The 112464-nt window shown below is 35.9% G+C and overlaps 2 protein-coding genes across 4 annotated transcripts; one reads left to right on the top strand and one right to left on the bottom strand.

Moving 5' to 3' along the window:
- Positions 1-4541: 4541 nt before the first annotated feature.
- On the bottom strand, positions 4542-59098 carry LOC134537648 (rho GTPase-activating protein 44-like). 2 transcript variants are annotated; one of them, XM_063378317.1, is made up of 15 exons: positions 58411-59098; positions 54893-55049; positions 51372-51445; positions 49802-49990; positions 45719-45824; positions 45035-45185; positions 43769-43918; positions 40862-41039; positions 38953-39162; positions 38767-38846; positions 36012-36246; positions 32925-33717; positions 13605-13788; positions 12154-12300; positions 4542-11860 (listed from the first exon to the last, which is right to left on the bottom strand). In XM_063378317.1, the coding sequence occupies exons 1-15, from the start codon at positions 58461-58463 to the stop codon at positions 11715-11717; spliced, it is 2853 nt and encodes a 950-aa protein (XP_063234387.1). In that variant the 5' UTR covers positions 58464-59098; the 3' UTR covers positions 4542-11714. The 2 variants fall into 2 exon arrangements, with proteins under 2 accessions (XP_063234387.1, XP_063234388.1); XM_063378318.1 differs by having other exon boundaries at positions 13605-13719.
- Positions 59099-59368: 270 nt separating this feature from the next.
- On the top strand, positions 59369-111130 carry LOC134537647 (UNC93-like protein MFSD11). Of its 2 annotated transcripts, none has more exons than XM_063378315.1 (8): positions 59369-59611; positions 91810-91979; positions 95265-95441; positions 96913-97178; positions 100122-100247; positions 101178-101346; positions 102119-102254; positions 104338-111111. In XM_063378315.1, the coding sequence occupies exons 1-8, from the start codon at positions 59519-59521 to the stop codon at positions 104542-104544; spliced, it is 1344 nt and encodes a 447-aa protein (XP_063234385.1). In that variant the 5' UTR covers positions 59369-59518; the 3' UTR covers positions 104545-111111. The 2 variants fall into 2 exon arrangements, with proteins under 2 accessions (XP_063234385.1, XP_063234386.1); XM_063378316.1 differs by lacking the exon at positions 59369-59611 and adding an exon at positions 85172-85339 and having other exon boundaries at positions 104338-111130.
- Positions 111131-112464: the final 1334 nt, after the last annotated feature.

The raw sequence follows: 112464 nt of genomic DNA, 5'->3' as shown, positions 1-112464 counted from the left end.
AAACACTTGAAGGTTAAAACAAAACAATAATGTACACAACGGAAGCTCGTAATTGAAACCACCACACTGACAAGGAACTCGGACGACTGTATAGCGTGAAGGAATGAAAACGCATTGCTTCCTCTGCTGTCAGATGACTCTGAAATGTTTTCCAAGTCAAGAAATGTTAAAATAGAATCATACCTCTCGACCCATGTTTCGCACATTTTCTTAAGCGTATGTTTTCCCTTTTGCAGATTATGCAGCTTATCTTGCACTTCTGTTTCTAGTTTGTGTATTCATCCAGCTATCTTACTCCAATAGCATTTCTTATGCTAGCCACAGAACATGCTCTATTAATTGTTAAATAAAGTATATGATTTTCATAGTGGCTGTAAATGGAAAGTGGCTGTACTTTTGCAATAGGCGCCTTGACACCTCTGGATTTTCCACTCATGCTAGAGCCTTCATCATAAGCTTGACCATTGCAGAAAGAGATATCCAGGTTTGTTCTGTCCAACACCTGCAAAACTGTGTGAGCAGTGTTTTCCTCAGAGACATCTCAATGTCAATGAACTTGACTAATTTTTTCCTGGATCTTATTCAAAGTAGTGTTCAAATATCTTATGCAGATGGCCAGTTGCTCATTAATTAGAAGTGGCTCACTCATCTGCCATTATGGTGAAATATTTTGTTTTCTTGATCTTTGCAAACATTTATCATTAATGGCATCCCCACAACACTGGATTATGCCATATTGGGTGGTATTACTTATGTAGCTGGCATTTTTGTTGCAAAGACCAATATGTGAGGCTAGAATATCATCTTCAGCATCTATTTTGAACTTCAGCAAAGCTCTGAAATTTCCTTCTCCATAGTTTTTTTCTGGTTCTATTTGTAAGTTTTCTTCATATCTATGTCCTCTTAGTGGTTTGTTTTGGTTAATGGGATAATTTTTTTTCTGTTTTCTTTTATTAGTTTTTGTTTCTGCTGCTCACATACTACTTACTATATCATCATATTTTCCATCCATAATCAAAAAGTTATTGCTTGCAATCATATTTTATTTGTGATACTGGCATGGTGCTTCAGTGTTTCTACTGCTCTCTATAAGTATTCATAGGTGTAACCACTAATTTACCTAGCTTTACATTATTTATTCCTCCCTCACAACACCCAAAAAGTATGCACATTTCACACAATTCTCCACTCATCTTCTTGCTGTAGGCCAGCCATTCGTACATTTCTAACCAGTTCCTTTGAAAGGATTGATTTCTTTTTGCCTTCTGCATTCATTGGGAATTTAAAGTTTGAAGAGAGCACCCACAAGTTTTTAACTGGTATTTTTCCTCGTCAGTGATGCAACATTACTATAATCACTAATAAGATGTCCAAAGTCAAAGCAAGAATGTTGCACTTTTCAGTTATGGTACCACAGATTAAGTGGAGCTGGAAATATTATAACTGTTGGTGTGGTTTATTAACCAAAAATAAATAAAATATTTAATTTTAATGGAACAAAAAGTATCATAATATTGTTACGATTTACAGGGTTCGTAAAGGGATAGCCCAATTAAAGATTTTTATCACACACAGTTTTATTTATTGCCACTGTTTACATTACTAGCAAATAATCTAAAAATGCTAATTAATCAATTATACTTAAAAATGTTGATCCCCCAGTCACTCGTTTTTACACACCGCACACCTCGCTGGGCCGCACCTCTGGCGCAACTCTCGCCGCAGCACCCCTGTCCTCTGTCGCACTTCCCCTTCACCGAGATCCCACTCGATGCCTCGCTCCGCTGCGCCCGCGACACTATCGCCCGGAACTGAACTCTTCACTCTGGAACCTTCATCCAGGGACTTCTCCGCTCTATCGCCCGGAAACTCCGCCGCGGGAAAGCTCCCAACTTCACTCTGAACTCCCTGAGGCCGTCGTCCCCCGGCTTTTATTTCAGCCCACACACCTTCCAGAACTCCCGAGCGCGGCTGGGGCCAGTCACGTCATTCCGCGCCGACCCGACGGCAGAAATCTCTCGAAACACGTGTTGGCGGATCGCGTAACTACGCAGCTGTCAGGTTTCAGATGTCAAACTCACAGCGCCGCGCAGGGAGCTGAGGGCTGGAGGGAGGGGAAACGGCGACCCAGGTGCGCATGGCACATCTCATGTTACAGCAGCATGTGATATCAGCCCAGCTAGCTCTGCACCTGCACGTGACGCAACCTTGCTCACGTCCGTAACATTATGAAGATAGACAGTTTCTTATAAAATGTGATACGAACATGTTCTTATTTAATTTTCAGTTTCTTAAAGCAGATTCGATTTTGTTTAACTTATTTCCCGATTCATTGTAAAACTGTTAAATACGTTAATGGTCATGTTTGTTTGACTTCACGTCACACTGTGGTGTACAGCACAGAAAGGCTGCTGGTGACGGGACTTCCTGATTATGGTGGGCTCCGAGCCACTTGGGCACCGACTCGGTGCTCGATAATCTCGAGCCATGCCGTTGTGGGATCCAACTGACTTCCCTCGCCTTAATGACTATGTAATTTTTTTTAACTCACTTTTATTTTCTTTGAAAAAATGTATCCAAACCCTGTTTATTTATATTTATGGTAACAAATGTAACCAACTTGCACACACGTTCACTGTCCTGCCTGTTCACATGGACTACATCAGGGAGGAAAGCTGGAGACACTAAGTTATTGGGAAGTACTAACCGTAATGGGTGATAGGGTTGGAGAGTGAGCCGGCTACCTGCCTTCTAAACTTCTTTACAGCGTGTTAGCGTGTTTAGTGCCCTGCCCTGAAAGTGATATTGCACTAGATCAGCTTGCGCTGTGCCTAACTAACACAAACCGAAGGCCAGCCAGAAATAAACATTTTTGGTTGAAACTCTTTAGGAAGCAAATATTTGTATGTCCACGGTATGAAGTTGAGTACTGATAAATTGCAGGGTGTAAAGTGTGTCCATTTAAGGTAGCCACTATAATGGAGATTATGCTCTTTTGCAACATTTCCTCTCTGCTTACAGGTACAATGTTTTAAAATTGTGTTATTTTAGGCAGTTAGTGTATTTTATGGTCTTCTAGGAGGGGATGTGCCCTCTAAATCCACCACTGCTTGCATCACCCAAAATAATACATTGCATTCAATGATATTTTGCAGATTTTTTTCCTCACTTTGGAGGGAGGAGGGGGATACAATCATTCCCTACCACTAATCCAACTACATCTACCACTGTCACTTAAACCTTTTAATGTGAGGTAAGAAAAACATAGTTCTCCAGTTTGTAATAAAATTATTCTGATCACATTAAAACAGGGTTTAACTGTGCATTTTTGGGAACTACCTTGGTTCAAGCATCTGGGTGAAAGACTGTGTGAACCATGCACCTTGTTAGCAGAACTTCCTCACATGCTTATCTACCGTGGTCGCCAGCATGCAAAGGTGAGATCATATTTTTCAGTCATGAATATTATCAAATAAATTTGCACCTTGGTCTTGTGAACGTAAAAAGATTAGTTACAAGGGTAAAAAGATATATATACTTAAGTAAGTCAATTCATTTTACAGATTGCTTTCTTCTAATCCTCTTTTAGTGAAACAGTGGCCTAAGAACTGCTGCATAAACTCATAATCAAAAATGTTTGGGGTCACATTATATTCAGATGCGCATTACATTTGGGTAAACAGGGTAGTTTAAGAGACCCACCTAGTCGGGGTGTATTTGTGTTAGTGAGGCGGGATGATAAGTGCAATGCTCGCCGGTGTTTCTAGCACGGTATCGCCTCTGAACTGATGCGCAATCTTCTCGTCGTGCATAGGGTCACTATGAGATTTGAGTGGTAACCATAACATGTATGGTGAGGAAATGCAGATAAAGGTGTAATGCAGGTCCCTTGAGTGCTTTCAAAAAACTGTTTTATATCTAAAAAAATATTCTGAAAACATGCGTTTTTGGCCATTTTAACTTTACTAAAAAAAAAGTTTAAAAATGAAATACAGAAACAGAACTACTAATCCACTCTCAGAGTATAGGTATTTAAATGCTTTTCGTTAACAGACATCTTTTGGATACAAGGAGCAGTTTTTAAATTACGTATATAGTTTTTTCTGAAGCTCTGCACACACTATGTGTGCCCAGGTAGGCAGAGGCCTTACTGACATCAGCCATATTGAAATTAATTTTTTTTTAAGAATCATCTCAATGTTGATTGTTTTATGCAGAATTGGTAAACTCAACAAATTAACAGAGTTGTCTTTAGCTTCCTGCAGTAATCCATAAGCAGTAAGCTGGTCTGATATTATTACTGACATTGCCTAAAGTCAAAATAAACTCAAACTTGCAACAAACATAATTTTAATATTTAGTTGCCACTGTTTTTGTTTACATATTTACAAAGATCATTTTGAAAAAATTTGAGTACAAATGTAATAAAACTATTCCTTTTTATTAGTTTTTTCGGCCACTTAAACATAATATTTTCTAGCAAACATCTTAATTCTGATGTATGCACAACTTTGAAAATAAAATAATCTTATGCATGTAACTTTGTATGTCAAAAACTTTTAATGTTTTTAAAATACTACAGTCTAATATTTATAGTCATAGTGCAGACAAATTTAGCAATAATCTTTGTTAAACAAGAAGTCATCTTAGGATCAATAGACTTAAAATGGCTCTAATAATTAAACACCATACACATGTTTTACATTACTAAAAAAAAAGTATATGACAATTCAGATAACAATATTTACCAAAACATATTATTCTGAAACCACAACATCTACTAGTATTTAAAAAATAGATACTTAGCATTATTGTCTATACTCTTATTAATATACACCTAGTAGTTTACAAGTCACACTTATTTAATAAATAAATGCATCTATGTGAGAGCAAGAGTTTCCACAAATAAATTGACAGTCAACATAACCTAGGGTCCGTACCAAACATTCGGCTTTAATCACATGGTCCGTCGCCCATCCGTCTGTCAATCATGTGACCTCTAGGCAATCACAGGGCAGCTATTTTTTCTACCTGTCCATCTGTTGAGAAGCTTGTTATGCTCTAACTTTCCGCAGGTGGGCGAGCGCTCCCGATACGGCTGTACGAAAACACTGTCGGCTGATTTTCTTTCTCCTTTTCAAGGAAGGCTGTCTTATATCTTATATCTATATATTTATACAACAACAGGGGAGGGGGGGGGGGGGCAAGGGTATTTTGCCTCCCCTTTGAAACCTTGAAGTGGGGGCAAAGAGGGGCAAAGAAAGTGCTGTGTAATCAATTTTTAGATAATAAAACTGCTTTAATAGCACCATTTACCACCTTGAAATACAAATTTTCCTAGGGGTGATTGATGATTCTTTATAAAAAGGTATATTGCCCCCCCTTTTGAAATTTAGTTGTTGCACCCCTGCTTGTGGGTGTAAGATTTTCCAAAGAAATGTTAATATACATATTAAAGTAGAGAGCAGCAACATTTGTGTGGTTCAGTGGTAGCTCTGAAATTTTATAATACAGATAGATGGGCGAACTGTGGATGGTCTTGATCTCAATGAATTTCCATGCGAAAAGACTGATAGACATATGGGCGATGGGAGCGATTTGATGGACCAAAGTGATTCCAGCCTCAGAAATTGTTGAAAAACTTGTTTTGTTTTCTTTTGTTTGGAGGTTAAGTTTCTAGGTGAAATAATGAAAACTTAAAAAAAATTCTCAACATTAAAAACAAAAGCTTTGCCAAAATTCATTATTGTTATTATAAGTAACAAAAGAAAATAATAAAATTAGTTAGTTTGATTTTAAGGTCCAACCACTGGTGGAAACACAAGATGAAAACTCTTTGCCCTAAAACCTAAACACTTTACATAGCATTTGTTAAGTAAGTAATGATATTCCATTTGTTCAAACACTATTCTTTATAAAAGTAACCAAATGCATTTTACAAATTCAGTAAATTCCCAGTATTAATTACATTCCTCCCAATATAACCTATAAAATTATTTGGTTGTATGATTGTCATTAATGTTTGCATGGTTAAATCATTCAAACTCAACACGAAACACTCCCATGATGCTTATATTATTTGTATTCATCACAAAAAAAATATCCCTAGACTGTGTTTCTACAAAAATTTAATGCATAAGCATAACTGTAAAGCACAGTTATGCAGAACAAAACATGTGTTTCATGGCAGGTGTCAATAAAATTAATTGTAATGTTTGGTAAGTATTTTTGAAAGTAGGTTTCAGCACAGTAGAATGTTTATAAACCCTGATAATTAGTTTAATAATTTGTGCAACTTACCAGTTAACTCATCACAAAAGATGAACCACAATATTTAAACAATTTTATACAATTTTACTATTATTACGGCGCATTTAACAATTGTACAGATATTTAGTTCATTTCTGGAACTAAAGTTAATGAGAATTTGAAGAAAGTTAACATAAAACACAATAATATTTTGGAAATTAAATTCCATTTCCAAACAAAGTTACGTACAAAAATAAGAAATTATAATTTCACTAACTCAAAAAAAAAAAAAAAAAAAAAAAGGTTGAGTCAGTAGAATGCAAACAAGTACTGATCCAAAATTATGATATATTTTATTCTGCACATTCACCTTATTCATCTGAATATAGGCTGATTTTAAATGTAGCCTAACTCACTTTCATATTTATTAGTTTATCTCCTTTTTCTAAAACTAGGCTTTTCTTTTTGTAATCCCAGAGGCCCAGGATCAATTAATTGTTTCTAATACTTAAAAAAACACAGTATTTACTGAAATGATTAGAATTGTTTATTATAACTTACTAAAACAGTTTTCACTCTTGGTTTAGAAGAGAGAATTTGGGGGAAAAAAATAAAGAACCTTCAGAACTTACGAAGTGAACTCAACACCTCTTAAGTTGTCACATTGTTTTATTTGTGGTATTTGGCTTCATAATTTTTTTTTATAGGGAATAAGAACTTATTGCCTACGGATATATATATTTATTTATATGTATTATTTCTTTAAGGATTCAATTATTGTAAAACAATTAATTAATTTTTAAGTTTGCTAAACTGGAAAAAAAAAAAGCTCATATTTTGAGCAATATAATAAGTGTAGATGAAGAAATATACTCTTGGCACATAATACTTTTACACTGTTTCCTTGGTGTGAACCCCATGTTTATGAAAAATGACCAAAATATTACAATAATGAAAAAAATATATATATTAGATATGAAATCATTACATAAAATAACCACTGAAACTTTTTTTTTGCGGGTTTTCGGCAGTGACGAAGGCAAAAAGCCAGACGTAAGAATGGTTCTACTTACCACCCGGGTGCAGTGCCAGGCGAGTAGCAGCAGCTTACACAACACACATCGAGTAGGACAGTCCGTTTGCTTGAACAGCAGCATTTATTGTTGCCAGGCTATCAAATTACATTTGCAGACTGATAAACTGTGTAAGACTAAACCCTGTCATTTATTTACCTTCTGTATACAATCTGTATTTGTATTTTTTTTTTTTACTGCTTGGGCACAATAAGAACTGAACTCCAAGGCAAGCATAAAGGAGTTCTCAAGTTGAAATAATATCTAAATTATTGTTACAGTAAAATGTGTACGTATTTAAAACAACCAAGAGATTAATTTATGAAATTAATGAAATGCTGAAATTTACACCTGGAAGAGGAAATAGTCTGGCAAAGACATTAAGTCAAAAATACACAATTATATATCATAAATTTTTTCAGAAATGACTTACCAAGAACCGAAAACGTTTCTTAAATTAAATTTTGTCTGCTCTCACTTAAATGAAAATAAAAAAATAACAAAGTATTATATTGATCACAGTTTGCCCACAACAAATCCTTGCAAACCCGAAAGGTTTTCTTAAAACTTCCCTTCTTTCACACGCAATTCCTGGACTAGAAAAGATTACACCACATAAAAAAACCACAAAACAATAACGAAGTCGTATTCTGTTAGACAAAAGCTATCATTGTCATTATTCTAAATCTTAAAAATCTCCAATATTTTCTATATAGCTTTTCTACCTTTATGACTTACTAAAACACAACTAGTAACAAAGCATTATTTCCTACAAACCCCCTGCTCAATTACATCAAACTTTACATCACTATTTTAAAAACAAACCCAATTTGCTAACAAATCATTAGTCAATACAATAAAACTAAAGCAAATAACACAACATTTCAACAACCTTTTTTTTTTATACTAAGAACGAAGCAACATTCAACAGTAGGAAACATGTGATTGCACAATAAACCTTTTCTGCATAAACTAAATATTTACTATACTTCACAAAAAAATTGTTTAACCATAACAGTGAAAGAGATAGATTTGTGCTATCTAAATTACGATACATACTTACTCTCTTCTCAGTCGTGGTTATAACTACTAGTACCTCCCCAGTTAACGGTTTATGAAACGTGCCTACAGTTTTCACTTTACCTACAAAACAAAACTGAACAGTCTAAGGCTATGAATTTTAGCCAGTACACAGAACCACTATAGTGATTTTCTTGGTTGCTAAAGGCTGCAATTGGGATAAAACTTTTTTTTTTAAATATAAATTAATTTCTGTGCTTTCTACTACAGGTTACATTTAGGAAATAATTCAGAGTTTAGATTCATCAAAAATAAGTGGAAAGAGAAATAAAAAAAAAAAAAACTTTTATTCAAAGTGCAAATAATATGAAGAAAAAAAAATATACTAATCAATTTGTACAAACACAATCTCATCACAAATATACAAAAGTAAATTTTTTCCCTGATTTTATATCCATATGGGTGATTCCACTACAGCTGTTGACAAACATTCTTCAAACATCAGAACACTTAATGTTTCCAGAATGCAGGTATATCTATCTTATGTTTGAAACATAGCAGAAAGAATGTATTAAGCAATAAGAAACTTGTGTGTTTTCTTTCATACTGAAAGATGGGGATGGATGGTTTTTATTAGACACCAAATGCAAGTCTGAGGGGTACGAGAACAGCATGTATTTGACAAACTAACACTACATGTCCTAATCATTGCCTGAAAAAATTAATGTTACACAGCAAAACAGCAGTGTTTTAAATGAAAAAATTTGACCAAGATAATAATAAGAAATTTAACTTTAAAACATCTTAAATGTAATGTTTAATTTCTTTAAAAAAATTAAAAAAAATAATAAAAATAACTAACTCGTTTTGTTGGAAGGGAAAGTTTAAAAGTCATTGAAATAACTAAGTATGTAGAGCACACAAAATTTTCTTCTAATAATAAAAACTTTATAAAAATATATTCTTATCATTATAAATCACACTATTATACAGCATGCTAATGTGACTTAAAGGCCCAACTAACAAATGGAAAACAAATACAAAAATTTGTACGTTAAACCAGTCAATCTTGCACATTACTTAATGATACTAAGTCCTGACATATTTTCCTTTCATATATACACTAACAACCTTTACTAGTGATATGAAGTTATTACTTACTTCAAAAATCATCCACTAATTCTTAATATGTTAACAAACTTTTAAAAAAGTATTCTGCTATGAAAGTTCCTCAATATCTTCAACATAACATTTAGCTCATACCTGAAAGATTCAATACTTAATTTATATGGTATATTTTTTTATTTCATGCATCAAACAGAATAATATGGAAACAAGTAACTTTGGAAATTCTGCACGACCTGTATTAAGAGCTGAACTTAAAAGTCCCTGTAAATATCGATTGGCTGGCTTGTATATTATCAATATGGGCATTGTGCACATTTTACACAAATACTAAAAAAATCACTTTATTCATGTGAAATTCAAACAATGCTGTTTTTTTCCCAACTACTATGGCAAAACACACATTTATTTATAAAAATTTATTAATTAAAATTTTGTTTACATTTAAATTAATCTGCTGCCGGAGTCGAAGACTGGGTGTATCAGTATATATGTTCAACTTGAATAACAAACAAAAGTCTGCACAACAAATGTCTCCATTTTGCGTAACCCTGGTGGTTGCTTGTAGCGGAAATGTTTTGGAAAAATAGATTACATCACATAAAACTTGTGTTCCTGAATTTCAAGTTGTAAAAAGAATTCAAAAAAATAACAGTTTTTGAGCATCTTAACTTGTTACAGTACAATGGATAAAATATACCCATCTTGCATTTAGGTGTGTACTTTGTTTTAAACTCCTGTGGGGGGGGGGGGGGGGGGGGGAAATAATGGTCTCACTTAAAAGCAGACTTATTTAAGGTTTCTTTTTTTTTAGTACTGAAATTAAGCTTCAAGAGATTGATGTAATGTGTTAAGTAAGATCTCATAATGTATGCTAAGGAAAAAAATCTTTAAAGAAATTTATAAAGCCAGCTGTAAATTTTAGGGAAGAAGCTTAAAATCTGTCTAAAATACAGCCACAAATGAAATCATGAAAATCACCTTGTAGATACCAAAGAACAACGTATTCAGGCACTCACTACCGACGGTCACGTTCTCCACAAGTCTTTTCATCTGCAAGCTTTTGCCTAACTGGGTGATCCATTCTGTCAGCAAAGTTTACATTACATAGTACTCACAGTTGAGTGAGAAAACACGTTTTGTAAGAAGTATAAATCATATGTCACCAACTATTGATTACAATACATTATGCTGTAGTAATCTAAAGGGTTGCAAAATCCTGAAATACAAACAAAACTCTAAAGGCACTATGTTATTGAAAAAAATTGTATAAATTTATTTTTAGTAATTGCAAAGCCCATTCACTGATCTAAAAAAGTTATTAGTTTTGTTTTAAATCTACCATACAGTGCGTTATACTGTCATGACTAATAATTAATTCTTTATACAGTATTCCTATGCACTCTTCTTACAAATTATTGTAGTAATAGTCTGCAAGAGTTCTCACAACTGTCTAATTAATCTCTGTTTGATTTTTACTACTGGCATGCAATTTTAATGGTCAAGCAACTGTGATAGTACTCAGATAATTATAAGTGTAAATGGCATGGTGTAAACAGATAGCCACATAAGATAAATGGGGGAGGGGGAAAACCTACACTTTAAAATAAGATCATCACTTTATCAATAACGATTAGTTTTTAGGACAATCCTGCAGGGTAACTAGAAGTCCCACAAGTTGTGTCAACACAACTTAATCTTTGTTCTTTTTCTGAGATGCCTAGTCAACAACATTTTCTTTGGAAAAGTTTCAATAAAATTTTGTGCTGATTTAGCTACAATATATATATATATATATTAAATGTACACATGTTACACACTCTAACACACAGTTCAAAATAAAGAAAATATGCATAGCAGTTGTTATTGCTATCACATTAAAAAAATTTTCTCGTCATGGTTACATGCTGTGATATAAAAACTAAGATCCTATCGATTTCAGAACCGACTGATGCTGCCCAGCAGGTGCTGATATTACACGCGACTGTGTTTACACATCTTATGATTCTGGTGAAGGGTTAGATAATATTGACAACATTAACTCAACTAGCAGAGAACACAGCAATGCTTGGGGGGAAGGCGACAAGCAAACCAGTTCACCTCGGAAAATTGAAAAAAAGTAAAAAATAAAAAAAATAAACGGCAGTAAGCTTGCGGTGCTAGCCACGAAGACCCGGCGTCGCCTCAGCAGCTGCGAGGCAGACGGACGGCGAACGGCGAACGGACAGCGGTCTCGTGTCAGTGCCGTCAGAGGTCCGTGCTCTCCCAGACGGACTCGTGGTTGCGGCCTTTGCTGGGGGGAGGCGGCGGCGGGGGGTGGGGGCGCGGCGGCTTGTTGGTCGTCTTTGGTGAACTCGGGCTGTGGCTGCTCCCGGTGGCTGTCTTCATCACAGCTGCCGACAGCAATCGTGAAATATCATCAAATATGACCTATGTAAGTCGTTTGAGGGAAAAAAAAATTGATTCTTAATAATTTTTCAGGATCAGTCTTACACGCCTACGTTGATTTTATTTTCACATTCTCGCTAGTACTACCATTTGAGAGCCATTTCTGTAAATTCACGAGCCTCTACTGCTAAAACACACGGGGCTTAATATTTCATGTTGATGTTCACTGCTTCTCCCCCAGCTTTGACCTGATTAAGTGCAGCTTGCAAGTCACACAATCTAGCACGCCCAGACTCACCGGTGCTTTCTTTGGTGTCAATGTCACAGATGTTGCCTTCCGATCGCGTGCGCGAGTGACTAGGTAGCTGCTTTTTGTCTTTTTCTGCCGGAAAGACATTGTCCGGGCGAGGCGGCCTGTTAGGTTTCTCCACAGTGATGGCTTTATCTGCAACAAACTTCTTACGTAAGCTCAACAATCGGCATGTTCAAAAGAACTTACATTGACTGTAACAAAATTAACTAATGATAGAACAAAAATAGTGGTTTACTAACATATTGTTCCTGTTTCAAATGTAACCCGTAAAAAAATTTACAAGCATATAATCGTATCAAATATAAATTAATTTTAAAACAAATTGCTCACAAAAAAAAGCTAACATTTTTACAAATACAAAGCAAAATTCTTAAAAGCTCTAATACATATGAAATGAAATACATTATCCTAGAGTTTGACACAGAAAAAGCAAAAGAACACAAAGCATGACATAGAATTTTTGCATATATGCAACATGAAAGCTTGAATATGTTGTAATGTGTCCAAGCTATAATATTAACTATACTTTTATAATTTAAATACTAAATGCACAGCAGGCCATTTCATTATACCACATTAGTCATTTTAGATCACTAGCATGGTCTCTGCAAAAAAAATGCAGAAAATTATCACATTTTAATTGATTTTATTTTAAAATATTACAAATTACTACAGACAGAACAACAAAACCCTAGATAGAGCTTTGTTGAATGAAGATGTAAAACTCTAAAAACTTAACTGTGAAATACCAATTGAATGGGAGTCTCATCTTCATTTGGCTAGTAATGAATAATTTTAAAAAGAGTTATATTTAATTTTATTGATGAATTATTATAAATCACCATATTCCAATGAACAACATAGGTCATCTGTTTGCAAGGAAAGCACATGCTTATTATCGGTACAGGCTGTAGAAATTTCTATCACTGAAACTAAACACTAACAAATTATAATATGTTTATTGCTTATACAACACGAGTGAAATGTCCTATAAATATATTTTTAAATATTAAAATCCTTATTTTTCTAATAAATGAAATCTTGCAAAACAAATGCACGAGTAGGAACACAACATACCACATAACACCAGTACACATTTAGTTTTTCCACTGCTGAGTTGAGAACATAATCCGTTCTGAGTTTTATGCTCGCGAAGTTTCTGCGGGTCACTGTCCCGGACACAGTATCAGCAGACCTAAAAAAACAAGAGGCCTCGACCGAGATGTCCAGGAACACGTCTTGGATCATCACCCGGGCATTTGTAAAGCACTGGTATGTAAATTCATGTGAAAGTATTGGCTGTGGGTAACACCAAACAAAATCTCAACCCGAGCAAGTCTCCGCTGCGGTGCGGGATCCGCAAACACTTGCTTGGCACGCATGCACGCATGCATTAGAGCTCGGAGCGGAAGGCACACAGGGACGGAGCGACTCACCTGGCAGGGTCATGGAGAGGGGCCGAGCCCCCACAGAGGGGCTCCGGACCAACACAGGTTCGTCCCCGCCGACATCGTCGCTAACCAGCGGCATCTTCTCCCTCTCCCCGCCCACCTGAATAATGGACACCTGCTGTTTGTGTACGGAATACATGTGCGCACGTTCTAACATAGGGCGTTCCGACTGCAAACAAAACGGACCACAGGGCGACCCTTACACACACGCCCACACACAGAGAGCGAAGCAGTGCCCAAGAGCTTGCGCTTGTATTTCCGGTGTGTGCGTCCCGCTAGCAGGCGTGGCTGCTTCTTCGCTGACATTGCGGCCGAGCTGCGGTGCCATAAACGTTCAGAGAAAGCACCCCATGTGCATGTGCGAAAGCTACGAACAGCAATAAAAAACTAAAGACAAAACTAATGTGAAGCGGTGCCACCATAATCCAGAAACATACATGAACCAAGCTCTAAATTCATTCACAGAAGCTACATTTGCGAGCAACATTGCAAATTTGTTCTGTAGGTATAAGCACATTCACATTGATTTCCTTTTGAAGATGGGTTGGTAAATTTTATTTGTACTTTTTTTCAAGTATTATGGTAATATTTAAGTTCTTACTGCGAAGTTGATGAAATAAAAATAAAAAAGTTTGAATTTTAATATATTCAAACAAAATCATGTCTGGAAAGTCGAAATAAATAATTAGAAGCTTTGTATTGATGTACGAACCATATTTAATTTCACACATGGTGTTCGAAGCTTTACTGACAGTTATTTGTCGATACTACGTCTTTTTTTTGTATAATTATTACAACAATTGTAAAATTGATGTACATGTATAGTATATATTTATATATGATATTAATATGCATGAAAGCTTTAGAAGGCTTAAACCTTAAATTTTTTACTAATGAAGTAATGTCACTACACATACAGTACATTAACCATTTCTCACGAGATTGGAATCATCACTAAGCTCACAATGACAGCAAAGGAGCACTAAAAGCTGGCGCACAACCAAAATTACAAGTGCAGCAGATTAAAAGCATGTACAGTGACATATATTTACACAATAACTTTTACAATATAGCCCCACACATACTGTACATAAAAATGACAAGCAGATGTACACAAATGAAGGTGTCAAACTTTCAGCATTGACTTGGAATACACTTAGGAAAATTTCAAAACCAACTGCATGAAAGTTAAAGGTTTCGTTAAAGTAATTCTAAAATGTATTTGAGAATTTTTTTTTGTTAATTATGAGACTGACTTGTTGATTTAGTTTCTGTAAGTAGCTAAATACAGTACAACCTCAGTTTAACGAAACTCCTTATGACAACAATCACACCTAGTCAAGAAAGTTCTTGGTCTCATGGGCCATGAATATTATTTCATTTTTTCTTATTACTATTATTAAGAATTATTTGTGTAAATTAATTATGATAGCTCCCTTGAATATTATGTTTTGTTTAAAATTCTATCACCAGAAATTTACTTATAGTGGTAATAAATAATGCAAGAGTGTTATGTTACATTATCATTTAATTACTACATAATTATTTTTTGTTAATTGATTTTTGTATTGGTCTTTTTCTTAAATTTTTAGTTGGTAGAAACAAAGATTTTATCATCAGATATTAGATTGTCACCATGTCAATTAGGCTCAAAAATCTAACTTTATAAGTATAATAATGGAGGAAAATCTTATAAATATCTATCAAGCAAATAAAGTAATCATGATGCACTAATTACTAGTCATTTTTCTATAATTTCTAAGATAAAAAAAACTGTAAATAAAACATGCTCTTTAGATCCAAAGACAAAAAAAAAATTGGTTGAAAAATTAATAGGATTGATTTTTATCCTAAATAGAAGATAAGGCAAAAAAAAATATATCTAAACCTGATGATATACAATTCAAACATAACCTTCTACATAACAATGCCAGAATGCTGTCTTATAAAAGAACTAAGTAAGTAAAATCACTATGGAAAGTTATTTATTACCTCAGCTAATAACACTGAGAATATTAATGTTTGGAAACTAATCAGTATTGCTAATGTCGTCAACTGGTATTCCCCTGAGAACCAGAGATTTAAATTTTAGTTACTTGATGTTTAATAATATCCATGAATTTTTGACAGCTTTACACAAATTTTACAACCCCTAAAATCTGCCACCCTGAGCAGTTGCCTGGTTTACTCCCCCACCCCCAACCATCCCCGTAATTACAGCCCTGTATTTAAATGTATATTGTCAAATATTTAAAATACCATATTTTTCACGTACCATACAACTACCTATGGCATGGTGGTATATACCATTTAATTATGGTATAAATACAACTTGTACTGAATGTCACTCCCTTCCAGAACTACAAGCCACTAAAGTAAAATTACTCATGTGTGATTTACTGCTTTTCGACATGATACAACATTCCAACTAAAAATGTAAGCAGTCCGTTACAGAATCAGTGACACAACAGCAAGAGAGATAAGCACCAACTACAATTCACGTATTGTGTGTGTATTACGTTACACGAGTTAATGTTATGCATCATGCATGCAGTATGCAGTGAAATAAGCCATATATGTAAAATGCTTCAGGAGATGCAGAAACGAAGCAGCACAACTACATGCAACATACAGGACACACATTAAAACATTAAACACACTATTGGAAAAAATTAAATGGCATGACAAATTTTATAGTTAACTCGTGCAAAAAAGCTGGATTTATAAAAAATATCTTTTTTAATGCCAACATAAATTGCTTGAAATTAAATATACTAAAAAAATATTAATAAAGAAACTAAAAATAACAATTTGTGAGCACACAGAATTGAACCCTTGGGAATGGGAATGGACAAAATGTGTTTAAACATTTCTGGAATGGTTCTGCACTGAATGGGAACTGAAGCCACGCACTTGGTGGAAGTTAAAGAGAAGAAAGAAAAACAAAACAGTAGCAAAATTAGCTATTGAAAATTGCAAAAAGGACATATATATTTTTTGTTAAAAAAAAACCATGCTTTGAGTAAATCATAAAAATAACAGGTTTATGTATTTTACATGTGGATATTTGTACGTGGATTGAAAAACTAAGGCCCATTCTACAATGACACGGAAATGGAGACTGATCTCACGGAACAGAGTTTCTACAATAGCACACAGTGGGAGACGGACCCACATGGCTGTGGTGGTAGCCATGTTTGTTTAGGTTCTAAATACATTAAAAACATTTTCAAGTACAATAATTCCAGTGTTCTATTATTACTTTGTCATTTATTTTTATTATATATGTAAATTCTGCCCCTGCTATGATCTCGAAGTATAATATTTATTTTTAATTAATATAATATTTAGTAACCTTGAAATGCTATCTCATTGGTTAGCCATTTGTTACGTTTCCGTGCATTATGGAAGCAGCAGACGCGATAGTCTCTGTGTGCCGTTGTAGAATGGGCCTAAGGCACACAGTTCACACAACATACAGACATACAGTCATATAGACAAACCAGGGCCGGATGTGAAGTGTGGGGAGGAGAGAGGAGAGGGGAGGAAGCTGGGTCGTGTGGCTTTGGCATTAGAGTTCGGAGGGCACCAGATCTGGAGGGGCGTGCACACAAACTTTAAATAATTACGTGGGAGGGAAAATTTTTCAAATAGATCCAGGCTTAGGTAAAACCACATTCAATCTTCTCTTACTGTCTTATTTTAACTATGCCAAAATGATGGCTTTTACACCAACCAACATGCTGATGTGATGCCTGCAAACAATAAAAAGTAAAAAAAAACAAACAAACTCAGTTTTAACAAAATTGATACTTTTGCTCTTTAATTGCATGGTTATCCTTTGAACAGACTACTTGCATGCCAAAAAAATGTTCTGAAAGTTGTAGTTTATACTTTGAACATTTGACAACTTAACCTAATTATTTTGGCTTTTAATTTACACAAAAGTCTCATGATTGTACAGCATTAGAAAAAATAAAATATGTTCACTTTGAGCAATATCTTAAGGAAAAATAATTATAACTTGAAATACACAGATATGAGGACAGAAGAGCACGTCAATCTCCATCAACTGCTATGGGATTTACGTTTCCGCAGCGCACTTAAAAAATGGTACCTGCAAGATTTTCCTGAGAAAGAAAGTGATTTGTTACAACCTTGTGCCTTCGAAAGTTCTAACAAAAATCCAATAATGACTGGCTTTTAGAATGACAAGCAGCACAGCTGTTTTGACTTCTGAAGTGTGTCAACCAAGGGGAAAAGGATGCATATCATTAACGAGACCCACAGCAAAGCGGCACAGTGGTACACCGTTGAACTTAAATTCTGAAAGACTCCAGTTCAAACCCAGGTCCACGATTCTTGAATTGGGTATTCTACGGTTTTCCTGATGTCACAGATTTGTGGGATGGTGCTTTACCAAAGGCTGATCTTTTACTCAGCTCTGCCTAGTCGTGTTATGTGTGAGGTGATGTTTGAACGCCACCACATATGCTCCTCAATTGGTAGTAAACAACTCATCTCCAGAGTCACTAAGCTCTGTTGTTTGATTGTCCATAGAATAATGACACATGTAATTGAAAAGTACAGGAAAAAAAACTGAATACTGCACTTATCTAACACATTTTGCAACAAAAAAGTATTTCAACACACAATACTTACGCTATTCCCAGTCGCATTGTGAGGACTCCCGTGACATATTTACCATACACCAATCCTTCACTTAGCATGTCTTCAGATTGCGCAAATTCATTTAGCACAATGTTAATTTTACTGCAAGAGTCTTGAATAGCACGTCTGTAAATTTTAGCATGAAACTGCCATGGGCAAAATAAAAATTTGTGCATGACACCACGAAGTCTGCTTCAACTCGGTAAACCACAGCTGTGCCGTGACATACAGTTAGCTATATGAGGGGGGAAGAGATGCGCACGAAGGTCTGACTACGCCATCGGTTGTTATACAAACATCAGCTATGGCAAGTTCAGCTGTGGCTATTGAATGTAAAGGACCAAATGTTTTTACGTCCACGCAAATGCTACCGGGCCATATTGTTGTCATCCCACCACAGACCAGGCCGTGATGAACTTCAGTCTAGCCAGTGCCAGGGAACTAGCACAAATGTAAGCAACATCTGCCTATTCATCTGCCGGTAACTGTACGTTGGAATCATATTGGAATCATGGCTTTCAAGTGAAAACGTAATGCATCATGTTCAAGTATTTGACACAAAACTAGAAGTATTACGGCATGCAGAATGTCATGAAGGGCACACTTATGTTGGGTGCACTTTAGTTTAAGCAAGTCAACTGTGCGCACAATCGTACAAAATGACTCTTATCAAGCGTTTATATAAGCCTGATGTTGTTGGTTGTACTAGCGGGAATATATTTGACATTAGAACAGAAGTGAACAGATGATTCAAATGGAAAAAGTTGTTAAATGAATTATGCAATGAAAAATAAAAATCATGGGCCTAACAGGATTGGTGTGAACCAAGCAGTGATATGCGAATAAACACTTTAATTTTTGAAAAATTAAAATGTAAATATCCGAACAGTAATAAGGTTTCACTGCCAGTAAAGGATGGTGTGGATATATGCGACGTGAGTTGAAGGTCAATCCCGGGTGAGCAAGCCAACCAGCTGACTGACAATCTCCCGTTATGTGGTGTCATATGACATACAAAGTATTCAATGGTAGGCTAATAAAGATAAATGGTGACATATTTATCGTTGAGTGTTATTCTATGCATTTATATTACGTAAGGAATATTTCCCTACACATTTTGGAACACATTAAGTAAATAAGCCTTGCTATTTATGGAGACTAATGCTTCAGAATAAGCGATTTTGCATAACACAAACATTTTTAGGAATGCATTAGTCATGCTAAGTGAGGGATTGGTGTACTTACTAGCTACACTTAAATCAACTGTTCTGAGAACATGATATCTTGAAGTGCACAAAGTAGTACTGCTGCATGAAGTGACAGACCATCTAGCAACGACATATGATTCCCGTTAAACATTTTAACACAGATTTTGTGCCAGCTTCTGAGGTTAAGGAGTTAGCATACCTAATTTCAAACTCTGTGTTTGCGAGTTACAAGTCCCAGTTTAAGCATAGATTTTTTTAAGAAATGGTTTGGCTCCACTAATTCTTCTGGCACATCTTAAATAAAGTTTACGAGCCTTTGGTTAGCAAACCCGTGAAAGAAAACAGAACTACGAACAAAGAAGTTAACACTGTCATGCTGCAGGCTTGACACTATGGCATCTCCAGGATTTGAGTTGTCCACTATGGTTTTGTAGTCAGATCACTAGGAGCTGGAAAAATTAGCATCTTGCTATATATAGATGCTTTTCTCTTGCTAATTTACACTTTAGATGCTTTTTTTTTTTGCTAATTTCCAACAATTGCATTGTTAAGCTAAATGATTTAAAATGTCATTCACTTGTAAAAATATCCTTTATAAAACGTGAAATTACTATTACATATATTTTGAATGTTTTGAAACTAATTGTACAAAATGTATCTTCTTACAACCCTTCATGTAGACTTCATTTATCTGAATCAGCTTATATTAATACTTTGTATTGGAAATATGTGCATGTATAATTATTAATTAACTTAAAAATTTTAATTTATGTTTGCCACTTAAGACTTATCAGCACTTAATAATAAAAAATAAACTTGTGTCCACCATCTTTGCAGCAGATTTTCACATCTTGCAGACGGAAGGTGTATGCTAATAAGATGAAAACGAAACAGGCTGCACTTTCTTGCATTTTTCTTTAGTGGGAGTGTGAAGTAAACCATAATAGTATTACAGATACTTGGCATTCCCCCAAATGTTACACTTGACGATGTGAGTTCTGGTTATCCTTCACTACACTAGTTTTTGTGACCATACTAGGTAATATTGCCATGCCTCTGTGATGCAGCCAAGTTACATGCATTCTGAAATAACTTCAAAATACAACCCAACAAATTCTAGTTGAATTATGAATTGCTATGAATTAAGGTTTTCTAATATATTGCACTACAATAAGCATTTACATTTTTTTTTTTGCATTTTTAGTCTAGAAAAGCATATAAAAAATTTTTTTCTTCTTCTTTCTACAAAACTGAACTAGAGGGTAATTTGTAGGCACTTGTATATGTGAATATTTAGTTTTTAAGCATTTAGAATGTAAATTAGAAGTTTTAAATAAGTTGCATTTACAATGCTGATTTCAAAATAATAAGATACTAATTTATAAAATAGATGCTAGTTTTAGCAGCCCCTACATTTCACTTGCGATTCATGAATGATTCAAGGTTCGATTCACGGCAGGGTCTCTTCCAGAATTTTTGCAAGTGGGAAATGTGGCGGACGTTGCAGGGTGCCAGTGGGTTTTCCCAGGGTTATTCCATTCCCCATCCATTATTTACATCAATGCTCCATTCTTATTTCGTTACCCCTCATCATGTCCAATTATCTCAGCATGAATTTTCACCTATTCATTTATACATTTATTTACATAAAAATTATGGTGGACTCCAAACCACACGGCTGAAGAATCAGTGCTTATAAATTGAGCTGTGCTGAGGTTAGGACTGAAGAACCAACACAAAACACAACAGAATAATGCCTCGGCACTTGCTGCCTATGTCAAAACCTTTTACGAATTACAAAAACACCAAAACTTTTACCCACTGCTGTATTCCTTGTTTAGTATTTTGTATCCGTGAATGCTAAATTTTCTATACCATACTGTGATTACAATTGATGGAAAATTTCAAATATTTGTTGATTTTATTTTTTGTGCAATGCCCATTGTATTATATTTTATGAACGTTAAGTTTATAAAGGTAAGATTAAAAAAAACCTGTGAAAACAAAACATGCTTTTTAGTTCCAAAGAAAGAAATAATTTGGTTGAAAAATTAATAGGCATTGATTTTGATCCTAAATAGAAGATAAAGCAAAAATATATATTAACTGTACTGTTTAAGAATGGTCCTTAACTTTTCACTTAAAAAAAAAAAAAAAAAACTTTAAAAATGAAACAAAAAATTTATTATTATATAGGTACGTCAAATGGTTCTGAAATGCTATTAGTAATCAGAGACCTTTAATAAATCTACAGTGATTTGCAAATAGTGCATTAAAAATGTAAAAAAATTAATTTTTGATTAGTTTGCACGAGTCAAATTTTTGCCATAGCAATTACAATTGCTAACAGTAGTCGTAACTTCAAAAGTGTTTGTGGGGGGATGGGGTGTTTGGAATTGAAACACAAACTCTCTTGTCAAAAGAGCATGCCGGCTCAGCGATCACAGCCCCAGGAGTACCTCACATGTCTCATGGAACCGAGTAAAATTGTGTCATGTAATTTATCTTGAATTTAATGATTATAAAAAATTTTTTTTACAGAAGAACCCATTTGCATCTGGCTGGGCCGCCAAACAGCATACGAAGCTCCGGGTGTCAACACGCCATTTACAAACTGCTCAAGATTTATCAAAGGCATCTAGCTATAAACAGCAAGAGACAATTCACTTTCCTAAGGTAAGTTTCATTTCATAGTTTCAATTGTAACATGTATTTTTCGGATGGTTATTCTTCGGTATGGAACATTTTGTAAATAGCATTGTAAACAGGGTTATGTACGTGCAAATCTTTATCTTTAGTATTCCCATCATTAAATAATAGAGAGTCACTGCTTGAAGTCCCTTGGAGGCGTGTGATGCATAAACCAGCATCATCTTAATCATCCCCGTGCTTTCAGACCTTGTGAATCCAGTCGGGTGGCCCCCTCAAACACATTCCCTCTTGTGCGATGTCAAAAATCTCATGAAGAATGTGCCATAAACTTACACATCTAAGAAATGTATTATGTACTGCAATGCAAAATCAATTGCATATGGACACAGTCATTCAACATGACTCTCAATATTTACAAAATTGAAGAGTACAACAAAAAAAATTCTGACATCCATTTGCATGTTAATTGACTCAATACAAAATCAATGGAACTATAAACACTATTGCAAATAACTGGCTGTTTACACATAATTTATACAACCAACAATTTACTTTTTGGTTTGTTTTATTTTTATTCAATTAAATCATGTTATCTATAGATAACTGAAAAAATCAAACACTTAAAAATTGTCATAAAATTTTTATTTCAAATTTAATGTAACTTTAAATCCTGGCACAAATTTTATAACCTAAAGATGTGGATTTTTTTTTTAAATGACTCAAAAACAGCTCAGACAACCACAGAAGTTGAATTGGCAAAAATCACTGTTTATGAGAATAATGCAGAGAAGTAACAATAGTAGGAGATCTTTGTCTTGGGAAGAAATATTACAGTACCAAACCATTTCAAGTAAAAAGCTTCACCAAAGATAAAAATTACAAGCTAGAACGTTATCCTTAAAGAATTTTCTGGGAACACTAAAATCAGCAAAGAAAATAATATTTAATAATTGAGATAAGGGCATACAAAAAAATTACCACATAAATAAAATTATTTATGATTAAAACTTAAGAAAAATATGTTGATGGTAATAAAATATCTATGTACTTAAATATTAATACATAAATTAGATTTAAATCTCTGTTTTAGCAAGTCTAACCTAACTTACCTTTGATCAATACAGAGAAAAAGGACTTTGGCCAAAAAATATGTCCCTTAGCAAGAAATTGTCTACACAGCAACTTCATTCTTTACCTGCATAAGGCTTCATGTTTCTAGTCTCTTTTCAACATTGTTTAGTGTTATGCCAGTCAATACAAAATGTTGAGTGTTTCCAAGCTGGAAACACTCCATTTGGTAGTTTGGCAATTTAGTAACTGAAACTTTATCTTCAACACTCCACTTATGTTTTCCCCAACACTTAAATTTTGATAAAATTATAACTTAATATTGACATCATGCACAACTAGTCATAATGCAATACTATAGTAAATAATTTTTCTCCTCTTACTCTAGTTTGTATGTTGTTAATTGAGATTACTTCTTTGGACATAAAAATTCAAAATGTATGCTAGACTACTACTACTACTACACATGTCTAAGCATACTTTTAACGAGCTTGTCTTGTGGAAAAGAAAGGAGTGCGTGTTTTGTGAATCTTTCTGACATATAGTTAGTAAATTAACGTACGTGGTTTACGTTAACACGAGTCGAAAATGAACAATGGTGGTAGATGTACTTCAGAGAACCCATTTTTCTGGATATAGACATACATTGTCACAATTTCATGCTCACCTCCCGCAACACATCAAGCCCCTAAATGCATGTGCCACGCACCAGCATGCAACACTGAACACTTAATTACACTGAACATTCACAACACAAGAGTTTGGGCAAGGGAAAGAGTAGAAAACCGTCACAGAATGCTTCAAAAATTAAGCTTTATTGCCGATAACAGTGCACACAATTAGCATAAAGTACAGGATTATTAAAAGAGTTACCACAGTAAGCAGTTTAGCATATCACTGCAACTCGAAGCAAGAATGATTGTTATGTACAAAACATAGTTGCCTGAGAGATCAGAGATGCTGAAGCGCACAAAATGAATTAATAAATTTGGAATTGTGAAACAAATTTTTGGTTTGTGTGATTTGGGGGAAAAAAAAATCATACATGATCTAATTGTAAATTTTATTGAAGCCAATATCCACAAAAAAATTAATTTGTATGTAACAAACAGCCAACTGATAAAATTGTGTGTCATGTGACACATCTTAAATTGTTAATAAGGGGGGAAAGGCAACAAATAAAATCAGTGTCTTTGTTATATCCACTCAATAATGCCCTACTGTACATAATAATATGTAACTATGAGGAGCTTCTTCTGAAAAAATATTATTATTACTAATAAGCTTAAAAGTGACCACGTACCACGATTATTTTATATAATTTCTCTAACCTCTTAATAACTCAAAAGCTATATTTCTGATAATTTTGAATAACTGATGAAAAATAATCTGGTGTGAAAAGTAGTAAGATGGAAAAATTTATAAATCACACTGGAAATAAATTGTGCAATAAATATTGTACTGATATGGCCAGATTGAACAGTCACAGTCACATTTAAAAACCACATTTTCAAAGTGCAACCAAGCCTAAATCCAGTATTTCAGTGCACAAGACAAAATGGTACATACATTAACGTTTTGCTAAAGTTCTACATATATTAACAAGCTAAAAAGTGCCATTCATGCATCCAACATGCAATGTGCAGTTTCAAGTGCAATCACGCTAAATTGTTCCTAGCAAACACATACAGTCAAATTACTTGTGCATTTATTGTCACATCACCCACATGAAACATAGACAAACTTAAAAGTAGAGGTCTGCGAACATTCAAAAACTATTCGATTTTCGTAAATAATATGATATTCAATTTTAATTCTATTTGCATGAAAAAAAAACAGGATTCGCAGAAGCCTACTTAAAAGTGACCAAACTCTCTCTGTCATGACACGTTTTATGTCTTATTCTGGTTAAACTGTTTAATATTAGTAAATTACGTATAAATTTGCAACCACTTGGACCAGAGTGGATTACTCTGAAGTAGCAAAAAACAAAGCCTCAGTTTATCTTTTATTACCCACAACTCAGGACAGAAATGACAACAAAAAACATTTGCAACATCACCAAATTAACTAGTCAGTAGTATCTTATTGATAGAGTGGTTTATCAACACAATGAGTAAATTTGTATAAGAAAAAAATAATATAAGTATTAAACAGTCCTGCATTTATACTAATGGATCTAGAAAATTTAAAAGTATTATCTTGCAATACTTTGACACAAAGAATTTTAGTTATTTTAAGAGGATTTCGAAAGAGTATAAGCTTCAATAATAAGGTTTAAATGTGGTAAAAACAAAGTTTAAACTGGTGGTAAGAGAGTAATTAAACCTGCAACAATAAATATTTTAGTTTAATGAAAATTAGGACCAAAGTAGGAAGTAGTATTATTAACAAAATAAGAAAGAGAATGTTAATATAATGTCAAAGATGATTTACACGAGTACATCCAAAATGCAGTAATTAATAAATCTCTTTGAACTGCACACACTTGATGCAATAGTTAACCATTCTTTCACGACAAAAACACAAAGCATTAACACATGGTTCAATATGAGTTAATAAATATATATTTAAAAAAAAAAACACAGATCCCTCACTTAGCACATCTTCAAATTGTGCAAATTCATTTAGCGCAATGTTAATTTTACTGCCCCAGTCTTGAATAGCACATCTGTAAATTTCAGTTTGCATAAAATCACCACAGCCGAAAAAAAAAATTCTGGCATCAAACCACGAAGTCTGCTTAAACTCGGTAAACAACAGATGTGCCGTGGCATACAGTTAGCCATACGAGGGGGAACAGAGATGCCTGAGCAGGTGACTGCTATCGGCTGTTGTAAAAACATCAGCTAAGACAAGTTCAGTTATGGCTATGGAGTGTAGTAAAAGACACTGTCCACGCATATATTGCTGGGCTATACCGCGACGAAATTTAATCTAGCCAGTGGCAGGGAACTCATGAGTATAATGCATGGTGTTCAAGTATTTGAGACAAAACTAGTATAATGGTGTGCAGATGTCATGAAGGCCAAACTTATGGTGGTCACATTTTAGTTTAAAGCAAGTTAACTGTGCTCACAATTGTAAGTATCATAAATAAGAACTCTATTAAATGTTTGTATAAGGCTAATGCTGTTGGTTGTACTAGCGGGAATATATTTGAAATTAGATACTGGAACAGAAAATAATAGATGATTCACATGGAAAAGGTGCTGATATGCGAATAAAAACTTAAATTTTTAAACAATTAAAATGTAACTATCGTGAGTTGACGTGAGTTGAAGGCGGGCAAGCCAACCAGCCGACTGACGATAATAGTACATAACCATATATCTACCGTTACGATGTGTCGTATTGTCATACAAAGTATTCAATGGTAGATTAATAAAGATAAATGATGATATATTTATCGTTGAGTGTTATTCTATGAATTTATATTACGTAAAGAATATTTCCGAACACATTAAGTAAATTAGTCTTGCTATTTATGGAGACTAATGCTTCAGAATACGTGATTTCGAACACAAAAATATGTTTAGCAACACATTAGTTGTGCTAAGCAAGGCATTGGTGTACAGGTTTTACCTTTTGTTTAACCTGTAAAAATGTCATATTAAAATCAATGGAAATAAAATCTGGAATCCATAATAGAACCCAATAGTAAAAATTAAATAGAATCAATATTTCAAGTGCAAAAGCAGATACTTGGATTTAAAAAATTTAGCAAAAAAATTGAAGATTAAAAACAAATTAAAAAAATAAAACATGGCAGCACAAGACAACTAAGTGTGTTGTATGTAAGCGAGCAAAATCCAGAGGTTGTACTTAAATACATGCTGAAACGTAGTGTACATATGCAGTTCATGTAGAGGAGGCTTTTGTTTGTGGTTAGTCATTGACTGTATAAGGTGATACAATGGATTCTCGTTATGAGAAATACCTTAGCATCTAGATGCACAAAAACATCCACTCATATGATTTTTTGTGTACCGTGCACACATTAGCTGATATGGCATTCCACATAACACGGATCAACTGTATCTCATTGTACACGGTATAGGCTCTAAAAGATGAAATAGAATCATTTCTGGGTACACATTTTCAGACACATATGCCTTTTTTTTACATGTCCTGTTTATGTATCCACAGTTTTGACATCTATTCTAGAAACAACCTCTGTAAAAGCAAATGTTGACAAAATAGCGGATTCTTCAAAAATGCAAACTAACCTACAGCAACATTTTAATGAAATTTCACACCTGTCCTATTGTTTCTGTTTTTAAGTGTCGCATTGATAAAAACATGCTCAAAAGGTAATGTCAAACAATATGGCTAAGCCAAGTAAATTGGGAAAAAAAAGTAATATTAAGGTGCTATGAAGATGGAGTACTCAAGATACGTTTTGCTCAGAGAAAGGCAGCAGTAAAACGTGATTTGAAGAAATGTCTACTGATAAGGTGTCAAGAAATACCAAGTAAAGAAATGTTAGAACCTTTTAATATAATTTTCTAATTGCAAAGTTAAACATAATCAAAATTAGAGATCTACTATTCAGAGGAACAATTATACTCTACAAAGATAAAACCTTTTTCAGAGATATTTTTCACATTTTTTAAGAGGACAGTCTCCAACCATTTATATTTAATTTGAAACTAAAAACGGAATCGAGAATAAAAAACAAAATGTAAATTAACAAAATGCTACTGAAAATTGAACTTTCGTTACTTCTAGCACTGCCACTTTATGCACTTTTTATTTCGGGCCTTTTTTTTGTGACTTTCCGGACTGGTAGACACCCTGATTAAAACAGGACAACACTGTGTATAATATGGAATTAACAGCACACATAGATGACAATGCTAAGGGATGTGGAAATTTTTTTTAAACGTCCAACCACTCCCAAACAAGTCAGAATGCTTTTGCATGCAAAATACTTTATGATGCCTTTTTGTTTAAATGGATAACGATCAACTCCAAAACTGAGATGTGATGATAACAGCAAGCTGCAAATATGATCTTGTACACGATGCATTTAATTTGGACTGAAAAAAAATATGCCTAGCAAAAATTTAAAAGTAACAAAAAAAATTCTAACCGAAGCCGATAATCCTCGCATACAACAACTGAACCATGTGTCAAATACCAACTGTAGATTAAAGCTCTCATGCCATGTACCATGCTTTAATTAAAAGGAGGGTAGTTATGGAAAGAGAGTGAAAAATTATAATTTATAATGAAAGAAATGAACTGTGATGACACAGAACCAGGTTTTCAGACATTTAAATGGGAATAGAAGATGGCTATATGGGAACTTGTCAAACCCAGTAAAAACAGAAGAAACAAAATGCATGATTGAAGCTTGAAAAAATGCTACATGGATTACCTATCAGAAGCAAAGAAAAACAATACCAATTTTTAGAGTTGGGAAGAACTAATAATGTTCCATAAATTAAATATATATATATATAATAAAATAAATGTATGATTATTTTAACATAAAATTAAGGATAAATATCTATAAAGAGAATCAACTACTTGCAACTTCACAAGTAAGTACCTTTGATCTTTCAAGCATAAAAATTGTGCTGGTCAGAAAAACAATTATTAATGTAAAGCAATCTCTTTGATAGTGTGCAAAAATTACACCCAGTTGAGTTCCAATTGCAATCAATCTGTTGCTACTTACACAGGTTTTAACAGCAAATTCCCCCAAAAATCACATTTGAAAGTGTAAACACAAGCAAAGATCCACCTTTAGCTTCATTCACAACCAAACTGCATGCAGTACACAATTCAATCTGAGCAAGCTACATGTTAACCTGACGAAATATTCATGAAATAAATCCACAAATACACACACACACATTTAGGAACATTTACAGATGTATACATGTATAAATATAAGTGTACAAAAAAAATATGCACGCTGTTACAGAATTCTTGAAAAAAATTCTTCGATACAAAACCATTTGCAGTAAAGAAGTGTAAACCTTTATTTCACTTGAAAATAACAAGTAAATTGCATTGTTTGTAATGGATGGCCAATTTTGGCAGTATAGTACCTGTCATGCACACGTGCGTAGACATTCCCGACATGCAAAACAACAGGGCACATAAAATGAGGTAAGTTTTTCAGTAATAAAAATCTAAAAATTTTATTTCATCTTCACATGAGGAAAAGGTCCAGGTGCCCGAATCTTGTAATCATTCCATCAAACAAAATTTACCATAAAATTTTTTCTTAATGATTGATAGAGATCAGTAAAAGTACGGAGATAATGCGAGTACAGTTAAAACTATTTTATCTCTAATTTTATGAAAAAATGGAAGAAATAGCACAAAAATTGATTTAACATATTTTTACTAGATAACACTGATTAATTGTAGAGGTTGTATTGTAGCTACTGTAAATTTAAACATCCCGGTACATGGGGAAAAAAATTAATTGAAAAATTAATTAATTTAAAAACCACTTGGTGTATTAGAATGATTCTGTTAATGTAACTAATGAAGATGCCCACCTAGAAGGCAGGTTAATGAACAACATTGTGGCATAAATGCTTTTTACCTTCTACACTCTTCCCCGTTTCTTCCCCTGCAGTAGAGATTACCTGGCTGTCAGAGGTGTCTTATTGGCTTTTTCCCCTACATCCCCATTCCCACACTTAGGGCAACCCCAGCTGCAGATACCAGCACGAGGCACGCTTAAAATGCATTGCCACACACACACACACACGCACATATAATGGTTGGGCAAAGTTTGCTTTGCACTTATTTTCTCACACTAGAGGAAGTCTCTATTTGCTCTTTTCCGCACATGATTTTATTCTTAAGAAGACGTATCTATTGAAACAAATTTTTGTACTTCAATAAAATATTCCCCAACTTCATTGTAAAAGTCAAAAAAATTAACTTTGCCCACGCATTACTAAAATAATTTGGTGATTAAAATGAGACATTCAAGTGATAACAAGACAAAATATTCCAGTCTAGGTAAAATTTTGTTTGGAAGATAAGTCGTTAAGAGTATCTTACATTGCAAACGCATAATTTTACTAATATATTACCCTGCTTTTGAATTATGTAGCAAGAAATAAAGAGACCATAAAAAGTATAGCAAGTCAGATATAAGAACAACAGTGTGAGATGGGAAGTTTTAAGTGTAAATACAAGGATAAAAAACAGGTTCAAACTAATCAATTCATTAAAAAAAAATTATGAAAATACGTAACTCTTTCCAATACTACTTCATGCAACAGAAGTATAAGTGCCACCAGGTATGCAAACTGGCAACAGTAACATACAAAAATATTGTAATATAAGAAGTGGGTCTTTTTTAAATAATAAAAATTGCATAAAATTCATAATTTATATTTTGGTAATTTTGTTATGTCAAATTTTTTTATGCACGTTCAATCAGCGAATATATTGTATATAAGTTAAATTACATTGCATATAATATTTTTTTTTTTTTTACATTTTAAAAGAACAAGGTTTTGTCATTATCCTGGAAATAATTTTATCAAGACATAAAAGAAAAGAACTCTGTCATTTTGTTTCTCTTAAGAACTGTAGTAACTGCACAAACCTACAATATTTTCTGTTTTCTAAATAATTTAAAATCAGAGGTATGTCCTATACTGAGCATCAGCTTGGAAGAAACCACAATCAAATTTTAGAATTTTAACAGGCAGTCAGTTTAACTCACCTTGTCTGATACAGGCTTAAATGCCTGTCAATATTATCCTGGTGAGCCTAAACTAAAGAGAATTTTTTTTTTTTTTAATTTTGTTAGCACAAGTAAAAGATGATTATTCGTTGAAGAAATAACAGTTTGATACTCCGTGTTGAAGAGCTTTCATACCAAAAAAATGGAAAAAAAACTGACAATTATAATAATGATTACAATAATATATGCAATTGTTTTAATTTCATTTGTTGCATCTGAAACAATTATTTTAAAAAATTAAATAAAAATAATGTACAGGTAACAATATGCTCTAATTATAAACAAAGAAATTAAAACATAACTTCAATTCTTATAATAGAATTCAAGAATGTATTATAATTAAATATAAAAAACCTTCATACTATTTGTAAACTAGTACGTCTACATTTTGTTCAAAAGCAAAATTAGGTGACAGTAAGCCAATACTATTTCTTTGATTTACAAGGAAGAATTTTTTTTTAGAAATATATAAACCATTATCATCCTAAAGTGTATATAGGCAGCTCAATCTGGTAAAACACAGTATTGTAAACTTAATGTGTCTTACTATAATGGTGGTAGTATCATATACTAATTTTTGAAATGTAGGTTCAAAGTTGCTAAGGCATAATCATGTCCAAAAACTAATTTTTATACAGCTCTCACCCAAACTTCATGAAACATCAGCATAAAATGCTGATAATGGTGGTTGGAGCAAATTGTACTATAACCGTATAACGTCTGTGAAAGAGGTAGTCCTAGCCTAGCAGTGTAATGTACGATTATGTGATTATACTGTCCAAGAAAATGTTAACATCCTAAATGCAGCAACTTTCAATGGAAAATGTAAATTTAAAAAAAAAAAAAAAAATAGAAAAAAAATTATACCTATTGAAGAAAAACTAGATGACAATACATCTGTTAAGTTAAACATCTGAGCTGGTATTACTATATTGTCATTCAAACAATTTATTTTAAGAAGAGAAATAATTAATAAAAACTGTGAAAAAAATTTCTATACCGTGGTGCTCATAATTCAGCATTTAATTTTCAAGTATTGAGAAAGATGTAAAGTGTCAACTGTATAAATGTTAATTTTACAGGAAACTATATTTCATGCAAAAAAATAAAACAGTTCTAAGATTGAAACGTTCTGAAATAGAAACAGATGCATAATCGTAACACTGTGTCATACTATTTTGAATTAAGTAAAACTTCAACTAAAAGAAAGTGAGAACACTTCAAAACATATAATTTAAATTACGGTGGATGCCAGCAAACGGTAAAATTCCTTCATAACAGAGTGCATATTTTATAAACCAACATAATGAAGGAAAAATTTTCTACAACACACCAATTGAGTTTTTGCCACAATAACACAGACACACAGAGACAGACATTAACAGTTTAAAAATGATGAAATGAAATTATTTGCAAAATTTTTTCACATATAATAAAAATTATATAGATTTTAACAGTCTCTTTCTTTGTAAAGTATCACAAAACCAACAAATATTACACGTAAGATATAGTTTCCCCTGAAACATTTAGGGGAAAATAAATTGCAAGTGATGAATCATGTGGTTAAAAAGTACATAAATCACAATATTTTTGGCGATGGAAGCATTCATTAAAGTCCCTAAAATATTATTTACACATTTAATCAACTATATCATAATATCAACCGTAAAGCAAACTACATATAAAGAAAAAAAATATCGCAAATTGGTAGTTTGAAGACGAGAGTTAACAACTATCTAAAATCTTTTATTTTTTTAAACCTGGTAAAACATTAAGTTTTTATAATATTGAAATGAAGGAACAGTATAAAAAAAATATTAAATATCTTAGTCAATAGGCAATAGCTAAAAAACATATTGTACAAATTACATACTTACACGATCATAAAGAAAGGATAGTGCTAGAAGGAGAGCACTGGCTCAGAACAACATTAGCAGAGCAAACAAGCTGTTTGAGATAGCACTACCGTGTACTCACGTCGCCGGCAGCGGAGGAGTCTGGTTCGCCGGAGGTGCGCGGGCTCCGGAACGAGCTGTGGGGCCGCAGGAGGGTGGCGGGCCTCTCCGGCACGGCCGGCTTGTCGGCGTGCGACGGCCGCCTCAGGGTCACGCCCTCGTCCTCCGAGGACTGCTTCACGGGGTTGGACAGAGCGTCGCCGTGCAGGTACACCTCCTTGGCGCTGGGAACGGGGCCCACGTTGACCACCGACCGCGGGGCGGCCACGGGGACCGGCCGCTGGGCGCCGGGCTTCCTGTCCAGCGTGACGCTGGAGTAGTTCCCAGGCCTCGACACGCCGTGGTCGGTCTTGGCAGAGGTGATGTGCGGGGGCGGGGGGTGCTGGGCCTCGATGCTGACGCACGTCACTGCATCATCCGTCACCCTGACCACGGACCCTATGGACACCTTCTCCGGCAGCTTCTGGTGGGAGGAAGAGATCGTCACCAACTGCTGCTGCGGGGCGTCCGAGGAACTAGGGGCCTTGGCCTGGGAGGAGGTCGTCTCCATGGCAGGCTTCACCACGATGGTCTGGGACTGGGCGTCCGCCGGCCTTGCCTCGCCGTCCAGGAGCTTGCTCTTGCTGGGGCGGGGCAGGGTGGATACCGTGATGGGGCCCACCGCCGGCCGCGGGGGCTTATCCGGTTTCTCCACCGCGGCCTTCTCGGTAACGAACGGAACCGGAGGGTCTCTGGCAGACACGCTGTTGGATGGAGGCACGGGAGCTGGCTTGTTTTTCCGACGAGTTGCTGGCTTAGGACTTCCGTGAGGAGGACTGCAACGGTAATTTACAAGCCCCAAACATACAGCATGGTTCTGATCTCCAGGTAAGAATACAAAGTGGTAACTCCTCATACTGTAATTTATGGCTTGACTTTAAAATTCAGTTAGGCATATTTCAAAATAAAGAATTTAACTGGTTTACTAAAAAAAAATACAACAAAACCACTTGATGTAAAATATAAAATTTAAGAATTAATATTTTTTTATTTGTATACCTGCGATTGAGGGTACAACTATGATAATCAGAATATTATCATTAAGTGACCATTAATGCCACTTCCTGAGTTATCTTACCTAAAGCCAGGCCTGCGCGAATCCCCAATTTTTAGGTTCTGGTTTTGGTTCCTTTAAAATACCTGACAAAAACTGACTTTTAAAATCATTCGGTTCCGGGTATTGTGAGACACTTAAAATTGTTTTCATATAGTATAGTTTACCTGTCACAATAAATTTGGTGAGAGATGGTATTTGAAAGATGCCAATTTAGTTCCAACAATTTATAGGCCATAAAATTGTTTGGTTAATTATTGTCTTCGTTAAAGTAAAATATATTTAAATATAATTCCTTAAGTTTACAGTGACTGACTGCTACAAACCTTTTTTTGTATGATCTCTGCTTTAACTAAGACAAAATTTCAATTAATAACAATAAAAATTATGGCATAAACACTATTGAACCCAATATGGCAAATTTTAGTTCCTCTCATATATTAGTAGTACTTTTTTTGCCAGTGGGAATATTAGGATTTATGGCCATTTGTACATAAAGGCCAATTACAATATAAAAAAAGCATGCACGTGAAATATATTAAGTTATAAAAAAATAGGTTAGAAATATGGGCTATAAAAGACTAAATTACACATATTGTATGAAAAATATGTATGTACACCTGCCCCTACATTCATAAGCAGGTGCTAGTAACATTTCTGAGTTACAAAAAAAATATGTTATTAATATTGGTAATGTATTTCAGTTTTAATAAGATTTCAAAGAAGCATAAATTTTAACGTAATTCCAGACTCTGTTTTTCCTAAATGTATGTCCGCCATGATTTGCCACTAGCCCATCCTAGTAAGCTCAAGATAAACTAGCCCTGAACTATATTAAATGGGTCAATGTAAATACACAATAAAGGAAGCGATTAGCTATTAAGGAAAGAGCCAAATAATGTTTGTTGATTCTTCACGTTAATAATTCGTTACATTGTATTTTATGCTACACAAACACCGTTGCCATTTTTCATGCACCAAAATAAAAATTCACATAAATGAAAAAATGGGCTACATACTTCAAATATCGCCATAATATACTGGCACTATTACTGCAAAACAACGTAAATCCAACTGCGTTACTTCGAAGGGCAGGTGTAAATGAGTGCCAAAAATACTGAAAAGAAAACGAAAATGTATCGTCGCCATCAGGATTTTGACACCAGTTTTCATCGGGCCTGCATATTTCAAGGAATGAAGTTAACTTAAAAACACTTTTAACAAAATAAAGATTTTGTTTGGTGCAAAGAGTGTACTCCTCTTTTTTATGTTTTTGCTTTGAATTTTAATAGTCAAATTAAACCAGGAAAACTCATTTTTATATTAGTGAAGCATCCAGATTTTTCCCCCCCTTGCTTTGTTAAAACTGAAACTAAACCAATAACAAAGATTCTTGATGTAAAACTGAACACGAACTAAACCAATCAATAAAAACCATAACCACACAGCCCTACTTAAAACATTTTTTACAAATGCTGAGTTATACTGCACAAATAATGCCATTAACATTGTAAGCTGTCACCCAATTTTAAATCTCAAAAACTAAACAATCTGGTAGAACCTAATAAATTTGGCAAATGTACATCACTATCTGATATCAGGAAGTCACAAAGGCAATGCATATTATATACTGATGGCGTGATGGGCCAATTAAATACTCAAATACAATCAAATCCTTAGTGTACAAAGGATTAAATATTCTAGGAAAAATATTGGAAGGAAAATATTAAAGAAAACAATGTAAATTAAAATATTCAACACTACAAACCTCTGAAGTTTAATAGGTAAATTTTCTTCTTCATACCTATCCTGTTACCATTCCCCAGGATATTTTACCTTTAACCTGCAACTATATAAATAAAATGGCAATGTGTATTTATTCTGGAAACTTAATATTTCATTTATTGTACATTATTTAAAATTTTACCTCTTGACACCTCAATTTGGATTTGAAATAATTAGGATCTGACTCACCACTAATATTATAATCATGTGCATTCGATACACACTACACACCTGCTGTGATCAGAGAGACTGCTGTTGGACTGCGTCCTCTTCATGTCCACGCCCTCGTCAGCCGACCCCAGGAGCTGGCCCTCGCCGCTGCTGCTGCGGGCGTGCCTGGTGGTCTTCTCCGAGGGCGCGACCCCCGCAGTTTCCGCAGGCAGCTGCCCCGACAGTGACGTGTAGCTCGCGGTCATTCCGTTCACCAGCGCCGTCTCTCGGGAGAGCGTCTGGTAGAATTCTACCTCTAGAAACACGCAACAAAAAATATCCACAGGTTAAACAATAACCTAAATTTGCACTCAAGTTCATGAACTGCACTATATTTCTGTGTCCGATCTTGTCAAATATTGGGTGTTACATCTGAAAAATGCAATGACATTAAGTAAATACAAAAACAACATTCCTGTCTGCATAAACAATAGTTACGTAGCCGATCAACAGAGTAACATGCTCAAATTACTAATTATGTAAGTAGTGGGAGACTTAAAGAAAATGGGATGGGAATTATAAAAAAAACACAATTTTCCCCCAAAAAAAGTTTCTTCTTCCATTAAATTAAAAATAAAACTAAAATATTTTATTTTCCATATATTGCTTATCTAATCTTCAAATTAGAAATAACGAATATGTAAAAAAAAAAAAGGGGGGTTGTCTGTAAAGTCGATTTACGGAAGATAATTTTACGTGATAACATCATAAGAAAACATTGATGAAAAATTGCATACTTTTTAATTTTCAAATATTATTTACAGTTTTTGCAAATTTAATTTAAATAATTTGTTTAAATATAATCACGAACAATTAGTTAAAAAGCCCTCCTTAACCTGTTTGATATTATAGAAGATTTTCTCGCACGGTGGTTGGCCGGTTCTTGCATGCTCGGCTCAGGCGGAACATGACAATTTTTCGTGCGTGCAGCCGCCGTTTATCGATTTATAAGATGTTATCACGTCAAAAAAAAAACTCAACCAGACATTGAGTGCAAGTACAAAAACTTAGCACTAGAAAAAAAATTATAAATACACAAAACTTAAATTTAGACATGATATAAAAACTTAAATCACATTCTGCTGAGTTATTTGCATCATGTATTCACAATGACGACCTACAGATACGTATGTAGACTGTGAAACATGAGCTTTCAGTACCATACACTGCAGAGGATTAGAGAAACTGTAGAAATTGCAGCACCACTGCAACTGGTTCTACTTTAACCATTTTTAATTAATTTAAGTCATGAAAAACAATCCAAAAAATAGGAGACGATGCTACCACAAAACTTAATCTACAACGAGGTAGATAATGCGAATACAGACATTACATATTGCTTTCAAATTGCATGCAAATTTTTGATATCTTTATCAAGAAAAAAGCAAAGAAATATATATAGCGAAACCCCTTATTTACGTTACCGTTATTTACGTTTTCCCGTTATTTGCACTATATTCTTCAGGTCCCGTTTAGTTCCCATTTAATCCAATACAATACTTTCACGCGAATTACGTCTCAAAAATCGAATCCATCCCGCTATTTACGTCACGTAACAACCATAGTAGGCCTAAAAACATTGTGAAAAACGTAACTTTTATAGTCAGCAGTGAACATTTTAAATCGCAAAATATACATATTTTATAATATGAAAAGTTGCTTTTATTTCTAAACATATAATAATTTAAGCCTAGGCGTGTAAAAGTCTGAGTAATTGTAGCAGGAAACAATCTAAAATATACTAGGGAAAAACGTAAAGAAATACTGGTACGAGACATAAACTTCACAAGATAAAATGAGCGTAGTCTTGGTTTTTTTTTTTAATACATATTTTATAATTTCGGAAGTATTGTACAGTTGACGCAAATTTTTTAAACTAACCATTTATTTCTGGAGATCGTAAATAATTAATTATTGGTATCAAGACATCAAGATGAACGTAAACTTGAACATGTCACGGCAGCGAGAAAAATGGTGCGTATACCAATAAACTGGTTTATAACTGGACAAAACTGGTACACGGGAGGTGGAGGTTATATTTTTTTTCCGCTAAGCTCGCCATCTATTGGCTGGCTGCTGATGGAACGTCACGAGTCTGGGCGGAGCGTTGAGTGAGTTATACTGCGCATGCGCAGCTCAGAGAACAGAGAGCCAGCCGGCGGCTACGCCGCGCCGTAACAACAGCTGATTGAGTACAATGACCTTTCTCCGCGCACGACGCGCTATTGACGGTAAATTTCCAATTTGCGGCCCTTTTATTTAATTTTTTTACTGTGGTGCAATGCGTATGTGTAATGTAGCCCGTATTTGTTATGAACGCTGCAGGATGCGACTGTATTTTAATTAACTTTAATGTATTTCTTACTTTTCCCTTTATTTACACTTTCCTGTTTTTTACACTTTTTTACTTTGTCCCATTGAAAAGTGCAAATAAGAGGTTTTGCTGTAGTTAGATTGTAGAATATATTAGGCTCTAATCTAATATCCAAACATTCCATAAAACTTTAAAAAGTGTACAATTAAAAAACCATACACCTTAAAAACAACTTTACATTTTTTTTCCCACCAGAAATGTCAAAAAACATCATAGATGCGGGTGCCAGCATGGCTAAAAAAACTGGTCCAATAAAAAATTGCATACGGTATCTAAGCACCTACATTATATCTCTAAGCTGTTGATACACAATTTACTTATTCTAGGTACAATAAAAATCTTTCAACAAAAAAAAAAATGCAAACTAAATGATAGAATAAAAATGTTATTAGGGATTCTAACCTCCTGGGAAGAACCAGTCTGCGAAGCTGACCAGATTATCCAAAATAAAGCTATACATGTTGGCCGAATTCATGTTCATCCTGCAACAAAAATAATGAAAAGTATTAAAATAGCTACTGCGTATGAAATAAGTCACACCTAGCTTTACTCGGAGAGGTGGAGTGTGCAGAAACTGCCCGCACTCACCCGATGTTCTGCTCGTCCTCCTTGCTCCAGATGAGGTTGGGGGCTATGACGATGGCGATGTTCTGCGGAGACATCTTGTTGACCTCGTGGTTGCGGGCCAGCACGGCTAGGAACTTCACCAGGTAACTGAGGTTGTCGTAGTTTGCGCTGGGCAGCTTCTGCACCACTTGCCAGAATGCCTGCAGCCGGGCATCATTCGACCCCTGCACCCTAACAGGACACAAAAAAAAAAAAAAAAAAAAAAAAAATCACACAAAACTTGAGGAGGTGAGAAAGCCAATAACAAGAACACGAATTACACCAGTGGTTAGTGCTTAAATGGGTGACCGCTTAGGAACACCATGTACATTTGGAACTGCCATTAAAGAGGTACAGTTGTTGAGTTCAGAACACTCGCCTCCCACCATGGTGACCAGGGTTAGATTCCCGGTGAGGTCAAACCCACATTTATTGCAATTTGGAGAATGTGGAGGGGAGGTTGCGATGGCCTGTGGGTACTCCCGTTTCCCCCACCAATAAATTTTGACGTTCCTCCATACATCACTCATCTCACCTCAAGCATAATTCAGGCTGGCCGGAACGACAGTTTTGTCCCTCGGGTAGGGAAGCTGGCTCCTATGAGTGTCAGCCCCATTTCATCCATGTAGACCTTGCCTCAGGCGGTAAACTAAAGGTCGATTTTCATTTTCTAAGGAGTGAGATAAAAACCAATAGCCACTTCATAGTTTCATCAGTTTTTTTAACCATATAAGTTCTAACTGTCTGTGGGCATGTTACAAATGTAAATAAATAAATGAATAAATAAATAATTTAGTTTAATATTCAAAATTTTGCTCCACTCAAACATAGCATATAATTACATAAAATGCCTGAAGTTAATCTCTTGATGTGTAATCTCTGCCTTTGTGAAGGCAAATTTTTAAGATCAAATAAATAAAAATTAAGCCATAAAAATGTTTGTAACCAAAATGATGCCTTTCTGTTCTTATTTATTCCCTTAAGTCAGACAGAAGTACAGAAACTCTCGATTGTCTTCAGTAGAATTCTAAGAACACAAGTGAAGTCTTTGTGTACTGTATCTCAGCTTATTGGAACGTGCACAATACCGCTCTGCGTCGCCATTCCATTTGCTTTTTTGTCCTACTTTATTATATGGGAGGGATAGGGGCGGAAGTTACCCACTCCTATTCCCCACCCCCTTCCGCTTAAGCCCCCTTCTATGCCTGCAATACTACAGGATAAAGGTGATTTGGAGGGGAAATGGTGTTTGAGAATAAGCATTACAACAACATGCGTTTTACACCCTTTTTCTCCCAACATCTATTGCATTTAATTTTTCTACTCCTTCGAGGAATGTCACTCTCTCCTGTCGGTTCCTTGTCCTTTCATAGAACTACCACGCACATTACAGACATCAAGAAACTTGTGGCCGGCTGGAGGAATATGTCGCAATTCAATACAATACACCAAATGTTCGAGGCGTGCTTTTTACAGACCAAACAGGAAAGTTTCCATAAATCAAAGATGCAAGCTGCAATACGTGCGCACCTTGCAGAATAGTGGCTGCCGTGTTCGTCATGAAAAAGTCGCAGTTAAAAGTGTGGGAAACAAGTAGCACGTGAAAACCATATCATTGCTTGTTTGGGAACAGTTGCATCACGAAGATTAGGTTGATTAGGTTCGGTTAGCCACATAAAAAAAATACTTAAGATCATCATGAATTCCCAATTAAAAATATAACTAGGTAGATTAACCAAACCATCCTTCCACATTTTAAAAGCAAAATAAAGCTGCAGACCATAAAAAAAAAAGTGCCCGGCTAGCGCTAATTGAAACCAGGCGGCGCGCTATTGCTATCCGACCCCGAGACCTCAGATGCAACAGAGCGACCCCACTGCAGACAAGTTACCTGGCGGCAGCCATCCACTCGTCGTACAGGGCGTGGGTCATCAGCGGCTCCGGGAGCTCGCGCAGGTAGGATTTCAAAGCACCGGCTATGACATGCGGGTCCCTGTACTCCAGCGCCATGGGCAGGTTCAGGCAGCATGCATCAAAGCTCATTTTCATGCGTCGCAGTTTCGACGCTCCTGGAACACACCACCTGAGCTTTCAAACCCATCGTTCGTTCCACTTGTCGACAGAATTTTTTGAGTTGTTGGAAACAACAAATTTTTTTTTTCTTTTATAAAGGCCAATTTAATTTTTCAGACAGTCTCGCACGCCATGTTAAATGTTTTTTTTCTCCTTTTTTTATTTTTTCGTTCACACTTTTATACAAGGGCTATTTCTATAATTTTAATTCAATACCTCCTTGTATTTGTTGTTTTGCCATGAATAGGGCCTGGAAAATTTCGGTGTTTTCAGTATGCAAAAAGCGGTACTTTCAAATTAGAAAAGTGGTGGTTTAAAGTCTGTATTTTCGTTATGCAATAGAAATTTTAGCGGTATTTTAAATGTTGACTAAATTGTGTAGTTATTGAATATAATAGTTTACATATTTAATAAACAATCCATGTATACTAGGAATAGACTAATATTCATTATAACAGCCAATTAAATTCAAAACAGTAACACAAAACAGACACGTTGCTATAGATGTTTGCAACTACAAATTTTCTTTTTTTTTCGGCTGCCAATGTCACATGCTTAGCCGAATTTATGTGTTTGTCAATGGAATTTTTTGGGTTAGATTATACTTTAACCTTACGTGAGTATAAGTGATCTGCAAATACGTAGAATCCCGCTGATGCGACCCCTCATGGTTCCCGGAAAAACGGACTTATAAACGGAATGGTGGTCGCAATAGAGAATTCGGGCCAGCCCCCCCCCCCCCCCCCTCCCCCCAAATATATCCAAATACATAAAAAAATCGCCTTTGTTTGCATAGATTTCATATTCAAATAGTCTATGGAGTATAAAAGACAACTTTTTAGAATTAATATTACACCTCGGACTCGCATACCCTGAACAATGGGTTCCGATAAATACTCGCGCTAAGTGAATTCGCATCACGCGAGTTCGGCTATGCTAGCCGGCTGGTGGTTATTTTCATTCAAAACGTGGCGAAGGAACTTGTGTGGATCAGGTAGAAAACATTCGGCTATAAACGAAAGATATAAGGACAATACTATCCTGAAATGCTGTGACATATTTTTGGAGTAGATAATCACAGCGACAGACCGACAGGATGCGCGCGCCCGCCCTCACCGTCAGCGATGTTTATTTTGACAGCTCAAGCAATTATCTTGTCCACTTCCTTTCACAGCGTAAAAAAAAAGAAGATAAAACCACGTTGGAATGCAGATGGAAAAGTAACTATGCAGTAAAATAAATATATTTACGGCTCTGCTAAATTTTTCTATTAAATAAAATTCGAGGTATTAGTGATTTTTCAGCAGAAACTGCTGTGTGACTAATAAACATAATTTAAACTTATAAAGTATTTATTAACGGCGAAGGACAGTCGTATAAGCCCATAAAAGTATTTATTTTACCGAGAATGGACTATACAACCTGGCTTTGTCACACGCGGTGTGGGAGGGGAGGAGGATGCTGACAGTTTCTCACGCAGAAGGTTGGGAGGCGCCGAGCTCGGCTAGACACTGCCGCTTGGACAGTCTAGAGGGGTGGTATCTATTATTAGCTGTCTTTTGTATGCCTGCCTGCTTACAGTACAGCTCTCGCCAAGATAAACGTGAACACATAGCGCCCAACAAAGCGTAACAGACTTGTTTTTCAGCCGATTTTACTCAAATTTTCGACTTTCTCTGCTCAAATTTTTCACTGTTTCTCAAAAAAAGGTCGTATAAACGGAATGGACGCATCAGAGGGGGGTCGCATCAGCGGGATTCAACTGTAATAGTATTTTTCGGGGATATATTCGCAGTGTAATATAGAAATGTCGTGGTTTTCGCGAATGTACTTACTTTTCGTGTTTTCATGCGAAATTCGTGCGAATTTTCGCAAAATTCGCGATCGCGAAAAATTCCAGGCCCTAGCCATGAATATTTCCAACAGATCTTCATTAAGTGTAAAATTTTGTGTGTAAAAAGTTGCGGAAGTGATAATAATTGCGCGGACTTGCTCAAATTTTTAAACACATAATATTACACTAAGTGTCCGTTGCAAATATTTGTGGAAACAACCAATGCAAGGGAGGTATCGAGTTAAAATTTTGGAATTAACTCTTAAAAATAAAAGATATTACAAATAAATGAAAAAAAAAAATCAACATTGCATGTGAGAATGAGTTTTAAATAAAGAGTATTATTGGTTTTAAATAATGTAATTTTGACTGTAATAAATCATACATGTTTACAACAACATAATTTGTAGTAATAAGCTTCTCTAGGACAGAATTACCAAAAAAAGTGTGACAGCATTAAAGTGTTAAATTCATTATTTTTGTTGACTTTCAGGGTTATATGGTGTACAAACTAGCATCTGGTGCCACATGGTGTACTAACATGCTTTTCAATGTTATTTCGGTTTTATTGCATGTCACCATAAAATATTGTCCCTTGGAATTAGAATAGTATGTAAGAAATGAGAGGGTTAAGTAAAAACTGTAAGGTTTTAGGGAAGACTAAAAAATTCTAGTGTTATTTAAGACCAAAATGCAAAATAGATAATTAAATAAAGGAAGAGCCAGAAACATAATATTTTGCAAATCATCTTAAACTTTCTTTGGCCTCACCTACAAAAATTGACGTTTTTGACTTAACTCTCTTACGTAACACCACAGTAACACCCAGTGGTCGGTGTTCGTGCTAAACCTAGGGTCAGGGGTTCGGGTCCCACAGATACTGGTGCTGACCTCCGGCGACCCGAAACAAGCCCTCCTCGTCCATCCCCAGCTCCAGGAGTGCGCACACGCACAGCTCGATGGGGAACGCTATCTTCCGGCCGGTCACCTCCAGGTGACTCTCCAGAGGGTACCCGTACACTGGCTTCGAGCTGCTTTCATCTAGAGGAAAAGAAAACTCTCAAAATTGCACAGTGCTAGTCAAATAAAGAGAGAAGACCCGCCCCTCGAAGTAACAATGTTCGATTTGTGCGGTTTTGAAATAACAATGCAAATAAATTACGGTATGATTTGAAACAGTGCTGTCATACATTCGAAGTAGCGCTTTTTTTCTCTGACATTAATTTTTATTTTTGTGCACACACAATTGCAACAGCACTTGTATAGTATTAAATAAAATGCAATGAAATAATAATGTGATGAATCAACAAAAATATTTTTCTTTTCCCTTAACAGCTGTTCGCTTCCTTCATTGCGTATTTATCCCAAGACAATGGTCCGAGTGTTCAGCCAACATTTATCTTACGCCATTCCACATGTCAGCGGCATCTCTGGAGAGAAAAGCCAGAAACTTTCAGGACTAGTAGTTTACCTCCCGCCTACTAGAATGCATTAGTGACAAATTTATTAAACAACAGAGTTGAGAATTAGGTTAACAGGTTTAATACTCAGAAAACTTTTACTTTATGATTTTTTTTAAATTTTATTAGTATTGAAATATACTGTACATATTAAAAACATAATTATTTTGTAACTCAGAAATGTTAAGAGCTTTTAATGAATGTTATGCTCAAGCCCTATTATAAAACAATGAGATTCATAAATTTTTCAATTTAATTTTAGATTATTTAATCTCCAAATGTTACTTAAAATTTATTTAAATATATTTCAAATGTATTTAGAAATAAATTAATACTGTAAATTGTTTATAAAGGGCGTAGAGTCTTGATTAAAATGTTTATCAGCAAGCACACTTACCTGAATGGAAAACAAATTACGTAAATACCTTTTGTACCAGCCAGTTACTATCAACTACTCACGCACTCCATTATGCTTTAACAAAGCCAAATTTTGAAAATTAAATTATGTAAAATTGTTACGACCTAGAATCTGTTGAAATCAGTATGGCATCTTTGGTTACTTTATCTCCCCTTCTGCATTCAATTATAACCACTTACAAACAATGAACTACAGTTAAAGTACTAATTAAAACTAGTGAGGAGAAACTCTAAATTATAGAAGCAGACTAATGCAGGAGACTACCTCCTAGGCACTTACTAATGCTAGCCTCGAGCTGTGGTATGACAGTCTCGAGAACAGCCAGCGCACTCTCGTGGTACGCCTTTTGCAGCTTGACATGTTGCACGATGACCCTGGCGAAGTCGGCCTCCCGGGACAGCAGCTGGAACATCTCCGACGCCAGCTGATCCTGCCGGGTCGAAACAAGCATGGCGAGGGATGCTTTGAAACTTCAAAACATTATGTATGATAATAATAGCACAGACATTAAAAAAAAAAAAAATTAATAAGTGCACTCTAATAATCCATAACCATAAAAAAGTCAATATTAAAATTTTCACTTGAACAATAAAATTAAACAATACAGTACACAATAAGACAATAACACACTAAACACCACCATATCTACATGTGCAATAGGGAGACGACCTGAGTAAGTCTGCAGTAGTGTTTACCACCAGGGCTGTGTCCATGAGTAGCGGTGATCAGCAGGACAAGAATGAGCGGTGTGTCAGCGGCCTAAGGCTACATAATGTTTCACTTCAAAAAAACCTACGTAATTCACTTAAATTTATCACCACATGGTGGCTTTCATCAGCAGAGGAGATACCATGACACTACGTGGTTGAAAATATATGTGATTTTTGTGTTTTTGTCTTGTCTTAGTTCCTTCAGAAATGTTTTAAAAGAGAGTAATACTGTTTTCTGATCCAAACCACCCACCCGACACTGCTCGACTTTAAGCTCTGCATCTTCCAGTTCCTCCTTGATGGACTCCACCCGCGATGTTCCCGTGCTGGCGCCACTGTGCTTAACCGCAGTCTGGTGCCTATAAACAAGAAGAGCACACTCAGCGTGGCAGTCAAAGGCAGGGGCTAACATCTCACAGCTACGCACACGAACCTTTCTGGCGTGATATGACGTACCTATAATATTTAGGCAAGCCCCGAACAAAAGGCTTGAATTCCAGGAACCATACCAAAGTTGGGCATGAATCCTTTACTCTTCAAAGCTAACATACTACAAGTACTAAGCCTGCATAGGTCAATGAGGACCACATGTAGAATATGAGTGTGTGTTTGTGGGTGCATATATATGTGTACTGTGTGTGTACACATACACATTCTCGCCGAAGTACCTGGTATTGCCCAGGCTAAACACATTGTGAAGAGGCTTCTTTTAGACAAATAAAATCGAGATTTACAAATACAATAATGGAATAGCCATTGCCATGGAGACGAAGAAAGTATCAAGATTAAATGTTGTAGAACTTATCGTTGAAAAACGTGAAATTTTGAATTTTAATTCCCTGCAACCCTCCTTGGGAGCTGATTTTCGTAATATTCTTAGTGGATACCTGTGTAGCAAAAGAATACACGTGCCAAGTGAAGTTTGTAGGGCTAACAGCTCTGGAGAATTTGTGATGAGTGAGTCAGTGAGTGGTATTTCACTTATAAAACTTTACACATTGAATTTCTGTGAATATTTAATTTTCACTTAAAACAAGTTTTTTTTTCTTCAAACCATCTATTTTCAAAATAGTACAATATTTAAACACTTTTTTTTTCACAGGTAGGCACACTGCTCACGGTACTACTATATAATTAATTTGGGACTACTTAATCCTGCATATATGTTTAAAATTAAAAATATATATATATTCCAAGGCTGCCACCAACTACTCTTCAAAAAGATGTTTATAAGCAAGTGTGTATAATGTTTAATGTGAGCTTTAAGACTTCTATATTACACACATCCCCAAACATCCAGTACTTGCACCAAAAAAAAAATATAGCAGGTAGTAGATTAATTACCAAACAAACAATCTACAAATAAATATACATACCTAATAGTTTTTAATTTCACACCCAAACATATTTCTAATTATTTTTTGAAGGTCAAACAATTATTGAGATTCAAATGATAGTGCACATTAAATAGCAAATTTGGCTTAAGTCTGTGTAGTCTTAGTCATTGGATTTTATATCCTGCGCTCTCATTCCAGGTCATAATTTTATTTTTATGTTTAATATGGTTACACTTTTAGACCTTGTTAGTTGAAGAAATTCAACAAAAAAAAAAATGTAAAGCACACTTTTTGCATGATTAGATGGCAAAGTCTAATTTTTAACATTTTTGTGCAGTATAGATAAGGAGAACCAAATCTGGATTTAAAAGCAATGAATATTTCAAAATTCTTTCAAAAAAATTTATTTAATTTTTATTAACCTTTTAAAATCATAAAACTTAGAGGATTTTAAAAGGCTAGCTAAAAAATTTTCCCTCTACTACTAGCTAATTGAGCACGTGCAGTATTGAGTCATTTATGTTATGACTCACAATGAGTTAATGACCCATCTCCACTCTACAGTTTGTTAATACAGGTGGCAGGCATTACCTAACTATAAGAACGATTATGTATCTTATAGATGATAAAGAGATAAGGAAATGATAAGAGAGCAAAATACTTGCCTGGACTACGAATTAACAAATTAATTAAGGTTTAAGGTCCCGACAACACAGTCGCCATTATGTATAAACGGATGAGGGATGAAACGTTAAGCTAGAGCACTGAGGAAAACGTGAGTACCTCAAGAAAACCCACAGCCTTACAGTAACATCTATACAGTTTCCTACTCGTGATAAATATGGGTTTGACCGCAGATCACCTTGGTAAAATGCAAATACGCACTTGAATACTGTGGTCCCCAGCTTAGCTGGACTAGAGCAATATTTCGGGTTCCGAATGTAAAGCTATAGGAAATAATAAATAATATGTTAAATTCCTGGCCATTACTAAGATACACCACTTCACCAACACACCCACAGAAAACAGTGCAAAAAAATAAACAGTGCAGCGTGCTGTCAAAACATTACATCCCGGAAAACTGCGGAAATAGTTCCAAATTCACAAAGTGGTGCTGTCGTAGAGGAAGTGTCAAAAGCTTTGCATAAGCAAAATATACTAAAACGCATACAGTTGCTTACGCAACTCTGTGATAAATGGCAGCAGCATCTTTGTATCGACCAGAAATTGCTTTCTCTTCACGAATTTTAAGGCTGCAATCAAAACATCACAACAAAAGTGAAATCTCTAAATACACCAAAAGAAACATTTTCTTTACCAGTGAACAAAATATACAATCTATTTCTATCATCTACTTAATCAAAGCAAATCTCTGTACAATTGATAAATTATAGTCCCAAATAAAAAGCTTAAAAACTCATTTCTAAAATATAAGTAAAAGATATAAAGGAATGGAATTTAAATGTAAAAAAAGGCCACAATAATGCTTTTATATTATGACAGTCTCCTAAACAGCATGTTTTCTGAAATGTCAAGACATGAAGCAATGGCCAATAAAAATCTGCATCCAAAACTGCTGCATACATAATTCACTTTCTGTAAAGATATGTTAACAGGAATGAAAAATACTAGGCTGTGCAAATACTAGTTCTTTTATGCAAAGCAAATGTCAAATCCCATGTTTAAAATATTCGCAAAACTGAATTGAATTGCAAATATTGTTCTCGGCAAAGCTTTATTGCACTTGTTTAAAAAAAAAAATTGAAGTAAAAAAAATATCTTTTAATGTTTGAATGGATTAAGTCATTAGCTAACAAGAGCATATATATAACATCATTCAATAAAAATTATAAAATAACCATGCATAATATTAATTTTGAGTTCATAAAATATTTATATATATATATTTTTATTTTTCCATGAGCGAATTTTAGGCTTCAAATGTTTTAAAGTTTTGCAACAAATCAAAAGCTTTGCATTAAACTCAAAACTTTGCATTATAACAAAGCTTCAAATAAATTTAATAGCAAATTTCCTGGCGAAGTTAAATCTAATATTAAAAAGAACTTTGATAGATTCACTCAGTCAAAGCTTCACATAAGTTTAACAAATATACATATCGCAGAAATATAAATAGCTAGTTTTAACATACAAAGTGGTAGTAACTACATCATGCAAAACCAAGCAAGTCAGCTGTATTATTCGTTACATAAGTGCTGATACTCAAAGCCTACTTAAGTTACAGGCTTTGGCATGCTGTAAAGATAAAAAACACTTACTTTGATAATTCACATGAATGATAAAATAAAATATTTAATATTTCACTTGAACGATTAAGCTAAACAATTAAGTAAACAATGGAGGTTCATAACTGTAACAAACATGACGATGAAAAACCTGTAAAAAGTCTTACAGTTGTCAGACTCTCTACTTTATTCATTATCAGGAACATAACTAACTAGAATATTTTCCACCCGGAGCAAGAACTCATCTTGGCACCTCCTTTTTTTTTAAACCAACAGAACCAAAACCTTTCTCGACAACACCTCATATCGACACCACACATTAATTCCAATATTCCAAATATTTTCGATTCAACTTAGACGGCAACTAAATATATCTGCAGTCATTTCGTTATTAATACACCGAAAGTTGGATAGTACGCGAAAAATGCATTATTTAAATATTTGATGATATACATCACGTATGTATTCTTTCAATACAAAAAATAATTCAGTTCATCTGAACACAGACTTAATTTTTTTGTGCCTTGACACTACGATATTCAAGTAAACATCGATAGTAAGAATTAAAATGCCAGTTTAGCCTCCCTCCCTCTAGTTACATCCCCGTGCGTTGTAACCCCTCCCGTTTTCCGTGTTCAAGCACTCTACTGCCGAGCGTTGCAATTTTTAGTTACGTTCTGATGAGTGGTCGCCTCGACTTGACCAGCTGCAAGGAAGGAAACGACGAGCCATGCCAACCCTCCACAGACGAACCTGGTCCTGGCTGAGTCCATGTCCAGGATGAGCTTGGCGAGGTTGCGCTTGTGCTTGAGAATGTTGGCGACGTCGGGCTCCAGCATGGAGTGAAGCCGGTTCACCACCAGCTCCTCCACCTTCGCGTCGTGCGACAGCACCTCGTTGGCCAGTTCCGTCTCCACCTTGCCGCACTCCGCCAGGACGTTCCTGCCGGGCATTGCCACCGTGTTCTGCCCTCCGGTCAATGTACAACATTCCGGGACTTCCCTCCCTAGAGCACGTCTCGTCCTGAGTTTACAGCAGGCTTTCAAATGGGCACTCACTCTCTCTCTTTCCAAACGCGCAATTTCTGCCCGTTAGCGCTGTCCTTGTTTCGGTGCGCTCTGTCACCAGACGTATGTCACATAGGGCACAAATGTTTTAAACACAACTTCAAAATATATATCGGAAACATTCCATCTTATATAGGAATATTTGGAATGAGAATTTCTTGCTGTATTTCATTAAGAGACCAATCTGATTATTATAATTTTACTAATAAAGGAGATGCAGCCTGAAATACCTCATCTTGGTTTCAAATGTTGTCACAAAATGTTTTAATTCTTAAATATTAAAATTTTTGGCTCTGTTTGAGCTTTGTTATTAATTGTGACCAAATGCTTTAAATAGTTTTTTCCTGTGATAATTTTTGTTTAGCACTAAGTTATTTTTTTTTCTTTCAGAATGATTACAACTGTGTTAATACTTTGAAATAGTCACTAATTTAAGGTTTTAAAAAAAATCAATAAAAAAATTGTAAAATTAAAAAAGTATTATAATTAACAGTTATATACAAAATAAGATAATCACTCAATTTCACTGTGGACTGTTAATAAATTGATTTTACAGCAAATATTTTGAATTGAATATAAAATATAATTATTATTTTAATTTTAGTCTCTAATAAAAGAAACACTATTTGTACCACCCTAAATAAAGAAGAAAAAACTAACAAAAAAATTAATGCAAAACTTACTGCAATTATAATAATAATAATGGGAGTTAATGCTGACAAGTATTAATTACAGGTGATGTGTTTATTATGCTACTATTGATACTTCTGTAAATATTATGTAATTTGGGTAAATGTCAAATAATGAGCACATTTGTTTTTGATCATGTTTATTTTCTTTGTATAAGTGTTGTTAGGTGTCTCATGAGCACTTGTGATGGAAGCTACATTAATTCAGAGCATTTGGTATGTTTTACTACTCATTGTCATTGGTAGAGCCAAGATTGTATGATTTCATGTTTTAAATAATTTGATTGAAAAAATTCCAAAGTTCATTATCTTTGTTAGTAGGTTTATTTTACATTTAAAAAATAATTTTTATTAATAATAATTATAGTTAATCTTAAATGTTTTTTAAATGTAACATTACAGTAAAAAGTCACACCGAAAGCTTGTTTTAAGGGAATGGAACCCTACGGTGCATTAATACTGCATTTAAAGAACATTAGAAAAAAATTCTAGGCCCTTTACAAAAAACACTAATTATTTAGATTCTGTAGCAAGCTATAAAATATAACATATTTTTATTTAACTGACCTCAAAAGGCAATCCTCATCTGCGGAGCCACTTTCCTGCATCGCTACACCCAACATGTATTCGGGAATTTTTTTCTGGAAATAAAAAGGCACAGTGATTAAAAATACTAGTCACTCAAAGGTTTCATTCACGAAAGACACTGAGACATTCCTCACCTCTTTTTTTTTCTTCTGATAATTTAAATCTGTTGTTTCTCTAGCTTTGTGTCTAGTTAATGAAACAGTTTGTTAATAACTGTGTTTTTTAATGTTAAATTTGTTTAATATCATTTGAATTTCTCTAAGTCAAGTTTTAAAACTTTACTGTCCAAAATAAGTCAGTGTAAGAGAAAGGCTGTGTCTACGGGAAGCTACACTCTTTGTAGGGAGTCTGTTCCTGGTAACTGCACCAGGAACACCGGAGTGGGGAGCAGGCACAGTGCGGAAGGGGAGTGTGTCGGTGGCTAGCGGAATGTGCGGTCCTTATGTGCATGGTTGCAGCAGGCACACAAAGACAATGCAACATGACTCACGCCACACTTTGTGGAAAACTACGACATGAAACCAGCAAAACGCCTGCCAGAACTTTACCAAGTAAGTATGTTCCATGGCACTCTGCTCCTTTGATTAAATAATCCATCCTTCTACAACAAACTTTGTAAGTGAGGCCCGACATCCCGTTGGTGTCAAGGCTTTAACAACTAAGAAACTAGTGCAAATCACTTACATGAACTTAGTGTAGCTCTTGATAAGTTTTTGGCTCGGAACCTGCTTAGTTTACCAAGAAAGCCACATTTTTTAACTGTGGCGCAATCTCATACTCATGCATGGAACGAAGTTAGTTTTTGTGTTGCCTCACGAACTAGTAACAGACAGTTGCTGCATCGAATTGTACTGCAAAATGTCTGCGCATTTGTTTTGAAATCCTTGTGCGACCTATAAGTACTGTGCAAATTTTAACGAGTTACGTCTACTGTGGAAAAACTGTGTACACGAGTATTATGTGCAACAAAATTTAATATAGACTGGAACAAAGGTATTTCTTTATCCATTTTGAGAGGCTGTTAGACTGTGGTATATTACATTATCATGATAACTGTGGCAAGGTAAAACAATTACAAAGGTCTCCAGTAATAAAATTAACATTGATAAGATGCTTTGCAGATCGGCATAAAACTTCATGCTGGCAGTGTACGAAGTTAGCTGCATTGCCACTGAAGAGAGTTGTATTTTTTTTTTTTACATGACCGCCCCACGCAAGAGAGTTGTTTGACACAATGGGGCCTGTTGCCAGCAGCAATTTTTGTCTGTTGCAATTTGTTAATAAAATAGTTTAATTTGGTAATTTTTTAAGAAAACTTATTTTTACTGCACACATTAATTTCAGCCATTTCGTGAGTTTGCCGTGCCACTCCAGAGAGGGAGTAATTGCAACAGATCAACACTAAAAACAACATAAGCCTACCCTTAATTCCACTCAGTGTGTATAATTTCTCCTGTGTGTATTGAATTAATAACTAGTAAACACTAAACAGATTTAAATAAACCAATTACAATTTATAAACAACTTCCAAATAATTTGAACAACAAATTATCTTAAGTAAATTACAATAGCACAGAAATTATACAAGGAATTGAGTCCTCCGCACAAAATCAAGTGAAAAACCATCTCACAATCACAAACATGTGTTTAATATTCTGAAAATAATAAACCAAATGTTTTACAGGTGTACAATGTACAACATATTTTTTCCCCTCACATATGTAAAATTCCAGGCTGCAGAAAGTTATTACTGCAAGTACTAGAGGATATGAAATGAATGATTGCTGGTTGTTAGTGGAGCAGAGACTGAATTATCCCAGACCAAATTTCAATTTTCAGTGACTAATGTTTTAAACAGGTTTTTCTTTTCTTTTTTTTCTTCCACATTTTGAAAAATCAGGGAAGAGTCAAAGAAGTTGGAATTGGTCAGGGAAAGTCATGGAATTACTTTAAATCATGGAAATTCACAAGTGGCAGTAATTTGAGGGGGGGAGAGGAAATTCTTACTCCAGTTTGCCATTGCTTAGACTGTGAAATAATTACTTTTTCAAATGGTGTTAAAGTGCATAGTCATATGCACTATAAAATTTAGCAAGCAAGGTTTTATTGAATTTTATTTTTGTTATATAATTCTATGCCAGCTAAGATACAGGTGGAGGCTATATTTTGGTTATTTTTTTCCGGAAAAGTCACAAAATTGGTAAATTATTTTTAAAAAAATAGTCAAAGGAATTAGAAATTTTTGGTCACAGAAAGCCATGGAAATTTTATTGCAGATTTGTGTGGGCAACTAGTTTAAGTAATTAACCTATTTTACAATTTTCTGGAAATAAAATAGTAATAAAGGAAATTATCCTCCACCAACCCCACAGTTAGCCTACTTCTTTCTCCACTTTATTTCAAACAGAAGCTATAATACATCATTTCATAGTGAGTGTTAGGTGACTATGCACTAGACACCATCTGGGGGAAAAAAATGCTTTCATAGTTTGGTTGATAGCAGACTGGAGCATACATTTTCCCTTCAAATTACTATCACTCAGGAATTTAAATGACTTTTCCAGGATTTTTAACGTACGGTACCTTGAATACACACAAAACACCCACACACAACAGCGAAAAAATTAGTTTCATTATTTATATGTGCTTAGACCACATGATCATCCAAATAATAAGAATCTAGAAGTGAAATTTTTGAGAAAATTTAAGTCCTCTAGTCAGTTCGGCAGCGTCCAAGTAGAAAAATATTTATTCCGGGCATGCAGATCATTGTGACACACTTGGCTTGTTGACGGACAGCCGGATGGCTAACGGACGGATGACAGAAGGACATGATGGATCATTGAGAGTTCACCTTTAAGGCAAGAGGATCTCCAAAAGGGTATAGAGGGCTCCGAACAACTTGGCTGACTCGGTGCTCGTAATTTTCAGTTATGCTGGACTGTGGATCAAACCGGGGACGCACCACAACGCCGAACGTACAATAACGTTGAATGCCAAATTTACTACATTGCCGACAGCTAGAAAACTGCTGTGTACCACAACGCTGAATTACCACAACGCCGAAATACATTAACGCCGAAAAATGTAATTGCAGGACTGCCACAAAGGTTAGGTTAGGTAAGGTTAGCACACAAATTCATTCAGTTGTTTTTCATTTTGCTCCTGTGGCCCCCCTCCCCGCAGCAACATTTTTCCGCGTTACTGTATTTCGGCGTTGTGGTACACAGCAGTTTTCTAGCTGTCGGCATTGCGGTCAATTTGGTATTCAGCGTTATTGTACGTTCGGCGTTGTGGTATTTCGGTGTTGTGGTAACGACCCGATCAAACCCACATTTCCCAGGCGAGTACATCGCACCAGTGCTCCCGGCCACCGAGGACCCTACTTTCGACACTTAAAGGAACACCTGTGCGTGGAGAAAGTTGTTTTAGAGGCGTCACACATTCGCGTGACGAGGCGAAGCGAGGGGTTTACTGTGCGACCGACGAAGCGAGCGCACCAGCATCTTGTCCTTGGCGACGGCATCCTGCCCCAGGCCCTGCCCCACCAGGCAGCTCGCCAGCTTCTTGCTCGTGTTGAGGCACACCGCCCGGATGTACTCCACCTTCCGGTCCGCTTCCTGCAGGTCATCGGACAGCACCTCCGTCTTGCCCGCCCTGCGCAGCGACCATCGTGCATCAGGCAGGGGCGTTCGCGAGACGGGAGTAGCTTCATTGGCGTAGCTGTGTTCATAAAGTTGGGGGGGACGAATAATGATTTTGATGTCATGTAAACCCATTCCCCTCTTACTAAGCCGAGAGGGAGGGGGGGGGGGGTGTCTGGGGGTCCTCCACCGGAAAATTTTGATTTTAAAAGTGCAAAACAGCGCTTTTTAAGCAGTTTTTGTATCTAACCATTGGATACATTGATGTTTAAATTATTATTGTTTCCTTAAGAATAAAATTTGAGAGTGAAGAAATTACAAATAAAGTTGGGCAGAATAATATTATAAAATAAAAATATCACGGTCTAGAAAGTTGGGGGGGGGGGGGGGGGGGGGACAGTCCCTCCACCCAAAAATTTCAGGGGGACACGTCCCCCCTGTGCCCCCCGGTTCCTACGCCCCTGAGTAGCTTAACGCTTATATTTTGTTCGATCACAAGCCTCACAGCACGAATGTTGTGCAACTATGCAAATCAGACATCATTCCAGTTATATTTTGTAGATACTCAAAGAGACTCGAAAAGTAATATATAGGTACATAATTAATGAATAGTTTTTTTTATCTTGATCTTATTTAATTCTGTTATGCAAAGCCTAGTCCGCAATCAGCGCTTCATTAAATAGTACTTGAACCATCGCCAAAAAATAAAATCTAACGTGTAATTTTGTACTAGGATTTTAGTCAAAAAAAAACAAATTGAAGTGGAAAACAATTGAAAAGTTAGCATGTTTATTTATTCTTGAACTTAATTCCTTCTAGCGAATTCCATCTGTGATAACATTTTTCTTTTGACAATAGCTATTCTGGGCTTTTTCCTTTTTTTTTAGAAAAACATACATTTATATATTTTATATTTAAGTATTATTTTTTTTTTGCAACAGACAAATGCTTTGCAATGACAAAATTAATATTTATCTTTCTTTAACCACACAAGGGCAGTAACACTGTATATCAACATTTAACTAAAGATCACAACTAGGACTGGTTAATGTTTAAGACCTGGTCTCACAGGCCATAGGTATTTGTTAAGTTTATTTTCAGGACATTTAAGTGCTAATCTTGTAATCACAATAGTTATTGTGCATTTGTTGTTTGGTAGCAAATATTGTCACCAGATGTTTACTGAATATTATTTCTGGGTAACTTCCGAATCACATATCTAAGTTTATACCTTGATCCTGTGGTACCTACATGATGCTTGCTGTTTTAATGTAGTACGTCAAAAGATCCTGGCCAAACACAAACTCTAATATCACAACGCAAACAAATTATATCATATCACAGGTTTTTTGTTATGTCCAGGATCTTTCGAACCACTAAATTAAAACAGCAAGCATCATGTAACACAGGATCAATATATACAGGATCATACCACCAGGATCAAGGGATAGACTTGCCTAGCCTACATGATTTGGAACTTTTACCCTTATATCCATTACATGTAAATGTAAAAAAATGTTATAGACATATAAATATGTAATTACTATGCTCTTAATGTAATAGTGTAAACTATTTGTACGTAACAAACATCAGTAGGAACTAACATGGGTATGACAATTTTAATTAATTGATTAGAAATTTAATTATATATGTACTATTATTCTCAGCTACAAACTAAACTGTATGAAATTCCAGGCACTGCTGTGTATATGTTTATATATTCACTGAAATATAAAGGCCTTTTTCAAAACTGTTTGGATCAGGATAAGTACACCAAGTATATTATAATTATCATGGTTATGTTTGGCTTCGCATGTCATCAAAATTGACATCATTTGGGATTAAAACACACAAAAGCATAAATCTGGGAAAGTTGGGAAAGTCAGTGAATGGCCTACAGTCGGATACCACTCAAGGTTATCTCGAACGAGAATCCAGGCATTTCCAACTGCGACCTCTCTTGTTTGGTGAGGAATTTATTTTTATATACAAAAAAATCTTGCCATTAACAACTTTTATTTTTATTTTTGTCTTTCTGTACATACTTTTGTTTGAACACTAAGTATTGTAGGTTTCCGGTTATGTTTTCCACTCTTTTATAAGTTGGCATTACATGCAAGATTAACGATAACCGTGCTAATGCTATGCCCCACAAATATTGTCATGCTGCAAGCACCTTTTAGACGTCGCCTTTTGAAGTGAAGGTATTTACTTTCAACTGAAGTAAAAGCTTTTTTTTGACCAAACACGTTCATGTGGTTCTCCTGAGATAACTTAGGAATACAGTGTACTTGACTGTTTTCTATAAGACCAGGATGTTTAATTTCATTACACTCAGGGTCCAGACTGTTATCTACCATAATTTTTTTTCCAATTGAAGTGAATATTTTTTCAATATTGTTGAGTATTCACTTGAAATGGAAAACAGAATAGGGTGGAAGTCTAGCCCCCGGCCGTAATGTACTAACATTAAACTTTTTTTTTTTTAAACAGCTTAGGCTACACTATATTCCTCAGGATCTCTGGCGAACCACGGGATCAAATTGCAGTTAGTATCAAATAAACAGTAGGGTAGCGACAACAATCAGACCAATCTTTCATAAAAAGCAGCCTTGGCTACGCTGTTAAGGCACAATGGTGGCGGCTGAGTCACTTCACAGGCTACCTAATAATTTCTCAGAAACCAGTAGAAACTTTGAAATGCTGTTTTCAGGGTAAATCGTCTTAGTTTTCGACAACACTACATTTGGAATTTGATAATTTTTTCTTTGTGGAAAAGTTGAAACCCTTAAAATTTACAAAAAAAACTTAAATTTGTTGTTTTGATCTATACAATATCTATATAAGAATGAGTGTTAATTTTCTCTAAGAATGATTTGGGTTTGATTCCTGGCAGGGTCAAACCAAGATTTCTCGTTGTGGGAAACATGGTATATTTTACAGCGAACTCCATCAATGTTACATTCTCATATCTTGACCCGATGTTTATAATGGCCTTGATGTTAATGAGTTGTTAAGCCCTAATTTATTTAATCTAATATGTTTTTCAATTCATTTAGAACTCTACTTTATCTTGTCTTTACTAGTCTGCAGTTAGTTCTTAAAAAGATCCACAATCTCAATAATTTTTTTAATGCCTTTCAAATACAACTGCAATTACTACAACTTGCCCAACAATCAAACATATTTATGTAACAGGCTATTGATTGTTAAGAATTACTTATCCATACACAGACATGTTCAAGTTTCTGAACAATTTGTTAAAAAATACTAGGGCCTATGATATAAGCAGCTACATGTAGTTTTAGTAATATTCATATAGCTACATAAAAATTAATAAATACCCTTCCAACTAGAATTTTAATTAAATTTACCTTGAAAATGTTTGGTCAGCAAGCTGCTTCACACGAAAGAACTGTTTCTTCATAATGAAGCTCTGTGAACAACTCCAACATTCAAATTTCCTGAAAGGCACATATAACCAAAGTTCTTGATTTTATCTTGAACCTTACAGTCAAACACATGGTAGTGTCTCACTATTTACGAGCGCACTACCCATTCCTGAACGGCCAGTCCAAAAAAAATAAAAAATCGCAACCAAATATAAACAATAAAAATGTCACTTTAACCCCTAAAGATTACCAAGAACTCGTTCTATGCAGGCTGGATGACACTAGACAGACGAGAAGGCAGCTTTCAGCCGCCAGACGTTAGTTTAATACTACAAGGCCACATGCACCCCCTATCCATTCAATTAAGACCACTTTACAGGCGTCAGGGCTCCAAGTTAATCATACACCACCGAGTAGCCCAACCCATCACAGAAGTCATAATGTGGACCTATGGCTGATGACTTCACTCTATTAACAAGATAGTCGAACTTCCGCAGTCACTTTTTAACACTTACAAGAGTGAATTCTGCGTAATTATAACAAATATTTACACATGAAAATTAAACCACCTACATACGCATATGTACTAAATAAAATCTTTTTGTAATTGATGACTGCTCGGTTTCACTACATTCATCCATAATGCAAAAATAAGTTTTTGTCTGTCGCTGTCGGCATCCTCGATCGTCATCGATAGATTGATTATCGACAATTGTCATTTATCTCGATTGTTTTCAAAGAATGTACGTGAAAAAGTTAGTTATCTTTGAAAACATTTATTCTAATATTATATTGTATAATAAGAATGAATAAATATTATTATTTTTAACATTATGATGATTCAAAATTATTTTTTAACTTATATTTTCTATTAAGTTTAAATGCGACTCTAACTGAGGTGAAATCGCACTCAAAAGGTGAAATAAAGTTTAAGCTCTTTGCCTGTTGCATTCTCCCACCTGCTAGAAAATGTGTTGACTTGATCTTGAATGGTATTCTGATTTCAATTTACGCCTCAAAGACGTTCTGACGTAAAAGGGTTAGAGTTATATCATCGTCGCCGCTGAAGTGAGTCAAGAAATAGTGAACGATGATTTTCGACAAGAGATTTTTGAATGTTATTCTCCTAGGATTTGGCTTCATGTTCGTATTTACTGCATTCCAAACCATGGGCAATATTGAGGTAAGGAAAATATTAATTTTTTTTCTGTATTTATTCACATTTCTTGGCAGCCAATAAAATTAGTTTTGTGATTTTCTCAATTTCAACAATACTTTCCCGATTTAGTGTGTCAATCATTAATTTTGAACTGCTCAGCTGTTGTATTGATCATTTGTAATGCGCGCGTAATTCAAACGATCATTATTGACTGCAAAGAACGCATTTTTTTTTACTAAGTTATTAATTACGTCAAATAATCAACTGCCAGCCTAGCTTTTCTTCATCAGACTATGTCATTTTTTTTTTACAAATACCGAGTAGAAAAAAAATTTTTACTTAAGTTTTCGGGCCGTTCTCAGCTTTACAGTTTAATTACTATCTATTTTCATCCTGCGTTTATTTTATTTTTATTTATTTTTTGTTGCAAGATGAGTTGATCGAGTCATTGAACCCACTACTTTACAGTTAATCGACGTAGAGAGTAGCAAAGCTTATTTATCCTTTTTTTTTTTTTTCAAAATGTTCATTTCTTGCGATTTTTTTTTGTTTAGGTGAAATTGACATATTTTGCATCTTTATCGCATACGATTAATCTGGAAAAAAATATATTTGCAGTATTTTTTGTTCGTGGTCAAGCCTACTTGGCTGTTTTTTTAATCTATTACATATAATTCTAGTATCCCAAGAGTGTGGGAATGCTTGCCCGGGGGGGGGGGGGGGAGGGCGGATGACGACGCCTATATTTTTTTATATATTTTTTAAAATTTATTTGGAGACAATGGATCCGGCCTTTGATTTTTTTGATGTATATATGTATGTGTGTGTGTATATATATATATGTGTGTGTGTGTGTGCGTGTGTGTGTATTTATTTGTATGTATATATGTGTGTATATATATAGCTACCAGCTTTTCATAGGATAATTGGCATTTAACATCAACGTAAATGCGAAGTGAGGACTTTGACGAAATTTTATAACACGCAATTCCGTGTCGGAAATGAAAGCGACGGGGCAAGAAATTAAGATTGTGGAATGTAGACCCTTAATTAAGGCAGGTATTAATTTGCGAAGGTTTTATATAAGGTTTTAAAAGAGAACTATGTGTGTGTGTACGCGCATGTGTAGCCTATATATGTGTCTATACACACGGGCGTAGGAACCGGGGGGGACAGGGGGGACGTGTCCCCCTGAACTTTTTGGGTGGAGGGGACTGTTCCCCCCCCCCCCCAAGTTTCTATACCGTGATATTTTTATTTTATAATATTATTCTGCCCAACTTTATTTGTAATTTCTTCACTCATCAAATTTTATCATAAGAAACAATAATAATTTTAACATCGATATATCCAATGGTTAGATACAGAAACTGCTTAAAAATCGCAATTTTGCACTTTTAAAATCAAAATTTTCCGGTGGAGGACCCCCGGACCCCCGTCTTAGTAAGAGGGGAATGGGTTTACATGACATCAAAATCATTATTTGTCCCCCCCAACATTATGAACACAGCTACGCCAATGTCTATACACATCGACATCACATACAACCCACACATAAACCAACAATAAATGTAGCATCTAACGTTTTCTCTTGTTTCATTGTCGTAAAGATTTAAGAAAAAAAAACATTATTATAAAAAAGTTTGACGTTTTATTTATTTTTAGAAGAAATTCATCAAAGCTTTAATCTTCTTTGCTGAAACTCCATGTCTCCATCCTTTTTCGAAGCAAATACCAGTTGTTTCCTCAGCTAAAGATTTTTTTTTTTTTTTTCATTTTTTCCTTGCAAGATGTTAAAAGTATCTCATATCCATATTTGCAATTGTAAAAATGGTTTACATTAAAATACATTTGTGAAACTAACGTGTGGTTAAACTATACGTATTTAAACATAATAAAATAAAAGTATTGAACGTCAACTTTGGCATTAAAATCCATGCTTCGAGAGACAATCCAATTTTGCTAGTAAAAAAGTCTGTAAACTATTTTCTTCTTTTTAGAATTTTTTTTTTTCTCTTTTGAAACGAATTTAGGCGACATTTCTTCTTCATTTGAAGGGGGGAAAATGCATAAAATAAAAAAGTGGCAGTAAAAATGGTACATGATATGTTTCTTCATGGGCGTCGCAAGGATATATTTGGGGGGGGGGGGGGACTTCAATTGATTTAGTGTTGAGGAATATCCATCCCTTGGAAAAAAAAGCGGGGGGCCCGGGGGGTCCTCGAAAATTTGGGGTTTGAAGGTGCAAAAAGGTGGTTTTTAGGCATTTTTCTTTCCTAAATATTCTAATTATATTTGGTTGCAATATATAATTTATTTTTTATAAAAAAAATATTTTCAGAGAACAAATTTGTAAAAACACAGTTAACATATCTGTATTCGGTATAGGACCTGATTTTTATTTTATACAAAGATCGAATTAAAAAGTGCTCACATAACACGATTGGACTAAATGCACCATGCGCAACTTATGGGTTATATTACAGAAATCATATTTTTAATATAACTATGAAACTAAATATATTATTGGAGGGGACGAAATTGAAGACTTTTATTATTGGGGAGACGTGTCCCCACGTCCCCCCCGTCCCCCCCGGTTGCGACGCCCATAGTTTCTTAGACTTAGTCCTCGTCCTTGTGAAGGTTTTAAGCAAAAATAATGTTCGCTGAAACATTGTCCACGAGTTGAAAACCACTGATATAAGCATATAAGGTTGTAAATGTTGAGGTAAGGATTTTCAGCGTGAGTCATTTCACCGGGGAAGGAAGTTGGTATATTACTATAACAAGTCTTTTTTTTTTTTTTTTTTTTTTCGAATTGCTGATAAAAATCTTTACGCAGTGCTGAGTCCCAGATAAATTAAAATTTTTGCTATGTTACAGTACGTACCGAAAATATTGGTTAAATTTATAGAATAGTACTTTTTGGTGGACTAATGACACGAAACAAAATGCAAGAGAGGTATAGGAATAATTCACGAAAAGTCATGAAATATTAGTTGGGGACTAGTATTTGTTTCAAGTCTTTTTCGCTTTTATTGGAGCCGATTCATTGTATAGTTTAACCTTTCGCTCTGCAAATCGTGTGATTATAAAGTCGACGTAGCTGATCCGGCAGCGAATTCTAGCGGCGGGTGCAGAAATTACGTGTGATTCGCGTTCAAGAAATGTAATAGAAAACACTATTTTCGAGGTTAGATGTTTACATATCATTGACGAGTACTGAAAGACTTGCTCACAGTGGCGCACCCGGGGGGGGGGGGGGTTAGGGGTTTAAACCCCCTCCGAAAATGTGAAGAAAAAATCTATAATGGAAAAAGTAAAAACATTCCCAGTCCCAGGAAAATAGGTACGATGGTCTATGGGCAGCGCTCAGTCTACCAAACTTTGTGAGGTGTTTTCACGTCAGTGTACACATTATGGTGTTAGTATTACATTTGTAGGGACCGGAATAATTCGCGGGTTCAATGAACTGTAGGATGAACTCCATAGTTCTATGTACACGCGGACAAATACCACCCACTCATTGGCTGCTGTCTTGTGAGACGTTCCAGCGTAGCAGCCTGTGATTCGATAAAGCTTTGCTTGGGTGTTTCTCATTGGCCCAGAGTCACCCAGGTGAGTTGTGAGCCAATAGCAGAGGCAGCACTGAGGTATAACGATTTGTATTTTAGCCTATCGCGAAATGAATTCGCGAATTTTCCCGGTCTCTATACATTGGTAGTCTGCTTCCGTGAATTACTTTAATTTTTTTACAAATTAGTTTGTGTTATATAAAAACTAAGAATTGTTTGTCGCTATGTTTATCTCAATTTTTGCATAATTTTGGACTGTATTTCTGCAGTTTTAACTAGACATTATGTGTGTGAATTTTATACCATTTCTTTTTACTCGTAGAGTGAACTTAATTTGTGTGTGTGAATGCAGTAAAAAGCAAACCATCATTGTCAGTGATTTAAGTTGCACAGAATGTGGACTTTAATGCATGCTATGATTCTCATGATATTAAAATAATACTGATTTTGAGCGGACTAGACCCTGGTTTTGATAAAGGTATCTTTGATTCTTGTCCAAAACAAAATTTAGTACCGTACTAAAAATTATAATTTTTTCTACCAGCAGTATATTTAATAATTAGATACAAAAACTTCTTAAATAGCACCAATTTTCACCTAGAAATCCAAATTTTCCCGGGAGAGGACCCCCAACCCCCCTCTTTATTTTTGAAACCGGTGTTTCTTCATAAAAAAAACTTGACCCCCCCCCCCCCCAAAAAAAAATACCTGTGTGCGCCTCTGCTTGCTCACATATTTTTTTTATATATATTTTCAAACTATTTCACGTTTTTTCCTTCTTATCGTGCAGCTTTCTTCAGCTGAAGCGTTTAAATGCACTTGACACAAATACTATCATGCTTGTCAGAAGTAAGTAACTGCTTATCTTTGAAATTTGACCTACTTATGTTAAATCGGTTTCCTGCAACAAAATATAAAGATATTGCACAATTTGTTATAGAGGAAAAACAGCAATACGGTAGTGAAATGCAGGGTTGTCAGTCTTAACATTCTGTTCAGTTCTGAATCTTTGTAATTTCTTAGTACGGCGTACTGAGTTATCTTTGCGTCTGCTCGTGGCAAAACTGTAACTTATTATTATGAATATTGCAAACCTACTTGGATGACTTAGAATGAGAATTCGCTTACAATTGTCTCCATAGTTAAATAAATTACGGCAATAATGTGTAACTAAAAGTATGTCAAAGCATTTTGTGCACACACACACACACACACACACTAAGACGAATAACGTGTTATAATTTATATATATATATATATATATAATATTTGTGTGTGTTTTGCTGTTTGATTATTTTGGCTACTATAAACTGATATTCTGAACGGCCTTATATTTGCTTTAGCGTCTCATTCCAATGTACGCTTTCTGCCATAAGAGCTGCCTGTGTTTCAGTGTGTTCTGTTGCCAGATCTACACCATTGATCAAACAATTTTAAGACATAACATTTTTTAAAGTAATGAAACATTTTTTAAAATGCATGTGAAGCATTGTATTTTGTAAAGTAATGAAACATTTGTTTTGGAGTCACGTAGTTTGTCGCAGGTGTGTTGGTGCGCAAACCATCGCTTCTCGAGGCGATAAGGTTCGTTCTCGCACGCCAAATATGTTATTTACTAAATTATTTTTCTGTAAATTTATTCCGGTAGCTATATTGCATTTGTTGTTTCGTCTTCATATATTTACTGAACGTGTGAAATGTCACCCAAGTGATCCAAAATATGAACAATTGCATGACTTTTTTTTTACCGCTACAGTCTGTATAGAAAATATGAGACGAAACATAAAATGGAAAAAAGAGATATTGTAATAAATTTATAAGGAAAACCTTCAAAAAATATAATGGCAATAAGATTATAAAAACCAACGTTGCGCGAACCTTCGTAAAGAAGCCTTTTTCATGTACCTTACTGGCAGGAAGTTTTGAAATCTTTTAGGCAGATGGCTGCTCTTCGTCTTCCATCAGTGTGTATGTCTAGGGGTACGTACTTTTCGCGAAACAGTCTGAGCTCTCGTTAGACTGCAATAAAGTAAGCCCGAGCCAACAGTATCTTAGTTGTAATTGGCGGCCTTTAGCAAGTAAAGCCATTGCCAGCTTTAACCAGACCTATCAAGACGAGTTTGCTTCCGCACAAATGTTGCGATTCGTGCGCCGAGTATACATGTACCTAAAAAGAAATTCGACCAATCACGAAACACAGACGTTGCTACAGTGTTTTAACAGACATCTAGTATCGTAATATTTTCGTGGAAAATGCATGCCTCTGTGTATGGGTGTATGGAAGTGTGCTACTCGATGGTGTTACTACTTGCTAATTGCGCCCCTGAGTGAAGTTGTTGACAACTTCACACCTTGCTGGGTGATGACTAGGGCCATGCATTTCTCGCGAAAAGATTCCGAGACTAGCTGAAAGTTAAAACAATGTAGCATTGTCTGTGTTTCGTAATTGGGCTAGTTTCTTTCAGATACACGTCGGTTGTTACAACACCAATCACAGTAATCTAGTGCGGAAGCAAACGCGTCCTGAGTGGCTCGGTCAAACAAGGCAACGACTTCTCTCGCAGACGACCGCCAGTCACAAGGAAGAAACCGCAGGTGCGGGTGTACCTTGTTGCAGTCTAATAGGCGTTCAAATTTATTCACGAAAAATGCCTGCCCCTAGTGATGACTCATCGCTAGGAACACAGTTTGACTTCATTACTCCCTTTTCTGTGTTGAGTTTAGACGCAGGTAGCTGCATAGTCCTATTGGGACGTTGTCGCTCTCGTAATTTAGCGCTGCGCGGGTTTCAGCAAGTCGGCTCTAAAGTCTGTCCGCGAAACTTTCACTTCTTCGCCGGGGCGCGTTTCCAAGGCGTCGCCCCACCTACCTTTTCGGGCGCCGCGACCGGCTTAGCAGCCCCCCCCCCCCTTTTTTTTCTACCCACCCCCACCCACTCTGCCTCACGCGAGTGCAAGGCAGCTTTCTCTGCATCGGCAGCGTGCATCCCACTGACATGCACAGGAAAAAAAAAGTTTCTGTACTTTTACAAAATATTCCTTTGTAACCCAGTTGCCAAGAAATAGTTTGTAATACTACAAGAAAGATGTAACTTTTTACAACACAGGACTATGGTTACTTTTGCATATATGAAATACGTTTTCGAGATAAATACTGTGTATTTCTTACGAAAATTGGTGCATGATTTTATATTTTAATTGACGTTTCATTCAAGCATATTTTTTGAACCACAAAATAAGATACTCAAATATTCAATATTTGGACTTAATTTTGTTTTATTGTGTTTTATAACAGTGCGCAGTTAATATGGAACGGGAACGGTTTACAAATAAATTTAACTATTGGAAGTACTGGGACAACCCAGTATTACTGCGAACACTTTTTTTTGTAGTGATACAGCTGTTTTCGTGTAAATGTACAAATGTACAAACATCTGTAATTTTAGATGACTATTTCTGTTACATTTACAAAAAAATAATAATTTACAGTGCACCAGGCGACCTGGGTTCGTTTCCTGGTGGGGTCTACCTGGATTTTTCGCGTGTGAGAAACGTGGCGAACGTTGACGTGGAAATTGGGTTTCCTCAGGGTACTCCCGTTTCCCCTACCCATTTATTCCATAAACGCTCCGTTAGTGTCTGTAATTACCGCCGCGATGTTGACGTGATCCATTCTCTTTCATTCCCCTCCCCCCTTCACCAGACTGTGAATTCCGTCCCTGAGATGAGATTTGAGGGTGACCATAACATTATATGGTGGAGAATGAAGATAAATGTTTAATGCTAGTCCCTAGTGTGCCTTCGAGAATATGCATCGGGTCGTCCAGGCATAAATATTACTCTGAAAACATGCGTTTGAGCCATTTTCACTCCTCTAAAAATACACTTTAACATTTACCCCAGATGCCATTTTGTATGATCTTGACCCGTCCGCCATATTGGATTATAATCTCACATTCGCCATTTTGTTTTCTACAACTTTCCGCCATATTGGATACTACCATTTTAATTATGACATTACGTTCTTCATTTTGAAATTCTGTATAATTATTAAAAAAATAGAAATATTTAAAATTAAAAAATATATATTTAATAACAATTTTAATAAACTAATAAAAACGCACTTACGTCATGGACCTTAGAGTTCTTGGTTCCAATTCCAGCGAAGTCAATCTATTAAAAATGGCCACAGATTCTTCCTTATTAATCCTCAATCAGACTGACTCCCCACTACCAAAAAAAATATTATTTACACTTTACGACCTCATGGCATTTATCTTGTATGCGCCATTTTGTTTACATCTGCTAAAGTGTGCACCAGCCATATTAGTTTATTAATTTATTTCCTACTCGCCATCTTTTCGGCCATCTTGGCCACCATATTGAAAATATATAATCATCAACCAAAAATTTAAAAAAATAATAATTTGCCTATTAATAAACCGACTGATTCGAACGATTACTGTCATTTTAGTCGATGCAAAAAAAAAAGTAATATAGACTCAAAAATATTTATTCAGTGAAATATTACTTCAATTTAATATTTTACCTAAATAAATAACACATTTTAACAAACATTATTTATTGCATAAATTCTACTCTACTTCATGTACAAACAAAAAATATATCTCCATAATTGTCACCAGTTCCACATGATTGTGTAACAAGTCCTTTACACGTATTTTCAGATCATCTCTTCGCGAAAGTGGTTTACGACGTCTGTCACACTTATACTTCACTGGAGCTGGGTTGTTGCGGCAGTAGTATCCATGACACAGTTGCTGCAATGTATAAAAGTCTAATTGCAGTATAGGCAACAGTAGCCAGTTGGAGGTGATGATAGCACAACAGCATTGTTAGATATCAAATTAGTAGACTTGGTGGTTGTTACTGAAACTGCTGCTGACGAAACTGTATCAGTTGTTGGAGCTTCTTCCTCCGAGGTGTCTGCATTTTCAGTGTCGCTGCCACCAGGATCCATGTTGATGGTGGATGTGACATAACAGTTGTAGGTGGTAGGTCAGGCTGGGCCGACAAATCACATGGGACTCCAGGACTGTACGAATTGCTGTTTTGCAGGGAACCTTAAGGCGATTGTCACATGGATTTTCAAGAGTACAAGAAACTGCTAGAGCTTACTCATGCACGACACAGAAATTGGCATACCCGAATAAATACGAAGATCATAAAAAAGCTGACATTCTCGCTAATCTCTCCAGTGAACCAGCAGTACACGGTGAAGGTTTAAAAAAGTTAGAAAGTGGTCAGAACTTTGACTTTGGGGTTTGGAATGACCCAATTATAGACGTCAGTAATAGACGCATGAAAATCACATGAACCAATCGAATGCAGCTCGAAAAGAAGCTAAAGTGTGAAAGCAGCAAATGAATTTGAGTGTGTGCATTGTGGAATCTACCCTGATGCCAGAAAATGAATCATATTTTCCGCAGGTCTCTGCATATAATTCGTTCCATATTTCGGTGCAGGTTAGTTATCGGCTCGGGCCAAATCTGTTTCCGCAGAACTAGCGTAAACTTAACATGCGTTGAAAGTTAAAAATCAGCCTGGAAACTAACCCTCGAATTTATCGCTCTTTTTTTATTTACATGTAATTTTACTGTAGCTGTTATGGGAATGTAGAGCGGTTGTGTTTTCTTTTATTTTATTTGGTGTCGTGAGAGCGGCACAGAAATTTTTTTCAAGGATGATCTGAGATTTTATAAGGAATATGAGTTTTGTGAAGACGATATCGTGAATGCGTTATATGAGTATCGATAAAGAATAGTGACTCTGGTTATTGGCGTAAGGCTTATGACCATTATTTGAATTTTTTTAAAAAAAAGTGTTTTACTCTTCAGAGCAACCTCTAAATTCAGCACATACTGATATTGGCTGGAAAGCTTTTTAATGTTGGGGACAATTCGTTTCGGCCTTTGTCGTACCATTCTGTTAATCTGTAACGTAGTCGATTATCTTAAATCAAGGTGGTTTTTTTTATTTGATAGATAAGACAGTTTTATACGGTGATTTTATCGTGGCTAATCAGTCCCGTCAGTCATTTGGATGTTTTTATGTCAGCTAATTGAACCAAATAAACTGTTGTTATTTATTGTATAAGAACCCTTAGCCGCAACGCAGTTGTAAAAAAAGTAATCTAGTGTGATTGGCTAGCATTCGGATACTCTTTTTATCTCAGTGCGAGATTAAAGTAATTAATTATTTGTGAAATAGTGTTTCGGTGTTTCCTACGAGTTCGCCACCTATTAATTTCTGTACTCTTCATGCCCAGCTCTGTGTGAGTAGACAATAGATCCAAACAGGGAAAATGCACTACCCAAGAATATTCTTTATTTGATCGAAAAAAATCTATGTCTAAATAAAAAAATTAAAATTAAAAACAAAGTGAGCAATTTAATCAAAAATTCAGGGCTCATGAACACCTTTGACATGGCAGCCGACACACCGTAATTTTGCTTTGTAAATGGAACATAAATATTCATGTAAAATTACATTAATTTGTAAATTTGTACATTTACACGAAAACAACTACCTATATCACTACAAAATATAGTGTTCGCAGTAATACTGGGTTCCGATTCTTACCCAGGCATTTATGCTTTGTGTTGTCCCAGTACCTCCAATATTTAAAATTATTTGTAAACTGTTCCTTGAATAGCTTTCCAGTGCCTTTTAACTGCGCCTATAATAAGAATAATAAAATACATGACAATTATAAACCATGCCACTAAGTATACATAGATTAATATCATAAGTACACACTAATTCTAAATTCTTAATTTTCAGTCTTATTACCCCCACGTCAAATCAGAAACCTCCGTGCTTGACGCCTGCTCCCAGCGGAGGATTTGAACATCACGGCGCTGTGATCGCGCGTCCTCTCGGCCAGTGGAGTGGCGCCTAATGCGCGGGAAATTTAAATATGCGTGCTACTGTTCGCTCACGTAACTTTACAGAGTGGCGATTCCGGACATATGTTTCTTCACAATAATTGCTAGTTTTCATGTTCCCTACCACCCGTTACATTTATGGCCCGCAATTAGCGAACCTTTAGTATTGCTCAAAGTCTAATGCAGACTGAAAAAAAACTTTCACCTTGACATACTTTTAACTAAACAGTGTTCTGGAAATTATTTAAGAACTTTTAATTTATGAATAATATTCATCTAGCCTATAGTTTAGTAGAAGGTCGATTTACGTATAGTAAGTGAAATTGTCTCCCATACAAGTCTGTCTTAACGCGATTGCCAAAATTTGATTTTTTTGGGAAGTATTTATTTTTTGTAGTGGTGTGGAATAAGAAATTTTTTTGGGAGTATTTTCGCTATCCTTATATAGTACGAGCAAGAAGTTTTGCTAACTATTCGTGCCTGGGTGAAGAGCGTAAGGAGTATGCGAGCTATAGTGAAAGTAAGAGAAGTAAGGAAAGTAAGGAAAGTAGGGGAACAGGAATGCATACCATTATGGCAGGGCATGCGCGCGCACACACACACACACTCTCTCTCTCTCCCCCTCCCTCTCCCTCTCCCTCCCTCTCTCTCTCTCTCTCTCTCTCTCTCTCTCTCTCTCCCCGTGTACTATCTTCTTTTAAGTTATGTTCTCTGTTAGTGTGTAACAACGAAACATAGCGCAGCCGTAGGAAAAGGAACATACTTATTCACAGCAAAGAATGGAAAGTGATTAGCAATGACGTAAGAGAAATAATGAAAGGTAACACAACAGTAAGGTTAATACGAGTACATAATGGTTAAAGAAATGGCTTTCTTTGAGGGGGTCGGTATGACAACATTCGCGAACGCGACAGAATTCTCAAATAGAAGGTTAGCCTACTTCCATCTGGTCGCGGACGCAATGTTACCCAAATGAACGTCAAAATAATTTCCAATGATGTTTAAACTGGTAATTTTTAAGGTGCCAGAACATTATCTATGCTTATGTAGAAATCTGTAGCATTTGTCTGTACATTTGAGTAATTTGGCGTGAAATAGTCATTTTATGACTCACTGATTCCAATTCTGCAATTTTTAACATTTTTGGTCGTCTGTTTGTTTATATTTATGTCTAGTTTTATATAATATTATTTCCTGCGGCTGGGTCCTGGGTCCGCAGCCTGAGTTGATGTCCACCATCTTGTATTGTGACGTCATGGTGGCCATTTTGGTGTCAAATTTCTTCAAAACTACTTAAAATACTTGAAATTCTTATAAATTTCTCTATTTTGAAGGGAAAATTCCCGTTTTTAGGAAAATTTCCCATTTTATTCCTGAAATAATGTCTACGGCTTGCAAATTCCTAAAATCGGCTTAAAACTCCTAAAAGCAAGCCGCCCTAAGCCGCTGATATCAGGACCTTGACCTTTGACCTGGACCTTGACCCCGGCGGGTATTTTGGATCCGCCATTTTGGATCATCCATCTAAGTTATTACAATATTCCACCATTTAGAACTCAAGAACTTTCTGCCATAAAATGCCCCAATCTTTAATTATTAAGGGCAGGCATTTTTCGCGAATAAATCTGAAAGCCTATCAGACTGCAACAAGGTACACCCGCACCAGCGGTTTCTTCCTTGTGATTGGCGGCCGTCTGCGAGAGAAGTCGTTGCCTTGTTTGACCGAGCCACTCAGGACGCGTTTGCTTTCCCACTGAATTACTCTGATTGGTGTTGTAACACTGGACATATACCTGAACGAAATTCACCCAATCACGAAACAGAGTCGGCGTTACAGTGTTTTAACTTATAACTAGTCTCGGAATCTTTTCGCGAAATATGCATGGCCCTACTAATTTTACATTTTTTACGGCCACCATCTTGAAAATCTGTATTTATTATCCTATTATAATGGAATTCTTTTAAAAAATTTATAAAAAGTTATTTATATATATATAAATTTAATATAAAATCTTCATCATTATTTAAATCTTTAATTATTATGCTATTTTAATAGGGGAATATTTTTAATTTATAAAAAAAATATATTAAATGCGATTCTATTAATTTTACAGGTGACCTTTAACCTTGAACTTGATCTTTGATATTTACCTTTGACCTCAACATTTGACCATTGAACTTACTAAAAATTGACCATCAGCTAGATATTTGACCTTGACCATGACCTCGAACTCTGACCTCTGATGCCATCTTAAATTATACCATCTTTGAACAAAGCACAACAATCCCCGGATGTTGCAATTTTCGTAACGGCCACCATCTTGAAAATCCGTAATTATTAGATTGTAATAAAATAAATTAAATTAAATATAAAAAATTTAATTAAATTTTAATAAAAACATCATGAAGTCCTCGGTTCGAACCCGGCGAGGGCAATCGGTTAAACATTACGACAGATCCTTCCTCCACAGAAGCCACCGGCAGATTGACCTCACGCCACTAATGCCAAGGCAGATATATATCGGCCTTGGAAAATTAAAAAAAAAAAAAAGAAATACTGAACTTTAGTTCTTCCATACAACTTTAAATGGAAGTTAAGTTTAACATATGAGTTCAAGTATTTAAGTAAATATTAATTCACACTTCAAGATAAAATGATATAATAAACTTCGGGTACGGGGGCGGGTTCTGCTCCTACCGCCCTTCCTTTGGAGTTGCACTTGCTCTTCTTTTGATTATGAATTCAGATATGACCAGAGTGAGTATGGTCAGGCCCTTCTGTTGTAAAGGTTTGCTTTCTGGCTGACAGTCAAGGCAGCTGTGACAAAAAATTTTTTTAGGAAAAAACTATATATATATATATATATGTTTAAAGTTTGTTATATCTCTAAATGCACCTGCAAATTTTCATATACTCTGCTTAGTAAGCCTCTTACAATTTGTGTTGTGACATTTGTATAACTTTTTTTTTTTCGTCTTCTATAGTGTTTTGATTAAGAACCATCGTTGTTTTCATTTGAGCTTATCAGCGTTTCTTCAATTAACCCACATTCTCGCCGTAATTAGTTTGCAATAATGACTTTATCTGTTATTATTAAGTGCGTTTGTGTTTAACACTCTCTTGAAACTCTTATCTTGCATAAAATAATAACGCATGCAAACAACCTCAGACTTGTATAGCGAATTTATTAGGAGACACCGAGATAAGCATTCTAAGGGGGGAAAAAACTAGGAAATGACCCTTTTTCTGTGTAAAAAAAAAAAGACCGTGTTGATTAAAGTAAAATAATTTATTTCATATTGAAGTAGGTACAGAGATTGGGAATTTCACAAAACGACTAAAAGATTTTGACTCCGGCATCTAAGTAGGTTGGTACTCACAGTTTGCTCCCCTTACTACTGGATTTCAGCGATGGCCTTGTGATCGTTAAGATCCGCCTGAGAGGTGAGGTAAATGGGTTACGCAGACAAACAGAAACAGACAACTATAAATAAAATATTACTTGCCATTACATTTCCACTGTTCGTAGACAATTTTCAACAGTTTTTACGAGTTTTTTTAATGAATCTGTTTGAGAAAAAATGTGTTTAAAAAAAATATAATATTTATTTGTAAAAAAAATCACAAACATTTTACCTTAAACAAATAAATGAGAGGGTGTGTACATATATAGTACACACACACACACACACACCAATGCGCCAGTTTTTTAAGAATCATTGTAAAACAAAATTCTTAGGTACTCGGATTTTGTCGCGCTAACGTTACAGATGTGCCGAACAAGATTGCTTTCAAAACGTTTTTATTCGTATCGCGTCCGTCGCACCTTTGTGATTCCTGCATTAGCAATAGGTGGTTGCTCCTGGAAGGGAGGGGGGGGGTGAAAGGGGAAGGGATAAGGAAGCGGTTGTGAGTCGAGAAACTTCACTGGCACACGGCAACGTCCGCCACATTTACCATTTGCGGGAGAAAGAAAAAAATATGATTCGACACCACCGGGAGTTAAACCCGGATCGCCTCGGTGGGAGGCGAGTTATTACAGACAGTCTCGTCAGCGACGTTCACGGATATCGCCTGTCATTTGTTCTGTTTTTTTTTTTTTTTTTGTTTCATAGGAATGCGCGTCTGATAAGCCACAATGCTGATCTGCGCATCTGGTGCGCCAACAATGATAGCATCACTTAGTCGTTTCTGCACTAGTCGAAGTGTTTACGTCACTTGCTGCCACGAGTAGTTGCAGATTAAGTTAAAGCCTGACTACATTTTTATTATTTATTATATTAATGGCAGTACGCATTCGGACTGGAATATTTGACAACACAGCATTATCGACGTAGGAACTGCATCTAAATTCATGTAGGAAACTGTAAATATCAGCATAAACCTAAGATTCCAAGAAAAAAAATAATCATGCTAATATGAAGTCATTTTAAAACACAAGATTTAACTCTGTAGTAATCTAGTACGAAATGTTGAATTCCGTTATGCACGATTTAAACAATTTTTTTTTTCCTTCACAAGATCGCTTTCAAACAACTGCACTGTTCAATGCAAAATAATGCGCAACGCGATAGAAATAATAATAATAATAATAATAACAACTATTTGTCGCGCTGATGTAACCTAGAGAATTAGTTTATTCGCGTTGCATCCCGCCATGTCGCGTGGATCGCTCTGTTGCTATCCCGGCATTGCTAGCAATTGTAGGGAATCGGTTGCGATCCTGATTCCCTGTGCTTAATGCTCTGTCGCTCTGTAGAACTTCCGCTTCTACAGCACCTTGCAACGAAGTTGCTCAGATAATGTTGGAGGGTCGAGACGACACCGAATACGTCACTAGCGCGGCCATTTTTTTTTGACAACGTAGGAGGGCTTGAGTTTTCATTAAATATTTAGTATAGTCTATAGGTTATGAAGTATGTTGGATGTTTGACGGAATTAGTGATGATTGAAATGGCATGTGTTTCCGTCACAACGAATCTTCAAAATGACGAAAGATGCACGGGAGATTAAAGAGATTGAAAAGGTAAAGTATTTTATGTCGCATGTTAAAAAAATGTCTGGAAAATATGATGTTTGTAACTTTTTTTAAGAATGTCAAACATTAATTTTATAATGCAATATGTACCAATAACATTGAAAAAATTACAATTGTAATAAAAGTTTAAAAAATGCATACAAATCATAAAAATGTCTAATGTTTATAAGTTTGAGCTGGCTCAGTTCAACAATAAAAAGTTGAAAGGATCACAGGATTTAAAACGTGTTAGAGGTTATCTGTTCTACTTTATTTTACGGAGAAAATTAGAAGCCATGTATTGTCCAATATAAACTCTCGTGCTTTGTTGTCTAATATAGACGGAGATGAAACGGGTAAACATAACACCATATTATGGTGTTCAGAGTTTCAGAAGAAGTCACACGGTTGAAAAACGGCTCAAGATATCCGAGCGGTGTCTGTTCACGAAAAGCATTTCAGAATACTATGTGGACGTATGAGTAGTTACGTTTCCGTATCTAGCTTTCAAACTGTATTTATAGAAGGTTTAAAATGGCTGAAACGTGTGTATACAGAACTTTTTTATTTATTTATTTAGGCATGAAACACCCGGTACAGATTCTTGAAAGCACTCAGTGGACTTGCATTACACCTTTGTCTTCATTTCTCCGCCATATAACTGTGTGGTCACCGCTCAGATCTCACGGTTGTCCTGTGCACGACGAGAAAACTGCGCGCCTTGTCCAGAGGCGACACTGTCCTCGAAGCACCAGAGAGAGAGAGAGAGAGAGAGAGAGAGAGAGAGAGAGAGAGAGAGAGAGAGAGAGAGCGACGCTCTCTATCATCCCGCCTTGCCGACACAAATCGTTTTGTACGGAGACGCGCGTGCTTGCGAGCAAATAGGGAAACAGAAATGCATACCATCATGGCAGGGCACGTGCCTCTCTCTCTTTCTCTCTCTTTCTCTCTTTGTCTCTCTCCTTTTCTCTCTCTCTCTCTCTTCGTGTATTATCCTCTTTAAAAAAATATGTTCTCTGTTAGTGTGTAACAATGAAACATTGCGCAACCGTAGGAAATGGAACATACTTTTTCACAGCAAAGAGTGGAAAGTGATTAGCCATGACGTAAGAGAAATAATGGAAGGTTACACAGGGTTGTGACTTTGTGAGCAAGCACGCGCGAGTGATCCGAGCGCAGGTCGTGCCTTATCCGAGTCGTCCCAGTCGTCCGAGCTGGTCGCACTGTTCCGTCGATCCGGCGCGCCGATCCTCAGACCGCGTCGTCCCCAGCAAGACCGCGGTGTCACGCTGTGCTCCGATAAAAGATGGCGCTCGGCTCCTCTCGGCTCATCTCGGCTCCTCCTGTCGAACCCTGCTACCGGACATACATTTCTACACTACTGCTACAATCAGGGGCGCAACAACAGGGGGGGGGGGGGGGCAAGGGTATTTTGCCCCCCCCCCCTTCTGAAACTGAAGTGGGGGCAAACGGGGGCAAAGAAAGTGCTGTGTAATCAATTTTTAGATGATAAAACTGCTTAAATAGCACCATTTTCCACCTTGAAATACAAATTTTCCCGGGGGAGGACCCCCCACTTCAATAGGGGGATCGGTGATTCTTTATAAAAAGGTTATATTGCCCCCCCCCCCCCTTTGGAAATTTAGTTGTTGCGCCCCTGGCTACAATACTTCTTGCCTAAGGTTACTAAACTAAACCGGTAACGTCTTGAGTCGAATTCGCGCACTCTGTTTTGTGGTATACCTACATGCACAATGTCTGCGGAGGTCTTGCACGTAACGACGTATAATACCGCGAATTTCCGTTGCACGTTTGATTTAGGTCCAGAGTGTTGATGTGTGTATCACGTTTCTATGTTCCTATTTATGATGAGTCTGGTTTTGTAACGACAACTAATTGCAAATGTCTGAATCCTGTTTTATGCTTCGACAATGAGCAGCAATTTTCTTGTTTGCTGGGATTTATCTTTTCAGCCCTTTGTCTGATCACGATTTATATTAATAAAATACCAAGTGACCTAAATTTGTTTTTAACCTATAAAAGTCTGAAGAAAAATACGAGCCACCTTGAGCAACTGATAGTAGGCCATCTTTGGTGCCCGGGAATCAAAGTTTGCCCATTTGCTTGTTTCTTATAATTTGAATATCAACTCTGCTGTGCGGACTGATACTAGGCTGTAAATTTTTTTATCGGAAAGGAAAGGAAAATTAGTTAATCTAGCTAATTGTTATATATTTTATTAATTTTAAAATTACTTAATATAATATATTATTGAAACCTAAGTTATGGTCACGTTTGGTTCACATGACTTATTACATTACAAGACTACATAAAGTATTATTATTACTGTTATTTGTGGGTAAAACAGTTAAATGCTGTTTTACTTATTAATTAATATGTACACAGTTAATTAAAAAAATAGAAGTTTAATTGACTGTACACAAAGTAATCTTTAAATAAGTCCATCATTCACTCTCCCCACAGGAGAGAGGCTAGACTGTGGCTCTCTTTAGTTCGTCGGTCCCAGCACACTGCCTCGCACTAAACGTAAAACATAAATGGTGCATCATTTCTGATTACAAACCTTTTAAAAATAACAGGCAGTCCACAATATTTCACTGGTAGGAATCGGCAACGATAACAACAGGTTTCTTCTGGGAATTCACAGTTTTTCCTCATCTCCAATCTGAACATTGTTTTCTCATCTCTAATATTATAATAATATAATAATAATATTTTTTTTTCCTTCTGACAATTATTTCTGTAACAATTTGCACTGGATATTTTGAACCACTTCTTGACTAAAATAGATATATACCAAAAATTAAAAAAAAAAAAAAAGAAGTTAGTATTATCTGGAATGGTAGGCCGTGAACGAATTAGGTTTGATTTGATTATCACGATGCATATGCGACCCGGTTTATTTTATTTATGTATATTTACGGTTATCGGGATCACAACTGTCAAAATAAACGAACAGTTTAGAGAAGGCCGTTATCAGCAAGCAAAGTTAAAAGGTCACTGGCCGACAAGGCAGTCAGATAGTTGATAGCGCCTTGCTGGCTTGCCTCTTGCATTCTCCCGTTGTTGAAGTGCATTCACCCAGCCGGCTTGGATTTTAAAATATATTGTCGTAGCCTGCAATACAGACAGTTGCGGACCTAGCTATGAATTATGTAGGGGGGGGGGGGGTTAGCGACAATATTCCGGAGGGTTTTGCAGCATGGCATACCTCCCAGTTAAATGGGGAGTCCGAAATTTAAAATATTTATATTAGACCCTTAAATACTATTTTAACGTGTTAAAATAAGTTAAATCTACCATTTAGCTTCCGTATTACATTTTCTGGCATATGATCAGGGTCGTAGCCAGGGGGTGGGGATTTAGTGGTTCAACCCCCCCCCCCCCTTAGCACCAAATCTTTAATTAATTTCTTATTCGTCACTCAAACAAATTTCATATTAAAATTAATAAAAATTTTACCATTACAATATTCAAATTTAAGAACCGAAAACTGATAAAATAGCACTATTTTACACCTTAAAATCCAATTTTTCCCGGGGGAGGGCCCCCGGAACCCCCCCCCCCTTAATACGGGGGGGGCATGATTATTAACACCCCCCATACACAAATCCTGGCTACGCCACTGCATATGATGGGCACTTATGGAAATCAACATTCGTGAGAGTGAACTGGGGTAGTAATTATGGCAGCTGTAGTAGTCTGTAAAATAATCGGTTACAAATTCCACCCCTGTATCGAAACGAAACCCTTGCCACTTCTTGGTGCTCCATAGTATAGACTTTTTTTTTTAAGTTACTCTTCAGCTTCCGGTATCATAATGCTTTAAATATTAAACTGTTTTAGTTTCATTTTCAAGCGCGTCATGGAGAACGTAGTTCCAACAAATTGCATTTTAGGCGTTTTTGCAAACGAAGGGGGGGGGGGGGGGGCGAATGTTGCCAAGGGGGTCACTGCCCCGTCCCAGAGAATGGGAGTGGGAGCCTTTTTTTTTTTACAGAATTTAGGGAGTTGTGGTTTTGTTTGAAATTGTCAATTTACAATTTTGTCAATTAGGAATCTGTATGTTTCGATTAGTAGGTACCTATGCATTCTTATTTCAGTTGTTTCGAACCATGTAATAAATAATCAATTTGACTTTTTTAGTTTAATATTTTAAATAATATCTCTACTAATTTTAAAATGTGAGTGTTTGTATGTAAGAAATAAACTCGAAAATTATAGGACTTATTAAAAAAAAATCTCCTTTTTTATAAAGCTGCATTATTTCAGACGGACATAAACTATGTTTTCTTAAAAAGTATTTATATTTTTTTTCATTAGAGACACCAATATTTGTACTTTAAACCGGAAGGGGAAGAAAACAAATTGATTGCTTTCTTGTCAAACGCTGATAAAAACGTTAAAAAATTAAACATAACTACCATGTCCCCTCAGCACGTAATGTACACGTGTGTTCCAAATATACTATATTATAATTAATTATATCCTTTTGTAGTGTATGTATCCAGCTTTTCTGTAATCATCTTTGACATCATATCGAAACCATACTGGATAAATAAATTTGAGTGTGAAGACCAAATACGAAGGGGGGAAAAATGTTAATTTGACATTAATTTATAGGTATCAGTTTTTTATAATTATTCTTAAAAACTTTTATGTTAAAAATCTTTATCTGCCGTAGCAGTTTTATATAGTGATTAGGTAATTTACGTTCCTTGGCCCACTTAGATGTTAATCATTGGGCCTAGTTACATTTCCTCAACAGCACCAGGTCCTTTCCAAGGCAGTTAGCAGCTGCCGTATTTTCTTTACTGGGACAGCTGCTGAAGCTTATGAGACATTTCCGGAACTCCCTCATTTCCCCCTTCATCCATCCTTTCGCTTACAGCTCAGTCTCACACGCAGAATTGGTCCTTTCATTTTATTATAATTGCTATTAATTAAGGGATTTTTCCTGTAAATTTATTCCTATAGCTCTCATGGATTTGTTGTTAGGGCTACGAATTTCCTCACACTGTAATTTTTTTTTGTAAATGGAACATAAACATTCATGTAAAATTAATTACAGACATTTGAAATTTTTTTTTCATTTAGATGAAAACAACTATACCACTACAAAATAGTTTTCGCAGTAATACTGGGTTCGGATTCTTACCGGGGCACATATGCTTTGTGTTGTACCATTACCTTCAATAGTTAAAAGTTCCTTGTAAACCGTTCCCTGAATAGCTTTCCAATGTTAACATAATAACAAAATAAAGTCAAATTTTTGTAGATTCGATTATCTTTTCCATGTTTAAAAAAAAGTATGCTTGAATGAAACATCGGTTGAAATATAAAAATTTACTTCAATTTTTGTACGAAATACTCAGTATTATCTCGAAAAACGTTTTCATTAATGCAAAAATATCCATAGCCTTGTGTTATGCAAAGTTACAATATGTTTATTGTAGTGTTACTAACTACTTCTTGGCAACTGGGTTCCAAAGTACTCTTTTGTAAAAGTACAGAATTTGTTTTTCTGTGTGCTGGATATTTGCTAGACGGCATTTTCAAAATGTAAAAGGTAAGTAATCGTAATTACGAACACTCACGTGACTTTTTTTTATCGCTATTATTTGAAGTTTGTTAAGTATATGTTGAGACAATACTACAAGAAAACTACTGTAAATATTTATAAAACATTGCTGTGGTTATTTTTACGTGTATGAAATACGTTTTTGGAAACAATACTGAATAATAGTAGTCGCTCTCAGGAAATTTTTTTAAAATCTTGACTGATATTTAATACAATCGTAATTTTTTTTAAAACTTGGGAAAGATAATCAAATATTCAACTATTGGTCTTTTGTGCGCAGTTAATACCGGAAAGCTATTCAGGGAACTAATGAATGAACTGGAACAACACAAAGCATAAATGCCCGAGGGAAAAAAATCCGAACTCAGTAATAATGCGAACATTTTTCATTTGCGTTCCTTCAGTTGCGTACAGTTGCGTTCCTTAAATGTATAAATTTACATATATCTGTGCTTTTACGAGATAGTTTCTGTTCCATTTACAAAAAAAAAATGTCGATTTTAATGACAAAAATATTAAATACCCACCTCTAGTAGTACCTTTGAATATATATAGTGTATAGAAGTCGCCAGCCCAGGTTAAAATTTCTAATACGGTTTTGAGGTAGTTGCTTAATTCACCGCCGCAATCGCCACCATCTCTAGGGCATCGACTTGTGGTGGTCCCTAGCGGACAAGTGTCCAACTCTTCACACACCCCTTCCCCCTCCCGTTGAACTACCTTGAGCTGCAGTGAATGATGGGTGGGGGGTGCGGGGAATGACAGCGGGCGACAGCGCTGCGCTCTAACGTGTAAATAACAACTAAGACGATATAGGGCGTTACGGCAGCGCACTGCAGCGGTGAAGTTCCCAAGCTGCTTCTGAAAAACGTAGATTAAATCCTATCCACTCGCGACTTCTATACAGTATATATATTCAAAGGTAGTACATAAGCGATGGTTTTTTTTTTTTTTTTTTTTTTTCGTATGTTCCCTTTTCTTGGCTGAAGTGTCACCGAGGCGTGGAGATGCGTGCCTCGCTGAAGGGCAATGCAGCTCAGCTGACCTTCGCAGAGGTCAGGGGCCAGCGTATTTTCCACGGAGGTATAGGCTGACGCGAACGTTGAACTTTCAACACACGTACCGAGCGGCTCAGATCAGTTGCTATAGTGCGGACAGCACAAGTCAGCGACCAGTGCGTCGCGGAACTGACACTTGTCGCCAATTGCCTGTGTCGAGCCGCCCGGTCCGCATGCCTGTCTGTGCCTGTCTGTGGCATCGATCCAGGGGGCTCGCAAAGAGTCCCAGGCCGCGTGTTGCCGCCAATCACCTCTTGTCTTGTGTCTGTGTGTACGTTTTTTGACGTGACAACGTCTAATAAATCGATGAATTCCGGCTGCACGCACGAAAAAGTGTTCCGTTACGCTGTGTCCCGTTGCGCTGTCGGCGAGTGCAGTAATAATAGGTTATGTTACAATTGACTAAAAAATTATGGTGATTCATATAATTGATTATAGATATTTGATTACAGTTTATTTATATGAAAACTTGTTCATAATTATATTTAAACTTTATAGCTAAACGCCAGTTTTTTTTAAAATTAATTGCAAGTCATCTACACGTGAACGGTTTCGTCTACTGTTTATAAATTGAAGTGAAAAGTTAATGTGGTTTTCAGTGCTTATTACAACATCAATTTCGGCAATAAAGGTTAATTATTCTTGCATTTTAAAAATCTGATTACTAGTATAATTTCAAGTATTTATTCTTTTATTATTAAAATAAAAATGATTCGATTCTATTCATAAAGTATGCAATCATTTCATAAATGTTTTGTTATGACGTCACGTTAAACTATCGTCCGTAAACCGACTTTACAGACAACCAATTTTTTTTTGATGTGATTCTGGAGCCTGTGGTAGGGGGTGGCTGTGGTGGAATGCTGGTGTGTGGTTGCGTGGATGAACGTGGTGAAGTGGGGGGGTGATGCGCTCACGAGGTGCGCTAGCGCTCCCGAACGGAAAAGGGTGGGGGGGGGGGGGGGGGACATTTGATGTCCTGCCCGCTGGCCCCTGCGCTTAGCTCTGCCAGTCTGCTCCCCAGCTTTCACGACTATTTGTTGAAGGATATAAATATTATATTTTGTAATTCAGATGGAATCTGCATGGTTATGTAAGTGCAAGGTCATCAGTGGCCTTTTTTACACGCTTTATATTAGCTTCACCTGTATGTTTGTTTGTATGTATGTTTGTAACCGACTCCTGTGGGTGCGATTTTTGACCCACTTTAAACGGCCAGATTTCATTGAAACTTTGTAGATTTATCGAGGACCGATGACAATACACTAATTTGATAAGATTATTCCATTAATCAATTTGCAAAATAAGATTTCTGTCAATTTTATATAATTGGTAAAATGAAACAAAGACATATATGTACAGAAAACAATTTCGCTCATGTGCGAACTCTTTTCTTTCAGTTTGTATTTGGCGCGATATAAACAAAGCCTACTAAATATTGTGTGACATTTAATTAAATGAAAATGAGAGTGGGTTATGATTATTGTGAACAATATACTTTCTTGAAGAGAATATTATCTATATTTGTAAAAATATGAAGAAAAAAACTGAAATAAGGGCTTTAAATGTTGTTTCCTTTCGTTAAATTAGAGAAACACAATTGCGTCTTTGTTTTCATTTTTACCAATTAACCAAGAGTGAAACATTATTATAAAACAACATTTAATGCAAATATTTCACGAAACATGGAAAAATTTAGGTTTGATTTTGCTGTGAAACCAACAACAGCAGATGGGAAATCAAACACCATATGCATAACCTCAATAGCTACACCTGATGGGCAGATTTTTGAAATTCCACTCGAACGCCAACCTGCAAATCTACACCAAGCAGTTACAAATACTCCAAACTATGCCAAGGTCAGTAAATCATTAAATAAAAGACATCAAACACGGAAAATATGGAATAAGTTTGACAGATGATATATCATAAAAAACATATTTGGATAGAGAGCAAAACTTACCGGGAAGAAATTGAGGGAAAAAAAAAACACATTTATAAATAAACCAAATTAAAAAGTAGAAAATAAATAATAGTTTCAAAAACTAAAAACACGCTTTATATATAAAACCAAACTAAAAAATATAAAATAAATTTTAATAAATTTGAATTAAGAATAGTGTAATTTTTTTTTATAAATATAAATTAATAATAGTGTAAATAAGAAAATAATGTATTTTATTTTAAAAAAAAGCGTGGGGTGCTTTTTAAGATATTATCGAAATGATAAACCTTCTACTCATATCTGTCAATAAAATATTTATAACTATTGACACCATGCACCCCACATTTTTTAAAAAATAAAATACATTATTTTCTTATTTACACTTTTATTAATTTATATTTATAAAAAAAATACACTATTCTTAATTCAAATTTATTAAAATTTATTTTTTAGTTTGGTTTTCTACATAAAGCGTGTTTTTAGTTTTTGAAACTATTATTTATTTGGGTTTATATTCAATCATCTGTAATATTCGGGTAATTAATGGTGATATTTAATTATTTTATTGAGAAAAAACTGTTAGGTTTTTACCAGTTTTCCTTTTGCTGTCTAGATTATTATGTATGTGTGATTTTCGGCATTTTATTGCATTTAATGTTTTTTATGATGATTTTTTTTGTATATGATTCGTGGTGTGGTTGTGAAGTGTCTAGAACGACAGACAGTGATGTGGGTAAAAAGAAAGGAAGACGTACGGCGACACAGCGGCGATAAATGATAGCATCCTGTGTGAAAGAAAGACACGCGTGACAGAAAGAACTGGGGGGAAGGCCCGCGGGACGGGGAATCACTGAATAGTAGTTGTAAGAACAATGCGTGCAGCCAATAGGAAAAGTAGCACCTCGGGGAAGTCCCCAGCCAAGTGAATGTTTCTGTAATCTTTGTGGCTGTCGGTCGTGGGATAGTGATGGGCAGAACGGTTCTTTTGACCGAACCGGTACTTTCGGATCAGTTCCGTGAAAGATTCGTTCAGAACGATTCGTTCATCTCGGTCATTTCGTTCTTTTCTGTGAATAGGATCTGGCTCTTTTATCAGGTGTCGTAACTCGTTCATCCTTTAGAGTATTGGCTACGTGTTTGCTTCCAGCCTCCCCTCGTTATCGCGTGACCCGATAACGAGAGGAGGCTGGATCGCGTGGGTGGTTATCTTTATCTACTCTGCATGGGTAAATGAAATTTCAAACGTCTAGTTGTATACTGACTGTTATAAAATTATTGACTGTTGATCGCTGCAAATGCTTCATGCAGTGATTCTATATAATACGGGAGCATTAAATCTAAGAATGTTAGGTACGAAAGTGATCTTTCTTAACTTTAATTTGTAATCGCACTATTATAGCTAGTACTTGAACATTGCTTTTCGTAGCCAGTGAATCACAGTTGCGTATATGAAACAAGATTATTTATATTGTATTACTTTTTAAGTTACAAATATTAATATACAGGCTATTTACACTCTAGAGAGAGTAAAGTGTTTACATGTAGACCAACACATTTAGAGAAAAAAATACAAAAATTGAATACTACTACTGCGATTCAGTATGAAGAGAGAAAAATGAAGTAGGTACATTAATTAACACCTAAATGGTAAGTGTGAACATTTGTAGTTACTTTCCCTGTTATTTTTAATTCGTGTTTCCCCCCCCCCCCCCCCCAAATTTGTGTATGTGAATGTGAAAACGCAATTTTAAACCACTACTTAACAGTTGACATTTTCAGGTATAGATACTTTTCATGTTACCCTATTTTATTTGATCAGTTATCGTTTGCTCTTATGAACATGCTCACGCTGTGATTACTAATTCTTCAGACTCCTGACGTCATGAATCATTTCACGAACGAATCAGACCGGGCGCGTGGCCGGTTCTCTCATCTCGTTCTCTCGTTCTCTCCGCGTTTTCGTTCTTCCGAATCTTTCAAGGTACCGGCTCTCAAAGAGCCGGTTGGTTCTCTCGTTCTCTCCGCATTTTCGTTCTACCGAATCTTTCAAGGTACCGGCTCTCAAAGAGCCGGTTCTTTACATCGCGAACGAATCGCAAGATTTCGTTCTCTCAAAGATTCGTTCTTTTTGAACGAATCGTTAACGAACGACCCATCACTATCGTGGGAGGGCTGGGCCGATAGGTGACCGGTGTTATCCGTAGTGTAGGTGTGATAATGTAGGTGACATCGAGCCTGTGGTAAATACTTTGGTCTCACATAACGTGTCGATTTTTTTCTTTTTTAAGTTATACTTATAATGCGACTTCCAACAAGGTTGCGTTAAACGTTTAACGCTCATGGGGAAGGGGAATAGAACGAGAGAGAGAGAGAGAGAGAGAGCGAGAGTAAATGCTATTGTAAGGAACTAAGTAGAGAGTAAGAAAAAAAATAATGATCCTGACAGTTTGTAGTGTCGCCATATTTGTTTCAATTTTCAATACCCTTTTTGTATATTACAATTTAAATTGCAGAAAAAAATCTTGTTTCATAGACACATAAATAGTTAAATAAACAGCTTTTATCGTTGAATGATTTCATGATTTATTTCATGAAAATCTGCTCTCATAAAAAAGTTAGTTTTATAGACATTCAATAGGTCTCTCTCTCTCTCTCTCTCTCTCTCTCTCTCTCTCTCTCTCTCTCTCTCTCTCTCTCTCTCTGAAAATTAATCTATGAATCGTTACAAATTTATTTCCTTTATTTTTTAGTTTGATTTGATACAATATGATTTCACTAAATTTCAATTTCACTAAAATTCAATCAATTTCTACCCCTTCCTATTTTCAGTTCCACGTTACGAAGTTTCACTTCTTCCGCGCGGAGGGACTCCACGCACTTTTTTTTGCATGCAATGAAAAACTATTTTTTAATGATGCCAAAGAAGTATAACTTCTCACGCGCGTACCTAAGTACACGCACACATATTTTTTTGTATTTATCGTCATTACTTTTATTAAAAGGCTCTTTCTGAAATTTTAACACTATAAACTCCTTGAATTTGTTTTCATCACAAATATTTACAACAGGTATTCATTTAAGTGGGTGTAAAAAAGTTGCGTAGTGGTAATTATTACGAATACTTGCATGACCTTTTACACAAATTGCATTAAACTTAATGATTATTTGTTGAAAATATTTTTGACATAACAGCAAATATAATGGGTATTTGCAAAAAAAAAATTCTCAACAATAAAACGTTCTACGAGTAAAATTAATCAGATTTAGAAAGTAATATTACAGTTAGCTTACACGTCACATTATTAAAAAAAAATACAAGTGTATATCAGTTTTGAATGTGTCATTTTGATGTGGGTACACTCGGAATCTTTATTGCACAAAAAGCGCAGAATGTGCCTATCTAATGATATCGCCCAGGCTCCGCCGCTGATAAGGCGAGTAATATTTTTTTGGGGGGGGGGGGGGGGGGGGGGGCGATAATCCCCGGGGCAGCTGTTGAATTTCGAGATTATTTTTTTAATGCCTGAGCTTACCCTGATAGTGGGACGAAAATTACGAGGGGCGTATCAATAAGTAACGCACACGTCAATTTTTTTAAGTAGGAAAATAATTAGTAAAAGTGAAATCATTTACTATAAAAAAAAAAAAGGAACAAGAGAGCGCTACTGACTGGGCGCGAAGCAAGATCTCGTGATTCCACACGCCGATAGCGTACGTCAGTAGGCGGTAAGATGGTGTTAGTGATTACATCGTCGACTGAGAGCAGCAAAGAGCACCCTCCGATTTCCACCTGAAGAAGTTCTCCTCATGAAGTTCCCCTCATGAAGATCCTCGGCGGTGAGAAGTGCGACTCTGACGAACTCACACGGGCCGCTCGAATGTGTCTCTTCTCGCAGTCGACCGAGCGCTATGAGACCGGTATTTCCTAACTGACCCACCGTTGGAACAAATGCCTCAACATGCATGGAAGTTATGCGACGAAAAGTAATAAATGGGCAATACTTTCTTTCCTGTTTCATACTGTCAATAATTGCTTTCATTCTTCATTTTTATATTATGTGTGTACATTACAGTTGAGTCTCGATTAACCGTGGACCGCTGCAACCTCGAATAAGCAAACACTCTTATAACACGGATGGAATAAGAAAATAATCTTGGTTTTCAATTGGCCCAGTGGTGTCATTTGTTTTTTGGGGGGGGGGGGGGGGGTAAGATATATTTCCCAGATTTTCTTCAGTGTGGATTCTTTTACGTTATTCCGTGATTTGCCCAACCGGTAAACGACATATTTCAGGTTAATTTTCGTTAGGCTTTCAACAACAGTTGGTTCATTGTCTTATGTCCTCAAGCAAATTTTCCAACAGTCTTTGCTGGTAATGGCACTTAAGGTCGGCTGGGATAATAAGGAATCTCGGTTAATCGAGACTCTGCTGTGCATTTATTATTATTATGCTTAAAAGATCTGGACCCGTTTTTAAAATAAAAATTTCAATAAAAGACATTTGTAATTCGTAATTTTAGTGCAATTAAGTAACTCATATATATATATATATAAATGAATTTTAATATGATCATGCTAATATTTTTTTCTTTGTTTTGGGTATTTTTAGTGTCTTTGTCATGTTTGCGTACGCAAAGGGGGTGTTAAGGGGGGTATATCATCACCCCCCTTCCGAAATTCTAATATATTTATGGAAATTCCCACCAACGAAAGGAAATAATTCTAAATTAAACAGAGGATCAAAGTGGTTCTATCCCTCCCCTCCCCCCTCTCTTGTAGAAATGAAATTGTGTGTACGCTTCTGTCCATTACCCTTGATCAGTCACTGGTCCGAGCTAAACGTCTTGCCAACTAGCCTCCCAAATTTGCGGGCTCATATCTTAGCGGACAACGTGACGTTTCTGGCTGTAGGTATACACACTGTTACAAAATAAAGATTCCCTTCAGTGATACAAGCGCCCGCATTTTCACCCGCGGAGACATTTGGGTCGGGTAGTAGCTATCCTGTTACTTTTTTTTTGAATGGAAAAAGCCAAAGCGTGTCCACTTGGATGTGCTGTTTGAAGGTTAAACAACAAAGTTGGAAACAATCTTTGTCGCGTAATGTGTACGCTCAGTTTAAGAAAATTTGAAGCAATTGCTGTGATTACCTGTGAAGGACACTTTGAGAGTTGTATAGTATGACGCACATTGACGCAATGTATGTGGATACAACACGTAGAAAGCGCGTGTCTCATAATTATTTTTTGAAGATATTTGTATCCTTCACCACCTCGTGGTCTTACAGGAAAACGAACCAAAAAATTTAAAGTCCAGTTGTTGAAAACGTGAATTTTTGGAATCAGTTTTTTATAGTGATTTTTAAGAGTTTTAAGCCCTGCCATCTTGAATTTTTTTTTTCATGGTTTTTGCTATAACTCTAATTTTGAACTATTTGTCTCAATTTTTGGCATGGCAAGGCATACTCCCAGACCTTCTACACGTTGTTGCAACCACGTGTTTACTAACAGGCTCGTCTGTAAGCGCCGCGAGGAAATAACTTATTATTTCACGCGGGTGACTACAACTGTCACAACAATCACACCAGTTCGCAACAACTAGTGAAAGCTAAGTCACGCCAAAAAAAAATGTAGCGCGTAAGCTTTATTGAAAGAGGTATCAAAATATTTGAAATTGCAAATTTGCGAGGCCAAATTCCCCTTAAAATAAAACTTGTCCTACTATAAATCTTTATCTACTTTTTGCGAACCCGTGTACCACATCTATATCTACACAACACATATAAACAATCTATCTAAGTATCCTGTCCTTGAAGTGAAAACAAAATTAATATAAACAGTACACAAGTCACAAGTCTAGATCGTAGGCTTTCGTGCTACAGAGCAGGACCTTAGCCCGTCGTGAAAGGGGAGGGGGGGGGGGGGTCTGACCCTCCCTTCCAGGGTTAAAAACAAACAAGCTGAGACAGAATAAGAAACTTACAAAAAATTAGCTACTTATAGATTTTAAGTGGGCTACAATAATGTATTTCATTATAGCCCGACATGCCTGTACACAGAAGCAACGGCAATTACACAATTATTGTGTTTCCAATTAGTCTATGTTTTATGCCAGTTTGCACAAGTGTTACTGTAAGTACGTCTTTCATACATTGACATGTGTGTTTCATGTTTTAAAAACAGTAGGGCCTATATGTGTATTTATGACTTGTAAAGAAATCGTCAAATAATTAAATTGAGAACAAAGTATTAAAAACTATTGAAATAAAAACCAAAATATTTAATGTTCGGTCAAGAAAAATATTACTTAAATTTCTTCTTTTTAATGTTGGAGTTATAAAAGTTTGAAGTTCCCTGAGATTTTATTTGTGACAGTAATTTTTTTTTTTTAAATTCAGTTATGGAAATAAATTATATTAAAAAAAATAATATAATGGTTGTACTTCACGGAAACCTGGCTACGGCCTCGTTCAGAGTCATGGATACTTGTCAGGGGCGTAGGAACCGGGGGGGACAAGGGGAACGTGTCCCCCTGAACTTTTTGGGTGGAGGGGGCTGTCTCCCCCAACTTTCTAGACCGTGATATTTTTATTTTATAATATTATTCTGCCCAACTTTATTTGTAATTTCTTCACTCATCGAATTTTATCTCAAGGAAACAATAATAATTTTAACATCGATGTATCCAATGGTTAGATACAAAAACTGCTTAAAAAGTGCTATTTTGCACTTTTAAAATCAAAATTTTCCTGTGGAGGACCCCCGGACCCCGTCTTAGTAAGAGGGGAATGGGTTTACATGACATCAAAATCATTATTTGTCCCCCCCCAACTTTATGAACACAGCTACGCCAATGGTACTTGTCGTCTGGGTTGAAGCCACGTCTTTATAGTCGATGGTGTCCCGACGTTTTGGCGTGCCTTGTTTGCCAGCCATCTCCAGAGGCTGTTGACACCCCCAGCAGGAGGAGGAAGTAGTTTTCAATTCGCCCTCGACTATGCAGGCGTAGCCTCAAACCAGGAGCCAAAAAAAAGTAGGCTGCTCGTAATCTCGCGGGGAATTTGGGTTCTCAAGCGTTAAGTCAATTTCGCAGTCGCGTGGACTTAGGCCTGGTTCATAAACAAAAACTCAAATTAATTATTGTTCAACTTCCAACTTCCTGTCGTTTTGGCTTGAGTTTCCGGCGGCCATGGTTCAATATAAGTAAGTGTTCTGAAATATTTTAAAGACAATAACTTCATGTACATTGTCGTAGATCCGAGGGGATTCACCCCCTTTGGAATTAAGACCCTCACGGAAGAGGCCTGCCTGTACTTGCAACAGCATGATTGTGAAACGGGTCTGATGCCAAAACTATGTCTTAACTGAAAACTTTCTGTATATTTTTAAGTTTTTTTTTTGCATGCATGTATGCCAACATGTGGGCAGTACAAAACGTACAAGCACCGTATCCGGAGATGACTTGTGCAGTTTTTTTTAACCCCACGTACAAAAACTCTCGGCCCTCCCTCCCCTTGCGAATCCTACAGATTTGCGCCACTGGTTATGTCCGTAGAAGCCCACGATGTTCGTTTTATTATATACATCGTGTTTACACTTCTTAAACTTGCACGCAGTGGAAAAAAAAAGTAACACTTTTAAATCAAATTATTTACAAATTCTTTTGTTTTCGTGATGAATGTGAACCATCAAAAGAAGCCCAGGATAAAAAAAATTGTTTTCAACTGTTTAGCAATTCTAAGTAATGGGGTCATTTCAGGGGCGCAACAACAGGGGGGGGGGGGGCAAGGGTATTTTGCCCCCTCCCCCTTTCAGAAACTTTGAAGTGGGGGCAAACGGGGGCAAAGAAAGTGCTGTGTAATCAATTTTTAGATAGTAAAACTGATTAAATAGCACCATTTTCAACCTTGAAATACAAATTTTTCCGGGGGAGGACCCCCGCTTCAATAGGGGGATCGATGATTCTTTATAAAAAAAAAAAGGTATATTGCCACCCCCACCCCCTTCTTTTGGAAATGTAGTTGTTGCGCCCCTGGGTCATTATTTTGCGTGTTTTTTTCTTCTAAACGACAGTGTATTGTTGAGCGCCTGCACGCCCTCTGTCTCCCCCCTCGCAGAAGACGGTGCTGGACAGCATCAACCGCGACGACCCGTCCTTCACCGGGGACGGCTACACCAGCCTCGCCGTCATCTACGCCGTGTTCGCCGTGTGCAACTGGGTGGCGCCGTCCATCATCAGCGTGTCCGGCCCGCGCGTCGCCATGCTGATCGGCGCCGCCACCTACATGTGGGTAATAGCGCTTTCTCCGCCTTCCCTGCTCGCTTCAAGTCTTTGAATATATATACTGTATAGAAGTCGCGAGTGGATAGGGTCTACTCTACGTTATTTCAGGAGCGCATGATGAGCAGCTTGGGAACTTCACCGCTGCAGTGCGCTGCCGTAACGCCCTGTATCGTCTTAGGTTGTCATTTACACGTTAGAGCGCAGCACTGTCGCCCGCTGTCATTCCCCCGCACCCTTCCCCCCTCCATCAGTCATTCACTGCAGCTCAAGGTCTTTCTACAGGAGGGGGAAGGGTTGTTTGAAGAGTTCGACACTTGTCCGCTAGGGACCACCACAAGTCGATGCCCTAGAAATGGTGGCGATTGCGGCGGTGAATTAACCGACTACCTCAAACCGTATTAGAAATTTTAACCTGGGCTGGCGACTTCTATACAGTATATATATTCAAAGCTTCAAGTCTGTTGGTTGAGATTCGTTACGGGCCCTGGACCCAGGATCGGAGATCACGCCCCCCCCCCCCCCTCCCCCCCCCCCCCCAGATATTTTAGTCACGTTCTGCATTATAATTGCATGTTTATTTCTTGCCTACACTTCTTTTTAGAATGTTATTTAACCTGAAAATTCAGGGTAAAATTATGGTTACTATTTTTATAAGTTCAAACTAAGCTTTATTTATAAAATTATTTTACTTTAAAATAACCACAGTGAGTATGTATATTTATTTCACACACTGAGACAAAAATAAACGGGGCTGGGCCCGGACCCCTCCAGCAGTGGCGGATCTAGGATTTTGGTTTGGGAGGGGCTTGACCCAGCTGAGGCTAGGCTTTATCAAGGCAAATACTAAAACAATAGTGGACCCAGATGCTTTTGGAGGGGGCTTGAGCCCCTTAACCCCCCCCCCCCCTCTCTGGATCCGCTACTACCCTCCAGGCCAGGGGTCCATCCAGCCCCACCCTTGTGGGGGCCATGGGTGGGCATGAAAAAAAAAGAGACAAGAATTATTATAAAAAACACAAAGGTACGAACGCACTGCGTGTGACCAGGCACCGCGAGGAAGTCAGCACTACCAGATGTGGGCACCACCTACAAGAAGCAGTCAATTGCAGGCAGGCACCACCGGCAAGCAGTTACAAACCAACCATTCAGCACTTCACACTTGTAGGGACCGCATGATGGCACAAAACTGATGGTTATATATTTAAAAAAAAAAACATTGAAACAACAAATACAACTACAATCATAGGTACCTATTATGAAACCACACAATAACAAGAAAACATTAACGTAATTAGTTATGAAAACAAAAGATTATATAATATGATTAAGCATAGCTTTTTTAGTATACCAATGATAAATAAGGAGATTAAAGATTAAAAAAATAATAAAGTTAACATTATTGCAGGGCGGGTTATGAAAAAAATATATATATTAGAGTGAATTTTTTCAATGCAAAAAAATTTATACAGGAAGATGGTGGACCCACATGTATGAACATTAACCCATATATAGTCACTTTCGTAAAATTAAAGGGGACATACCAAATGTATTGTTTTGACAAATGAAACTTGGTGATAGTGAAACTAGGTACCCTGGAATATATTTGGTAAACTAAAATAGTCATAGTAAAAGGTAATTTCAAGTTTTAAAAAGCCCTAAGGATACTGGTATTACAACAATTATAATACACATTCTCCTTATATTCTTCTGTCAGGCTTCGTAGCACTGTGGTCATAGTGCATTGTTAGTCAGCTAAAGGAACGAGGCTCGAAACTCGGCAGTGGAAAATTACTTTTATTTTTTTTAATTACAGAATACTGGATAATAAAAATTGTGCTTTAAACAAATATATATGAATACATTTTATTTGTTTATCATATTGCTATAATATTATTAAATACATAGTTCAGTCCATTGGATTGGTTATTTCTTACTACCCATATGTATAGTTTATTCACGCTATATATTATAACATTATTATTTAATATATAAATAAAATTAATAAATTAGAATAAACATTCAGTATATTTATTGATTTTCATTATAAATTAAAATTTATTTCGATTATTTTATTAATTAAATAATTTAATAAATGTTATGTTAATATTAAATACTGAGTATTTATTTTATTAATTTTCATTACAATAAGTTTCAAAATAGTTCAGTGTCTTGAATCAAAAAGCAGTGTAACTTCTAACACACTTACATAAGTACACACACTTTTTTTTTTCATTTTATATTATTTCTCCAGCTAGTTTTCAATTTGTAATTCTCTATAAAGGCCTTTTAGACAAAGACACGGAAACATAAAAACAGAAATGGAAATGGATCCGACATGCATGGTGTTTGTGTTTAACTATCCGCAGGGCTGTCTGAGCAAATAATTTGGTTGAACCCCCCCCTGCTCTTTACTTCAAGTAAAATTTTTCAAATCACATAATTAAAGTACTCACCAGAGATGTGCAACATTTAACCTCGGTAACGAGCAAATTCATGTGTTTTCATGTTGGCAATACACTTATAATACGAAACTCAAACATTAAATTTAATGTAGAATTCTTTCAAATAATGCAGAGCATGTTAAATATATGAATATTGTGCTTTAAACTACATTTCTTGATGCAAATTACCAGTAGTTTTCGCACCTGCTGCTAGAATTCGCAGACCAAATCTAATATTATATTCCCTTACACCTGGAAGGAAAGTATACAACGCAAGGCAGTGAGATGGGTGATTAGTATGTGGAATAGGAGGAAGAAGAAAAGATGCATAGACCATCAGTGATGAAGGTGATAAAGGAGAAGTGGTGCTGAGAAAAGCTGAGAGAGCTTGAAGAGAGGGGGGTAGAGAGGGAGGAGGGATCATTAGTGGAAGATCCAGAGGGAGTGGAGATGAGCGGAAACGAAGTATTTCTGGTGAGGATAGGGCGGGAATGGAATGGACTTAACTTCAGGAATTGGTAGGTTATGGGAAGGGGGAGGGGGGGATCTCCTTGCCACCGGGCGGAAGTTTCAAGCATTCAAGATATCTATCTCTCTCATCCATCCAAAATTTTCTTTAAAATTTAATCAGTGAAGGGAAAAAACTATATAATTAGGCCTATATAATATACATATATAATGTGGGTATTAATTGACTCCAATGGCCTATTGAAACTTTTATTTGATTATATAACATGAAAAAATGTTGTTTAACGAATAAAAATCAGGACATAGTATAAAGTATAATGCTCCTAGGTACCACTTGAATATTTTCCCATCCAACACACGTTTTCTTTATGCATTTCAGGTTGTTCATAGCGTCATTCTTCATCCCAAAGACGTGGCTTCTGTATGTGGCATCGTGTGTAATTGGATTCGGAGCAGCTGTGATCTGGACCGGACAGGGAAACTACCTGACGCTCAACTCGGACTCGGAGACCATCTCCAGGAACTCTGGCATTTTCTGGGCCATGCTGCAGGCTAGGTAATTAAAGCACAAACTGCAGTTGTATTAGTACAGTAATTACACAAGTTTTTCTTTTTTTTTTTTTTGTAAATATTATATTGCATAGGTAGGGACCGGAAAAATTCGCGGGTTCAATGACCTACAGGATGAACATAGTTCTACGTACACTCGGTCAAATGTCACCCACTCATTGGCTGCGAAATGAATACGCGAATTTTTCCGGTCTCTACCCATAGGTGATTTGATACATATTACATATATATTTTTTTATGCTGAATCATTTTTAAGTTAGTAAATATCTCAGCATAAAATAATCTAGACAGAATCCAAAGATTCTAACTGGCTCAACGTTCAATGAAACTAAAATTATTTATTTATTTGTTGTGTGACTACCAACTGTTTGGAAAATTTTAGAGTAGGCACAATATATGTAAAGAAAAATGCACATACATAAAGATGACACATATACAAGTGTACAGTTAATGGGAGAATAACTATATGGTTAATAATGTGAACAACAAAACAGAAAGACAAACAAAAACATACACCACAAAAAAAAGTAATACAGTTTGAGAATACTAATTATAATTAATGAAACATAAAACCAACTCTATAATTATGAGGATAGTAAATTGTAAATATATTTGAAATGTGTTATTGGATAGAGCCTGAAAATACATTTATTTTTAAAAATTGGTACACAGCTTATTCAATTTATTAAGCTGGTTGCAGAATTGAAAAAATAACAGTAACATTAACAGTAAGTCATGTGCACAGGATTTGACCGCCATGTTTTCGAACCTACTGATTCACAATAGCGCATAGGACGGTCATGTTCATGGGAGAAAGGTTGCGTGCATAGGAGGGAAATTAAATTATATTTTATTTCTCTTATGGACGTATGGTGTAACAGCCAGTGAGAGTAGAGTAGGATGCAATTTTGGTGTGACTAGAGAAATGTTTATGATTATCAATAGTATTGTGGCAAGAAATTGTCAAGCTGCAATGCTCAGGTGAATGTAATTCCTGCCTTAAAAATTAGTTATTGCTATTACTTATAAAATAAACGTAAATAAAAAATATACATGTTTAATGGGTAGAATGATAATATAAACATTTTACATAACCCAAATTAATTTATATGTTCACAAACAACTGCTCAGATGTCGGATACAATTCAAAATTTCATTGGGTGAAATTAACAGCAAAATTTCAATTGTGAACTGATTTCGCACAGGTCGTGTGCACAGTTGTGCTCATGGTCTGCTATGCACTCGCTTTTGTTTAATTACGAACCCAGCTTTATGATGTAACAATGCAATAACCCAACATTCTTTGTGGAGCCCAACCCTAAAGTTTTTAATGGTATTTTCAGGCTTGAACTCTGGATATATTTATTTATGTATTTGAAGCGCTAGTGTTTGGTAATGCAAGCTGTTTGCGACGTGGAAACACCGTGCAACCCTTGTGATGTGGTCTCTGCTTGCAGCATGTTCTTTGGGAACCTGTTTGTGTTCTTCAAGTTCCAAGGCAAGACGCACATCGACCACGACACGCGGCTAGTGGTGTTCATTGTGCTGATAGCCCTGGCGGCGGTGGGGGTGGTGTTTCTGTTGGTGCTGCGACCGGCGCAGAACGCCGACGGGGAGCTGGCGGGAAGGGACGACCAGGGCCCGCTCCACGCCCTGCAGAGGGCGCTCTCCCTCTTCACCACCAAGCAGATGTCGCTGCTTGGCATCACCTTCCTCTACACGGGTAACCTGCACCGCGGCTGCTTCCGACGGGCATGTCGTTTTGCCTAAAGGCGTTTTGCTTAATTTTAGGCAAAATGCCGTTTAGGCAAAAACCCGTTAGGCAAAACGCTGTTAGGCAAATCGCCGTTAGGCAAATCGCCGCTGGCCAAATAGGAGTTAGGCAAAACGCCGTTAGGCAAATCGCTGCTAGGCAAAATGCCGTTAGGTTAGATTAGGTTAGTTTAGGTTAGGTTAGGAAAAATGCTGTTAGGCAAATTGCCATTAGCAAAATGCCATTAGGCAATTCGCCGTTAGGCAAAACAAGGTTTTGTCATCAGAGTAACATTTTAGGCAAAACGCCGTTAGGCAAAACGCATTTAGGCGAAATGACTTTAGGCAAATCACAGTAACAAATTCATCTTTAGGCAAACCGCCGTTAGGCATATCGCCTGTTACTCCTTCCGACCGCTAGCATCCATGTATCGGAAATACTGATAGTTTGCTATCGATACATTACCGCCGATATTATTTCAATACCAACATTTTGTTCAGATAGCATCGAATTTGAATGAAAATACTATTTTTCAAGTACCAAACAATTTTTATTAAAGTCATCTGTAAATAAATTTTTGCAGAAAAAAAAATAACGAAATGCTGGACCGAAGGCTTCAAGGACAGCAGATTATTATTTAAAAAGGAATGGGGAAAAAAAAGGTGAAATATTGGAGTTCACCCTAGGGAATTTCGTAGTTTGGTTAGTTGAATCGTTGCAACGCAGTGTCAGGTCGACTGTTGGGCAGGAGTGGTGGCCGGTGGCGTGAAAATAGACACGTGGACGTACGTCTTGTAACTTATTTTATATTCATATTCAGTCTTTTCAGAAAAAAAAAATTCATAGTAGCACAGGAATTGCACAATTAAATGCAGAAATACATTTTTTTTCTCCTTCAGAAATCAGACTGTATATAAGCTAACTCCATTGTGCAACTAATAAACAAAAGGAAATGATACTTGGCACAATATAATCAACTCACATAATTTTCTTATTTATTAAAATAAGTTCTCAATTGATGACGTAGTAGGACGTTCATAGCTTCTGATTACCCAAAAACATCATAGTTTTAGTAACAAAAGAGTATTAAACAAGAGTTAAACCTAAAGTTACTCTATTTAATAATAATAATAATAATAATAATACTGATATTGTGTAAAAGCATATCACTATGTACAATTTAAGCTAATCAGATTGAATTATGTAGAGTTCAACTGTTGTGTATAATATTGTGTGGCGTTTGTGAAAAGCTTATGTTAATTGTGGCAGGACTTTAAGTCCTGTTCTACAATGACATGTAAACATAAAAACAGAAACGGATCTGGACCAGTGAAGGTATTTACATATCACTATCCATTCATCATTTACACAATGCACAGAAATGTAACAAATGGCTACCAATGAGATTTAACTTCACGGTTACGAAAAATTAATTTAATTGAAAGAATTTTGAGATCCAAGAAAAACAAAATGATCAGGTTTTACATGTATAGTAAAAATTAACTACAAATTAATGATTCAGCATTAAATATAGGTACTAGTATTTTAAATAATTCTCAACGTTTTTAACACGTAAATAAGCATTACTACCATCATGGCCAAATACTGTACTTCTATTATTCACACAGAATAATGGTAATGGAAGATTTGGCATTACCAAGCCAATCGTATGTTCGCATGCATGCCATTGTAGATACTCTGTTCAGTGAGATCAATCTCCGTTTACATGATCCGTCTCCGTATGTGTGTCATTGTAGAATGAGCCTAAGTAGGCCTCAGGCTTGTTGATTACGAACACTCTCGAATGAATATTATAAAAATTCTTATTTTTCATTTTTGTAAGTGGACAGTAAAATATTTGTGAATAAAGCAGGAATTACAATAGCCAGTCACATCCATCCATCCATCACTCGTCCATCCGTCATCCATCGTCCGTCAGCTGCCGAGCTATTTACAACACTCCATTCGTCCATCTTAATATTTTGTCATATACACGCTGCCAACTGTGGAGAAAACTTTAATTTTGGATAACATTCATCCTGTATAATTAGTTTGACAGTAATGTAAGCTATGCACTTATAATTCAAAAAACTCAATTTTTTTCACTCTTGTATTTACGTCAATATTTTCAGTGTTACCATGCTTAATTATTTACACTTCTATAAATCGGAAATTTTTTGTTTCAAACACATTTAAAATGTGTTCAAAGATAATTTTAAAAATTACTTTGCAAGTATCTTAATAATTAAACATACTTCAAAAACTTCCAATATAATAAAATTTTACACGCAAAAATCTTAGAAAAATTTGGAAGATATAATCTTATTCATCCGTCCGTCAAAAGTATGAGGTCACCAAGCTTTTGATAGGTGGATGGATGGAATTTTTCGGGCCATATGATTGGCTGCAGGTCACGTGATTGAGTAACAAAGGAGACGGGACTGTTGCAATTGCAGTTTTAGATGTAAGAATTTCTGATTTCTGACAACTACAGTTCTGTAGATTTATACTTCCTTGTGCTGTGAATTCTGGGAGCAACATTCGCGTGTTGGGCAGCCTGCTCAGCATCGTGACTGCCAGCACTATACGGGCCATGAAAAGTGTAGTGATGGCATCCGGGAACTCATCAGGGGGCTCGTTTGCATGGCTATAACTGTGCTTATAAATTAAAATTGTAAGGCAAACCTAAAATCCCTTTGCCTGGTAGGTAAATGCAAGGGCTATTCCTTTGTTTTGACACCGAAGCTGTCCAGTTCACCTTAGCTGATTCGGACAAAATTTGAATATTTTCTTGTGCTTTTTTTTTTTGGAGGGAACATGTCGCTCGTATTGCCTGCCTGTACCCACCCGCGTCACTGGTTGTAGCGTAGCATCAGAGAGCCTGAGGAACGGGATCTGTTTCGTGTCTTCCAGGCATTGAGCTGTCCTTCTTCAGTGGCGTGTACAGCCCCAGCATTGGCTTCACCCTGCAGATGGGCGAGAATGTCAAACAACTTGTCGGCCTCTCCGGCATTTTCATTGGCATGGGGGAAGTGATTGGTAAGTCATAGAAATTTTGCTTTGGGTTGTCATTAAAAGATTTAGTTAAAAAATATAATTATGAAATTTCTGAAATGATTTTATTTTTCTATTATTATTATTGCTGACATTTTATACAGCCCTTCTGCTGGTCTGTATTACAACTCTCATTAGCATATTACCTATTTATGCATCTCTTCCTACTCCATACTCTACCATTTGGCACTTATTTTGTACCTATTTTTAAAGCCATGCTGTTACTCACCACTGGTTTTCTAAGCCGAACGTAGCTTCACCAGAGCGCAAGGGGCAAGATTATACTGTAAATTGCGATAAAACCTAAATAACACCGCAAGACATGCCAATACAACACAACACCAAATGTAAGTTACTACACCATTTAGCACCGAAACATAACTAAAACTTGAAATCAATCAGCAATTTGACAAAACTTAACTCAAACCACAAAAATATTAACCATTTATTTTGGTAAATTATTTGAATGTAATTATTTAGCATGAATTTTGTACTGAAAAGTATAAACTAAAAAGATTGTAAAAAATTTGCATTATGTTGTTTGATCTTGCATCTCTTATTACTTAGATTTTTTACATTAATCTCATTGACAAATTTTTTAAATACTAAAAAATTTGCCAAATTTTTTCTGAGTAGTACTTTTGCAGATACGCTTCTTACAAATTATTTTATTGTTTAAGTGCCTCATGTGTCAGTCAAAATGAGACATTTTGATGAAGTTAGTATTGAGAAAAATTTTAGTTTCAAATGTGTTAAATAATGCTCCATTTTTATGAATAAAAACAATGTATAAAAATAAAAACAATTACACAGAAATCTCCTGTTTTATAAATGAAACTGACCAAAAAAAAATAAAACCATAAAATAGTGTCCCTAACAATGGCACGTAACATTCCTTGCATTTTTCACGTGCAGGTGGAGCACTATTTGGAATCCTGGGGCAGAAGACCATTCGGTGGGGCAGAGACCCCATTGTGATGATCGGCTTCGTTGTGCACATAGTCAGCTTCTTTCTCATTTTCCTCAACTTGCCGAACACTGCGCCGTTCGGAGACACGAACATGCCAGCATACATTTCCAGCAGGTACGATTGCAGTGCACATGGTCCCACGGTACAGTGTGTGTTACGTGAATAGCTGCACTACAGTCCTATATTATTAGAATAGAATTATATTGAACAAAATTTTGGTTTCATTCCAATTCAGCAGTCAAATCCAGTTCATTGATGTCATTGGAACCAAAAATTTCAGGTTTTCCTTTTACTGTAGTGAAAATACTTACATTATTATTGTAATACTAGCAGTGTGCCCAATGGGTACGTATTTGATCCTCATTTTAGATTAATTTAAAAAAAATGCTGATACAACTGTCTTTTATTTACAAACAGAAGCCTAAAATCAATTTCCATGTGTCTAACTTCAAAAATGACAAATGTCCATACAAACTTTCATCCTCTTATTTCCCCTTAGGGGATGAATTTTCAAAAATCCCTTCCTAGTGCTCACATACATTATATAAGGAATTTGTATGCAAAATTTGCAGCTTCTATACCTACCAGTTTAAGCTGTGCCATAGTCTGTCTATCAGTCAAGTCAGCGTTAAAAGTTTTGTTAAGTAGATAGTTTCATTACTTAGACAAGTAATTTGTGGGAAGTTCCGCTATTTTTCTTATGAACTCACAGAATTAGGCAATAAATAAAATGATTAGTTATCTTGCAGCTTGATAAATTCTTTTTTGGGCTAAGTTCCGTAACTGGATAGTTCTGGAAAACAGAGCTTAGAAAAAAATCTGAATGTGCGTTGGGTCTAGTGGAAAGAATATTGAGAGGCGGGTTGGTGTTTGTCGATGATTCCAGCCAGTACCTGGCGATGCTGTGCAGCTTCATGCTGGGGTTCGGAGACAGCTGCTACAACACTCAGATATACTCCATTCTGGGCGGACTGTTCCCAGACGACAGCGCGCCCGCGTTCGCTCTCTTCAAGTTCACCCAGGTCAGCCGCTGCAGTCCCTACAGTTCGTGAAAAATCAAGAACAACCTTCCACTGCGTTTGGATTTGCGAATCTTTAACGAAATCAGTTTGGAGGAGCAAAGAGACGGCTAACATTTCAATGACGGTCAATTGAAAGCCCTTCTTTGACCTATCTTTCTAATTTTTGTTCTTATTTTCCTACGTACCGAAATTGACACTGGCATGGACTTTATAAGTTTGTAGTCACATGTTAGTCAGATAAAAAATGTGAAATTTTAACAAAAAAAAATACAATAGTATGACGGAAAAATACTTAAAGTCATATTGGGGGCCATATGCATGTATCGTACGTACTTTTGAAGGAATGCAATATCATAATTTTTTGTAGAAATTGTGACAAATAAAATATTAAAACTCAAAGCTCACCAATACAGTAGAACCTTGATTATCCATGACCCAATCAATGGGTCATTCAGTTAACTGGGTTCTCAATTAAAAATTAAACATAGTTTTTTTGGGGGGAAACCAAATCCGGTAAATGTAATTTATTAGGGAAGGGACAAGAAAGGAGTAAAATTAAAAACTACGTATTAAACGTAGAAACAAACAGTAAAAAAAAAAGGATTAGAATTTCCCGTGTATAAATTACTTACGAAATTTTGCTGTATTTTATAACCTAAATACATTTAAATTTGATAATCCATGATTTTCGCTTATCCGTCATCCTGGCCCCTTTCCCCCCCCCCTTCCCCCCCCCCCCCCAATTACCACGGTTAATGAAGGTTCTACTGTACATACAAAATCCTGTAATGGGTGCACAGCAATCACTTTTTAATGTGAGATTAAACATTTATTAACTACATTATAATGTGGTTACAGATGTAACAAATTAAATTTTACGAAATTCTATACTAAATGTTAAAAGAACAGAAAAAATATTATTTGTTACAATGGATGGTTAGGGGAAGGGAGAGAAATTTCTTAACAGTAAACTTCAGAGGGAAGTTATGAATTAATGTGTATAAATCCAAGTTGGAGCTAAATTATCTCCATTGATAGTGCCTGTCACCAGGGGCATACGCAAAATTTAATTTTGGAGATGGAGTTCTATAGAACCACATTGCCCTTATTTGCTTTCAAATTCTTTACTTTTGTTGGTAGGAATGATAGATTTTCATAGATTTTTTTATAGGATTTGGGGGGGGGGGGATGTATATCTCACCCATTTCTTGTGTACACCCTCGCTTGTAAAAAAAAAAAAACAATTTTTTATCAGTCATCTGGTAAGTCACGATACTCCAATCCAGTAAACCCAGATTTGAGTCCTGGCCCAGGCAGTCCTGATTATTTGTTTCCCCTGGTTCCCTGAGATCACTTCAGGCCGGGCGGGGATGTTCCCTTGCTGTGGCCGGGTCCCCCCAAGGTCCTTCTTGATCTGAGTGGTTCTGTGTTTCCGTATCTGATGACCTCACCATTGATGAGGCATCCAGCCAGACATAATGGAAGGGCTTTGTTCCAGCATACAGTGGTTTAGCACATTCTGCAATCAGGCATCAACCAAACCGCTCCTATTTCATTTTTTTCATGGGGGTGTTGGGGAGGGGGGGGGGGTCCCCCTGGCTGTTAACCTTGGCTGTCGGGTCACATTGGTGCAGTGCCTGCATTTTTAGTTGCTCAGAGTTTATCGTTACTGTTAGTTTGCATTACAGTGTTTTTTTTCTTCCAAGTTATGTTTCACATTTCACTGGAACATTTCCATAATGATATTTGAAGAAGAACCATTGCTCATCTGTATTTTTTTTTTTTTCATATAAACAGCTAATTACAGATTGTTTTAAAGCTGGTACAGCCTATACCATGGTTTGTCCTCCAATTTAAATTTTAATTGATAGTACACACATGCAGGAAGGTCCCATTGTATCACCTCTTATCTGTACCAGTTCGTTTTTTGGAGTTAGAAATGGGGAAGGCGCCAGTCAAATCCTTAAATACCATCAGATATTCAGTATTTTAAGTACCTTTAGGTGTAGAAATGTTTTCGAAAAACTCTACCCTGCATGAATGCGTGAATGTTTTTAACGTGGTGCTCGTGGGTTCGGGACAGTCGGTGGCGGCGGCCGCCAGCTTCTTCTACAGCAGCCACCTGGGGCTGCACGCCCAGCTCGGGATCCTGATAGCGCTCGCCACGCTCGGCACCGTCTCCTTCTGCTGGGTGGAGTGGGCGGCCCGGGCCAAGAGGCGGGCCAGCGGCCACACGGTCGGCGAGGAGCCGTCCTTCGTCGACAGCGCCTCCGTCACCAAGGAGAACTGAGCCTCCCTCGCCGTCGTCGCAGCCACTCCGTCTCGCTGCCAGGCATCGGAGCCATCCCCGCCGTCTGGAGGATTTTTTTTAATTTTTTTCGCTGTAATTTCAGTTTTCAGATAGTCATCATACCTTCCCCAACCTTTTATACCTTGTTTTGTTTGATATTATATTGTTTATTTAGGCTTTTATGTCGGACAAATCTTATTTTTGTGTTAATTTAATGGCAAATATTTATGTCAGTCCTAGCATGTTCTGAAAGCATTGTGTGTTACGCAGTTTTGGAATAACGGTTTTTTATGTGGCCTTCATCTTAAAACACTTAATTTTTTTAGTAGCTCATTCATAAATAAATAAAAAATAGTGTTTCCCCAAAATTCCGAAAAAACTAAGGTTTCGGTGGTTTTGGGTATACGTACCTCATTTTTATTGGTTTGCGAATTATGTACCAAAAATATAAAGATTTTGAAGACGAAGAAAAAAAAAATATTAGTAGTTAATCCGAAACGATTCCATGCTTTCAGTACATGCTAGGGGCTGACGTGAAAATGTGCCATTAAGATCCTACAAGAATTTAAAATGAGGACTTGTTTATTATAAAAAAAAGCTTTCGTAAACATTTGAATAAACATGGTTATATTATGAATTGATTTGAAATCATGTACAAAAACATGAACATTTCGCGATAGGCTAAAATACAAATAGTTATACCTCCGTGCTGCCTCTGCTATTGGCTCGCAACTCACCTAGATGACTCTGGGCCAATGAGAAACACGCAACCAAAGCTTTATCGAATCACAGACTGCTACGTTCGGACGTCTCACAACACAGCAGCTAATGAGTGGGTGGCATTTGACCGAGTGTACGTAGAACTATGGAGTTCATCCTGTAGGTCATTGAACCCGCGAATTTTTCCGGTCCCTAGTAATGAATAAACAGAATTCATAAAAAAATAAAAAAATAAAATACTGAAATCTCCTGTTTCTAAAAATGAAATTAGCTTAAAAATAAAACCATATACTATTCTTGTCCCGTAATTATACATCGTGATCTGATAAAATAATTGTTCCTTATTGCGTATCCAGTTTATATCAAGTTTCTACAATTGAAACTTTCAAAATCAATTTTATTTTGGTTATGGTACAATTTCAAATCAAAAACACATACTTTATTTGAGTATTTCTAAAGTTAAAATGCAGTGGATATGTTGCACAGTACATTTTCTGCTGGTAACAATACAATGTTCCTCAAAAGTTATAAACACATTTCAAAATAAAATATATTTTGGTAATTTATAGCTTTCCAGCACAAAATGTCCAATATCGTTTCTTTATTTTAATATTTTATGTTAAAATACAACTGGATATGCAATCAATAAGGAACAATTATCTACCTCTGACATTTACTAAAGTCTCTAATATGTAATTGTTGGCAGGAAATAACTGATCGTTTCATGTGGCGACTATAACTGTCATTGTAATTAACTACTCCATCCACAAATGTCCAGCTATGTCCAGCTCAAAACTATTTTATATGGAAGCTGAATTCCAAGAGGTAGCAAAACTATTTAAATATCTAAGGTGGTGGAATGTGGTTCGTGTTGAGGCTCAGTCTCATGAGCTATGTTGGTTTATTTTTTTTTTGTCATTACTATTATTAGAGGTCTTCACCTCTAAATTCATTGTAATAGCTTTCTTGCATTTTTTTGTTTCGTCTCGAATGTTCTCAACAGATACTAAATATTATTCAATAGCAGTAAAAAGTCACAAAAGTGATCACAATTATGATAACTACGTGATCTTTTACAGCTCAGAAAGAATATTTTTAAAATAACTAGCTAATGTACTTTGGAAGTATATGTGCGCCTCCTCATGGGTCCTCCAGTGCCTTGCTTCGAATGGAAAAAAAAAAAATTCAACGATGCCATGCCCGTTGCCTTGGAGATGCCGAAGTTACCAACAATGCAATAGTCACTGACAAGGATACAATAAAATCATAGACACTTCAATAGGGAAATTTCATCTAGAAGAATCAAAATTCTGCTTCACAGGTGGTTTTTGCGAAATTTCACCTAGTGGAAAGTGTGGAAAGTTTCAACTCAATCGGATGAATGACGTATGAACGCATAGAAGACGAACATAAAAGAAGATGAACACAAAAATGAATTTTTGTATATAATATTTTGTAAGAAAAATTGTGACCCATTTACAGATGCAAGAGAGCTATCAGAATAAATTTACATGTAAATCCATTAATTAACATTGTAAAGACAAGAAAATGAAATAACCAACTCTGCCTTTAGAAATACATATGTTTTTGCTTCAAATACATTGAGAGAGGGATACCAGATGACTCAATAGATGGCAGTTAATTAACACTCCATTTATTATAATTTTTGAGGCCAACATTATGGCTTTTTACCATTTATTTCTAAAACTATATTGTAGGTATATATCTTGCAGCTAGTTTCCCCCCCCCCCCCCCCCTAATTGTTTGGTATAGAGCATTTTGTTTCTTGATAGTACTGGTTTGAATGCCACCATACACTTAAGTGAGATAAATCATTCATTACTTATCTAGTTTACTGGAGTAACTAAAATTGAAATAAAAAGTTGCATTTGGTTGCATATAATAACGTAGCAAACAAAAATATGAATTAATATTGACTTTAATAAATGAGGAATTTGGTATATCTAACTATGGTAAGTCAATTGGAAAAAAATTTACACACTTGGCTAAATTTAACATTTTTTGGGTGTATTGGTACTGTTTTCAATAATACTTCTGGGTCATTGTATAAAAGGTTATGGTTCGTTTGTTTAAAGGTGCTGGCAACATATTTTGCAATTTGAAATTTGGATTTGCTATTTTTAAAAATGTTCGGTGTCTTCTTGCTGAGATTATTAAACATAGCTAGTTTCTTAAGTTTCAAAAGTATTTGATGAAAATATGTCAAGAACATAATTGGCCATAATTTGTAGTTTATACATTTTAGAACTAGTGACTGCCATGAATTTTAGAATTGTGTAGAATGTTGTAAATATGTAAAGGTATTGAACTGATAAAGCAAACTACAGCATGAAACATGAGAACATATATGTTTCAGGGTGGTAAAATTTTAATGTATTAAAATAATTTTGAATGAGAAAAACATTGCAGGAAAACTAACGTTGAAACAATACAAAATATTGTTTGATATTAAATAATTTAATTGCTCATAAGTCATTTGAAACTAACAATCTAATTGTAAAAAATTTACTTCTTGTGACTTAAGTCATTTATATTTTGCATTTGGGTGAAAGGCACCATTGTTGAAGCGAGATGAATATAAATTATGTGTAAGATATGGGGTTTAAAAGCATTAACATTATTAAATATAACAGATCATTTGGAAAGTAAAACTTATGTAGCTATTTGTATTACACATGTAGTAAATAACTTATCATATCCAACTATACATCCCAAGCCACAGTAAAATTTTATGAAGAAAGACCATGTGATTATTCTGTATTATGTCAGAACCTACAATATAATACATGTGAAGACGTATTTTATTTTTGAATAGATAATGCACAATTTTATATTAATTGGTCTAGCTACTAAAAGGGTACCTACTAAACATTTGTTAGGAATTCAGCCACGAAGTTTGAGTCTGACAAGATCTTTATGTGATGAATGATGTTCATGTTTGATGATGTTCTGGGAAAAAACAGCAGGCCTGTGCTAGTATTTAAAATTTATATCTATCTTATAATTTATTATTCGTTTTAATTACTTAACACTTCGAAATAATGAATTTCTTTTTTTATATTCTAAGTACATAATGAAGTTGGTTCATAACACCTCATGTAACAAATTACATTGAGGTTAAGAGTAATTGTAATGTAATATAAATGTTTGTATTCTAGTTTCAATAATTTAATTGGCCCAATATTACTACCCAGAGTTCATTTCTACATGTGCACAGTTAACAGAATGCGAGACAATGAGTAATCTGGAAATTTTTCGCACCACAGAACAAATAATTATGATTTAAAAGCATACTTATCTTATAGGATATAAGTATTTTTAGAAATATTACTTTTAAATGTCGTGTAAAAGGCATAGGAAAAAATTTTTTAACACTTTTATTATTTGAATTTGATGTTCGTATTTTAGAATAATTTTATTTGTGTTCAAATTTGATTCGAACGAAAACACAGATATTCGTACAGGCCTAGGAGAAACAGATTTAGTTTAAATTAAGAGGAGCAGGTAGGATCTAGGCCTCCAAAGCAGAAGTGTGTGCTTGCTTTGCCGTTGGAGCAGTATAGTTTGCTCTAGAATAAATGTGTACCTGTAAGATGAATAAGACTGTGTATATAGATGTTGTATCACTGCAGAATATTGCATTTCCTTTTTGTTGTGTGTAGTCATACAGTTGGCACGATTGGTATTGTTCAGAAATTTCTCATCATTTATCATATTACTAAGGTTGAAAACTTAAACTCACCAACTAAGAATAATTTTGGTTGTTATGGTTAACCTTTTGTAATAATAAAAAATATTACTGTATGATCTACAATCAAATTAGAAATTTTAGTTGTGCCAAATTTGAGGTTATTATTACGTATATTATTACATATTTTACAGATTAAGGACTAGCAAGGCAGTTACATTTCTTAGTCAAAAATTGTAAATAAAGAACAATTTTTGAACTTGAGGTATCAAAGCTACATTTGACAGAGATTAAATTTCATTACTCTAAAGAAATTGAAAAAATTTGCTACTTTTCGGAAAAAATTAAGCCATGATAGATTTCTCTCAGCTACTCAGTTTTCAGCTTGTTGACTTGAAGCATGCAGTGTATTTATTTGTCAGGAGATAAATCTACTTATTACTTCAAAGGCATCTATGTACATTATTTGCCTCATGGTATGTGCCACAAATTAGAAATTACAGTGTGGTTCTCATTGGCAGCCACTGCATTAATGCCTACTGCAAGGTTCCTCAAGGTCGGGATATACATGCTAATTTTGCCTTGCCACAAATATGCCTGATACACTAACGCTTGTGCTTCACACAAAAATAAAACATGCAATTAAAATTTATTTTGCTGAGAATATAATCATGCAAAGATTATGTGGTAGAATATGGTAAAACTTTATAGACTTAAATATAGTATTAATTTGGAAAATTGTCTGTCATCTTGAAACTTTTCTCATTACAGAATCATAATACATACTTTAATCTCTTTATTTTCTAGCTGGAAAACTTGTGTCCAGCATATGGATGTGTGATAATGTGTGTGCCAATATTTTCTATTGCCAGAAACAAAAGGTTTGCATGTGCAATATTATAAAGGATGTATCAATAGCTAACTTTGGTGATTTTAATATCACTTTTTAAGACTCGTCTCATAAGTAATGTTGGTTTTCTAATTTTCTTGTCATTACAATTGAGGACTTTTCTTGTAAATATATATTCCAATAGGCTAGCGGTCTTGCATTTTATGTTTCATCTCAAATTTATTAAAAATGTATTTAATTTATTGAATATGTGTAAAAAAATTCATGTAATTGTTCATAATTATAATTACTTGCACAACATTTGACAGCTTGAAAAATGACTTTTTTTTTTTTAGTAAATATTTGGTTGAAAAAGAGATATCGGAATAAATATGCAGGAAAATCCCTTAATTAATAGTAATGATAAGAAAAACTATTAACTCTGTATGAGACTGCGCCTTAAGGATTGAATTATTTGTGCTATGGAACGGAACCTTCCAAAAAAAGACAGAAAATATATAAATGCATTGATTAAATAAATGTCATTTTACATTATCGTTATTATTAAATTGCTATAGCAAATTTACAATAGATCATAGTTGTTAGAATACAGTCAAATGTATATAAGCGTTGTAATGAAATTACTGTATTTACCATATTATTATGGTATGATATTTTTTTATATACGAACTGTAGACAGCTGTGCACATCATTATCAATTTTTGTAAAATACACGTATGTGTTTTATGTATGAGAAGCATCTGCATTGCTACCAAAATTAACTAAATGAGGCTTAATTTTTGTATTCCTGCAGGTTTATTTTTCTGGACTATTCTGAACTATTGCGTGAATATTTGTAGTTTTAAAGCTTTTAGTGTACCTCATTTGTAAAATTTGGCAATTTTAATGTGTTTGTCTTGAGTCTTCGTTCTGTTTATTTTTCTTATACATAGCCTACTTAGTGTAGAAAACTATATGCAGTCTCGAAAAACTTAATAAACTATGCAAACCTGATTATGTTAACAATTTCTTTGTTGTGTATTGTATTTTTAAATGTCTCAGTAATGTAAATAAAAAGGAGAGTTTATAGAAAAAGTGTTTTAAATTTATTTTCATCCTATAAGACAGGAGGAATTGAAATGACGAATCTCCTTTTGAAAGCCAGTTAGAAAAAAAAATGAAGACAGATTCTAATTCTTTATTCCGAATAATCGCAAAAAATTTCCTTACGAAAATGAAGCAGAAAAAGAAATAATTTTATAATAAATAAAAAACTAATTCAAATGGAACCTCATTTTTCTGTATTGACTTTTACTTGAATGAAGATATGTGTATGTCATAATTTGCATTGCCTTCATAAAAAAAATTGTTGTTTAACTTATATGCGCTGTTAATGTGTGTTCCTAAACAAAATTATTACCATTTAACTAATGATAATGTGCATTTTTACGAAGCCTCCATGGCCATAATGTTTCTATTTATAAGCAGATTTTCACTATTCCTGTTTTTCCTGAAAGCCACCTGTGTCCTCATTGGAACACACTACACATTTTTTGACATAATCCCTATGCCTTTCCATGCACTTGCGCCAACGCGAGACTAATCAGACAAACCAGGCGGAGAAGAACCATGGAAGTGGTTGTGTAAACCAGGCTTGAATGAGAGCTTTCCCCCTAGTCATCAGAATAAAAGGGGACGGTTCAGAGACTAAAAATTGTTACACTTCCACATTGTGTTAATTTTGGTAAAATGTGAATAAAACCAAAATCAACTATCCAACCACTCCTGGTCAGTATAAGTGCCTGCGTAGCTGTGAACAGTCACTAAAGTCAGACTTCAAATGGGGAGGGTGTGTTTCTCCTGGGGACGCACCACAACGCCGAAATACCACAACGCCGAAAACCATAACGCAGAAATGCTAAATTGACCACAACGCCGACAGCTAGAAAACTGCTGTGTACCACAACGCCGAAATACATTAACCCCGAAAAATGTCATTGCAGGACTGCCACAAAGGTTAGGTTAGGTAAGGTTAGCACACAAATTCATTAAGTTGTTTTTCATTTTTCTCCTGTGCCCCCCCCCCCCCCCCCCCCCACACGCAGCAACATTTTTCGGCGTTACTGTATTTCGGCATTGTGGTACACCGTAGTTTTCTAGCTGTCGGCGTTGCTGTCAATTTGGTATTCGGCGTTATTGTACGTTCAGCGTTGTGGTAACGACCCGTTTCTCCTCCCTCCTGGTTGGCTTTAGACACGCCCCCCCCCTTCACTGTAATGTGCGGGTTTTACCCGCACGTGCGCAGGACAGGGCTGAGAGCCGCAGTGTTGCCAGTTCTCCACTCTGCCCCTCCAACCGACCAGGGCCATGACCTTCCGCGGCTGATCGGTTAACAATCCGCCGCGCCCGTGAGTGAAGTTTGACGGCCCACCGGAAAATACCTTCGCGTGCATTTTAGATATTAACACACAACCATGCTGTAGATAATATTCTATGTTAATTATGGTTCAAGATAAAACCAAATACACATTAAAAAAATATTTTCATTAACATTTCAAACATAAATCTTGAAATGAGACTTTACAAACATGCTTTATCGCCATAATTTATAATTTTCTTGTGGTTACCTCAATTTGGGAAGACATGAAGTTATGTGACGTAA

Source organism: Bacillus rossius, chromosome 12 (assembly GCF_032445375.1).
Source record: "Bacillus rossius redtenbacheri isolate Brsri chromosome 12, Brsri_v3, whole genome shotgun sequence".
Taxonomy (NCBI): domain Eukaryota; kingdom Metazoa; phylum Arthropoda; class Insecta; order Phasmatodea; family Bacillidae; genus Bacillus; species Bacillus rossius.
The sequence above is the reverse complement of the archived record's forward strand: the minus strand, read 5'-3'. Positions and strand labels throughout refer to the sequence as shown.

Bases quoted from the DNA above. Each gene is read 5' to 3' on its own strand.
- LOC134537648 (XM_063378317.1), bottom strand. From the start codon at position 58,463: ATGAAGAAACAGTTCTTTCGTGTGAAGCAGCTTGCTGACCAAACATTT. The intron at 45,825-49,801 runs GTTCGTCTGTGG...TCTTGTTTATAG, and splicing joins ATGGACTCAGCCAGGACCAG to GCACCAGACTGCGGTTAAGC. The intron at 33,718-36,011 runs GTGTGTAGTGTG...TTACCGTTGCAG, and splicing joins AGTCTCTCTGATCACAGCAG to TCCTCCTCACGGAAGTCCTA.
- LOC134537647 (XM_063378315.1), top strand. From the start codon at position 59,519: ATGATTTTCGACAAGAGATTTTTGAATGTTATTCTCCTAGGATTTGGC. The intron at 91,980-95,264 runs GTGGGTAATAGC...TATGCATTTCAG, and splicing joins ATCGGCGCCGCCACCTACAT to GTTGTTCATAGCGTCATTCT. The intron at 97,179-100,121 runs GTAACCTGCACC...CGTGTCTTCCAG, and splicing joins CATCACCTTCCTCTACACGG to GCATTGAGCTGTCCTTCTTC.